The sequence below is a fragment of the Lithobates pipiens genome, unplaced genomic scaffold (assembly GCF_037356315.1).
Source record: "Lithobates pipiens isolate NorthernLeopardFrog02 unplaced genomic scaffold, aLitPip1_a1.2 Scaffold_13, whole genome shotgun sequence".
NCBI classification, from domain to species: domain Eukaryota; kingdom Metazoa; phylum Chordata; class Amphibia; order Anura; family Ranidae; genus Lithobates; species Lithobates pipiens.
Genome location: NW_027507718.1, coordinates 523080854 through 523225032, shown reverse-complemented (window position 1 = coordinate 523225032; position 144179 = coordinate 523080854). Strand labels below are relative to the sequence as shown.

Here is a 144179-nt window from a genome sequence, read left to right as displayed (position 1 = left end):
GGGTTGAGGTGCACTACTGCTGACCGCTGCCCTATACTGCAGCAGTCCTTCATTGGTATAGGGACTGAGAGCTTTGTCACGGTCATTTAAAAAATGACAGGCAGAGGAAGAGGCAGGCCCTTCCGCAGGGGTGGTAGGGGTAGGGCAGGAGCAACAGGCTTGAGCCAAAGTGGGAAGTTGCAGAAGGTGCGTTCAATTACTTTAAAGGATGCACCAGACTTGGTTGAATGGCTCGCTCAGCCTTACTCTTCTGCACCCTCCTCATCCTCTCGATCTGCACCCTCTTCTTCACTCTCTGCTATGTGCACCCCCAAAGACACTACCACCAACAACACCACCACCACATACCTTCCGCTTGAGTCACAGGAATTATTTTCCGATCCATATCAAGAGGACATTTCTAATGCGCAGCCACTCTTGGTATTGGATCAGGAAGAGGAGGTAGCAACAACCGCTACTCAGCAGTCTGACGACAGTACCCAGATCAGCCCAAGGAGGAGGTTGGTCCCCGGTGTTGCTGCCTACTCCGATATCTCTACTTATAGCGGTGGGGAAGGTGACGTCGATGATGACGTGTCTAGTGATGTCACGTGGTTGCCCACAAGAGAGGAAGAGGAGGGGAGTTCAGAGGGAGATATGGACCAGCAGATAGGGAGGAGAAGCAGGAATAACTTACATTGCACAGGAGGGACAAAGCAGACTGCAAATGTATCAGGAGCGAGTCATCGACCATGTACGGTCACATCTCGCGCTCCCAGGACACCGGCACATGGCTCCACAGTGTGGGCTTTTTTTAACGTGTCCGCTGCTGACAATAGCGTTGCTATCTGCAATCTTTGCAGTCAACGCATTAGTCGCGGTAAGCCCAACACTCACCTAGGGACGACCGCCTTAAGAAGGCACATGGGCAGCCATCACCGAGCCGAGTGGGAGCAACGGAACACACAAAGCCACACTGCAGGCTCTCACCGTCCAGCCTCGTCTTCTACTTCTCCTTCTCCTCTCTCCTCACAATTGTCCTCCACTCCACCTTCCATCACGCCAAGCTCACGTTTTTCTGCAAAAAGGCAGGGTTCCGTGGGCCAAATGTTCGAGCGTAAAAAAATGATGATGCCGGATAACCCTCTTGCCCAACGGTTGACGGCTGGCTTGTCAGAACTCATAGCCCGCCAACTACTGCCATATAAACTGGTGGACTCGGAGGCCTTTCGCAAATTTGTGGCCATTGGAACACCACAATGGAAGGTCCCAGGAAGGAAGTATTTCTCAGAGAAGGGCATCCCAGAGCTATATGGCCATGTTCAGCGGCAAGTGAATGTATCTCTGGCACACAGTGTCGGTGCCAAGATACATCTGACCACAGACACGTGGTCTAGCAAACACGGGCAGGGAAGGTATATCACTTTTACTGCCCACTGGGTGAACCTTCTGACGGCCGTCAAGCATGTAACCCGTGGCACCCGTGTAGATTTGGTTTTACCGCCACGGATTGCATGCAGGCCTGACTCTTCTTCTCCTCCTCCTACTCCATCCTCCTCCCTCTCCTCCTCAGCTGACTCCTCCTTTTCCGCTGCTAGCGTCTCTTCCGCTGCACCGCCCAAGCTCCCCAGAACCTATTCCACATGCCAGGTGAGACGTTGCCATGCCGTGCTGCGTCTGTTGTGCCTGGAAGCAAAGAGCCACACTGGCCCGGCACTCCTTTCAGCTTTGCGTTCACAGGCAGATCAGTGGCTAACACCGCTCAATTTGACAGTTGGTAAAGTGGTGTGTGACAACGGTGCCAATCTGCTTAGCGCATTGAAACAGGGCAAAATCACGCACATGCCATGCATGGCACACGTCTTAAACTTGGTCGTGCAGTGATTCGTTGTCAAATACCCTGGGGTCCAGGACATCTTGCGGCAGGCAAGGAAAATCTCGGCCCATTTCAGAAGATCTTACACGGCCATGGCTTGCCTTGCTGACATTCAGCGGCGACACAATCTGCCGGCCAGACGTCTTATTTGCGATTGCCCGTCGCGATGGAACTCAACCTTCTATATGCTTGATAGGCTGCTCCAGCAGAAACGTGCAGTTAACGTCTACCTGTATGAACTCTGCGGCTACTCTATCTGAGACAAGTGAACAACAGGAGTCTGAAGTGGAGTCAGAGGAGGATGGTGTTGGGGGGCGGATGGGGAGGAGCAAGAAGAGCATGCTTTAAACCTTTCTGGGATCCCTGTTGTGCGTGGATGGGGAGAGGAGAATGAAGAGGACGACATTATCCTGGATGATGAGCAGGAGCCAGGCCACCACACCGCTTCCACTTTAGTGCAAAATGGGGGCCTTCATGCTCCAGTGTTTTAATAGGGACCCCCGTATAAAAAGCATAAGGGTCAAGGACCAGTACTAGGTGGCAACGTACTTAGACCCCCGGTACAAACACAAAATGGCGGAAATGTTACCGCCGTCGCAGAGGGCTGTCAGAATGCAGCACTTCCAGGCCTTGCTTAGAGAAATGCTGCATTCTGCTTTTGCGTGCGCTGGCAGAGGAGTAATTCCCACTCCCAGAGAAGGAGTTGCGGGTACCAATCCAACAGCGCCTGCAAGAAGAGTCCGGTTTGAAGATTTGTTGGTGACTTCGGATATGAGGTCATTCTTTCAGCCCACCCATCGACAGGTGTCATCCGTATCCAGCATCAGGGAACGCCTAGACCGTCAGGTGTCCGACTACATCAGGTTAACGGCCCATGTGGACGCTCTGAGGAGTGATGAACCCCTGGACTACCTCTGGCCAGAGCTTGCCCAATTTGCAATCGAACTGTTGGCTTGCCCCTCATCCAGTGTCCTGTCCGAAAGGACGTTCAGCGCAGCAGGGGGGATCGTGACCGATAAGCGTACTCGCCTAGCTCACGACAGTGTTAACTACCTCACATTTCTAAAAATGAATGAGGCATGGATCTCGGAGGAATTCAACACATGTGACCAGTAGACCATGTATATGTCTATAAACAATTTTAATTTATCAAGCACACAGACCTTCTTTCTTCATTTGGCTCACTTCCTTGTCCAAAAAAAGCACACCGTACTATATGCCCGTACCCTCCTCTTTGAAGAGGTTGAGCGGTGTCATATTTCTACTGGGGCTGCTTATTATGAGGGGCTCCCACCATCCCTGTGCTGTGCTGACATCCTCCTGGGGCTGTACCTCTGCTGTGCATATTATGAGGGGCTCCCACCATCCCTGTGCTGTGCTGACTTCCTCCTGGGGCTGTACCTCTGCTGTGCATATTTTGAGGTGCTCCCACCATCCCTGTGCTATGCTCATTATGAGGGGCTCCCACCATCCCTGTGCTGTGCTGACTTCCTCCTGGGGCTGCTTACGGTGCAGGTGTCAGTGCTCTCTGTCACGGTGCTGCTGTCAGTGCTGTATATAACGGTGCTGGTGTGAGTGCTTTATGTCACGGTGCTGATGTCAGTGCTCTCTATCACGGTGCTGCTGTCAGTGCTGTATATCACGGTGCTGGTGTTAGTGCTTTATGTCACGCTGCTGATGTCAGTGCTCTCTATCACGGTGCTGTTGTCAGATGACTCTATCACGGTGCAGGTGTCATTGCTGTATGTCACGCTGCTGATGTCAGTGCTCTGTATCACGGTGCTGCTGTCAGATGACTCTATCACGGTGCAGGTGTCATTGTTGTATGTCACGCTGCTGGTGATCATCTCCTGCACCCTCTTCTTTGCCTACCCTGGTCCCTGACCTTCCCTCTCCTCCATTGCCTTCATGTGCTCCACAGTCCTGAATTGTCACAACAATTTCCCATATAAAAAAAGAATGCTTGTAGTTGTCGATCCCAGATTCACCTCATACATGTGTTATGTCATTGGCCATGTGGTGGGACTATGTTTGCACAGCTAATAATTATTTTGTGGCTGCAAATTTGACCTATAGGTTTGCGAAGTTCGCCTCCCATTGAAGTCAATGGGGCCCGCCGCGAACGTTCCGGTTCGCAAACTATCGTCCCGTCTGAAGTTCGTCCATCACTATTCATATGTGCGTTTAATAAAGGTTTTTACAACAAACCAAGATATTTTGGGTATCCAAAACCCAGTTTAATCACATTTATTTTTTACTTGTTTTTTTGTGTAAACAGGCATGTATCAAACCGTAAAATACAGAACACAGGAACTTACAAAGTTCAACTTGGAAAAGTGAAGACAATATCAGACATGAGTATGTACAAACTGGGCTGATATTGCCTTCATCACATGGGGTGTGACCCCTGAAAAATACAAATTTGGAAGATGCAAAGTGTGTCAACATGTGCTATCTCCCATCACGGGGGATCAATGTACATGCTTTGGGGCTGCAACCCCTTCATCTCAGACACTTTACACAAAACACATACATTGATCCCCCATGATGGGAGATAGCGCATGTTTACACACTCTGTGCATCTTCCAAATTTGGAATTATGCAAAATACAACTTTTAAAAAAAAAAAAGCAAAAATAAAACCCTCTCTAGTTTTTTTCATTTTCAAACTCTTCCCAAAACATCAATGATGTTCTTCATTTTATTTTTAACATCATTGATGTTTTGTTGTACAATTTCCAAATCCCTATTGCACCCCATTATCTCCCCAATCAAGATCTGGGCACTTTCACTGGTAAAACGGGAATCTTCCTCCACATGACCTAGAAAAAAACAAAACAAACAAACACACCATGTAATCCAAATATGGTGATATACATTGATGAGCTTACCGGAAGCTGTGTTCTCCGACACTCACCTGTTGTGGTGACAATTTGTCCAACCTCCACAATCTCTCCTCCTCCTCCTCCTGCTCCTGCTCCTCTGTTTCTTCTTTTGGAAGTTGCCCTTCTTTGGGAGGGGTGTGGTCCCTGGTGTCCTCATGGTCCCTGGTGTCCTCATACTTGCCGAGTCTTCTCTCCCCTATGAGAATGTAAACAAAGATTAATTAGCACACAGAGGGCAGAAATAGGAATCTGAAACATTGCTTGGAAGTGTTGTACAATTGTGTTTTTGGGCCGAGTTACAAGGTGAGAACATTATTGGGGCCACTTTGTTAAGCTGGAATACTTCCCTGCAGAACGATGTTTCATACGAACAAACGAAACCATGACCTTGAAAGTGGCCATTTTAAAATGCACAACATGAAATCAAAGCACATGGAGCATGCATGCAAACAAGAATAATCATATGAACACACGACAACTACTTACTTTTTTTAAGAACACGCTTGATCCTTACGTACTGCTCGTGCTCCCTCAGTTTTAGGTCTAACCAGCGTTTTCTCAGTTGATCCTTGGATCGGCGTACCCCAAAATTCTACAGAAGACTCTTCACAACTTTCTTCATGATCTTGGCCTTTCTGATATTTGGGTTTGGGTAAGGTCCATACTTCCCATCATAGTCGGTGCTGTTCAATATGTCGACCATCTCCAACATCTCTCCAAAAGACATATTTGAGGCCTTAAATCTTGTCTTCCTGGATCGGGACGTTTCTGGCTCCGGGCTTTCCTCACCCTCCTCCTCGTTAGTGGAACTATTATTAGTGCGCACCTGCGTTCTCTCCGCCATGTGTTCTCTCCACTGAGCCGGAAGCGAAGGGGCGGGGAATAGTCTGGAAAGAACGTCAGGGGGCGGGCGGAGTTTCACGCATGCGCACTGTATATAAAACGCCACATGTGTATCGTCCGTACGATCTGGGAGGAGAGTGTGAGTCACGGACGCGGCGAACGTCGAAACGAAGGTAACATTTTTAACTTTGTGCTTCACTAGACTAGACTGCTTGTATCTAGGCCGATGTTGGGACAAGATTAGGAGGGATTTTAATTGCATTATTAGTATTTGAGGGTTTGTCTTGTGTTGTGTCTTGCAGACAAAATGGACCCATTCAACAATCCCAACTTTATGGGGCTATTCCTCAAGCTCTACATGGAGATACCCTGCCTGTGGCAGTTCCACAACAAATTTTATTATGACAGATCAAAGAGGAACGCAGCACTGGAGAAACTGCTTGCTTTGGTGCAGATCATGGTCCCCACGGCAGACATGACATATCTGAATCGCAAAATTGTGGCCATGAAGCTTACATATTTCAGGGAGAGAAAGAAGCACCTGGAGTCCTTGAGAGCAGGAGATCCAGATGGTGTTTACTACCCCAGGATGGTGCACTTTGACAGGCTGCATTTTCTGGTAGACCAAGGGGTACCCAGGCCACCCCTCAGGCCACCACTCTCCAGGCTTCCTCCAAGGCATCCTTCACCCCCAGCTGAGGCTTCTGATGTCCAACCTGGGCCTTCCAGGCAGCACCATGTGGTGGGGCCCAGCTTGAAACAGGTATTGCATTGTTGAACATATTTCTTGTGTTACATTTAATGATATTAACTAGATGTTCTTATTGATCAGTAAGTTGAGATTTTTCCAAGTGGTTTACATCTCAATAGACAGTAGTGATCAAAAATGATTGGGACGGAAAAGAAAAATGCTGGTGTCAGAATGATAGTCTGTTCTATTTGGTAACAGTCAAATAGCAAAACCCAGGAGCACAAAATGTTGTGATTGATGATCAAAAAACTAAAACTATGTCCCCTTTTCATACACAGGAAGACCTCAGTCGGGGGGAGGCTGTGGCAAGTGGCAGCCAGGAGGTCCACCAACGCCCTCCTCCTCCTGCCCCAGCTAGAGGAGCCCAGCCACAGCCTGGAAGGATGTCTGGTGGGAAGTCACAAAGGAAGACCAGAGAGTGATGGCCTGGGACGAGTCTGGTGTGCCAGAAGATGCAGCCTCTTCAAGATCACCATCCTGGGGACAGAAATGTCATCTGAATTTCCTGCTCTCTAGGACTTCAGGAGCAGACTTCTCTCCCTGAAATATCTACTCCTCAGGCCACCAATTTTTTTATATCTCATTTAGTCATGTCTGCCCTGGGGGCCAAAGGCTGCACCAAAGTTAAGAAGTTTCTCCAGTGCTGCGTTCCTAGTTTTTTTTTCGAGCAAACAAAATAAATTTTATTTTTGTTTGATGAAATACTTGTGTAATGTGTTTTCCTTCAAAAAGTAGAGTTTATTTGTGAGCAGGCAGGTACATTTCCAAAATACAAAGTGAAATAAAGAACAAGGGGTACCAACACTAAACAACCTCCTGTAGATTAAAAAAGAAAAAGAAAATCTAAAAAATACAATAATGTTGTTGTAAGTTTACACCCAAAAAAAAAAAAGTAAAAAAAAAAGGAGAAATGAGCAGTGTCTTTAAAGGAGATTTTTAGGGAATCCCCCCCCCCCCCAAAAAAAAACATCCAAAAAATAAAAAAACAAATCAAACATTGTGTAGATGTGACGCAAACTAAAATTGTATTGCAGAAATGGTTAAAAAAGAGTAATGAAATCCGTTCGGGAGAAGTGTATGTGACTATGAGCATCAAAAGAAGTTGGTTCTTGCAGCATTGTAAAGAACAAGAGAATGCGCTTGATGAATGATTTTTTAACATTGCAGCGTGACGAATGTGCTATATCGCTTACGAGCAGTAGATTTACCTGAACGAGCGCTTCCGTGTCGGAATTTGAATGTGAGCATGCCTGGCACTTGGTCCGATGAAAATGCTCTACACATGATCGGATTAGGTCCGTCCGGCCCAGTTGGTCGGGAAATATTTCCAACATGTTGGAAAATTGGGTCGGACGGACATTCGGACGGAATCAGTCCAATGCATACCACACACAGTCGGATTATCCGACGACACTGTCCGATAAGACGCAATCCAACAGATTATCCGACCGTGTGTACAAGGGCTAAGATTATTCGAACAAAACTGGCCCTGACTAAAACAAGACTAAAGAAATGGTGATAGAGCAACACCCATGTTTATTGCTTCTTAGTTTTATATTTTATAATATTTAAGCTATGAGTTCATCACGTGTCTGGTTGCAATCAGGTGACATTGGTGGGGAGAGAGCTCCTTGCTGATTGTTAGCTGAGAGATAACATGAGAATTTTTTGTTCTCCGTTTAGATCTCTGTTGGTATTATTATGTTATCTGTTACTAGGGTGTGGACACAACATAGAAGGTAGAAATCTGCCTGGAAACAGCCCGTTTATCACCTGCACAAGGCAGGCTGGGAATGTGTTTTAGGTGTTTTGGCCTAGTTACTTGTGGCTGAATATGTGACTTTGATTGACAGAGATATGGAATGTCGGGGCTGAGAACCTGACCTGGGACAAGTGTGCAATGGATGTCCCATTGTAAAACAAAGAATGTGTTTCCCCGTGTCAGCCTTGTTTGTTGCTGCCACATTCCTAATGTATTAGAAAAGAAAAATCCCCTTCATGGGGACTTTGTAGGCAACAACCACATATAGATAGACTGGAAAAAATATGTATTGTGTATACATAAAATCATTTGATCATAAATTTATCATTGGTTAAAAAGACATATCAAAAGATAAACATATTAGGGCCGGTTCACACTGCGAGCCGCGGCGAGGCGTCTCCGACTTCCTCGCCGTGACTTGCAGGGGGGGTCAGCGGCGACTTGCAGAGGACTTCTGCATAGAAGTCAATGCAAGTCGCCCCCGAAGTCGCCCCGAAGTAGTACAGGAACCTTTTTTCTGAGTCGGAGCGACTCGAGTCGCTCCTCTCAGAACGGTTCCATTGTACTCAATGGGGACGACTTGCGGGAGCGAGGCGAGGCGAGCCGTGTCGCCTCGCCTCGCGCCGCAGTGTGAACCGGCCCTTACGAAATCAAAAAAGAGACACAGAAAAGACAAAAAACACAGAACAGGTTACATGATTTGCATGACCTAAAATGTAGACATGTGCGCCATCAATAAATTTGTTTTGTTTTGTTCCGTTCCGTTTCGTATTAGCCATTAATTTGTATTTGTAATTTGTGTCCGAAATTCAATTTGGATTCGTACGAAATACGAATTTGCATTAGGTTCGTTAACTTTTCTTAACAATTATGAATGTTTGTTATGATGAATTTATCATTATGTGGGGCTCCCATCATCCCTGTGCTGTGCCCATTATGAGGGGCTCCCACCATCCCTGTGCTGTACCCATTATGTGGGGCTCCCACCATCCCTGTGCTGTACCCATTATGTGGGGCTCCCACCATCCCTGTGCTGTGCCCATTATGAGGGGCTCCCACCATCCCTGTGCCGTACCCATTATGAGGGGCTCCCACCATCCCTGTGCTGTGCCCATTATGAGGGGCTCCCACCATCCCTGTGCTGTGCTGACTTCCTGAGGTTTTAAATTCATCATAATAATCGTAATTAACGAACATTCTTATTTTGTCCGATTCTGAATCTCCCATCGACAACCAGTACCAGTCTCCCACTCCCATATTAACCCTTTCATGACTAAGCCTATTTTTGACATTTGGTGTTTACAAGTTAAAATCCATATTTTTTGCTAGAAATTTACTTGGAACCCCCAAACATATATATATATATATATATATATATATATATATATATATATATATATATATATATATATATATATACATACATACATACATACATACATACATACATACATACATACATATATATATATTGTGGCAGCAGGCAGGTAAAGTCACCTGGTTGTATCCAGGATGGGAAATATGTATGCCCTAGATTCAGGCTTTATGCAGACTTGTACAACTAGAGGGGAAGAGTTAATGAGCCCAGCAGAAGTAAGTGGGCTCATTAAGACCTCTACAAAAAACCCCAGCATGCTTAGGGAGATGCTCCATCCTGGAACCAGTTTTGTGTTGTATAGACTGGGGAGTGTGATATCTGTTCTGTGCGGTGAGTTAACGCCTGTGTGGCAAACCTCTACAACAGAGACAGGGACTGGTTCAGCACAAGGCTGCACTCAGTTGTTAGATAGGGAATCTAAGTGTGTAATTAGAGGTCAAGCTGACCAGGATTTATTTTCATGTTTTATTTTTGTTTGGCTGTTATATGTTTCACTGCATGGAGCATAAATAAACCGCATCTTTTGTTTTTTTGCACCTACAACGCTGTCTGCTGTGCCTGATTTTGTGTTGTGAACCCATCCAGGGGGTCACACACACCCGCTGCCGAGCTAACCCCTCACAATATATATATATATATATATATATATATATATATATATATTTTAGCAGAAACTCTAGAGAATAAAACTGCGATTGTTGCAATATTTTATGTCACACGGTATTTGTGCAGCGGTGATTTAAACGCAACTTTTTGGGAAAAGGGACACTTTCATGAATTAAAAAAAAACAAAACAGTAAAATTAGCCCAATTTTTTTGCATAATGTGAAAGATGATGTTACACCGAGTAAATAGATACCAAACATGTCACGCTTTATAATTGCACGCACTTGTGCAATGACGACAAACTACGGTTCCTAAAAATCTCAATAGGCGATGCTTTAAAAAAAATGTTTGGTTACCAGGTTAGAATTACAGAGGAGGTCTAGTGCTAGAATTATTGCTCTGACTCTGATGATCGCAGCGATACCTCACATGTGTGATTTGAACACCGTTTACATATGCAGGCGCGACTTCCGTATGCATTTTCTTTGCTGCGCGAGCTTGCGGCAACGGAGGGCGCTTTAAAAAAATTCTTATTTATTTTATTTATTTTAAAATGAATAAATTGTTTTGTTTTTAATCACTTTTATTGCTGTCACAAGGAATGTAAACATCCCTTGTGACAGTAATAGGTGGTGACAGGTACTCTTTATGGAGGGATCGGGGGTCCTTTACACTTCAAAGTATTCAGATCGCCGTTTTCGGCGATTCTGAATACTGTATATATTTTTAAATCTGGTGCCATTGGCAGCCGAGTAAAAGGGAAGTGATGTCATGACGTCGTTTCCGTGTTTACAATTAGGAGACTGGAATAAAGCCGCTTACTGCGTCATTCCAGTTCCTCCCTAGCCACTGGAAGCGCCGGATTGTTCATCGGTGCTCCCGATTGAACGGGAGCCCTGGTAAGAGCGGCGGGAGGGGGGGGGAACGTCTGCACATATCTGCGTACGCTTGGCGGGAAGGGGTTAAAAAAGGTAATTTTCCCAACCCTCACACAGCAGCCGAAGAAAACCTCTGATTGGTCAACAAAACACAAGTCACATTTCCGTTGTAATGGAATTTGGGTCCGAAATTCGTCAACTAAATTTCGTACAATATTCGGAAGCATAGAAATTCGTATTTCAGATCCTCCCGAATGTCTGGATTTACGGAAATTTGTACGAATTTTCGATTCGTACGAAAATAATCGCACATGTCTAATAAAAAGTTACTCTCTGGTATAAAGTGGTCTCCAGTACCCAACACGTTTCTGGTTCAAGCACCTTCGTCAGGGGTATTTGGTAAGAGTATATATACAGTCATAGTTTTGTCTTACATGCAAAAAGTTCCATCGTGCAACTTAAACAGATAAATAAGGCACTGCCAGCGGGGATGCCGATAGGTGCCCACCAAGAACACCAGTATCACATGAAGGTATTAGAAAGAGAAGCTTGACTAATTAATTTTCCTGGTGATCACAGGAAATCAGATGTAGCAGATTGTCAACTGCAAGGTCTGTAGATATAGGGGTTGACGCTATCCGAAGCCTCAATATGGCTTCTTATCCAGGTAGATCACCCTCTAAGTCTCAGGTTTTAAACACAAGGCCCATGAGGCCAAACACAGCCCTCCAGGCCATTTCATGTGGCCCTCACACCTCTCCTGCAGCTGCAGGAGAGCTCCAGCCCTCCTCTAGTCCTCTTCCAGGCCCCTACTTTCTGCTTTCAAGCAATGTATCCAGCTTCTTCCCAGCAGCAGCATAAGGAAAGGGGGTGCACTGTGATGTTAGGGAGAGTAGGGGACTCATCTTCTGATGGTGGGGTGGCTCTTGATACCCTGTTTCCCCGATAGTAAGACACCCCCGATTGTAAGACGTATCGGGAGTTTCAGAGGGATCGGCTAATATAAGCCGTACCCCGAAAGTAAGACATATGTCTTACTTTCGGGGAAACACGGGGGTATTGCCGCCTCCCTCTCATCTAGCTGCGCGCCGCCTCCTGCCCACGTCCGCACCGTCCCCCTCTCCATACGTCGCCGCGTCTGCCATTTCCCTCTGATCTTAATGAGCGCCGCCTCCTGCCCACGCCTGAGCCGTCCCCCTCTCCATACGTCACCGCGCCGTCCCCTGCACTTGTCACTGCCGCCTCCTGCTTAAAATACGGTAATGCACACAGTATTAATCATACATCAGTAAAACATACACACTGGCATACTGAGGTATCATCTGCTATATGTAACCCAGTGGGTATCAGCAGGTGTCACACTGGATTAAATACAGCAGGTGGTACTGTATCACACATAAATCTGTTTTATCTTCCAGTATTCCACTGTTTGTTCTTACCATTTTTCATTGTTTTACATGTTATGCAATGTTGTAACAAGACATTCTTGGCACTTCCTTTTATAAAACTGTTTTGTGGTGAATACAATACTGTTCAGGTTGTTAATAAATGTTAATTTTATGGTTAAAACAAAAAATTCGACAATTTTTTTCCAATATAAGACATACCCCGAAAGTAAGACATAGTGGGGCTTTTGGGGATAAAAAGAAAGTAAGACACTGTCTTACTTTCGGGGAAACACGGTATCTAATGTAAGGGGAGGGGATGCGCTGGACATCTAATCTTACAGATACAACCGGCCCTTTTGAGGACAATCATAATGCTGATGCGGCCCACGATGAAATTGAGTTTGACACCCCCTGCTCTAAGTCATTTGAAATTAGACCTCCATATATAAAAAGAAAACCTCCGTCCAAACTTCACCCTGCTCTGCAGTGCTCACACGCTTGTACCAGTCTAATTATTGTCATATTAATAATAATATTACTATAACAAGCGCCTTCATAAAAACTAAAAAGAACAACAAAAAAAAACGTTTTGACATATAGTATACATGTAGTTTGCACTTGCATTATCACACTAAGGAGTGGCGGCTGGTGGTAATTTTGTTTTTTTTTGTGGGGGGAGGGGCGGCAAACTTATAAGTAAGGATTAAGCACTCATTGGCAGGCACAACATCAGCCTGTTGATAGATTTCTTTCACATAGAACAGTGATGGCGAACCTTGGCACCCCAGATGTTTTGGAACTACATTTCCCATGATGCTCCTGCACTCTGCAGTGTAGATGAGTATCCTGGGAATTGTAGTTCCAAAACATCTGGAGTGCCAAGGTTCTCCATCACTGACATAGAACCTGGCAGTGTGATGGAATCTTTCTCCTATTATCAGCTCTGCCCACAGTTAGATATTATTATCTCCTTTAGATATCACGCCCGGGATACATTCCTTTGTTAACTGAAGATTCCAACTATCTTGTTCTGCTTATTAAAGTGTTTGTAAAGGCAAAACAACAAAACAAATGCTAAATTTTGTCTAACATGATTATTTTCAATGATTGATAGTGCCATGCAGGGCTTTTTTTTTATATCAGAGAATAGGTGCAGGAACTCCCCCTTTCTGAGTCACCCCTTGTTTCCACCCCCTACCAACCTCCAAGCACTGTCCCTTGGTTTCACCCCCTACCAACCTCCAAGCACTGTCCCTTGGTTTCACCCCCTACCAACCTCCAAGCACTGTCCCTTGGTTTCACCCCCTACCAACCTCCAAGCACTGTCCCTTGGTTTCACCCCCAACCCCCCCGAGCACCGCACCACGGTTCAACCCCTACCCACCTCCGAGCACTGCCCCTTGGTTCCACCCCTACCCACCTCTGAGCACTGCCCCTTTGGTTCCACCCCTACCACCTCCAAGCACTGTCCTTCTGTCCCATCCCCAACTCTTCTTCAAGCACCGTCCCTTGGTTCCACCCCCTACCCACCTCCAAGCACCCTCTCTTGGTTCCACCCCCTACCCACCTCCAAGCACCGTCACTTGGTTTCACCCCCTACCCACCTCCAAGCACCTTCTCTTGGTTCCAACCCCTGCCCACCTCCAAGCACTGTCACTTGGTTCCACCCCCTACCCACCACCAAGCACTGTCCCTCTGTTCCATCCCCTACCCACCTCCAAGCACCGTCCCTTGGTTCCACCCCCTACCCACCTCCAAGCACCCTCCCTTGGTTCCACCCCCTACCCACCTCCAAGCACCCTCCCTTGGTTCCACCCCCTACCCACCTCCAAGCACCCTCCATTGGTTCCACCCCCTACCCACCTCCAAACACCCTTTCTTGGTTCCACCCCTACCCACCTCTAAACACACTCCCTTGGTTCCACCCCCTACCCCCCTCCAAGCATATCACTTGGTTCCCCCCTACCCTCCTCCTAGTACCGCCCCTTGTTTCCACCCCCTACCCACCTCCAAACACCCTTCCTTGGTTCCACCCCCTACCCCACTCCAAGCACATCACTTGGTCCCACCCCCTACCCACCTCCTAGTACCACCCCTTGTTTCCACCCCCTACCCACCTCCAAGCAAAGTCTCTTAGTTTCACCCCCTACCCACCTCCTAGTTCCACCCCTCAGTTCCACCCCCTACGCACCTCCAAGCACTGTCCCTTTTAGACAATACATAACAAAGTAACATTGGTTGTATTAAAGAGGAGGGCCAGTTAAAAAAAAAAAAAAAAAGTCAGCAGCTGCAAACACTGCAGCTGCTGACTTAATAAACACACTTACCTGTCCAGGGCGCCCGCGATGTCGGCCGCCCGAGGCCGACCCGTCCCTCGGCTCTCGGGTCCCGGCGCCGCCATTCCCTCTAAGGGAAACAGGCAGCGGAGCCTTACGGCTTCACTGCCCATTTCCTACTGCGCATGCGCGAGTCCCGCAGCTACTGCGCATGCGCGAGTCCCGCAGCGCTTTCTGAATGGGACGCGCTGTGTTCTGGAACACACAGTTCCCAGAACACAGCGCGACCCATTACCCAGAAGACGCAGCGACGAAGACAGAAGACAGAAGATCTCCGCGGAGGAGGAAGAGGAAGATTAGGATAAAGTGCCTAGCAACAGGCATTTCTGGTAAGTAAAAAAAAAAAAAAAATTTCATTTTATTTTTTTTAGATTTTTTTGTCATTTTTAACATTTTTTGGTTTTCAGGGTGGCCCTCCACTTTAAGTAATTTGTATGGAATTTGTTAATGATAAAAAGAAAAACATTAAAATATATCCTCCACAGCCAGCAAAAATAGATCCCCCCGGCAACATGTTGATGAGGACAAGACCCCCGAAGATGGAAGAAGACCCCCGGAGCTGTGCAATAAACTATTTTAACCCTTGTGTGTTGTGTTTTTTTTTACTTTTTTTCACAGGTGAATAGGTAGGGGTACATTGTACCCAATACTCATTCACATAGGGTGAATGAGTATGACCCCGCAGACCCCGACAACCAATGGCCAGGGTTGTCGGGAAGAGGCCCTTGTCCTCATCAACATGGGGACAAGGTGCTTGGGGGAGGGGGGGCGCGCGGCACCCCCCCATGTTGAGGGCATGTGGCCTGGTACGGCTCAGGGGGGGGGGGGGTACTCGCTCGTCCCCACCCCCTTTCCTGGTCGGCCGGGTAGCGCGCTCGGATAAGGGTCTGATATGGACCTGGGGGGGACCCCCACGCCGTTTTTTCAGTGTAGGGATTCCCCTTTAAGTCCATACCAGGTGACGGGGCCAGCGACGCTGCCTTCGCTTGCCCCGGCTACCTGGAGCCGCACTCAAAATGAGCGGACTTTTCTCCGGGCGGGAAAAGTCTGTTCATTTCAAAAGTACGGCGGACTGGCAAACACACGGCTGCACTGTCCGCTGAAATGCGAGTCCGGCGGACAGATTGATGTGCAAAACTCCAATCTTAGTCCGCCGGACTTTTGGGTAAAAAAAGTCCACCGGAGCCTACACACGGGCGGATTGTCCGTGTGTACGCGGCATAAGGACCACACACGGGATTAGTAATAGACCCTTAGGCCAGGAGGGCCCTGAAGTAATGACTGACCAAGAGCACATGGCTCTGTCCCAAAAAAAAACCCCTTCCCAGAATGCACAGCGACCAGGGACCTCCTCCTGGGTTGTTTCTGGAAAAAGAATATTCATTACAGCTCAACCTAGTTGTAATTCTCACACTGTCCTGTGGTACCAGGGACACCTACTGGCAACAGTGATAAATGCGCAACTCAGCCAAGTTTAGAACAGAACCAAATAAACTATATACAATCAAATGTGAGCTGGTTACAGCTCAGCCAAAAATGAAATTTACACTATAGCCCCATTTTTTCTGAATAGGGGGCTACACATACATGCAGTGCTGGAGGTGCTGGAGCTGCGTTCTTCCACGTTCCCGCTGGAAAAGATCCCTGGTGCCATCTAATGGTCATAATGCAGTAATCTTTCTAAAATACAACAATTGGGAAAATACTACATTATAGCCACCAGATGGCATTGATAATCATAGGAAATATAGAGACACAGATGGTATTAAAAACCTGACAGGGGTCCTAATCGCTCTTTACTGTATTTAAAGCTAGAAAAAAAAAGAAGAAAAAAAAAGATTTTAAGGTGGAGCTCTACTTTAACCTCCTTAGCGGTTTTCCTGAGTGTGGCTAGGGGTTACATTTCAGTACCATTAGCGGTAACCATGAGCCACACTCAGGATTTCATTGTAGGATCCTGGTGCTGGTTACTTACCTTGTCTCCAAGATCCTGCGATGTCCCCAGGCATGTACTGGCCATCGGGACTACCGGGAGTTTCCCGGTGGGCCGATGGCTCAGTGGGCCACTCTGATGTAAGGGGGCTGGTTATGGGACACTCTGATGTAAGGGGGCTGGTGATGGGACACTCTGATGTAAGGGGGTGCTGATGGGACACTCTGATGTAAGGGGGTGCTGATGGGACACTCTGACGTAAGGGGGTGCTGATGGGACACTCTGATGTAAGGGGGCTGCTGATGGGGCACTCTGATGTAAGGGGGTGCTGATGGGACACTCTGATGTAAGGGGGTGCTGATGGGACACTCTGATGTAAGGGGGCTGGTGATGGGATACTCAAAATGTAAGTGGGCCGGTCTGGATGACGTCCAGGGCCAAATTTCTGTCCCAGTCCAGCCCTGGATGTCCCCCGCTGTGTCTGTAGGCTGTGTCTTCCGCCCCGATGTCCCATGTTCCGGGCTTCATTCCTTGCGAGTGTCGCGAGACGCACTGGGGCGGAGCCCAGCGGCAAATTAAAAAAAATAGAAAATTAATTATACATACAGTACACTGTAATCTTACATCCATTTTGTCCCTAATGCTTTGTCCAGTGCCCTGCATATAGTTTTATATTATATATACTGTTCATATCTGCCTGGAAACTGGAGATTGTCCATAGCAACCAAAAAGTGTCCCTTTATGTCAAAAGTGGTTTTAGACCTGCTGGAAAACAGTGATAGTAAATTAGAATCACTTGCAGAATTGAGCGATAGTGATTCGTTGGGAAATTAATTTTATTATTATTATATTATAATTTTATTTATTATTATTATATTATAATTTTATTTATAATTATTTATAGTTATTTATTATAATATAATTTTATGATTTTGTGTTTCAAACGTTATCATACCCGGGATGTCTACTAGACTCTTGTTTGGCAGATTTAAGTGAGTTATTCCTAAGAATTACAGGCCCACAATATAAAACGCCAAATTTCAATGCAAAACAATGTACCGATTTGAGACGCAAAAATCTGACATAATCATACCGCCAGGGAGGTTACAGCGGTATTAAACCCAACACCCCAAAATGTAAAATATTGCAGCTTACCGATCATTAGATGTGGTGGCTGCATTCGCTTTTCTTTTTTTTTAGGCTTTTCCCCCCTCTGTATTCACCTGGTGATCTGGCCAGTAACACACCTCCTGTATTGGAGCCCCCCCTCCCCCACACTCTGGATGAAGGAGCACAGGGGGCACAGGAGACTGCAGCAGTGTCAGTCTGGTGGGAGGGAAATGCATGTTAGATGGGCGAGCAGATTTAAATACACTAACAAATTAAATCCAAACTCCCTCTCACACTTTAAAATCAGTTACGGTAAACAGTTTTTTTTTTTTCCATTTTGGAATAAAGGTTTTACATAAATAAATAAAAGCTGCTCATTGTAAGCACCCCTTTAAGCGGTAAATGGCTTGTCTCAACACTCTAACTGCTACATCTGCAGGAGAGCCTGGTCTGTTGAAAAACAGCAGACTTACTGGCTGGATCGCTAGGGAAAAATGAAGTGAAAGAAAGCCTAAAAAAAAAAGAAAACAAATGCAGCCATCAAAATCTAAGAATTGGTAAGAGCTGCAATTTAACCCTTTCACGACTAAGCCTATTTCTGTCATTTGGTTTTTACAAGTTAAAATCCCTATTATTTTGCTAGAAAATTACTTAGAACCCCCACACACACATTATATTATATTATATTATATTATATTATATATATATATATATATATATATATATATATATATATATATATATATATATTAGCAGAGAATCTACAGAATAAGATGGTGATTGGTGGTGGTTTTGCAATATTTCATGTCACACGGTATTTGCGCAGAGGTGTTTTAAACGCAACTTTTTGGGAAAAGGGGCACTTTCATGAATTTAAAAAAAGAAAAACACAGTATAGTTATCCCAATTGTTTTGTATAATGTGAAAGATGATGATTGATAATTGCACGCACTCGCGGAATGGCGACAAACTTTGGTACCTAAAAATCTCCATAGGCGACGCTTTCAATTAAATTAAATAAAATTTTATTTACGGCAACCAGGTTCGAGTTACAGAGGAGGTCTAGGACTAGAATTATTGTTCTCACTCTGACGATCGCGGCGATACCTCACATGTGTGATTTGAACACGGTTTACATATGCGGGCGTGACTTCTGTAGTGTCGGAGGCGCTTTGAAATTTTTTTTCTCTTACTTATTTTATTTATTTTTATATTATTAAATTGTTTTAAAAAAATAAATAAAAAATGTATCACTTCTATTACTGTCACAAGGAATGTAAATATCCCTTAGTAATAGGTGGTGACAGGTACTCCCTATGGAGGGATTGGGGGGTCTAAAGCCTTGTACACACGGTCGGAGAATCCGTCGGAATGCGTCTTATCGGACCGTGTCGCCGGATAATCCGACTGTGTATGGTCTGCATCGGACTGATTCCATCCGAATCTCTGTCCGACCCAATTCTCCAACATGTTGGAAATATTTTCCGACCAACTGGTCCGATCGGACATACTCTGATCATGTGTAGAGAATTTTGATTGGACAAAGTGCCACGCATGCTCAGATCAAATTCCTACATCAAAGTTATTGGCTACTAGCCTGAACGTAGTCCCATCGTAACGAAATGATGTCATCACGTTCTGAATGATCGGATTTTTCGACAACTTAGTCCGACCGTGTGTATGCAACAGTTTCGGACACAATCCGACAGGCAAAATCCGACGGACAAAATCCGACGGATTTGGTTTGCAGAATGTCCGACCGTGTGTACAGGGGCTAAAAGACCTCCAATCCTTCCTTTGCACTTTAAAGTATTCAGATCGCCGAAAACGGCATTTCTGAATACTGTATATTTTTTTTAAATCTGGCGCCATTGGCAGCCGAGTAAACAGGAAATAACATTGTGACGTCGCTTCCGTGTTTCCATTCAGGAGACTGGAACAAAGCCCTTTCCGGCTTGGTGCCAGTCTGTCTCTTGCCACCGGAAGTGGCGGATTGAGGATCAGGTCTCCCAGTGGGACGGGAAGCCCAGACAGACCGGCGGGAGGTAGTGGGGGAGGGGGACGTGCCCTCCCGCTCCTCCGGGATAACAATTGAGCAGCTTTTAGCCACATCAGTTGTTATCCCTGGAAAGCCGATCGCCCGCTCATACCTGTACATAGCCCTTTAAGACGAGGCTTGTGGATGTGCACGCGCGCCGCAAGCTCCGTGAGCGTGATCGCAGGTCCCGCCGACTCGATGTCCAAGGGGATTCCCGCGATCATCTCACGGAAAGGAAGAACGGGGAAATGCTGATGTAAACAAGCATCTCCCCGTTCTGCCTAGTGACAGGACACCGATCACAGCTCCCTGTAATCGGGAGCGGCGATTAGTGATGCCGGTGATCAGTGATGTGTCACACACAGCCCTCCCCCACAGTTAGAATCACTCCCCAGGACACGCTTAACCCCCTACAGCGCTCCTAGTGTTAACCCCTTCACAGCCAGTCACATTTACACAGTAATCAATGTATTTTTAATTGCACTGAACGCTGTATAATGTGAATGGTCCCAAAATAACACCAAAATTGTCCGATGTGTCCGACATAATATTGCAGTCACGATAAAAATCGCTGATCGTCGCCATTACTAGTAAAAAAAAAAAAAAAAAATATTAATAAAAATGCCATAAATCTATCCCCTATTCTGTAAACGCTATAACTTTTGCGCAAACCAATCAATAGATGCTTATTGCGATTTTTTTTTTAACCAAAAATATGTAGAAGAATATGTATCGGCCTAAACTGAGGAAAAAAGAAAAAAAAATTTTTTATATATATATTTTTGGGGGATATTTATTATAGCAAAAAGTAAAAAATAATGCATTTGTTTTCAAAATTGACGCTCTTTTTGGTTTTTCCTGACGGAATTCCGCTCAAGCTTGTGTTACCTACACACCAAATTCCGACCGCCAAGAACGCAGTGACCTACAACACTACGACGAGCCGCGAAAATGAACTTCAATGCTTCCGAGGGTGCGTCAAATTGCTTCCGAGCATGCGTCGCAATTTTGCGCGTTGGAATTGCCACAGACGATCGGAATTTCCGATAGAAAGTTTTTCCGTCGGAAAAATTGAGAACATGCTCTTAAATTTTTGCTGGCGGGACTTCGGCCAACTAAATTCCGATGGAGCGTACACACGGTCGCATTTTTCGACGAAAAGCTCACATCGGTCTTTGGCTGGCTGAAATTCCGATCGTGCGTACGCGGCATAAAAGTTTTCACAGAATGTGTCATAAAGCTGCCAACTGTCACCGTGATCCTCATAAACTGTTTTCTAGATTGACTTGTCCTCATTTACTTAGCCCGGAGTGGTAACAAGACGCTCAATGTCAGGATTCCCCCGCAGGGCTTTACTGACAACCAACAATTATCTGACAACTGAAGTAGAACTACACGGCATGTCAGCACCACAAACCAAAAATGCAATTTAATTCCTTTTTATTATTCAATGTTTAACCACTTGCTTACTGGGCACTTAAACCCCCCTCAGTCCCAGACCAATTTTCAGCTTTCAGCGCTGATGCACTTTGAATGACAATTGCGCGGGCATACAACACTGTACCCAAATGAAATTTTTATCATTTTTTTCCCACAAATAGAGCTTTCTTTTGGTGGTATTTAGTTACAGCTCGGAGTTTTATTTTTTGCTAAACAAACAAAAAAAGATGCAAAAAAATCAAAAAAAAAAAATCATGTTTTAATAGTTTGTTATAAAATTTTGCAAACGGGTCATTTTTCTCCTTCATTGAAGTGCGCTGATTAGGCGGCACTGATGGCTGCATTGGTGGGCACTGATGGGCTGCATTGGTGGGCACTGATGGGCTGCATTGGTGGGCACTGATGGGCTGCACTGGTGGGCACTGATAGGCATAGTTAAGGCGGCACTAATAGGCACAGATAAGGCGGCACCGATGGGCACAGATAAGGCGGCACTGATGGGCAAAGATGGGCACATAAGATGGCACGGATGGGTGGCACAGATGGGTGGCACGGATGGGCACTGATAGGTACCACAGATAGATGGGACTGATGGGCACTGATAGGTGGCACTGATAGGTGGCTCTGATAGGTGGCACTGCTGGGCACTGATGGGCGGCACTGCTGGGCACTGATGGGCGGCACTGCTGGGCACTGATGGGCGGCACTGGGGTGCAGCACCTTTGAGGCAGATTGGGTGGCACTGTGGGTGGCACTGTGGGTGGCACTGTGGGCACTATGGGCACTGACGGGGGGCACTTACTTTTGCGTTTTATTTAATTTCAGGATGGCACTGCGGGAGGCAGGTGGGCACTGGCTGGTGGCAGGTGGTCCCTTGTATTGATGGCCGTGATCGGGACTGATGTCCCGATCACGGCCGCCGGTGATCGGCTTTTTTTTTTCTCCTCGCGCTGTCAGCGCGAGGAGGAATAATAGCCGATTACCGGCTCCGTTCTATCACATGATCAGCTGTCATTGGCTGACAGCTGATCACGTGATAAGGGGTCGGGATCGACCCCTTGCACGGATCGGTGATCAGGCGAGTCTCACGGACTCGCCGATCACAGAGCGCGCCGCGCGCGCCCCTCAGGGGGCGCGCAGGCCGCTCGTATCCGGGACGACGTCAATAGACGTAGTCCCGGAAATGTAGGTCCGCGCTGTTGCCGTCATTTGGCAATAGCGCGGATCTGTAGTGGTTAATGAGGACCTTTCAAGGCCAAAGACAGCTGACATCCTTCAATATGTAGTGGGTTGTGAGGCATAGTGGGTGCAAAGATGATGAAAGGCTTTGGGCGCCAGACACTTCAGAGGTTTTATTTCTTTTAACGGTCCTTGTATATTTTGAGGGAAAGAGGGTAAGGGCCAGGACGCCATTTGAGTGGTTGCAATCTCAATTGGCAGACTCGGAGTCTTCGATAGGAAGACAGCTGTACAGGGAAAGACCCCAGCACTTCCGGACGTGCAGGATTGCTGTCTCCTATGGCAACAGTCTTTAACAGTTCCTAACACATATTTCAACAGTTCACTCAGCTTCACTACAGCGTCTGCTTGTAGTTCTTCAGTCCCTTGAGCTCCTGGTCTCTCACTGGACCCTCTGATTCACTGAATCTGAATCCCGTGAGCTCCTCAAGGCTTTTGCGGTGGCAGGGGCGGACTGACCATTCGGGCACTCGGGCAGTGCCCGAGGGCCTAATGCCACTAAGAGGTCCCATCGGGGTTGCCAGCCTCAATAAATGTGTGTATGTGTGTGTGTATACTGTGTGGCCCCATAATCTATTGCCTGGGGGCCCCATAATCTCCTATTGCCCAGGGGCCCCATAATCTTCTCCTATTGCCCAGGGCCCCATAATCTCCTATTGCCCGGGGGCCTCATGAGTTGTCAGTCTGCCCCTGTGCGTTGGTATCTCCCTCAAGCGTCACCCATGTTTCCCTGCTGTTTCCCTAGCTCGGCACTCCAGGTACTCCTCAAGCTTCACCCCTGCTGAGCAGCAAGGTCCCTGGCTTGACTCACAGGGCTGCTCTGCAAGTGTCTCCTCCGCAGGTTGTGTCCATGACCTGATCACCGTCTGAAGTTTCCTGATTCTCCACTGGCCCGTTCGGTGAGAATATGGCTCCGGTACTTGCTTCAGTTACTCACTGTGGTCCCTGGTGACATCCCCCCCTCCCGCCACCATCCGGTGCTTCTTTGGGCTCTCCTGTGTCATCGGGGGAAAAAAATGTCTGCCACCGGATGACGACCATAGAGATTTCCAGATGGTCACCAGTCATCTCTATGACCGTTGGAGGTGTGGCTTTATGACGTCACATCCGGGCCGCGATTGTAAGGAAAGCCGCCATCACAGCTGGTAAGCATGAGATCGTGGATTTTTTATTTTTATTTCATGCTTTCCAGCCTGGAGGAGAGATGTGAGGTCTTACTGACCCCGCGTCTCTCCATAAAGAGAACCTGTATTCCTTGTAATAGGAATAAAAGTGATCCAAAAATATCAATAAAAATATATTTTTTTAAAAGCAGAGGCTGCCATACATCAGAGTGAGCCCTTAGGCCACATATTGGTAGCCAGGGGCGGCCGCTGGAAAGTAAATCCTTGCAGGTGGACACAGCTGTCAATGGTGGACAGAGCTGTCAATGGTAGACACAGCTGTCAATTTTAGACACAGCTGTCAATGGTGGAACCAGCTGTCATTGGTGGACACAGCTGTCAATTGTTGACACAGCTGTCAATGGTAGACACAGCTGTCAATTGTAGACACAGCTGTGAATGGTGGACACAGCTGTCAATGGTGGACACAGCTGTCAATGGTAGACACAGCTGTCAATGGTGGACACAGCTGTAATTGTAGACACAGCTGTCAATAGTGGACACAGCTGTCAATAGTAGACAGCTGTCAATTGTAGACACAGCTGTTAATGGTGGACACAGCTGTCAATGGTAGACACAGTTGTCATGGTGGACACAGCTGTCAATGGCGGCTGTCAATTTTATGCTCTGTACAAATCAATGGTCTGTGCTGCCGCTGTTTGCATGTAACTGCTCATCTAAGCGCATACATGTGAATAGAGCCTGTGTCTGACCCCGGACGTGCCAGCATTCATCTATGTCAGGGGTAGGCAACCTGGGGGCCCTCCAGCTGTTGCAGAACTACAAGTCCCATCATGCCTCTGGGAGTAATTCTAACTGGCAGCCTTGCAATGCCTCATGGGAAATGTAGTTCCACAACAGCTGGAGGGGCCCAGGTTGCCTTCTATGATCTATGGTTTAATTAATAAATAATAAATCAATTACTAAAACACCCAACACTCTTTTTTGTTGTGATTATTGTAGTTTTATGCCAAGTTTATTTTTATTTTTTATTTATTACCTTTGATCATTAACATCTATACTATTTTGGCAGTTCTTATATTTTCCAAAAAAACAAAAAAAAATTTAATTGGCAAATAAAAAAAAAAAATACAGAACAGAAAATGTTAATGAAATCGGACTTTTCCTTTCAATGATCCAGCAATTACATGACATTAATAGAACTGGAATCACTCAGCAGCTCTTGTGCTGGTATGATGCCGCCCTCTGGTGTTCGTTTGTGAGAATGCCTGGGTAGTTTTTTTCAAAGCACATTTACAGATTTACAGACATTTGGCTAGGAGAGAATTTGCCTTAGTACCCAAGTGAGGATAAAGTGTTCTGATAAACGCAAATGTGAAAATGAAAGAAATCTCTTCCTGTGATTAGTAGTGCCAGACTGAAGTGGATTCAGGGTATATGCAGGGGCAAAGCTTTGAACCCCCTGCAACAATCAGTTTAATAAGAAAGTACTCATTCAAAATTTCAGATACGGTTTGTACTACGTTTTGGGTTGGACATTAGGTGGGTATCATCATAGCTCCCAAATGTCCCTGTCCCTGATTTTTAGGGACTGTCCCTGATTTGGAGCAATGTCCCTCTGTCCCTCTTTCCTCCTCAGTTGTCCCTCATTTTGGTCTGATCTATATAGTTGTATATAACATGCACTACTTACCTTTCAAAACGTATTTCCCAGCGCTAAACCTTTGAGCCAAATGCAACATTTCTGCATCTCTAAATTTGAAAAGTCAATATAAAGGAATAGTAGTGGTAAAAAAAAGCCCTTGTGGGCAGGGCAGGACTTAGGGTGGTGGGGGCCCCTGGGCTTGAGTCACTTTAGGTCCCTGCCTTCTATACATTATCAGATTTATCGGCGTATAACACGTACCCGAAGTTTAGGATGGGAGTTTAAGGAAAAAAACTTTTAGGAGGGAAGTTTAAGGAAAAAAACTTACATTTAAATGCCAATCAATGCACCCTTATCAGTGTCCATCGGCAGCCTTGCCCATCCATCTGCAGCCTTGTCAGTGTAGCCTTCTCATTTGCAGCCTTGCCCCAGTGTCATTTGTAGCCTTGTCATTGCAGTCTTGAAGTTTAAAAATGGCGCATCTTGGTGGCTCTCGGGTCCTGTCGCAGACCCCGAGTGGAGCAGAGAGTATCCGAGTGTACTCGGCTTGGCTCACGTTCACGCCCAGTCCCTGTGTTATGTCCATCATAGGGCAGGACTGGGCGTGACTGTGAGCGGAGCCGAGCCGAGTACACTCGGCTATGTATCTCTGCGGGGCCCCCTATTTGGTGGGGCCCAAGGGCTTGAGCCCAGTCAAGCCCAATGGTAAGTCCTGCCCTGCTTGTGGGTTTAACAAATCTTTTTTTGGGGGTTAAGTCTCATTTAAGGGGGTGTGTCCTATGCCTACATACTTTTGCTAGTAGGTGTCCCTCATTCCCATCTCAAAAAGTTGGGAAGTATGGTATCATTGCTCCACATATGAGATGGTGCCCTGCTATTGGACCCCTTCACTGTCATAGATATTCGAGTGTAATCAGACCAGGATGTAGAGTGGATGTCCAATCTAGTCACTAGAGTTTATCTAACAACATTAAGTCTACACTCACGGGCCACTTTATTAGGTACTGGGTTGGACCCCCTTTTGCCTTAATTTTTCGTGGCATAAATACAACAAGGTGTTGGAAGCGTTCCTCAGAGATGTTGCTCCATAGTCATATGATAGCATCACACAGCTGCTGCAGATTTGTTGGCTGCACATCCATGATGTGACTCTCCTGCTCCACCACATGCCAAAGGTGCTTTATTGGGTGAGATCTGGTGAGTGTGGAGGCCATTGGAGTACAGGGACTAGGGATGAGCCGAACACCCCCCGGTTCGGTTCGCACCAGAACTTGCGAACGGCCCCCGCGTTCGTTACGAACGTTAGAACCCCATTGAAGTCTATGGGACTCAAACGTTCGAAATGGAAAGTGCTAATTTTAACGGCTAATATGCAAGATACTGTCCTAAAAAGGGTTTGGGGACCTGGTTCCTGCCCCAGGGGACATGGGTCACTGCAAAAAAAAGTTTTAAAAACGGCCGTTTTGGCAGGAGCACTGATTTTAATGACGATTAAAGTGAAAAAAAAAAAAAGTGAAATATTACTTTAAATATGGTGCATGGGGGGTGTCTGTAGTATGCCTGTGAAGTGCCACGTGTTTCCCGTGTTTAGAACAGTCCCTGCACAAAATGACATTAAACGGAAATAACACCATTTAAAGCTGCTTGCGGTTTTAATGTTATATCTGGTTCCTGCAATATGGTTGAAAATCATTGAGAAAAATGGCATGGGTAGCCCTCCCTGCCCATTACCAGCCTATTTGGGTCTTGTACGTATATTAAGGGGAACCCCGTACCCATATTAAAAAAAGGAAATGCGTGTGGCCCCCAGGCCCTATATACTCAGAACAGCAGTATACAGGCGGTGCAAACAAGACAGGGACTGTGTAGGTTTGTTGTGTTAAGTTGAATCTGTTTGTCATTTTCAACTGGTACATTTTTAAAGTGTAGCTCCAGTCAAAAAAACTATTTTTAAGCTTTTTGGAAAACATAGGGAAGGGTTATCACCCCTGTATAATTTGTTTTGTCGTCCATCTTTTTTCATCTCACTTGCTGCTGTCTCCTTGCGTTTGCAAGTAGGAGATGTTTGTAAGTTGGATGTTTGAAAGTAGGGGCCTGCCCTATATTATAGCGGTATGTACTGGGTACAGAGCACGCAGACAGCACGCACTATCTCCTAACACTACTGACTGCAAGCTCTATTATTAACCACTTGACCACTGGGCACTTAAACACCCTTAATAACCAGACCAATTTTCAGCTTTTGGTACTCTCACATTTTGAATGACAATTACTCAGTCATGCAACACTGGACCTATATGAAATGTTTGTCCTTTTTTTCACACAAATAGAGCTTTCTTTTGGTGGTATTTAATCACCTCTCAGTTTTTTTATTTTTTGTGCTATAAAAGAAAAAAGACCGGAAATTCTGCGAAAAAATGAATTTTTCTTTGTTTCTTATATAAAATTTAGCAGATTAGTTATTTTTTCTTCATAAATTTTTTTTTACTGGTTACATGTTTTGAGTTGCAGAGGAGGTCTAGGACTAGAATTATTGCTCTCGCTCTAACATTCTCGGCAATACCTCACATGTGTGGTTTGAACACCGTTTTCATATGTGGGCGGGGCTTACGCATGCGTTCGCTTCTGCATGCGAGCACATGGGGACATGGGCGCTTTAATTTTAATTTTTTTTTTATTGTTCATTTTACTTTATTTATTTTAGTTTGACATTTTTTTCCCCAAAAATATATTTTTGATCACTTTTATTCCTATTACAAGGAATGTAAACATCCCTTGTAATAGGAATATGGGGTGACAGGTCCTCTTTACAGTGAAATCTGGGGGGTCAATATGACCCCACATCTCACCTCTAGGCTGGGAAGCCTGAAATAAAAAATTAAAAAAAGATTCTGGCTTTAATCGTACTGGCGAGTTGGTAGAAGCACCGGAGGGCGGTGAGGGGTGGGGGGCGTCTATGGCTGGGTATTTCAGGGTATCACCGAGTATGGCTGGGTATCTCTGAGTATGGCTGGGTATGGCAATTTATGGCAGGGTATTGCAGAGTATTGGCTGGGTATTGGCGGGGTACTACAGAGTAATAGCAGGGTACTGCAGAGTATTGGGGAGTACTACAGAGTAATGGCAGGGTACTGCAGAGTAAAGGCAGGGTACTGCAGAGTAATGGGGGGTACTGCAGAGTAATGGCAGGGTACTGCAGAGTATGCACTGGTATTGCAGAGTATTGGCGGGGTATTGGCGGGGTACTACAGAGTAATAGCAGGGTACTGCAGAGTATTGGGGAGTACTACAGAGTAATGGCAGGGTACTGCAGAGTAAAGGCAGGGTACTGCAGAGTAATGGCAGGGTACTGCAGAGTAATGGCAGGGTACTGCACTGCAGAGTAATGGCGGGGTACTGCAGAGTAATGGCGGGTACTGCAGAGTATTGGGGGGTACTGCAGAGTAATGGCAGGGTACTGCAGAGTAATGGGGGTTACTGCAGAGTAATGGGGGGTACTGCAGAGTAAAGGCAGGGTACTGCAGAGTAATGGGGGGTACTGCAGAGTAATGGCAGGGTACTGCACTGCAGAGTAATGGCGGAGTACTGCAGAGTAATGGCGGGTACTGCAGAGTATTGGGGGGTACTGCAGAGTAATGGGGGGTACTGCAGAGTATTGGGGGGTACTGCAGAGTAATGGCAGGGTACTGCAGAGTAATGGCAGGGTACTGCACTGCAGAGTAATGGCGGGGTACTGCAGAGTAATGGGGGGTACTGCAGAGTAATGGCAGGGTACTGCAGAGTATGCACTGGTATTGCAGAGTATTGGCAGGGAATTGAGGGGTTAAATTCGGTGAGCAGCGATGTGGGCACTGCAGATGCAGCCCACATCGCTGCTGACACCGATCTCTTTCCCCTCCGCTGTACCGATCGGTACAGAGAGGGGAGGGAGGAACCGGCGTCATAACATGACGCCGGTTTGTTTACAAGTGATCACTCCGTCATTTGACGGAGCGATCACGTGGTAAACGGCCGCGGCGAGCGGCCGTTTACCGCGATCCGTGAGGTCGCGGATGCTCTCGAGTGCGCGCCCCAGGGGGCGCGCAAGAGCAGAATTCTGGGAGGCCGTTAATTAACGGCCTCTCAGAGTTAAACAACCGCCCTGAAGCCGTTTTTCGGCAATGGGCGGTTGTTAAGTGGTTAAAGATAGATCACTAGCTAGCTATATAGGTGAGGTGAATATAGTGTAGTGGTGTATACTGCGGTCAGGGCACAGACAATAACCACTACACAAGAGCAAGATAGGAAATCAGCCAAAAACGATTGGTGTGTAACTGTGTTGAAGGTACACAGAACACCCACTGCTTCAGATTCCAACACACTACACGAGGCCGCCTCAAAGGCGGCCTTATATAGTGTGGGGCGTGCACTACACAGCCTGAGCTATGATTGGCCACAGGCAGGATGCCTGTGGCCAATCATGGCTCTCCTCGCTGCTGGCGCTGCGATTGGCCAAGCATGCGGGGTCACAGTGCATGCTTGGCCAATCATGAGCCAGCAATGCACTGCGCCATCGCAGTGCATTGTGGTCCGCGTGCGCCATACGAATTTTGACGCGAACGGACCAAGAGTTTGGATTTCGCCGAACGCCCGAACAGCCAATGTTCGAGTCGAACGTACGTTCGACTCGAACACGAAGCTCATCCCTAACAGGGACCTCATTGTCCAGTGGTGAGATGATTGGAGGTTTGTGACATGGTGCATTATCCTGCCGGGAGGAGCCATCAGAAGATGGGGACACTGTAGTCATAAAGGGATGGACATGGTCAGCAACAATACTCAGGTAGGCCGTGGGGGTTTATATGATGTTCATTTGGTACTAAGGGGCCCAATGTGTGCCAAGAAAATACCCCCCCCCCACACCATTACAGCACTACCACCAGGCTGAACCGGTGATACAAGGCAGGATGGATCCATGCTTTCATGTTCTTTACACCAAACTCTGATCCTACCATGTGAATGTCGCAGCTGAAATCGAGACTCAGGCAACATATTTCCAATCTTCTATTGTCAAATTTTGGTGATCATGTCTGAATTTCAGCCTCAATTTCCTGTTCTTAGCTGATAGGAGTGGCACCCGGTGTGTTTTCTGCTGCTGTAGCCCATCTGCCTCAAGGTTGGATGTGTTGTATGTTCAAAGTTGGTATTCTGCAAACCTTGGATGTAACGAGTGGTTATTTGAGTTACTGTTGCCTTTCTATCATCTGGAACCAGTCTGCCCATTCTCCTCTGACCTCTGACCCCATCAAGGCATTTTCCTCCACACAACTGCCACTTACTGGATATTTTATCTTTTTCCCACCATTCTCTGTAAACCTGAGAGATGGTTGTGTGTGAAAATCCCCAGTAGATCAGCAGTTTTTGAAATACTCAGACCAGCCCGTCTGGCACCAACAACCATGCCACGTTCAAAGTCACTTCTTCCTCATTCTGATGCTCAGTTTGAACTGCCAACTGTCACCTTGATCCTTGTATTCTTGAATATATTTGTTGGGAGTGAGAACAAATTGTGAAATCATTTTCTGTAGAATGTTGGCACCTCCAGACAGGTTGGAAGGGGACAGGAATGGCTGCAACATGACTCTATAGGGGATCCCTTGTTTCCCAATATAAATACCCAGAGACTTATGTAGCACTGACCCCCGAAGGAGCTGCTGGTTTAATTGGGCTTACCGTTACCTTCTACTGCCAGAAGGGACAGTGCCCCCTGTAGCCAGGCTAAACATCCCATAGTACAGTCTGACTGATGCTGAGGTCCAAATTTAAACAATTTTACCCAAACCAAACTGCAGTTCAGGTGTAACCTTAACTTGAGAAAAACATAGCGTGTGCTCTTCAGGAGCCAGGGCTACACTTATTAGGTATTACATTAAAGTTTCCACACATTGACACAAAGCCTTGACACACCTTGGGGACTTTTCATAAGTAAGGGAGCTGAGATATATTAGGAAGGTAGACATTAACCAGTATGTGTACTTAACGTTGTTGATTTTGCATATTAGGATAAGGAATCTGCCCGTCATCTATAGTAGAGAAAATGTGGCACCGCATTCAAAACACCCCTCTTCTTTGCATATGCATTAGACATGAATATGTGAGGAATGCCTATGGGAAAACTAAGGGAGGTTTTGGCAATGAAAGTAAGTCTCTTGTAGGCAGGGCTGGTACAAGCAGTGGGCAGGAAGGGGCTACCCTGGGCAATGTGGTATCATGTGAGGTGGTGGTACCACAAGGCGATTGGGGGGAGGGGATTTGTGTTGGAAAGGGGTATTTGGGGAGCAGCAGGGAGAAGGTATTGTTTTAGGAGGGGAATTTGGGGAAGTTTTTAGAGTGGTGATATAGGGGGGTTTGTGTTGGGAGGGGGGATTTGAAGGGGAAGAAGATTTGTGCATGGGGGGGGGTAGAATCTTCTCCACTGGGGAACACTAGGAATGTTTCTCACTAGGAATCATTGGGGGAAACTAGGCATCTTCTCCACTAGGAAATGTATCCACTAGGAAGCACTGGAGAACACTAGGAATCTTCTCCACTAGGAGGCATTGAGTGAAATAGGAAACTTTTCCACTAGGCCCTTGTACACACGGTCGGAGATTCCGACGGAATGTGTCTTATCGTCGGACCATTTTGTCAGATATTCCGACTGTGTGTGGTCTGCATTGGACTGTTTCCGTCGGAATATCCGACGGACCAAGTTTTCCAACTTGCCGGTAAAATTTTCTGACAACATTTTTCTGACAAAATGCTCCGATCGGACATACTCCGATCATGTGTAGCCTACTCCGACGGACAAAGTGCCACGCATGCTCAGATAAAATTCCTAGACCAAAGCTATTGGCTACTAGCCTGAACATAGTCCCGTCGTAACTAAATAACATCATCACGTTATATACAATCGGATTTTCCGACAACTTAATCTGGCCGTGTGTATGCAACACCACTTCTGGACCTCTTCCGGAATTAATCCGTCGGAATTACTCCGATGGATTTGGTTGTTGAAATCTCCGACCGTGTGTACAAGGGCTAGGAATCTTCTCCTCTAGGAAACACTGGGGAACACTAGGGATCTTCTCCATCAGTAAGCACTGTAGAACACTAAGGATCTTCTCCATTGGGGACTGGGAATCTTCTCTACTAGAAAGCACAAGGCATTGGGGGAAACTAGGAATCTTCTCCACTAAAAATTGTCTCCACTAGGAAACACTGGGGAACACTAAGGATCTTGTCCACTAGGAAGCAACGGGGGCACTAAGAATCTTCTCCACTGGGGAAGACTAGAAATCTCCTCCACTAATGCCGTGTACACACGTAGCAGACTATCCGGCGGACTGCCTGTCGGACTTTCCCAACGAGCTACTTGCCCACACACGGTACTTTTGCAGCGGACTAATACGGCGTACTAAGTCCGCCAGACTATCCGCCGTACTTTTGAAATGAACGGACTTGCTCACACACACGGAGGTAAGTCTGCTCATTTTGAGCGCGTCTCCAGGTAGCCGGGCCAGCAAAGGAGGCGTCGCTGGCCCCGTCACCTGGTATGGACTTAAAGGGGAATCCCTACGCCGAAAAATCGGCATGGGGTCCCCCCCCCCTAGGTCCATATCAGACCCTTATCCGAGCACGCTACCCGGCTGGCCAGGAAAGGGGGTGGGGACGAGCGAGCGCTCCCCCCCTCCTGAGCCATACCAGGCCGCGTGCCCTCAACATGGGGGGGTGCCTTGGGGTCCTCTGGGACTGTGACATAATGGGTGGGGACATTATTCAGTGATGTCCCTATATAAGTCGCCGCATGCCGTGTCCCTGTCATTGTGACCGGATACAGCGATGAGGCAACATCTCCAGAAGAGAAGAACAGAAGAGAAGAACAGAAGGCCAGAAGACAGCGGCGACAGAAGACCGGTTGTAAAAGAGCTAGAAGAAGGCGCGGTGGCCCGGCAAGAAGAACCGAAGAGGGGGACAAGACCCCCGAAGAGGGGGACAAGACCCCTGAAGTCGGAAGAAGAGGGCAGCGAAGAAGAAAGCCAGGCTCCTCCGCTAGTAAAAGAGCTAGCAGAAGATAGCGGAGGAGTCCGGCGAGAAGACCCCCGAAGACGGAAGACGTCCCCTGGAGCTGTGCAATAAACTATTTTAACCCTTGTGTGTTGTGTTTTTTTTTAACTTTTTTTTACAGGTGAATGGGTAGGGGTACATTGTACCCCATACTCATTCACATAGGGTGGGGGGGCCGGGATCCGGGGCCCCCTTATTAAAGGGGGCTTGCGGATTCCGATAAGCCCCCCGCGCGCAGACCCCGACAACCAACGGCCAGGGTTGCGGGAAGAGGCCCTTGTGCTCATCAACATGGGGACAATGTGCTTTGGGGTCGCGTGCCCCCCCTTCCCCAGGGCACCCCCCATGTTGAGGGCACGCGGCCTGGTACGGCTCAGGAGGGGGGGCACTCGCTCGTCCCCACCCCCTCTCCTGGACGGCTGGGTAGCATGCTCGGATAAGGGTCTGACATGGACCTGGGGGGGACCCCACGCCGATTTTTCAGCGTAGGGATTCCCCTTTAAGTCCATACCAGGTGACGGGGCCAGCGATGCCTCCTTCATTGGCCCCGGCTACCTGGAGACGCGCTCAAAATGAGCGGACTTTTCTCCGGGTGGGAAAAGTCTGCTCATTTCAAAAGTACGGCGGACTGGCACACACGCGACCGTACTGTCCGCCGAAATACGAGTCCGGCGGACATATTGGAGTGCAAAAATACTTTCTTAGTCCGCCGGACTTTTGGGTAAAAAAAAAACTTGAGTTCACTGGACTTTTCCACTGGATTGTTTGATCATGTGTACGAGGCATAAGAAGAACTTGGAAAAAACTAATAATCATCTTCACAATGAAACACATAGGAACACTAGGAATCTCCTTGACAAGGAAGCACTGTTTGACACTATAAATATTCTCCACTAGGGAATACTGGGAATCTTCTCCACTAGAAAGCACTGGGGAACACTAAGAATCTTATCTACTAGGAAGCATTGGGGGAAACAAGGAGACTTCTCCACTACAAAACGGTAGTCCTCTCCACTAGGAAGAACTAAGAATTTTCTTCTCTATGAAATACTAGGAATCTTCTCTACTGGAAAGCACTTGAAACACTAGGAATCTTCTGAACAGGGGAATACTAAGAATTATCCCTATTAGGAAACACTGAGGAACATTAGGAATCTTCTTCCACTGGAAAACATTGGGGAAATATAGGAATCTTCTTCTCTAGTAAACACTAGGAATATTATCACAAATTTGAGATCACTGGAAAACTCCGGGGAGCACAGTACCAGAAGCAGTAGCTGTTGCTCAGGCAATGACCTGTTGCCAAGCTTAAATAGAAAGGGAAATGGTTTCCAGGCCTCAGGTCGTATCGCTGGTAGATCCTGAGATTTGTTACTTGAACCTAACTAGATACCTTGTTCTCAGACATTATACGATTATCACTGCTTTGAAGTTCTGCTGTTTTTGTCCATACAGCTCTATTGTCTTACCTTGTGAAGACCATGTTATATGCCTTACGCCTTCAAAAACTTGTTACTCTTCATATGGTTTTTGATTGTCATTTTATATTGCTTACTTACTAAAAAACTTTAAAACATCAATAAACAAATTTGAGGAAAAAAAAAAGAAAAGGAAATGGCATGGCTGAGTTTGAAGTGGCAATTGAATGGATACCAGGTAGTCAACCACTTTTAAACATGTCTTTTGCAATAACAGATACCAGCAGAACTTTGCCAGCTAAACCCATGAAACTACATTACCAGCATGCCTGTTAGTATTTGGGAAAAGAGGTGACAGATCATCAGAAAAGTTTCAGATCTGTATCAAGATACAGATTGTTCTGTCCACCAGATGTCTATGCTGATTATCTGTACCTTGTTAAATTTACATGTAAAGTGTGTAATTTACATAAGACGATCATAAGTGGTTTGCAGGCTCCATCTAGCATTCCTTTTTGGTATTGCTGAAGTTATTTTGTTTATTTGACTCACTGTATCTGTAGTTAAGGAAGTTGTTAGTATGCAGGGAATTCTGGGTAGAATCTTCACAGGAAGTGAAGCAGCCACCATTCTTTGAGAAGATACTCAGCAAGCAACACATGTATTTCTTTATCCATCACCATCACCCCTTAGAGAACTTAACAAGTACGTTTTTACTATCACTTCTTGTATTGTATATTGTTGTTTGTGCAATGTATGCTGTATTGTATGCAATATTGTACTTATTGAGGACTATTTCTGTTATTTTGTAGTTTCACCTGGCTTGTTCTAATAAAACTGAGATCAAAGAAATATGGAATCTGAAGTTATTGGGACAAGGAGGTTTAGCTATATGTCCTTGAGACAGAACACAGATAAGGAATATCATTGTTTGTGCAATGTATGCTGTATTGTATGCAATAATGTACTTATTCAGGTTTATTTCTGTTATTTTGTAGTTTCACCTGGCTTGTTCTAATAAAACTGAGATCAAAGAAATATGGTATCTGAAGTTATTGGGACAAGGAGGTTTAGCTATATGTCCTTGAGACAGAACACAGATAAGGAATCCATTTTGAAATACTCTGAAAATGACCATGAGTCTCCAACAGATAAAACAGTGGCAAGAAAAAATGTGAGGAGCATTCTGCTTGTCTCAATTTTGGTCAGCCATGGAAGAAGGTGCCTAATGACTGACCAAGAGAACAGTTAGGGCATCATGAAAAAATGATTCCCACTTCTCACCTGATACAGAATTCAGCACTTTCCAATTCTGTGTGACATCACCCATTTAGTATATATGGGTTCCATACGGTCCAACTATGTCTCCCCCTTAAGTTGACTTTGTCTCAAAGTGCAAAAAACAAAATCCCCTGCACAGAAGACATTTAATACTTCACCCAGACTGCTGATTTCTGCTGTAGGCAAGAGAACTTGGAGGTACGGACAGAATAAGGGTAAGGCATGGGCAGATCTATGAATGCTCCCTACTAGCAGGGAGTGCCCAAAGCTATCAGTGTGGACATGATTGAATCATCACCATCTGTAGAAGGCCAAACTGGGGCGAACACATGACCTCAGCATAGGAAAGTATCTGCAGTGCATAGTCTCCATAACAAGAAATAACAGATGAATACTGGATCTAATTTACAGTACAGCATACTTTGCTGATAATTATTTTATACATATCAGTTCATCAACCATATTTTGTGTGTGTGCCTGGAGTTTAGTTGGAGATCAGGATTTAAGATTTAGTTAACTGCAGGTTGGCCCCAGGTCAGTGACTTAAAATAGCAGACAACCAGGCAACCGGCATTTCCAGAGGAGGTCAGCCCCTAATAATTGTCCTTTACTGGCGATTGGCGAGACGGGAACCACAGTACAGAACAGAAATGTATCAGGAGTACAAATAAAATGGACAAGAATAAGACAAATAATGATAAAGGTATTTTTTTTTAATTTTGGATTTTTTACAAAATAAAGACATAATTTACCAAAACATATTCAGATGCCTATATATATGTGTGCTTACAGTAAAGGTGCAGTTGAGTCCTGGTGTTTTGAAACAAAACTGTGTACAAAGTCTCATTTTGTTTAGAACATAACCACAGCCTGAGTAGAAAAGCCTGTCCCTTGCTAGGATACTGCAGAGTGAGGCCTTTGCTTTCTGTTGGGAAGCAGTGATTTCTCTGCAGAGGTCTGCAATGGTCCCTGCAGAGTCAGACGTGCAACTCTGCAATCAGCAGGGGCAATGTTCCTTGCACACTTTCCACACCTTTTGTTTTAATACACCAGTTGGACTTCAATTTAAACGTAACATCTCAAAGGAAGGCACACCTTACTTTTTTTGATGCATGAACATTAGATAAACCTTTGGGCCTGAAAGAAGAAATTACAATCCATGAGCCTCCTGCTTTTGTGAAACAAGCAGCCATTACACTTGATGCATATCTACTCTGCATGTCAATTTCAGGCAGTGATAACAATAAAACAAGTTTAACAAGGTAAGCCACCGTATTATGTACCCCATCCTGATATCTTGCAAAAAAGAAAGACAGACTGCACTGGTACTAGGGATAATACACTTATAAAATACACAAGGGCCATGGTCCCGAGCAATGTGGTTACATCTCTTCTATTCAACAATTCATACAATTAAATAATTTCCATATTAATATATGACTCCCCAGTTGGAAATTCTAGAAGGTCAACGCGTTTCACAAGAAAGCTTCCTCAGGATATTTTAATGGAATCGGCAGAGAGTAACCTTTCTAAGAAAATGTATATTATATGTTTCCAATATATCCATATATCCTATTTTTATTTATAGCTTTTGGTGAATATACACTATATTACTAAAAGTATTGGAACATCTGCCTTTACACGCACATGAACTTTAATGGCTTCCCGGTCTTAGCCTGTTGGGTTCAATATTGAGTTGGCCAACCCTTTGCAGCTATAACAGCTTCAACTCTTCAGGGAAGGCCGTCCACAAGGTTTAGGAGTGTGTCTAGTGGAAAATTTGACCATTCTTTCATGTTTGACTTCAATCCGATAAAAAACCTTTGGGATGAATTAGAGCGGAGACTGCAAGCCAGGCCTTCTTGTCCAATATTGTCCAATATCAGTGCCTGACCTCACAAATGTGCTTCTGGAAGAATGGTCAAAAATTCCTATAGACACACTCCTAAACCTTGTGGACGGCCTTACCAGAAGAGTTGAACTGTTATAGCTGCAAAGGGGGGCCAACACAATATTGAACCCTACGGACTAAGACCGGGATGCCATAAATGTTCATGTGCGTGTAAAGGCAGGTGTCCCAATACTTTTGGTAATATAGTGCATATCCTGCATTCTCTGATGATACCCTTCTGCCCATAAGCAAAAGTGGCTGTTTGTATTTACAGCCCTTTATTCATCCATTAGTGCTGTTTGGATATTATTTTTCTGCCCTGTATGTCTATGTAACAAGTTGCATTACTGCCTATTGCTACATAGTTCCACGATGATGAATATTGTGGTGCACTGATACATTCATTGATGTGAGGTGACTGCTGGCCGCCCAATGGTCACTACCTCTGTTATCTGCTTTGAAAGTGGTTGTAAACCCTCCCCCACAACTTTGTCCCATGTAAATCAGCATAAAAAACCCTAATGAACACTGCTTGTAGATATCTCTTTACTTGCTTAGTATTGTTGTAATCCTTGTTGTTCTGTAGAATGAAGTCACTGAGCATGCCCAGATCTCCCCTGATTTAAGGCACACTTTCTATGTGCTTATCTATCTGTTATCAGGACTTCCTACAGCACAACACTGAACTCTGCTAATCACTCAGAGCTTCCTCCTACACACCATGTGACCATGTGACCATGTGACCTCACATACAGTCTAAACTTGGCCATTACTGCAGTCTTATCAGCTGAAGCTAATAACTTTGACAAAGGCAAACATTAGACATCGGCACAAGTAAATACTATGAAATAAACAAGTAAGCTATGAACAGGGAAGCAGGGTTGCCATAGAAACGTTGGATTGAGAAGGAGGCTTGGTTAACAGTACAGGAAGTGCTCAATGTAAGGGCGGAAATACACTCTACTGTGGACTCAGAAAACAATACTTAAGATGGCGCTGCCTAACCCCTGGAAACAAGTTTTTTTAAAGTTTCTTTAAACAGTAAGTAATATGCGATTTGGGCTGGATTACAGTGGCTATAGCCTGATAATTACTTATTATAATGGACTAAATGAAAAGAAGCATCAGAGTGGGAGAGTTTACTTCCTCTTGAAGGTTTATACAAACCCTTATTAGACTTTAAGCGCTTATAAGCAGGGTCCTTCTAACCCTCTTGTATTTTATTGTGAAGTAACTGTACAGTCTCCCTTTTTATATTGTAAAGTGCTGCTGTAAAATAATAATAATCATATCATATACTTTTATGATACTATGTTAAATATGGCTATATTGGAAATATCTAACATATATTTTCTTAGATAGGTTACTCTCTCCCTATTCCACGAAAATGTCCTGAGGAAGCATTCTTTTGATACTCATTGAATTTTGGAATAACATTGAACAATAAAAAAATGGAAATAAATATATAGTATATATTTAAATATTAAAAAAATATATTAACATAAATAATGGAAAAGCTTGATAAAATAGTAAAAAACAAAACAAAACAAAAAACAACAACTTTAAGGGCCTTTGCCTTCCATAAAGATCAGTTTGTGATTTTGTGCTTTGTTTGTACAGTATACATTCATACAAGTCATTGTAAATCCATGGTCAACCCATTAGACAAAAGCCATAGAAAATGCCTAGCAAAACATACCTCGTGCCCCAAGTGCACTTGTATGCATTGTTGTATTACCTGCACTAAACAACAACGTACCATACAGAAATAACAGGATGGTTATGCTACGTATTGTTTAAAAAAAACATTAAAAAACGAAATATATAAAACAGTCTACCTACTTTCTTAACGTATAACTAACGGGAAACCTTTTTTTTTCCCGTTTTGGATAGAGTGGAGAGAGATTGGAAGGTTTTTCAGTTTTTATTGCTGTCTGTGTCCCCGTTAGAGAGATCCACCCTCTTTATTAGCTCTATTTACTACTGAAATAGAAAGTAAAAGAAAATCTCCCCAGAAACGTAATAGAGGGGAAATCTTTAAATGGGGACACTAGTTCTGGTGACCTGGGGGTCCCCAATGGATTTTCTTTAATTTGCAGGGATTTCCTCTGCCTTCCTGTTTGGCTATGGGACAGGAATGAGGGAAAATCTCCACAATGGGACATAGATGGCAAAAAAAAAAGAAAAAAAAGAAAAATCTGACAAGGGATCCAAAATGAACAAAAAAGATTTTGCCTATAGTTCTGCTTTAATCCTTCATGACGTACCTGAAGATATAAAAACAAAACTCATTGGAATGCCATTGGACATTTTTTCTATCTTTATCAAAGTGAATGGTTTTCAAAATTTCCAGAAAATTCGTAAATTAATGCTTTACCACAACAGGAAGTTGAAATACTGGATCTATTTTACAGGAGCCTATGACATTTTTTGTCAATGCACTTTTCTATCATTAGGGAGGTTGTTTTCTCTGGTTCTGACATATTGGAGCATCTTTAAAGTATTTTACTTGAAATATGTGAATAAAAGCAACATTGCGTGAAAGCATTTTAGTTGCATTCCTTGGTGACTTCAAAAGTCTATTGACAAAAAAAAAAACTTTTCTTAGCCCTTGTACACACGGTCGGGCATTCCGACAACCAAATCCGTCAGATTTTGTCCGAAACTGTTGCATAGACACGGTCGGACAAAGTTGTCGGAAAATCCGATCGTTCAGAACGTGATGACGTTATTTCCTTACGATGGGACTATGTTCAGGCTAGTAGCCAATAGCTTTGGTCTAGGAATTTGATCTGAGCATGCGTGGCACTTTGTCCAATCGGAATTCTCTACACATGATCGGACAAGGTCTGATCGGATCATGTTGTCGGAAAGTTTTATAGCCAAGCTGGAAAACTTGGTCCGTCGGATATTCCGACAGAAACAGTCCGATGGAGCCCACACACAGTTGGATTATCCGACAACCAGGTCTGATCGGACATTTTCAGTCAGAATGTCCGACCGTGTGTACAAGGGCTAAGAGTTCTAGGGATCTGATACCTTGTTATACCCTTACATCCCCACCCTCAATGTGGTACCCCTGTTATACCTATAGACTACCCCAATGAATACCATTTTCCAGGAGAACCTCAAACAATTATTATAATTTTTTTTAAAAAGTGTTAGATAAAGTGGGAATCATTTTGGTTGTCCAAATGTTTTTACTACTTCTTATGGCTGAGGGACATTTTTGGTTCTGTATGAATTTTTTTATGGTGCCAAAGCTCAATTTTGTTTTGACGTAGTGTTTTGATCACATTATAAATTTGCTACAAACTATTTTTTAGATAATATGAGCACTAGCCAACACAATAGTACAATTTTTGACATGATTTTGGCTAGGTGCAAGTTAATGCTTAGGGATAGGGTTATTTTGGTTAAGGCAGAAGTAAATCTTATAAGCAAAAAATATGGCAGTAGGTAAGGTCTTTTGGTAGAAAAGAATTTGAAAGTCTCTTCTGCCAAAAAACATTGTTTATTACCTGCTAGAATTTTTTTTTTAAATCTGTACAATGACGGCAGAGCATGTGCAGTACAGTATACAGTGGCGTATCTTAGAGATTCCACCAATAGAGCTGGATATCGAGATTATCTAACTCCAATGTGTTACATGATCAGTGCCTCCCCAAAAGGTGAATGGCACCGGTGAGGATGGAGTAGATGACGGGAGCCCGCCGGACCTCACATCTATGAGCAAGAGCTAGGTGTGTGTGTCATATTGTGCAAGGAATTTTGGCACCACAGCTTACTATCAGCTTTAAAATTAAGAGTTTAAGGTAAATTTCTAATTAAAGATTAGGCTTAGGGGCTAAATTTACATTTAGGAGTAAGTTTGAAGCTTAGAAGATCTAATCAACCTAGTATTAGATTTTTGGGAAGGACAAAGTTGGCTTTATGGGCAATGCTTGTCACCCCAACTACGGTTTACATTAACTTTAAAATTAAGAGTTTAAAGGTAGGTTCAAATTAAAGGTTAAGGTTGGGGAGTAATTTACATTTAGGAGTAGCTTTAAAGCAGAGAAGGTCTAGCTAACCTAGCGTTAGATTTTTGTGAAGGACAAATTATTTTTTCGAGTGTAAGAAATTATGTGGCACAAAATCTGCTCTTATACCCAGAGTTCCTGGTTTTCCCTCCCTGGGCTGCATTCCCCACATCCACTAGGGGCCAGTGACACAAAATGCTAATGCCACTATAATCCTGCTACTGTCACTGCTGACCTGGTGAAATATATGGAAATTGTATCCCAGAGAGAAAAAACCTAGACACTCAGTGCATGCATTGCTGTAATTGCCAAACTGGTATCTTGAAGACTTTCCAACCTCATAGCAGTGAGGAGCTTGTTGGAAATCATCCATTGTCTCACTTCATCCAAAAACTAAAAAAACACAATCATTTGGAGTTCCACCCTTAAAATTTCAAATAAAGACTAAATTCATTTGGCAGAAGGCTGTATGTAAGGAACATACTGTCTAGACTCATACAATTACAAATGCCCTTTTATACAGGTTCAACCTTTTTTCGGTCATCTGCTTATTGCATGTTATTAACCGTCAAACACATATATTGGTGGCAGCTTGTTACAATTTTAGCTGGCATGTCTTCCATTGGTTGGTATATTCCATTAATTATGAGCCTGTAGTAAAAAGATGATGACTGCAATTAATCTAAGCTGTAGAGAGTTCTTTGAGTCCCTTCCGCATCACTCATCCCAACGCCAATACAACAATGCCTTGTGTTAACTACAGTCCTGACAGTGATTTTAAGTTTCCAACAAGTTCTAAATATCGGACAGCGGCTTGAAGACTATTTTCCTTTTTTTTTAAGGGCGCATCTTTTCCATCTCTGCGACATCTGCTTCTTCAGTTGTTTTTGGACGGCAGCCTAAAAATAGAGAGAGGAGACATCGGTAACATGGCTGTACCCAGTAGGAATGTAGATTACAATACGCCCTTGTACACACGGTCGGACATTTCGACAACCAAATCCGTCGGATTTTGTCCGAAACTGTTGCATACACACGGTCGGACAAAGTTGACGAAAAATCTGATCTTTCAGAATGTGATGACGTAATTTCGTTACGATGGGACTACGTTCAGGCTAGTAGCCAATAGCTTTGATGTAGGAATTTGATCCGAGCATGCGTGGCACTTAGTCCGATCAAAATTCTCTACACATGATCGGAGTATGTCCGATCGGACCAGTTGGTCCGAAAATATTTCCAACATGTTGTAAAATTTGGTCCGATGGAAATTCCGACGGAAACAGTCAGATGCATACCACACACAGTCGGATTATCCGACAACACGGTCCAATAGGACTCACTCCGACGGATTCTCCGGCCGTGTGTACAAGGGCTACTGGTGATGAATACAAATGACTGGAGAGACTGGCCCCGGAAAAAGATTGAATTGCCTTTGATGAGATTAGGAAAAAAAAAAGATAAATTATTTGCTGCTTCAATTTTTTTTTTCTAGATCTACAACATTTGAAATGAATTAGAATAAAAATGAAGATGGAGAATTTTGGCCTTGCATATGCAAGAAAGATTCTGTGATTAGTTGGATGTTGGCACCAAAGCACAAGTCCCTGCATCTCTCCTGTCCTTTTGCTAGAACACTATCCGACCTGCTGAGTCCAAACCCTTCTCTATATTGTGCGCATTCCATGGCATTCCCAGCTATTGACCTTTATATGCCAAGGAAGGAATGTCCACTAGACAAGTGCAATTAGTTTCGGTCCGAATACAAATTCTCTGCATGAAATAGTAACAAATAGTAACGAATTTCATTGAAATGTGGTAAAATTAGTTTTGTTTATTCATTTTCTAATGAATTCCAACTTTTCAGAACAATTAGAATTCGGATCGGTCGAAAAACGATTGACCGATTCGAATTCTGTGTGAAGAGATAGCTGGTTGTTTAGCAGCTGGGCCAGGAAGCTGGCTACCCACGTCCTTAACAAACACGAGTCATCAATATAAAGAATGCCAGCAATTGCCCAGCAATACATTTTTTTTAAAAAAAATGGAGTAGCCCCCCCCCCCCAGTCCATACCAGTTTCTTCGGTCCCCCCTCCAGTCCATACCAGGCCGCATGGCAAAAAAAGAGACTGCTTGACCTGGAGCCTTGGTAACCCCTGCAGCTAACGAGATAGCAGCAGCGCCCCACACCGCCGGCTATCTGGACCAGGACCACACAGCGAGGCCCCCTTCGTGACTAGCCTGTTTTAACCCTCACCATGTGATTTCATTTTAATTAAAAAAAATGTTAACTTTAATAAATTTATGTTTGTTTTAATATACTGTGCTCAGATGAGTGCCACCGTCTTACGGAACTCTGTACACCTCTACCAGAGCTTCTGCCCAGAGCAGGGCCTTGGCTGTGCTGACTACATCTGCAGAGATGTGGGGTGCCTGGTTCCCATGTCCAAACCCCCTAAGGCTCCTTTACACTTGGCTTATATATTGTATGGGCCCAGGCTCACCCATGACAGCACTAGAGGAGAGAATTCTCTAAATGGGGAGTTATCACTTGCTTGTAAATTTTCCTTTTACCATACTGTTTTAGGACAGAGCCACCTAGTGGCACCATGGTTTGCTGGAGTTCCAAGGCCTTAGAAATGGCTTTGTAACCCTTTCCAGACTGATACATGTCAATTAATTTGTTTTTCATCCGTTCTTGAATTTGTTTAGATCTTGGCATAATGTGTTGTTTTCTGAGATCTTTTAGCATGCTTCACTTTGTCAGAAAGCTTCTATTTAAGTGTCTTAATTCAACAGGTCTGGCAGTAATCAGGCCTGGGTGTGGCAAGTGAAATGTAACTTTCCAAAAAATGTTAAAATACTTTTTCACATATGAAAATCCCTCATTTAGTAAAAAAAAACACAAATTCAGCACAAAGGGACATCATTAATTACCATTACTCTTCCAACCCCCCTGTACCCCTGCCACCATAATCTTCTGGTGAGGTGGGGCTAACAGAGTCCAAGGACCTGTCATATGAACTCATCAACAATGCTGACTATGCCCGCCATTTCCGCCCATGCCTTCCAAACACAGAAGCTGTACATATATATACACACACACACACACACTCATGCCGCGTATGCACGACCGGACTTTCCAACGGAGTTCTGAAGGACTCTCCGAACGAACGGACTTGGCCACACATGAACAGACTAAGTCCGGTCGAAAGTCCATTCGAACGTGGTGACGTAAACGGGACAAAAAAAATAGCCAGTAGCCCATAGCTGCCCTTGCGTCGTATTTGGTCCGTCGGACCAGCACACAGACGAACGGTTTTCCCGATTTGAGTCCCTCAGGATTGAGTCCATCGGATAGATTTGAAACATGTTCTATTTCTAGGTCCGTTGGAATTTTCCATTGGAATTTTTTACAGAAAAACAAACGGATTAGCCCACACACGATCTGAGTTTTTTGTCCCGTTTACGTCACCATGTTCGAACGAACGGACTTTCGAATGGACTTAGTCCGTTCATGTGTGGCCAAGTCAGTTCGTTCGGAAAGTCCGTCGGAACTCCGTTGAAAGTCGTCGGGAAGACTGTCGGACCTAGTTTGCAAGAAAGTCCGGTCGTGTGTACGCGACATTAGTAAATGGAAGATGTGTGGATCAATAAAAGGTCTGCCTCCTCCAATCAGAAATAATTTTTCAATCGGAGAAACTACAGCATGTATGAATGAAGGAGGTGGGTGGGAAGGACGGTCATATTCAGCATTGTTGATGAGTTCATATGACAAGCCCCTCAGCTCTACTAATGCCCCCCCTTCAGTACTTACACATATAATGCCCCATACACACGGTCGGAATTTCCGACAGAAAAAGACAGATGGGAGCTTTTGGTCTGATATTCCGACTGCGCGTATGCTCCATTGGACAGTTTCTTCTGTCAGAATTTCCATTGGACCTAGATAGAGAGTGGGTTTTCTATTTTTCCATCGCAAATTCCGATGAAGGCTTTCCCGTTGCAAAGTCAGACCGTGTGTACACGGCATAACAGAGGTAGGGGTAATTGGAGGAGGAAGATTTTCACTAAACCAGGAAGCCAGCAGCACAAGGGATAAATCACATCAAATGTAAGTAATGCCCCTTGTGCTGATTTTTTTTTTCCCACTACACTTAGGCTTTAAACAAAAAAAAAAAAAAAATCAACTGTCGATTCAACTGTAGAAAAAAAACTTAAATGTTATTTTTGGGCAAAGTTACCCTGTAATGACTTTTAAAGAACTAGGATACCCAGCAGTATCATACTTACAGAAATGGTAGACTGTGTGGACTAGGTAGGGCGGGGTAATTATCACCATGTAAATCACAGAAAAAGTAGTAGAGAGCCATATTGTCTGTCCACTTTTTTCACCATCTGGAAAACAGAATTATGATAACTGTAAATGGGTGAAAATTACAGTACATTACATTAACACATGAAGAGTTTGTATTTTGAGTAGACCTGGACACAAAAAGTGAAGATTTGCCTTCTTATAGGTAACACCTATAAAAAAGTATTACTTTTTGTCTTGAATTACTCCTAAAAAATATCAGTGTGCTTCCTGTGCCTACAGTCTCATGGCTGTTTGTCTGCAGTGTGAGATCGAAGGCACTGCAGCCTCTGGCTGCTAATCTCACCAGATATGAAGTGAGATTTGGTGATGTCACTACTGAGCTGCTCACCGTTCTCCTTGCTGGAGAGGAAACTGTACCTGAGAAACTACAATGCAAAGATCTCCCTGTTTTTACTTCCACCATTCTAGGATCTGTGTTTTTTTCTTTACTTCTTCATTATTCCCCTACCATTCCCCAGAGGGGTTCCCCTTACATAGTGAAGGAAAGCACTGCCTCTACCAAGATTTCTGCTTCAATATGGGGACACAGTGCAGAACAAAGCATGGGAACTCAATAACTAGGAAAAGATCAGCTGCAGGGAGATCACAAACAATAATGGTAACTAGTCCTTTGTCCCGTATTTGCGTTTTTAGGGCAGCTTCTACAGTTCAGACTTTTTAAAAAACAAATCTTTAAACTCAATCACTAAAATCAGACAAAAAAAAGAAGAAGCAAGGTCTAAAATGAAGCCTAAAAGTATAATGCTTGAACACTGTACTACTTTAAAGTGGATGTAAACCCGATTCATGAAATTTGAGCTGGGCAGTGGGCACATACAGTATTTCACAAAAGTAAGTACATCCCTCACATTTTTGTGATAAGGACCCCAAACACACCTCCAAGATGACCACTGCCTTGCTAAACAAGCTGAGGGTAAAGGTGATGGACTGGCCAAGCATGTCTCCAGACCTAAACCCTACTGAGCATCTGTGAGGCATCCTCAAACAGAAGGTGGAGGAGCGCAAGGTCTCTAACATCCACCAGCTCCGTGATGTCATCATGGAGGAGGGGAAGAGGACTCCAGTGGCAACCTGTGAAGCTCTGGTGAACTCCATGCCCAAGAAGGTTAAGACAGTGCTGGAAAATAATGGTGGCCACACAAAATATTGACACTTTTGGGCCCAATTTGGACATTTTCACTTAGGGATGTACTCACTTTTGTTGCCAGCGGTTTAGACATTAATGGCTGTGTGTTGTTTTGAGGGGACAGCAAATTTACACTGTTATACAAGCTGTACACTCACTACTTTACATTGTAGCAAAGTGTCATTTCTTCAGTGTTGTCACATGAAAAGATATAATAAAATATTTACAAACATGTGAGAGGTGTACTTACTTTTGTGAGATACTGTAAATCTGTAGTGTTTACTTATCTCTCTCAAAAGCACTAAGTCCCGTGGCTTTCTCCTGCTCTGTTATCAGCCTGAAAACTTCTAGCAAGTTCTCTGACACAGGAGATAAAAGCAGTGACTTTTTTTTATTGCATTTTAGTGTAAATATGAGATTTGAGGTCTTTTTGACCCCCAGATCTCATATTTAAGAGGTCCTGTCATGCTTTTTTTTATTACAAGGGATGTTTAAATTTCTTGTAATAGGAATAAAAGTGACCCAATTTTTTTTGAAAAGACAGTGTCAAAATAAAAAGTAAAATAAATAAGAATTTTTATTTAATTTTTTAAAGCTCCCCGTTCAGCCAAGCTTGCGAGCAGAAGCGAATGCATAGGTGAGTAGCGCCCGCATATGAAAACGGTGTTCAAGCCACACATGTGAGGTATCGCCGCGATCGATAGAGCGAGAGCAATAATTCTCGCCCCAGACCTCCTCTGTAACTCAAAACTGGTACCCTGTAGAAAATTTTAAATATCACCTACGTAGATTTTTAAAGGGTAAAACTTTGTCGCCATTCCCAGAGCAGGAGCAATTTTGAAGCGTGACATGTTGGGTGTCAATTTACTCGGCGTAACTTTATCTTTTGCAATGTAAAAAAAAAAATTGGGCTAACTTTACTGGTGACTTATTTTTTAATTTAAAAAAGTGTATTGTTTTCCAAAAAAAGTGCGCTTGTAATACGGTGTGGCAGAAAGTATTGCAACAACCGCCATTTTATTCTCTAGGGTGTTAAAAAAAAAAAAATTATATATATATATATATATATATATATGTATATATATATATATATATATATATATATATATATATATATATATATATGTATATGTATATGTATATATATATATATATGTATATGTATATATATATATATATGTATATGTATATGTATATATATATATATATATATATATATATGTATATATATATATATATGTATATATATATATGTATATATATATATATATATATATATATATATATATATGTATATGTATATATATATATATATATATATGTATATATATATATGTATATATATATATATATATATATATATAAAATGTTTGGGGGTTCTAAGTAATTTTCCGGCAAAAAAAAATAATTTAGGGTCGGGGCTGAAGTGGTTAATGATTGTGTATCAACATACATATGAAATTGATGATCATTAACACCTGCTTGGTATAATATTGATTGAATATTGACTCTAATCCTACAAAATTCCTGACTTGTGTGCAAGTGAAAGAATTTATGCTGATTTGAAGCCAAAGGGTGGTCACGCCAAATATTGATTTGATTTTAAAAAAAGGTTTTGTTTGCTCACTTTGCATTTTGTAAATTGATAAAAATCAACAAATAAAACAAATATTTAAAAAAAAAAAGTATTTAAAGTATTCTAAAAAAAACTTTGCACGGTACTGTATATAGTGCTATCAATTTACACAGTGCATTACATACTGTATATATTGAACATATACATCAGTCCTTGCCCTCAAGGAGCTTACAATCTAAGGTCCCTAACTCACATTCATAGATACACATACTAAGGGCCAATTTAGACAGAAGCCAATTGACCTTCCACCATGTCTTTGGATTGTGGGAGGAAACTGAAGGAACCCGGAGAAAACCCACACAGGTACAGGGAGAACATGTAAACTCCAGGCAAGTAGTGCCATGGTTGGGATTTAAACTAAGGATCCTATTGCTGTCAAGCCCCATACACACTATCAGATTTTCTGCTGACTTTTTCCTTCAGATTTACCAAAACCATATAATATGCGGTCAAACCTCAGGAGTTTCAATTTTTATGCAATCAGGCAGGCCCTTGTACTACATGGTTTTGGTAAATCTGAAGGAAAAAGTCAGTAGAAAATCTGATAGTGTGTATGAGGCTTTAGGCGGAAGTGCTAACCACTGTACTTATGTGACGATGAATAAACAGTCCAGGTGGATTGTATTATTTATTGCATGTAAAAATAAGAGTCTGGCAAATTAATCATGCATGAGAAGGTGGCTTCAATATGACGGATTCACTCACATATCAAAGCGAGTTTCCCCATAGAGGTCAATGGAAACAAAGATAATTGTTTCCGTATTGACTTCTATCACAAGCAATACCGCATGTAGCCAGAGGCGGGGGGGGGGGGGCGCCGGAGAGCCTCGGAAATACTCGGAGACAGCTCGGCTGAACTCAGAAAGCCTTGGAAACACTCGGGAACTGAGTATTTCTGAGTGTTTCTGAGTATTTACGAGTCATTCCGAGTATTTCCGAACGGCTGCGAACTGTTCCGAGTCTCCCCGGCGCCCCCGCATCTCTGGCCAAATGCAGTACCGTACCGTCCATTAGCTTGAATTCTGCCCGTTTTGCGAGAAAACACTCGCAAACCGTGTCAGAATAATAATTAAAAAAAAACAGTTGCTCGTCTTTCAAAACACTCGTTAACCGCGTTACTCGTAAACCAAGGTTCCACTGTACCTGGGTTTATGCTGGCTGTATGTAAAATCTATTTCATTTTTTTTTTGATACACAATTAAAAATAGTGAAGTTGAGCTTTAAATGTATTCATTTGTACCAATGACTTACAGATCGGGTAAAACGCAGCTACTACAAATCCTGGAAAGCTCAACTGCAGTACGAAGAAGAAGATCCGTTGGATAAGCTTCAGTTTTTTGCAGAAACGGTCCGTTGTAGTACCTGAAAGTCAAGGATGAGCCGTATGATTAGATGCTTCTATTTGTTGTAATTATCATTTGGTTGAAGGTTTTTTTTAACCCCTTGCTTGCTGGGCCAATTTACTTGAAAATGACTTAGAACCCCTAAACATTTTTTTATGTCACACTGTATTTGAGCAACGATTTTTCAAACACAATTTTTTTTTGGAGAAAATACACTTAAATTAATAAATAAATAAAAAAACAACAAAACACAATATATGACCCAATTTTTTTGTAAAATTTGAAAGAGGAAGTTACATCAAGTAAATAGATACCCAACATGTCATACTTCATAGTTTGTTAGGTTGAATAAAGACACCAGTCCATCCAGTTCAACCTGAGTGAGTGTCCACAATGGTCCCTATCCCTGTACATTGCTACACCCACATCAGTCCCTATCCTCAAGGAGTCCACAATCCAAGGTCCCCATTCATATACTAGGGCCAATTTTGGACAGAAGCCAATTAACCTACCTGCATGTCTTTGGATTGTGGGAGGAAACCGGAGTACCCGGAGGAAACCCACACATACTTAACCACTTGGCGACCAGCCGCCGCAGTTTTACTGTGGCAGAATGGCACGGCTGGGCAAAACGACGTTATGTTACGTCGCTTCACCCTGTGGCCACTAGGGGCATGCGCCCACTGCTCCCCGCGATTGCTCGTGACACAACGAGAACCGGAAACTGTGTGTGTAAACACACAGATCCTAGTTCTATGAGGGGAGAAGAGACCGATCGTGTGTCCATACAAAATATGAACAGCGATCAGTTATCTCCTCTAGACAGTCCCCTCCCCCTTCAGTTAGAACACAGAGAGAGGAAACACAGTTAAGTCCTTGATCGCCCCCTAGTGTAAACTCCTTCACCGCCAGTGACATTTTTACAGTAATCAATGCATTTTTTTAGCATTGAAATGTGTCAAAAGTGTCCGATGTGTCCAACATTATGTCGCAGTCACAATAAAAATCGCAGATCGCTGCCATTACTAATAAAAAAAAAAAAATTTTTTTTTAAATGCTATAAATCTATCCCCTATTTTGCGCAAACCAATCAATATACGCTTATTGAGATTTTTATTACCAAAAATATGTAGAAGAATACGTATCAGCCTAAACTGAGGAAGAAATTTGCTTTTTTTTTTTAAATTGTGGATATTTATTATAGCAAAAAGTACAAAAGAATTGTGTTTTTTTCAAAATTGTTGCTTTTTTTTCCTGTTTATAACACACAAAATAAAAACCGCAGAGGTGTTTAAATACCACCAAAAGAAAGCTCTATTTGTGGGGAAAAAAAGGACGTCAATTTTGTTTGGGTGCAATGTCACACGACCGCGCAATTGTCGAATCGCAAAAAATGGCCTGGTTATCCAGCAGCCAAATCTTCCAGGGCTGAAGCAGTTAAAAATTGTGCGTGCTCGTGGAATGGCGCCAAACTACGATACTTAGAAATCTCCATAGGCAACGATTTAAACGTTTTTACAGGTTACCAGTTTAGAGTTACAGAGGAGGTCTAGTGCTAACATTATTGCTCACGCTCTGAAGTTCGAGGTGATACCTCACATTTGTGTGTTGAACACTGTTTACATATGTGGGCGTGGCCTATGTATGCGTTCACCACTGCGCATCAGCATGGCGGGGGGATGTCCTTTTTTATATATTATTTTTTTTATTTTTACACTGTTCCTTTAAAAAAAAAAAAAAAAAAGATCACTTTTATTCCTATCACAAGGAATGTAAACACCTCTTATAATAGGAATAAGCAGTGACAGTAAATGAAAAGCATTAGATAAAAAAAAAAATAATAATAATAAAAAAACATTGAAAAAATGGCCTTGTTTACATTTGGCTGGAAGCAGAAGTTACATCATGATGATGCTCCGGTCCTCCTAGGCCATAGAGATGAACGGAGGCCATCTTTCCTCCGCACATCTCTGTGACTGAACCGCCACAATCGCCACTGGTTCCCAGGGATACCAATTAAGCATGGGAGCCACATGAAAGTGGTGGGGGGGGGGGGAGACCCCTCCTGCTGTTTCTAAAAGTAATCCAGCAGTGAATCCACCGCTCTGATCACTTTTAGCAATTAGAGAATCGCCGGCTGAAAAAAACCAAATATCGGGGTTATGGCATATGGCTGCAGCTATAGCCCCCGGTATTCCACCTCCTACCAACGTAAGGAGGTGGTTAAAGAGACCCTGACAACTTTTTGGAAATTACAAACTTAGCATTCAAGAATAAAAACTTACATTTAAACTGGGAAACAATCTTGTCGGCAATAAGGAATACTGTGCAGAAAATGGCCAGAACAAGCCAAGCCGAAATTCCTGGAAAGATAAATAGCTGTAATGAGATTTTTTTGGTAAAATGTTCAGGTTTACTCCATTTATCGGCCGTCCTTCTATGGCACCTAAAATCGCTTTACTGACCAGACCCATAGGCATGTCCCTGGGCACACCCAACTGACTATGGACGGCACCGACTCCCCCTACTGCCCAGGCTTCCCCCACCTTGTTGGCACCCCCCTTGCACCCTTGCAGTGTTGCTGGCTTCCCTCCTCTCCCCCGGATGCCGTGTGGGGGGGGAATGTTTCAGGATGGAGAGCGGGGGAAGGGGCCAGTAAATATGTAATTTACCAGCCCCTTCCTTTTCTAAATGAACACACTAGCTCACTGTGTCCATTCATAACTGAAGCATAGTAAACTATGTTAATTACTATGCTTTCGTTTGTGAATGAACAGGAAGCTGCTTAGCACAGAGCACTTCATTCACTGTCCAGTGTGTCTCCCAGAAGGTGGGGGGGTAGGGGCAGGAAATGTTGTAGATCATCGCAATCGATGTGCAGCGATCTTACCCAGGAGTGGGAGCGGGTACCTGGTTTTGACAGGTATCCGCTCCCCCCTGCCCCCCCAAAAAGTGCCAAATGTGGCAGTGAAGGGGGGGAGGGTGCGAACAAGTGGAGCTTCCCCTTTTGGGTTGAACTCCACTTTAAATCTGACGTCCAGGCTTACACAGATGTACCGGCTCCTCTCCTGGACTGGAATAGCTTACCTTGATTTCACTGCACACTGTGAGCTTCTCTCAACGTACATTAGACGCTGCCGAAAAATGTAATTGCTTTCGTTTTAGTTTCAGTTGTTTTTTTGTTTTGTTTTTCGTAAATTCTAAAATTCGGAATTCTTAAATTCGAAAATTCAAAGATTTGGAAATTCGAAAATTTGGAAATTCGGAAATTCAGAAATTAGAAAGTTCTAAAACTCTAATTAATAACGAATTAAATATTAAACTATAGGTATTACAATTTCCTTTCAAATTTGGATGTTAGTGAACGTAACGAATACAAATTTATCCGAAGTTACGAATTATCCAAAAAAAAAGAATGCTGTATCTAAACAAATTGAACTGAACGAAATAATAATAATAAATAATAATAATATGTTTTTATTATTATTGTTATTTATTATTATTAATTCATTCCATTCCATTCCCTTTAATAGGGCATTCATTATTACGGATAATTTGTAACTTCGGATAAATTCGTATTTGTTTCCGTTCACTAACATCCAAATTTGAAGGGAAATTCCAATACTTATAATTTGATAGTTAGTAATAGTTAAGTTATTATTAATTATTATTTCAGATTTTTGCATTTTCAGATTTTCATTCTTATTTTTGGATTTCCGGATTACCAAATTTTTACATTTTTCTGATTTTCGAATTTCTGAAATTCTGAATTTTAGAATTTAGAATTTCCGAATTTTTGAAATTTAGAATTTCCGAAATGTCGAATTTTTGAATTTCCAAATATTTGGAAAAATTCGGAAATTTGAAAATTCGTATATTTCCGAATGAACGAATTTGTCTAACTTTCAGAACTAAAACGAATTGCACATGTCTAGTTAGAAGCAAGTCAGATAAAACCTGCTTCATTTCCTGGCTGGAGGACGCCCCATCTAACCCTTTCCTCCCCAGCCTGACTTTCCCTGGCATTCTATGGATTTAAGTTCTTACAATCACGGAGGTTTAGCCACACATTATCTAGGTTATTTTTGCATGCAGACCACCCTATCATAAGCCTTGTACACACGGTCGGAGAATCCGTCAGAATGTGTCCTATCGGACCGTGTCGTCGGATAATCTGACTGTGTGTGGTCTGCATCGGACTGATTCCGTCCGAATCTCCGTCGGACCCAATTTTCCAACATGTTGGAAATATTTCCCGACCAACTGGTCCGATCGGACATACTCTGATCATGTGTAGAGAATTTTGATCGGACCAAGTGCCACGCATGCTCAGATCAAATTCCTACATCAAAGCTATTGGCTACTAGTCTGAACGTAGTCCCATCGTAACGAAATGACGTCATCACGTTCTGAAAGATCGGATTTTTCGCCAACTTTGTCCGACCGTGTGTATGCAACAGTTTCGGACAAGATCCGACGGACAAAATCCGACGGGCAAAATCCGACGGATTTGGTTGTGGAAATCTCCGACCGTGTGTACAGGGGCTAAGAATGCCCACTTTTTCAGAATGACAGCCGCCCATCAAGGCAATTTGATATTTGCATAACTCCTCCCAAGAGCCCACCCACTGCCTGTATCAGGGCTGAGAACTCCTGGGAGGAGTACTGACACAGGGGGGCAGTGATGTATTCAGGGCGCCTTGTACAGCACCCTTCTGGCCCATCCCACCAGCAGATTCAAATCAATTTAAAATGACTTATGTCTGTAGCTTCTTACCACAAGACAGCCCCAAGCCAATGCTGACCACCTGACAGACCAGCGACGATAATTCACTTATGAGAAGCAATCTCTTTTGAATTTTCTGGGATGCAGCACCTACAAACACAAAGATGGGTTATAGAGTTTAATTCAGCTGCTAATACTGGATTGAAAAAAGACTTCATTCAAAATGTAAAAAACACAATTTTACGTTACAATAGAGAAGCTCTTATAATCTCGGAGTATAATGCAATAACACTTTAACTTCTTTCCCAGCTGTAAAGGAAACTAAGACCACATGCAGGAGCAGAGCAGGATTTTGTTGCATCTCTACCTGAGGATTTCTTCCTGGTTTTGATTTTAAAATCCCAACTCTGACCGTCCACCCGGTCGGTGACGTCGCAACGCGGTAGGGTCACCCCGTTGACGTTGCAAAATCGTTCATGATCATTGTATAATCGTTTTTTAATTTCATTTGCAATAATGCTAGGATCAATTTAAAAAAAGAAATGTTTTTTCGCCGGAGTTCCGCTTAACTTATTGTTGATTGAACTTATTTGAATTTTATAGATTCTATTTTTCCTGTTAAACCCTGATGAAGGAGACAACGTTCATCTTCGAAACGCGTTGGTTATAGGATTTCTGTATCACGATATCTTGATTTTCCAATGTTCATTACTTTGTTCAATATTCAATGTATTTTTCTACAAAATTATTAAAATTATTATTCTTAATTTTTATTGTCTGTTGGTAGTGCCTAAAAAAATCCCACCCCCAGGGGGTTTTCTTTCTTTCTATTGGGAGATTTCCCTTCACCTCTTGTCCCGTAACCAAAACAGGAAGTGAGAGGAAATCCCTGGATGTCACCAGGACCAGTGCCCCCCCACCGGAAGATTTGGGTGACTCAACATTTAGGATCTCTTTCACTTTCAGTAATAATGTTAAACAAGACAAATAGAGAGGATGAATCTCCCTATCAGGGACACAGACAGCAATAATGCTCCTGACAGGTATTCAAACCTATCTCCGCTCTATCCAAAACTAAAACAAAAATTGCCTTTAGTTATATTTTAATCTGGACATACACACACTCAATTGAAGGAGAGAACTCTATTGATTTTTGTGGGCGGCACAGTGGTATAGCGGGCGGCACAGTGGTGTAGCGGGTGGCACAGTGGTGTAGCGGGTGGCACAGTGGTGTAGCGGGTGGCACAGTGGTGTAGCGGGCGGCACAGTGGTGTAGCGTCTGGCACAGTGGTGTAGCGGGCGGCACAGTGGTGTAACAGGTGGCACAGTGGTATAGTGGGCGGCACAGTGGTGTACCTGGGTGGCAAAGTGGTGTAGTGGGTAGCACTCTTGTCTAGTAGTAAAAAGGATCGCTGGTTCGAATCCCAACCACAACACTACCTGCCTGGAGTTTGTATGTTCTCCCCGAGCCTGTGTGGGTTTCCTCCGGTTTCCTCCCACACCCCAAAGACATGCAGGTAGGTTAATTGGCTTCTGTCCAAAATTGACCCTAGTATATGAATGGGGACCTTGGATTGTGGGCTCCTTGAGGGTAGGGACCGATGTGAGTGTGTGATCTACAGGGATTGGGACAATTGTAGACACTCAGGATGGACTGGATGGACTGGTGTGTTTATTCAACCTTACTAACTATGTAACTATGATTTCCCCATCCAAACAGAATCAATGGAGGAATCTCAATTTGGTTTGTTGTGGGCTGGTTGGTAAAGCGAGCTGGGAATTATTTTTTTTTTTTATACTTGTGTCACCCTTCCATTTGCTCATTGCTGCAAAGGGCAGTTATAGGTTGGGGTGGTTGCCATTTCTTTGTATTGCTGGTGCATTGGCGAGGGGATGCACGGGACACCTTCGCTGCCATTTTGCTATTGCTGGGTGTCTAGGGCAACCTTTCTCAACCTTTTCACCACAGAGGAACCCTTGAAATAGTTCTCCGGTCTCAGGGAACCCCGTCTAAAAATTAGAAATCTAAAACTCATGATACATTAGTGTGATGGTCAGTGAGAAGAATGGTCCTTATACTTGTGGTCATTGGGAAGAATTACCTCCTACAGATAGCTAAAAAGATCAATGGTGTCGGTGGGAACTTATTTGAGAGGCAGAAATGTCCCAACGCTGAAGGAACCCCTAGCAACCTCTGGAGGAACCCCTAGCAACCTCTGGAGGAACCCCGGTTGAGATCAGTGGTCTAGTGCATTCCTACACCTTTAAGAAGGGGTGGGCTGTCTCCTAGCATACCTGCCCTTAACCATAGCTCCCAACTGTCCCTGATATCGATGGACTGTCCCTGATTTAGAGCAATGTCCCTCTGCCTCTCTTTCCTCCTCATTTGTCCCTTATTTTGGTCTGATCTATATAGTTGTATATAAAAATTCACTTTTTATCTATCAAAAAGTGTTTCCCAGGGCTAAACCTTTCATCTGATTTCGAAATTGCTGCATTTGTAAATTCCAAAAGCCGATATAAAGGAACAGTTGTGGTAAAAAAAAAAGCCCTTGTGGGTCTAACCAATCTTGTTTTTGTACAATTCTCCTGTAAAGGGGGCGTGGCAAGGGGGTGTGTCCTATGCCTGCATACTTTTGCTGATAGGTATCCCTCCTTCCCATCTCAAAAAGTTGAGAGGTATGCCTTAACTACTTCCAGACCAGGCCAATTCTGACATTTCTCTCCTTCATGTAAAAATCATAATCGTTTGCTAGAAAATTACTCAGAACCCCCAAACATTATATCTATATATATATATTTATATTTTAAGCAGAGGCCTTAGACCAGTGGTTCTCAACCCCTGTCCTCAGGGCCCACTAACAGGCCAGGTTTGCAAGATAACTGAAATACATCACAGATGATCTCATTTGCTGCTCAGTGATTGCTGTATTCTAGTCTGCATCTCCCCAAGGTAATACATAAAACCTGGCCTGTTAATGAGTCCCGAGGACAGGAGTTGAGAAGTTGAGAACCACTGCACTAGACAATAAAATTATGGGTTTTTGCAATTTTTTTTTTAATTTGAAGGTATTTGTGCAATTTATCAAAAAATACACTTTATTGAATCTTAATGCAAAAAAAAAAAAAAAAAACCACAATATATAACACAAATTTTTGGTAAAATATAAAAGATGTTAAGCCGAATAAATAGATACCCAACACATCATCCTTTAAATTGGCGCCAAACTACGGTACTTAAAAATTTCCATAAGCGATTAAAATATTTTACAGGTTACCAGAGTTACAGAGTAGGTCTAGTGCTAGAATTATTGTTCTCACGATAGCGTTCGTGGTGATACCTCACGTGTGTGGTGCGAACACTGTTGGCAGCGGTGGGCAAATGAGCATACCTGTACGTCCCCTTTAATTTGTTAAGCTAGTGAGCATGCGCGCCTGCCGCGTACAGCGTCACCATGCCCGCGGGTCCCGCGGACTTAATGTCCGCCGGTGTTCCGCGATCGGGTCACGGAGTGGCAGAAAGGGGAGAGGCCTATGTAAACAAGGCATTTCCCTATTCTGCCTAGCGACATGACAGAGATCTACTGCTCCCTGTCATCGGGAGCGGTGATTGCTGTCATGTCAGTGGTAGCCCATCCATCCCATAGTTAGAATCACTCCCTAGGACACACTTAACCCCTTGGTCGCCCCCTAGTGTTTAACCCCTTCCCTGCCAGTGTAATTTACACAGTAATCAGTGCATTTTTATAGCACTGATCGATGTATAAATGACAATGGTCCCAAAATAGTGTCAGAAGTATCCGATGTGTCCGCCATAATGTCGCAGTCACGATAAAAAAATAAAAAATAAAAATCGCAGATCGCCATTACTAATAAAAAAAAATGTATAATAAAAATGCTGTAAATCTATCCCCTATTTTGTAAGCGCTATAACTTTTGCACAAACCAATCAATATACACTTATTGCGATTTTTTTTTTTACCAAAAATATATAGAAGAATATGTATCGGCCTAAACTGAGGAAAAAAAACATTTCTTTAATATATTTTTTGGGGGGATATTTATTATAGCAAAAAGTAAAAAATATTTTTTTTTGTTTATAGCGCAAAAAAACAAAAACCACAGAGGAGACCAAATACCACCAAAAGAAAGCTCTATTTGTGGGGAAAAAAAGGACGCCAATTTTGTTTGGGTACAACGTCGCACGACCGCGCAATTGTCAGTTAAAGCGCCACAGTGCTGAAGAATGCTCTGGTCAGGAAGGGGGTAAAACCTTTCCGGGGCTGGAGCGGTTAAATATGCAGGTTTAGAGATGTTGGGTGAGAGGGTGCCCACAGGGCCACCCATGGCTCTTATTTTGCCATGTTCTGTATATGCAAGGCTTAAAGCGGAGTTCAACCCAAAAATTGAACTTCCGCTTTTTGGAATCCCCCCCCCCTCTCCAGTGTCACATTTGGCACCTTTCAGGGGGGAGCAAATATCTGCCTAATACAGCCATTTTGCTCCCACTTCCAGGCATAGATACCCAGGTATCCACACCGCTTCCCCCCTGGCGCTGTCTTCTGGTGGGAACGCGCAGAGCGACTCGCGCAATACGCGGTAGGGAACCAGGAAGTGAACCTGCAAGGCTTCACTTCCTGATTTCCTTACTGAAGATGGCGGTGGCAGCACTAGGGTGACCACATTTCCAAACGGCCATTCAGGTACACCCCCCCCCCCCGCTCCAGCGCGCACGCCCTCGTGCCAGCAGAAAAAAGCTGATTTTTGATACTTTCTTTGACAATTTTTGGAAAAACAAAAGCAAACAGTGGTCACCAGTTTAGACAGATGGTACACATTCTCTACATATATATTTTGTATTGCCCCCACTTGTCAGCCTCATTTTATTGCCCTTATTTGTCAGCTTAATTTTTTATAGCCCCCACTTGTCAGCCTCATTTTATTGTCCCCACTTGTCAGCCTCATTTTGTTGACCCCACCTCTCAGCTTAATTTTTTACTGCCTCCACTTGTCAGCCTCATTTTTTATTGCCCCCCAGGCAGGGTTCCACTTTGTCAGCCTCATTTATCATACTGTCCCCAGCCCCAGTGCCCCGACTTATCATCTGACTTGCTCCAATCAGGTTCCATTTGCTCACTTTTTAAGGGCGGCACTGGATAAAGGCCTTGCTCCCCTTGGCCTTGCTCTGAGACTCTGCGAATGTGACGTCACTGGTTGCTAGACAGCAGGCGGGGTGGCCCTAGCAACCAGTTTAGCAATTTTCTATTAGGGTGACTATGTGTCCTCATTTCATTCCTGGACAATACAAGGTGCCCGGGACACGGGACACAAATGCGAATTGCGGGACAATCCCGGGCAATCCGGGACACGTGGGCACCCTAGGCGGTACCCGAGAGTCGATCGACAGATTGTCCTTGGGTGCTGACATTGCGGCCGTCCTGGACAGGTGAGTGTCCATATTTTAAAAGTCAGCAGCTGCAGTATTTGTAGCTGCCACCGGCGGAACTCCGCTTTAAATCAGCATGGAACATACAGACTAAAAGACATTGGCCATTAGAAATGAACTCAGGACACTCACTTGGTCGGCACGGGAGCAGAAAAAGCAAATTTATGAGGATGTTCACCAAGGGAGCCAAAGAAAAGAGGACAGCAGGAAATCCCATCTCACAGGCTAGGAAAAAAACAACAACATAATTATCACTGATGGACGATGAATACATGGATCAATACATGAAAATGTAATATTGTTACAATTGTATTACTGCCAGTCCAGAATACCTGAAAGAAATCCAATTTGGGACTGATATGTATGCTGCCGTTGCTGAACTCAAAATGCTATACGGTGGTGGTAGCTGTGGCGCTCTACCTAAAACAAAAAAATTGTAAGTGGTATAAAGTGATGTGTGAGTGATATAACAAAGTATAACAAAGTATTTAAAAAAAAACAAAAAAAAAACTATAGTTCAAAATTCACCATAATTAAAACTAGTTAAAATTAATTAATTAATTTAATTTTAATTTTAATTATGGTGAATTTTGAACTATAGTAGATAGATATATTTAGTTCCTTTTTTTTTATACTTTGTTATATCACTCACACATCACTTTATACCACTTACAATTATTTGTTTTAGGTAGAGCTCCACAGCTACCACCACCGTTTCATCATTTTTTCCAACCTACTAGGCTGGTAACATTTGGTAGCGGCAGCCCCTTTGTCAATTATTACTCAATTTTCTCCATAGCGCAACCCTATCCCTTTTATCAAAATGCTATACGCCTGGCTGGTGATGTTCCAGAGGACCTAGAACTAATACGGTAACCAGAAGTTTGGATCCCTCTCTGACATTCGATATTCTCAGCATTGTGTGGCTGAGCGTGGGATGTGCGGCTGCTATATTCCTCAATACACTGGCAATTTAAGCGGGTGCTACCGGTAGGTGTCCTCAGCAATTCCTGACCTCCATTTGATCCAGTATACTTTCTGCTCCCAATGATCCCTATCTTTGGCTTCAGTGTGCTCATATGGCCGGCTTTTGATCTTATGGCATGGGAATTGTTGGTCTGACCTTCCTAGTGACTCATTTTTCATAAGTACAATATCGTTGATGCTATCTGCCTTGGGACATATATATATATATCTTATCTATCTATATATATATCTTATCTATCTATCTATCTATCTATCTATCTATCTATCTATCTATCTATCTATCTATCTATCTATCTATCTATATATATATATATATATATATATCTCTTTTTTCATACCCCTGAAGAAGGAATTCTCCGAAACACGTTGGGTGCTGGGAGGGTTTATTAAGCTCATGTTTACTTTGGTGATATTCACTGTCTGTGTACAGTAAAATCAATGTTCCATTTTTTTATTGTGTTTAAACTTTAATAAATATAAACAAAAAATCTTTTTTACTATACTACGTTGATATTATTTTACTCATGTGTTGCCTATAAAGTCCAACCAGGGGAACTTTTCTTCTTTTCTATTGTATATTTTGGATGTGGCACACAACTAGCGTTACATTTGCCATTCGCCCCCCTTTTTTTTTCCCAGAGGACTTAGATCTAATACGGTAACCAGAAGTTTGGATCCCTCTCTGACATTTGATATTCCAAAAACTGCAGTAGAATGTACAAGGCGCATGTGTTTTTAATTGGCAACAATTTATTCACCACCCGTGAATATTTGAGGAAAGTCACATTCACTGCTTTAATAATATACTTAAAGCAGAAGTAAACCTATCCATAAAACTGTTTCAATTCCGGCACGTGCCAGAAATGTAACACTGCGATTGGCTGTGCTCTCAACCAAACTGTCAAACGATCCAATGGCTGGTGTCTAAACTGATCACATGTGCAGCATCATGGCAGTTGTAGAATAAACAGAGGCAAAGATGGCAGCTTCCTTGGCTGAAAACGATGGGGGGGGGGTTAACTTACACTTTAACCGCTTGCTGACCGACTCATGCAGATATACTGTGGCAGACGGGCACATACAGGTAAGTTAATCTGCCCTTTAAGAGGCGGCTTGCGTGCACGTGCGCGCGCACCGAGAGCTTCGTGAGAGCGTGATCGTGGGTTCCACGGACTCGACGTCTCACAAGCTAATGTAAACAAGCATCTCCCCGTTCTGCCTAGTACTGTAATCGGGAGCGGTTATCAGTGATGTGTCGCACGCAGCCCCTCCCCCTACAGTTTGAATCACTCCCTAGGACACACTTAACCCCTACAGCACCACCTAGTGGTTAACCTTCGCTGCCAGTCACATTTACACAGTAATCAATGCATTTTTAATTGCACTGATCGCTGTATAAATTTGAATGGTCCCAAAATCACGCCAAAAGTGTCCGATCTGTCCGTCATAATGTCTCAGTCACAATAAAAATCGCTGATCGCCACCATTACTTGTAAAAAAAAAAAATTATTAATGAAAATCCCATTAAACTATCCCCTATTTTGTAAACGTTATAACTTTTGCGCAAACCAATCAATAAACTCTTATTGCGATTTTTGTTTACCAAAAATATGTAGAAGAATACGTATTGGCTAAAACTAAGGAAAAAAAAATATTTTTTTTATAAATTTTTTTGGGGGATATTTATTATAGCAAGAAATAAAAAAGTTTTTTTTTTTTAAATCGTTGTTCTTTTTTTGTTTATAGCGCAAAAAATAAATAAAAAACACAGAGGTGATCAAATACCACCAAAAGAAAGCTCTATTTGTGGGGAAAAAAGGACGTCAGTTTTGTTTGGGAGCCACATCGCACGACCGTGCAATTGTCAGTTATAGCGACACAGTGACGAATCGCAAAAAGTGCTCTGGTCTTTGGCCAGCAAAATGGTCCGGGGCTGAAGTGGTTAAAAGTAACTTTAAAATACCAAATGAATAAATGACTAAATAGACAAATAAATAACTAAATCTAAAACCCTCAGACATCAAAAACATCAAAAAAGGAGGGTAGACTTATTGGACCATTCTATGTTTCTACTCTTAGCCCCTGTACACACGGTCGGAGATTCCGACGGAAAATGTCCGATCGGACCGCGTTGTTGGATAATCCGACCGTGTGTGGGCTCCATCTGACTTTTTCCGTCGGAATGTCCGACCAACAAAGTTTGAGAGCTGGATATAACATTTTCCAACAACATGGTCTGATGGGACTTTGTCCGATCGTTTGTAGAGAATTCCAATCAGACAAAGTGCCACGCATGCTCAGATCAGGAGACCAAAGTTATTGGCTACTAGCCTGAACGTAGTCCCGTCGCAACGAACGAACGTCGTCACGTTCCGAACGAAAGGATTTTTCAACAACTTTGACTGACCGTGTGTATGCAACACCAGTTTCGGACAAAATCCGCCGGAAAAAATCCGACTGATTTTGTTGTCGGAATATCCGACCGTGTGTACAAGGGCTTAAAGGGGTTAAAATATAAAGCGAACATCAAACATCCACTTATGTATGGAGAACTTCCTTTTATTATTGCCCTAAACAGGGTTGCTGTTAGAAATCATGGGGCCCCCATACAGCCTATCAAATTCTATTTGTATATATATTGGCCAAAATGCAATGGCCGCCATGCTATGCTTCACAGCCATTGAAGAAATGATACCTCCATCGAATAAGACCCATTGAGGTGAATATCACTGCTCTGTAAGCTCCCTGCAACTGTGTGCAAAGCATGCAATTGCGATGTGCGCTAGTGCAGAGTTAAAGCAGGCGGCGAGGAGGCCTCCTCACCACCTGTCAGTTTCTTTCTGAAGAGTGATCCACATGCTCACTCTCTTCAGAGAGGAACAAGTCCTTCCATTTTTTTTCAAATTATTCTGTTTAATTTCAACATTTTTATACATTTTATTTAATTATTTATTTATTTTACATGTTTTTTTTTTAACTGCCCTATTGGGGGGGGGGGGGGCTTTGCTGAGATTAACACAGCTCTTAAAAGACCCTTTATGTCTCACATTTGAGACAGAGATAGGGACTGAGGACAGAGATTCCCCAGTCCCTTTCTCTGCAGCCTCAGCTGCACTGGACAGTGAATGAATGGGAAGCGCTCTGTGCTAAGCGGTGTACTATGCTTCAGTGATGAATGGACAAGGGAGCAAATGGTACTGGCCAGTGTCGGGACAAGGTCATCTAGAGCCCAGGGCCACCGTGCCAAATTGCAACCCCCCCCCCTCCCCCATATGTATGAGCATTATGTGTAAGCGAAAAAAAAAAAAATACTAATAAGCATGTTCAATTCCTAAGCAAGAATTCCCCCTTCTCTCAGTACAAATCTGCCCCCCCTCCTGAAATTGCCCCTCTGGGCACAAATCTTTGCCCCCTATTACCTCAGCTCAAATTCTCTCTACCCATATGGCTCTAGCACAAATCCCCCCACAAAAATGTACCCCCCTCCTAGCACATATCCCCTAACCCTCAAATTACCCATCTAAGCACAAATCCTCTCCCCTACTCCCCTTCCAGCACAAAGTCCCCTCCCCCAATCTGGCACAAATTCCCCCCAGCACATATACCCCCTACCACCCCTATTAGCAGAAATCTTCCTCACCTATCCCCCCTCCCAACACAAATCCCCCCAAATCACCATTCCTAGCACACCTCCCCATATTTGCCCTCCTAGGACATTTCTTTCCGCTTCCTCCGCTCCCCCAGACTCCACTTCTCAACACAAATTCCCTCCCCCATCTCCTTGTGGTGCCCACCCACTTCACATGATACCACAGTGCCCAGAGCAACCGACCCTCCTGCCCACCCCTTGTCCCGGCCCTGGTACTGGCACTGTGTTTTCATTCAAGAAAGGATGGGGTCGGTAAATCCTGACCCTGATTGTCCTGTGCCCCTAACGCAGCATCCGGTGGGAGAGAAGAAGTGGGAAGTCCGAAGTGCTCCAGGGGAGGGGGGGGTATGGACACGCAGGAGGGCCCAGACAGAAGTGGGGTGGGGGCACAGATACTGATTCCCCTGTAGCGCAGCCAGAGGAAGAACAAGGAGAAGCCGGCAATGCTGCAGGGGGAGCCACAAGAGTCAGCAGTAAGACAGTACAGCTGGTCCACCTGCTTGGCAGGTTCCCCTGGGCCCCCCTTTTGAACTGATGGAGCCTGGCCCCCGGTACAGGAGTGCTGACTGTACTGCCTTATTAGCGCTCCTGGCCCTAAATATAATCAGATGTTCAAATTGGTCACAAGATCAGTTTGCCTAATCGCATACTTTAACAAGTCTGACTAGACTAAAGTATACCCATCATGATAGAAGTATGTAATGCTCATGATGTTTTCTTTACAAACCAATTCATGGATACAAGGGTTGGGTAGGGTTATGGAGAGATGCAAACACCTCCAACAGTGGCTTATTGGGAGGAACATGATCAGAAAAAAAGCTACTCCCCCTGTCCCAACTTGTATGATCAGCTTTTCCCTGGTGCTTCATAGACATCAGATCATTTAGGTGAATTGGCCAAAAAAAGATCATCCGATGGTCATCTTAACCCTTTGACGTTCTGCTCCACCGTTTTGGTAGAGCACATTTTGAGTCACGCTAACTCATTGAAAAATGTGGACTTCAAAAGGGTTAAGACCCATATTATTCTTATAGAAGAAAGATAAAAGGTATCCATCATGTTTTGGGAGCCAAACAATCAGATGTTTATGATTGATGCCCGTCTTTGCACAAAAGGGTTTTGAGTTAGAGGCCTACAGAGAACTTTGTGATTGCTCATTTAAGCCCTGATGTTTGGTCCCAAATTGTACCGGATACCTTTAATTTTTCTCAGTTTTGTCAGTCTTAAGATGGCCATCTAGCATGCTTTTTTGTTGGTTTCACCCTAATTTGTGGTAGAGCTGCCGAGGTCTAGACATCAATCCCAAAACTTTTGCTCCTTGAGGGAGAGAATGACGTTTTGAGTCCGGTGCCTTATATCTACTTCCTTTTGGCCAAATCATTTTAGACCAACTCCTTTAGGAGCCCTGAGACTAATTGTGGAAATCTTTGCGAGTCCATGTCATGGTGAATAGAGTTCTCTGGATGGATGTCTAGTTGAACTTTGACAGCTCCATTCACAGTTTTTTTTTAAGGCTCCATTCCTGCTGGGTATTTAACTTGCAGGGAATTTAAGAAGATGAAAATGCTGGGTGTACTCTTATATTTACCCATATTTTATATGGTTATTTACCTATATTTATTGTTTATAACACATGAATAACAGTTAACAAAAAGGCTCATACCTGTTAGATTGAAAGTTGTGTTCCGTGGAAACAATGTAGAAGTCAGAGGATCTGAAAAAGAAAAAAGGCCACTTTGGAAGATTAGATATTTTATAATATATCTATATTCCAAAATATGTAAAATTCTGTGCAACGTGAACTGTGAATTATCTGAAACAGGAACTGCAGCACCTCTGTTCTCCTGATGATGCTTGTTATGGAGAAAGTTGTTGGGCGGGGCCACACATGTGATGTCATTCTGCACGCCAGGAGGAAGCTTCGGTGGTGTGAAAAGTGAAAATGTCCAAATTGGGCCCAATTAGCCATTTTCCCTCCCCGGTGTCATGTGACTGCCAGTGCTCAGACCATCTGCATGTCTGTTGTCCAAGAAGAAAGCCTCTTCTAAAGATGATGGACAAGAAAGCCTGCAAACAATTTTCTGAAGACAAGCAGACTAAGGACATAGATTACTGGATAAATGTATTTGGTTCAGATGGTGACAAGCGTTGGTGGCGGCAACCAGGAGTTCAAAGACAAGTGTGTCTTGCCTACAGTCAAGCATGGTGGTGGGAGTGTCATGGTCTGGGGCTGCATGAGTGCTGCCGGCACTGGGGGGCTACAGATCATTGAGGGAACCATGAATGCCAACATGTACTGTGACATACTGAAGCAGAGCATGATCCCATCCCTTCAGAGACTGGGCCGCAGGGCAGTAATCCATGATACATGATAACGACCCCAATCACACCTCCAAGACGACCACTGCCTTGCTGAAGAAGCTGAGGGTAAAGGTGATGGACTGGCCAAGAATGTCCATGATGTCGTCATGGATGAGTGGAAGAGGACTCCAGTGGCAACCTGTGAAGCTCTGGTGAACTCCATGCCCAAGAGGGTTAAGGCAGTGCTGGAAAATACTGGTGGCCACACAAAATATTGACACTTTGGGCCCAATTTGGACATTTTTACTTAGGGGTGTACTCACTTTTGTTGCCAGAGGTTTAGACATTAATGGCTTTGTGCTGAGTTATTTTACAAGCCATACACTCACTACTTTACATTGTAGCAAAGTGTAATTTCTTCAGTGTTGTCACATGAAAAGATATAATAATATATTTACAAAAATGTGAGGGGTGTACTCAATATATATATATATATATATATATATATATATATATATATATATATATATATATATACAGTACATACAGCGGGTAAAATAAGTTTTGAACGTGTCACCATTTCTCTAGGTAAATCTATTTCTAAAAGGTGCTATTGGCATGAAATTGTCACCACATGTCGGTAACAACCCATGCAATCCATACATACAAAGAGAAGAAAACAAATAGGTTCAAAAATTAAGTTTTGTGTAAAAAAAAAAAAAAAAAATGGAATGACAAAAGGAAAAAGTATTGAACACATGAAGAAAGGGAGGTGCAAAAAGGCATGGAAAGCCAAGACACCAGCTAAAATCTATCAGTAACTAGAAAGCAATCCTGCCCCTTGTCAGTGCAAATTAATATCAGCTGGTTCAGTCTCAACTGATGGCCTATAAAAAGGTGTCTTTACCAAGGTGTTACCCAAGAAACATCTCATGAAGGCTAAACGCAAAGACCTCTTTAAGACCTTTGAAACGTTATTGTTGCAAAACATACTGATAGCATTGGTTACAGAAGGATTTTGTAACTTCTAAATGTGCCAGTGAGCACTGTGGGTCCATAATCCGGAAGTGGAAAGAACATAATTCCACCATAAACCGGGCCACGACCAGGGGCTCCTCACCAGATTTCTGACAGAGGAGTGAAAAGAATTATCAGAAAAGTTATCCAAGAGCCAAGGACCACTTGTGGAGAGCTTCAGACAGACCTGGAATTAGCAGATACAGGTACTAAGAAAACAATAAGTAATGGCCTGTATGTACGCTCACCACACAAGACTCCATTGCTAAAGAAAAAGCATGTTGAAGCTCGTTTAAAGTTTGCTGCACGACATTTAGACAAGCCTTTGAAATACGGGGAGGATATAGTGCGGTCAGATGAGACCAAAATTGAACTCTTTGGATGCCATAATACACACCATGCTTGAAGGTCAGATGGCACATCACCCCAAAAACACCCCCCATACCAACAGTGGAGGTTGGAATTGGGAACATCATGGTTCGGGGGCTGTTTTTCGGCATACAGTACTGGCAAACTTCATATCATAGGACGGATGAATGGAAAATGTACCAAGACATTCTTGATAAAAATCTTCTGCCATCTACCAGGATGATGAGGATGAAACGAGGGAGGACATTTCAGCAAGACAATCATCCCAAACAAAAAGCCAAGGAAACTCTCAAATCAGAAAATAAAGCTGCTAGAATGGCCCAGTCAGTTCATAGAAGAGACCCACAGAACCTTCAAGATGTGAAGACTGTGTGGAAGAATGGGCCAAAATCACACCTGAGCAACGCATGTGACTAGTTTCTCCATACAGGAGTATCAGGAGTACAGGATTTCAGCAGGGCCGTCTTTAATATAGATTGGACCCTGGGCAAAACTTTTCTTGGGGCCCCCCATGCAGTTTCGCTCTCAACCTGCTCTGAGACATACAATAAATAGCAGCTAGACCTAAAATCAGTTTACTGAATCAGATCAGGCAGCTATTGCGATTGGTTGCCAGAGGTTACATTGTATCATTACCGCTCACTGACTGGTTGCTAGAGGTTACAGCACACATTACAGCTCACTGATTAGTTGCTAGAGGTTACAGAACATGATTTCTGCTTGCTGATTGGTTGCTAGAGATTACTGAGGATATGACCTCAGGAGGGCATAATATACATATCATGCCCCCCTGAGGGGGGGCACGATACCCACTATTTACATATGAATGCCGGTAATTTACATGTAAACATAGGGTCTGCAGGTAAGTCGTCTGTACACAACAATAGGGCAGAGCTGGGCAGCATTAGTAGCAGCTCTTCACACTGAGATATTGGCACACAGCACACGACTAAAACTTCAAGGAATGAGGCAATTTAAACCAGGACAGTTGGCAAGTATGAGGCAGCTGCTTTGGGCCCCACAACAATGACAGGGCCCAGGGCAGCTGCCCCTTTTGCCCTGCCTTAAAAACAACCCTGCATTTCAGTTAGCGAGTTCAATACTGTTTCCCGGTGTCTTTCCATTTTATTACACAGAACTTCATTTCTGAACTTATTTGTTTTGGTGTCTTTGTATGTATGGATTGCATGGGTTCTTACCTACAATTTCATGTCAATAGCACCTTTATCAATATATTTACCTGGAAAACTGGTGACGTGTTCAATACTTATTTTACTCGCTGTATCTAGGTTCTTAGAATAAGAAAACACATGGATAGCAGTGTTAAGAATAAGACACAAACCTGTAAGCATGGAAGCTTCATGCGGTGGAAAGGGTGTAGAAGTCACAGGATCTAGAAAAGAACAAAAACTGTTTTAGAAGAGATACCCGTAGTCATCCCAAAGGCAATAAATGAAGGGTCGGCATGACAGGGGTTAATGGGCTTGAGACTGGGAGTAATGTTAAGATAGTGGGGTGTCAAGGTTGTTAGGGCTTTGCTGAATGGGTGAGGAGACATGGGTGTAGCTCTGGGGGGGGGAAGTGAGGAATAGGGGGGTGGTTTCATTTGCAGGTTAAGAGCCGGGGAAACAGCTTCCCACCCTCCCGCTCTAATTTTGGGGGAGTTTGTCCTGTGTTTGGGGACTTGAGTGTCCTTGGGAGTATAAGCCCTTGTACACACAGTTGGACATTCCGACAACCAAATCCGTCGGATTTTGTCCGTCGGATTTTGTCCGACGGATTTTGTCCGAAACTGTTGCATACACACGGTCGGACAAAGTTGTCGGAAAATCCGATCGTTCAGAACGTGATGACGTTATTTCGTTACGACGGTACTACGTTCAGGCTAGTAGCCAATAGCTTTGGTCTCGTGATTTGATCTGAGTATGCGTGGCACTTTGTCCGACCGAAATTCTCTACACATGATCGGACAAGGTCCGATCGGATCATGTTGTTGGAAAATTTTACCGACAAGTTGGAAAACTTGGTCCGTCGGATACTCCGACGGAAACAGTCCGATGGAGACCACACACAGTCAGATTATCCGACAAAACGGTCCGATAGGACACATTCCGATGGAATCTCCGACCGTGTGTACAAGGGCTTAGAGCTGCACTTGGCAGGGTACAAGGTCCTTTTAGGTTAAAGGGGACTTAAAAGGTATGGTGTAGGGACCCGTCTGAGGTATGGCTCCCAGTTGGTCTGGGTACCTGCTAGTTGTCTCAGAGTCAGTGCTTTTCGCGACTGGAGGCCAGAGTAGTACTAGCAGGTACGGTACTGTTTTTTATGCCTATTGGGACCTTGGGCTCCATTATCTTTAATAAAGCGGTATGTTATATTTTGAAAGGTTATTGACATGTTAATCACTTCCACCCCGGAAGATTTTACCCCCCTTCCTGTCCAGAGCACTTTTTGCGATTCGGCACTGCGCCGCTTTAACTGACAATTGCGCGGTCGTGTGATGTTGCACCTGTTAGAAAAGTTTTAAATGTTTATTGTGTGACTATTAGAAAAACAATAGTCCTGAGACTGATTTGTTAAAAAGCTTACTTCTGAGCACATTATTGTATTAACTCATTGTATTGTTTTGTCTTAATTAATCCATAGTAAGTTGTAGAATCATTAGATTTAACTAAATATGATAGCCTAAGAATGTACGGAACATGTATAGCTAATAAAGGTACTAGTTCGTACCATGACAACGTTATTTATGTTCCCTCAGCCAATAGAAGCACAGAGATGTTATTCTTGTGGGATATGTGAGGGCGGAACACTTTCTTTTGTTGAGGCTTTTTTCCTGCAGCTTGTCCTGTAAGCATGTCTCCCTGTTGTGGGCCACATCAGAAATAAATTGTTTGCTTCTCAAGAACACCCGGAGTTTTACTGATCACAAGGGAAATTCCTAACAGCACCTATACAAAATTGACGTCCTTTTTTTTTTACCCACAAATAGAGTTTTCTTTTGGTGGTATTTGATCACCTCTGGGATTTTTATTTTTTGCGCTATAAACAAAAAAGAGCGACAATTTTGAAAAAAAAAAAACACAATATTTTGTACATTTTGCTATAATAAATATCCCCATTTTTTTTTAACTAATTTTTTCTCAGTTCAGGCCGATACGTATTCTTCTACATATTTTTTGTAAAAAAAAAAATCGCAATAAGCGTATATTGATTGATTTGCGCAAAAGTTATAGCATCTACAAAATAGGGGATAGATTTATGGCATTTTTATTATTATTATTTTTTTATTACTAGTAATGGCGGTGATTTGTGATTTTTATCGTGACTGCAACATTATGGCGGACAATTTTGATACATTTTTGGGACCATTGGCATTTATACAGCGAACAGTGCAATAAAAATGCATTGATTACTGTAAAAATGCCACTGGCAGTGAAGAGGTTAACACTAGGGGGTGATCAAGGGGTTAACTGTGTTCCCTAGTGTGTGTTCTAACTGAAGGATAGATGGGACTATCTAGGGGAAGAGGTAGATCGGTGTTCATACTTTGTATGAACACACGGTCAGTCTCTTCTCCCCTCAGAGAACCGGGAGCTCTCGTGTCACGAGCGATCGTGGGAGCCCGGCGGTCTCGATGACTCGCATCGGCTCCAGGGGCGAACAGCGGGCGAGCGCCCCCTAGTGGCCGCCTTTGGAGCTGGTCGGCAAGCGGTTAATTATTGGTATTTATATTTGGTTATTAAAATGGGTGCGATGGCCAATTTTCTCCAGTTATGTGTGGTGTGGTCATTAAATGGGGTGGGGTTATTGGTATAGCAGGTAACAAGCCATGGTTAATACCATAGTCATTGAAATGATATACATCTATTGGAGTATTCATTTAAAAACAAATTATTTAAAAAAAAATATTGGCTAACTTACCAAAAACTGTGACATTGATAGTCATCTTTGGAGTTTTTGGCTCCTCATTTTCTGTATAACGCACAGTGATAGTGTACATCCCGGTGTCCACCAATGAGGGCTTCAGTAGAATAAAAACACAGCGTTGGTTGTCAAACTCAAGCCGTTCCATGAACTGACCACGGGGTGTAAGCAAGTCCTTTTCATACCATCCTATTGGCTCCTGTTCTTTACGGAGTTCATATAGCATATTTTTAGTGTAATTGCAGACGTTTGTATCAGGGAAAGAACATCGGGAACCAGCTGAACACGATAAACTCATTTGGGTTTTCACACCTGTAGCAAGACAAATAGAGGAAACAAGAACATCAGAAGAGTGATGGGTAAATAGGTTGACCCCTTTTGCAGGTACAGTATAGCTGTTTAAGATCTAGTAATACACTGGGGTTGATTTCAGGGGCGGACTGACAACTTATGGGGCCCCCGGGCAATAGGAGATTATGGGGCCCCCAGGCAATCAGAGACTATGGGGCCACACAGTATACACAGACACAGTATACAATCACACAGTATACACAGACACAGTATACAATCACACAGTATACACAGACACAGTATACAATCACACAGTATACACAGACACAGTATACAATCACACAGTATACACAGACACAGTATACAATCACACAGTATACACAGACACAGTATACAATCACACAGTATACACAGACATGTTTCTATTGGCTGAGAAGGTACTGGAGAGGTGGGGCAGCTATAATCTCTGGATTTTTAGACCAAAAGGATGTCGGTAAGGGACATTTCAGAGACAGATGTAAAAAAAACCCACAGATTTTTACATACGGTCCCTGGTTTTACTGAGGTTGGCAACCCTGATGGGACCCCCTAGTGACCCAGAGCCCTCGGGGCAGTGCCCAAGTGGCCAAATTGTCAGTCCACCCCTGATTGATTTACTAAAACTGGAGCACTCAGAATCTGGTATAGCTCTGCATGGTAGCCAATCAGCTACTCAATGAAACCTTGACAATAAAACCTGGAAGCTGATGCGTTTCTATGCAAAACTGCACCAGATTTTGCACTCTCCAGTTTTAGTAAATCAACCCCAACTGCACTGCTCTGCACATGCTCAGTTGCTCTCTATTTTCCAACACTGTGTTGAAAATCAGACCCATACCTCCTAACTTTTTGAGATGGGAATGAGGGACACCTATCAGCAAAAGTATGCAGGCATAGGACACACCCCTTGCCGCGCCCCCTTAAAGGAGAATTGTACATTAAAAAAAAAAAAAAAAAACAAGATTGGTTGAACCCACAAGTGCGTTTTTACCACTACTATTCCTTTATATTGGCTTTTGGAATTTACAAATGCAGCAATTTAGAAAGGTTTAGCACTGGAAAACACTTTTTGATAGATAAAAAGTGCATTTTATATACAACTATATAGATCAGCCCAAAATGAGGGACAAATGAGGAGGAAAGAGGGTCAGAGGAACATTGCTCCGAATCAGGGACAGTCCTTCGAAATCAGGGACAGTTGGGAGCTATATCAGACCCACTAGAGCAGTGGTTCTCAACCTCGGGGTCGATTGACGATTTGCCAGGGGTCACCGAATCTTGAGCTGTTCCTGAAGCCCATGCTGCCCTTCCAGCCTTTATGCGGCTGTTCCTGGAGCCCGTAGCCATCCACTCAGCCTCTTTGCAGCTGCCCAATCAGTTCACAGCATGGCTGGGGGGCAGAGACTAGAGGTCAGCTGACTGGTGAGGAATGTGAAGTGGGAGGGGCTGGAGGAGCCCCTATCTCCTGATTTTGGCATAGGTGTCACTGCTACGAGACACCACAAAGTCAGAGACACAGTGAATCCAGAGAGACAGTGAGTAACACTACCTGTGATTAGAATTGCCATTAAAAGTCCCCACTACAGTTCTCAGATCAGCAGATGACCTTCATCAAGAGCACCTAATGCCGCATACACACGATCGGACTTTGACAGCAAAGGTCCGACGGAACGAATCCATTGGACAATTTGATCGTGTGTGGGCTCCATCGGACATTTGCTGTCCAAAAATCTGACAGATTTTAGAAATAGAACATGTTTCAAATTTTTCGGCCGGAACTCCACCGGACCCAGTGTCTATCCAGAAATCCGCTTGTGTGTATGCTAGTCCGACGGACAAAAACCGACGCCAGGGCAGCTATTGGCTACTGGCTATGAACTTCCTTATTCTAGTCCGGTCGTACGTCATCACGTTCAAATCCATCGGACTTTGGTGTGATTTTGTGTGGCCAAGTCCGTTCATTTGGAAAGTCCGTTGGAACTCCGCCGAAAGTCCGTCGGGAAGACCATCTGAGCTAGTCTGTTGAAAAGTCCGGTCGTGTGTACGCGGCATAAGTTGGCTGATCAGAACTCCCCCCAGCACTGCCACTGATCCCATTCCACCCACCAGCACTGCTACTCATCCCAACTCCCCACCCTCCCACCAAGGAGTAATAGAAGGAATAAAAAGTAGAGAATACATGAAGGGAGAGGAAAAGATGGGGAGGGACAAAGAAAAAGGGAGAGGAAGAATAAGAGAAAGAACAAGAAAAATGGCTAGAGAGATGGATGACGGAAAAAAACAAGAAATTAGCATAGAGAGAGATAAAAGGGAAAGAAAGGAGAACAAAGAGAGTGGTACGTCCTAAAATGTACCGCAAAGGGTTTTAATACTGTACGTGTGGAAGGGACTCAGGGAGCGCTAAATGTCCGTGCGTTAGGGGCACAAATTTTCTTCCGTTGGGTGCTAACAACCAATGCTATGAATATAATTTTACTATTAGGGGTCCCCACAACTTGGGATATTTTATCAAGGCGTAACAGCACTAGAAAGGTTGAGAACCACTGCACTAGAGGCTGATCTGCTGACAGACTATAGATTTACTGCTGCTCAATAATCTGGGCTTCAGCAAAATGGGGCCTCCCTCAAGAAGAAACAGACACAATGCTGGAGGCAATTTACAGCACACACTAATGTTGGTAGCATAATTATTAAAGTGGTTGTAAAATATGAAATATGAACAAAGCATAGATACACTATATTACCAAAAGTATTGTGACGCTTGCCTATACAGATAAACACGCTTTAATGGCATCCCAGTCTTAGTCCGTATTGAGTTGGCCCGCCCTTTGCAGCTATAACAGCTTCAACTCTTCTGGGAAGGCTGTCCACAAGGTTTAGGAGTGTGTCTATGGGAATGTTTGACCATTCTTACAGAAGCGCATTTGTGAGGTCAGGCACTGATGTTGGATGCGAAGGCCTGGCTCACAGTCTCCACTCTAATTCATCCCAAATGGGTTGAGGTTAGACTAGTCAAGATCCTCCACCCCAAACTCACTCAAGCATGTCTTTATTGGCCTGTGCACTGGTCCAAATCATTAGGTGGAGGGGGGATTATGGTTTGGGGTTGTTTTTCAGGGGTTGGGTTTGGCCCCTTAGTTCCAGTGAAGGGAACTCTTAAGGTGTCAGCATACCAAGACATTTTGGACAATTTCATGCTCTCAACTTTGTGGGAACAGTTTGGGGATGGCCCCTTCCTATTCCAACATGACTGCGCACCAGTGCACAAAGCAAGGTCCATAAAGACATGGATAAGCAAGTCTGGGGTGGAGGAACTTGACTCTTCTGGAAGAATGGTCAAATATTCCCATAGACACACTCCTAAACCTTGTGGACGGCCTTCCCAGAAGAGTTGAAGCTGTTATAGCTGCAAAGGGCGGGCCAACTCAATATTGAACCCTACAGACTAAGCCCTTGTACACACGGTCAGAGAATCCATCGGAATGTGTCCTATCGGACCGTGTTGTCGGATAATCCGACTGTGTGTGGTCTGCATCAGACTGATTCCATCGGAATATCCGTCGGATCCAATTTTCCAACTTGTTGGAAATATTTTCCGACCAACTGGTTCGATCGGACATACTGGAGAGCGGGGGAAGGAAAGAGCAGGAGAACGAGTGTCGGGAAGCTTACTGTCTTTCCCAGATCGTATGATGAGCTTCTCAGTGTGGAGGATCATGTCTGAATTCAGCTGTCTGCATAGAGCATTCTGGGAGAGGAGGTGAGCGCTGCAGGGGGACCGGGGGGGGGGGGGCGGGCAGAGGAGAAGGGGGGAACAGTGGAGCATGTGGGGGCAAAAGGAGAAGGAGGGAGAGAACAGAGGAGCAGGGGGACCAGAGGAGCATGTGGGGGAGCAGAGGCATACAGGGGGGACCAGAGGAGAAGGAGGGGGACAGAGGAGTAGGAGGGACCAGAGGAGTATGTGGGGGAGCAGAGGTGTATAGGGGGGATTAGGAGGAGGAGGGGGAGGAGAGGAGCATGTGTGGGACAAGAGGAGCATGGGGGGCCAAAGGAGAAAGGGGAGAACAGATTAGCATGTGGGGGAGCAGAGGAGCATGTGGGGATTGGGAAGCAGAGGAGCACAGGGGGGACTAGAAGAACATATGGGGGACCAGAGGAGCAGGGGGGATAGAGGAGCATGTGGGAGACTAGAGGAGCATGTGGGGGACCAGAGGTGCATGGGGGTGAAACAGAGGAGCACGGGGGGACCAGAGGATCATGTGGGGGACCAGAGGAGCATGTGGGGGACCAGAGGAGCATGTGGGGGACCAGAGGAGCACATGGGTACAGAAGAGCAGGGGGGACCAGTGGAGCATGGGGTTACAGAAGAGCATGGGGGGACAGAGGAACAGGGGGAAACAGAGGAGCATGTGGGGGAGGAGAGGAGCAAGGGGGGACCAGAGGAGTATGAGTGGTACTAAAGGAGCAGGGGGGTACCAGAGGAGCAGGGGGGTACAGAGAAGCAGGGGGGACCAGATGAGCATGGAGGGAATAGAGAAACAGGAGAGAACAGAGCAGCATGTGGGGGAGGAGAGGAGCACGGGGGAACCAGAGGAGCATGGGGGGTACCAGAGGAGCATAGGGGGACAATAGAGGAACAGGGGAGAACAGAGGATCATGTGGGGGAGAAGAGGAGCACGGGGGGACCAGAGGAGCATAGGGGATACCAGAGGAGCAGGGGGGAACCAAGGAGCAAGGGGGACCAGAGGAACAGGGGGAATAGAGGAACAGGGGAGAACAGAGAAGCATATGGGGGGGAGGAGCACGGGGGAACCAGAGGAGCATGGGGGGGGGGGTACCAGAGAAGCATAGGGGGTACCAGAGGAACGGGGGAACATAGGAGCAGGGGGGGGACCAGAGGAGCGGGGGGGGGGAGAGGACAGACAGCTGACTCAGCAGCTATAGCCTGGGAGTTTCTCACTTTGCTGCCTAATCTTGTCACATTGTGGAAGGGCGCCAAACTGAATCTTTGCCCCGGGTGCAAGAATGTCCAGCTTTGCCACTGCATAAAACCAGTAGAATTGCTCTTCCTTGCTTTATTTCTATCCCAGCTTTGTACTCACAACAATTTGTATTATTTAGTAAGCAGCAAAACACAAATAAAATGTATGAAAAACCAATGAAAGCTTGGTTTGGGCTTTAAAATATTTGTAAAACATTTTTATTTGTAACCACTAGATGTCCTCGTACTCTCCTATTTTTCATTGAAGTAGAAGCTGTTAACCGCTTTGCATTTTTCACACTTTAACCAGTTCCCCTCTGGAGCATTTTTTTAGTTTGATAAAGTGTTTAACCACTTCAGCCCCGGAAGGATTTACCCCCTTCCTGACCAGAGCACTTTTTGCGATTCGGCACTGCGTCGCTTTAACTGACGTGGCTCCCAAACAAAATTGATGTCCTTTTTTCCCCACAAATAGAGCTTTCTTTTGGTGGTATTTGATCACCTCTGCGGTTTTATTTTTTGCACTGTAAACAAAAAAAAGCGACAATTTTGAAAAAACGCATTATTTTTTACTTTTTTCTATAATAAATATCCCCCAAAAATATATAAAAAAAAGCATTTTTTTCCTCAGTTTAGGCCGATACGTATTCTTCTACATATTTTTGGTAAAAAAAAAAAAAACGCAATAAGCGTTTATTGATTGGTTTGCGCAAAAGATATAGCGTCTACAAAATAGGGGATAGTTTTATGGCATTTTTATTAATAATTTCTTTTTTACTAGTAATGGCGGCGATCATCGATTTTTATTGTGACTGCGACATTATGGCGGACACATCGGACAATTTTGACACATTTTTGGGACCACTGGCATTAATACAGCGATCAGTGCTATAAAATTGCACCGATTACTGTAAAAATTTCACTGGCAGTGAAGGGGCTAACCACTAGGGGGCAGGGAGGTGTTAAGTGTATCCTAGGGGCGTGTTTCTAACTTTCCGGGGGCGTGCCTACTGATCGCTGCTCCTGATGACAGGGTTTAGGTTTTAGAAATCCCCTTGTATCCCTCTCAGCCTCCTCCTAATCTCCAAATACTTTTTTTTCCTGCCGTGATCTGACTTCCTGTTAGAGGGTGGCTATGTTCCTTCTCTATGGTTCCTCTGTATGTAGGAACATAGCCAGAGATGGACAATGGGATTTGTAGTATGCATAGAGCAGTGTACATGAATGCAACTAACATGCACCTCAAAGTGAGGTTAGGGAGCTTAAGGAGACGGTACACAGAAAAACACAGTGAGAAATTATTTTATGAAAAATAGACTACAGACAGGGCTGCCACTAGGTGAACTAGGCAGCTGCCTAGGGTGCATTGCCACTGGTTTCCCTACTCTTCACCCATGGCTGGCACTAGCATAATCCTGGTTTTCTGCAGACCACCGCAAGTCCCAGCGCTGGGTGCAACAACACAGGTTCCAGCACCTGATGTCGATAACAGAACTCTCCACTCCCCTATCATCACAGATCTCTAATCACTTTTATTAAATTATGACAACATGATCATCCACCGCCGTATGTCACTTGCTAAGACACGCCTCTTCAATCATCACTGGTCACCTACTTCATGAACTTGCTGTCACCATTCACTGGGTCAGCCTCCCGCAGCCCTTTGTCCACTTCACACCCCGGCACACAGTAAGTAATCTCCAGCCATTTACCCCACGTGCATTTTTTATTCTCAGGATCCCGCCCCCCCGCATCTTCTGGTAGCAGTCTAATTAACTCCTAGCCACCTCCCTTTATAACCCCCTGTACAGGGGGGATGGGGGGCAGTGTGTACAGAAAGGGGGGCGTAGGTTTAAAGGGCACAACGTGTGCAGGAAGGTGGCAGTGTGTACAGGAGGGGGGGGGGGGGGTGAAGGGATAAATGGCACAATGTGTGCAGGAAGTTGGCAGTGTGTACAGGAAGGGGGTGCTGGGTTAAAGGGGGGGCAGTATGTGCAGAAAGGAGGATATAGGGTTAAAGGGGGCAGTGTGTGTAGGAAGGAAGGTGTAGGGTTAAAGGGGGGCAGTATGTTCAGGTAAAGTAGGGGGGTAGTGTATACAGGAAGGAGTGTGTAGGGTTAAAGGGGGGGCATTATGTGCAGGGAGGGGGGATGTGTGTACAGCAAGGGGGGCAGTGCATTCAGGAACGGGGGTATAGGGTTAAAAGGGGGGCATTATGTGCTGGGAGGGGGCAGTGAGTACAGGAAGGGGGGTGTAGGGTTAAAGGGGGCAGTGTGTGTAGGAAGTCGGCTGTATGGTTAAAGGGGTGCAGTAAATGCAGGGACATAGGGGGCAGTGTATACAGGTAGAGGGTATAGGGTTAAAGTGGGGGTATTATGTACAGGAAGGGGGCAGTGTGTACAGGAAGGGGGATGTAGGGTTAAAAAGGGCACAGTATGTGCAGGCAAGGGGCAGTGTGTGCAGCAAGGGGGTGTAGGGTTAAAGGAGGCTGTGTGTGCAGGAAGGTGGCAGTGTGTACAAGAGGAGGAGTGCAGGGTTAAAGGGTGCAATATGTGCAGGAAAGGGGGCAGTATGTGCAGAAAGGGGGTGTAGGGTTAAAGGGGGCAGTGTATGCAGGATGGGAGGTGGAGGGTACAGTGTGTGCAGGAAAGGGGACAGTGTGTGCAGCAAGGGGGCATAGGGTTAAATGGGGCAGTGTATTCAGGGAAGATAGGGAGGCAGTGTATACAGGAAGGGGTGTGTAGGTTTAAAGGGGGGCTTTATGTGCAGGAAGGGGGGGCAGTGTGTACAGAAAGGGGGGCAGTGTATACAGGAAGGGGATGTATGGTTAAAGGGGAGGCATTATGTGCAGGAAGGGGGGCAGTGTATACAGGAAGGGGGTGTAGGGTTAAAGGGAGGGGAATTAAGTGCAGGAAGGGAGTGTAGTGTTAAAGGGGGCAGTGTGTACAAGGACGCAGTGTGTACAGGAATGGGGTGTAGGGTTAAAGGGGGTAGTGTGTGCAGCAAAGGGGTGTAGCATTAAAGGGAGGCAGTGTGTGTAGGAAGTGGGGTGTAGGGTTAAAGAGGTGCAGTAAATGCAGGGAAATAGGGGGGGCAGTGTATACAGGAAGGAGGTGTAGGGTTAAAGCGGGGGGCATTTTGTGCAGGAAGGGGGGCAGTGTGTGAAAGAAGAAGGGTGTAAGGTTAATTGGCACAACATGTACAGGAAGGGGGCAGTGTGTACAGGAAGGGGGGTGTAGGGTTAAAGGGCACAGTGTGTGTCGGAAAGGGGACAATGTGTTAGCAAGGGGACATAGGGTTAAAGGGGCAGTGTGTTCAGGAAAGGGGACAGTAAGTGCAGGAAGGGGGGCAGTGTGTACAGGAAGGGGAGTGGAGGGTTAAAGGGTGCAATGTATGCAGGAAAGGGGGAAATATGTGCAGGAAGGGGGGGGGGGTGTAGGTTTAAAGGGGGCAGTATGTTCAGGGAAGATAGGGGGCAGTGTATATAGGAAGGGGTGTGTAGGGTTAAAGGGGGGCATTATGTGCAGCAAGGGGGGCAGTGTGTACAGGAAGGGGGCAGTGTATACAGCAAGGGGGTGTAGGGTTAAAGGGGGGGCATTAAGTGCAGGAAGGGGACAGTGTGTACAGGAAGGGGAGTGTGGGGTTAACGGGCGAAATGTGTGTAGGAAGTGGGGCAGTATGTGCAGGAAGGGAGTGTATTGTTAAAGGGGGCAATGTGTGCAGCAAGGGGGTATAGCATTAAAGGGGGGGGGGCAGTGTGTGTAGGAAGTGGGGTGTAGGGTTAAAGGGGTGCAGTACATGTAGGGAAATAGGGGGTGCATGCAGCTGGTCGTACCTAGGGCGCAAAATAGTCTAGCACCTGACTACAGAGCCATTAAGTAGTAGCGGTATGTACAGTATATGGATTATTTTTGAAGCATAAAGATATTGTATAGTGTAACTTTAATTCACTTAGCTACAAATTTATATTATATTCATATTCATTTATGTGATTTTTTTTTTTTTTTGCTGAATATGATGGTTGTGGTATATTGCATTGTTAAAGCTAGATGAAATGAGACGATTGTGTGCTCAGGGTGTGTTTGGCCACGTCAGTTAAACCGTCAGGAAAGGGAAATAGGAACAATAATCTGCACTCACTAACACGCACAAGCTTTGCAAGTTCTCATTTCCTTCTGGTTAGCAGTCGGATACTCTGTCACTGTGACAAGGACTATAACTGTATTTTTTTATTTTCTGTCCTGGAGTTATTTTTGATCTCACACCATTGGATTTCTCCCATATGGAATGAGTGCTCCCCTCTGCTCCACTGTAACATGGGTAAATGTATTTATTTTATTATTATAACTTTTAATATTTATTATTATGCATCTCTAATACAGAGTTTTGATATCTTTGGGGTGTTGTAGCTATAGGGTTGATTTGCTAAAGTAGGCTGGACACTGTGTATGGGGATTTTCCCCAGAGCTTAGTGAATGTGGAGAATTTCACTTTGTAAAGAATACCAAATCACATGCAAAAAAAAATAAAAAATGAACAGCATTCTTGTTTGCACAAGATTGGATGATGGTCAGCAGAGCTTCAACTTATTCACTAAGCTCTGGGAAATTTCCCTTGCAAAGTGAGCAGTCTATTTTTCTTTAGTAACTCAACCCCATAGTGATCTGGTTTTAGTTATGCCCCATACACAATAGGATGTTCCGATGGAAAATGTGTGATAGGAAATTGTTGTCGGAAATTCCAACCGTGTGTAGGCTCCATCACACATTTTCCATAGGAATTTCTGTCACGCAAAATTTGAGATCTGGTTCTTAAATTTTCAGACAGCAAAATCCGTTGTTGGAAATTCCGATCGTGTGTACACAATTCCGATGCACAACGTGCCACGCATGCTCGGAATCAAGCAGAAGAGCCGCACTGGCCATTGAACTTTTTCTCGGCTCTTCGTACGTGTTGTACGTCACAGCATTCTTGACGTTCGAAATTTCCGACCAACTTTGTGTGACCGTGTGTATGCAAGACAAGTTTGAGCCAACATCCATCTGAAAAAATCCCATGGATTTTGTTGTCGGAAAATCCTATTGTGTGTATGGGGCATTAGTCTTTTCTAGTAGTCATTCTCAAGCAGGGTTCCATTGAGCCCCAGGGTTCCTCTAGAGGAGCGGTTCTCAACCCTCCTAGTGCCGTGACCCCTTGATAAAATTGCCCAAGTTGTGGGGACCCCTACCAATAAAATTATTTTCATTGCTGTAATTTTGCGACTGTTATGAATCGAAAAATAAATATCTGATATGCAGGAGCTATCATTGCGCAATATTCCAAAAAAGAGAATTTATTTAGCTTAAAGGGGTTGTAAAGGTTTGTTTTTTATTTTCTAAATAGGTTCCTTTAAGCTAGTGCATTGTTGGTTCACTTATCTTTTCCTTCGATTTCCCTTCTAAATGTTTTTTTTTCTTTGTTTTCTTTGTCTGAATTTCTCACTTCCTGTTCCTCCTCAGTAAGCTGTTCAGTAAGCTGTTCTGGCTGACTAAACACCGCTCGGATGATGGTGTGAAGTTTACTGAGGAGAAACAGGAAGTGAGATATTCAGACAAAGAAAAAAAACATTTAGAAGGGAAATCGAAGGTAAAGGTAAGTGAACCAACAATGCACTAGCTTAAAGGAACCTATGTAGAAAATAAAAAATTAACCTTTACAACCCCTTTACAACATGAACAGATGTACACTCCCATGATAGGGAGTTGTTAGATCGGCACTAAGTCTATCCAGCAATCCGACATACAGTTTGTATATGCCGCTCTGTGCTTTGAAGCCGGCGTGCGTTCCAGTTCCTAATTTTCGGTGCGTGTCAGGGGCCGGATGTGACATAAGCGTTGCGCCACTAGCCTCAACACTTCCTGATGATGCATATTTGAGACGAAACACGTTGAGGCTAGTGCAGCAGCGCCGACCTCACATCTGGCCCCTAACCGGCACCAAAAATGAGGCTTGGAACACATGTCGGCTTCCAAGCATGGATCGGCGTATACAAACTGTATGTCGGATTGGTGGATAGACTTAGTGGCGGTCCAACAACACCCTATCATGTGAGTGTATATCTGTTCATGTTTTAAGCTAAATAAATTAAATTTTTTGGAATATAGCGCTGACATCCTTGTTTACTGATGTGATTATGCATACTTTAATGTGAGGTATATGGGCATTACTGTGGTTTCGCACTAGAGCCATCTAGTGACCAAATATGGGTAATGCACCTGTTTATCATTTACCTCAGAACAACCTAAAGATTTATGCAGGAAGTTACTGTTTGTTTGGCTTCTGAAGGTTGACCTCTTTACCCAGGGGTCCTTGTGTGACCTACCCATGAACACTCTTTTACGCAGTGCATGCTGGGTAAGGGATATAAGGGACATCAGCGGTCATTTTTGGTCTCTTGGGACACGCTACCTGCCTGTGCGGATCTGTGGAGGGGTGTCCCGCAGCGGCAGTGGTCCACAACCATCGCAGAGCGCCAGCCTGTTTGTTCTGGGGAAGTGACCTAACGGAGCCTGAGAGACGGTAGCCGGATTGAGAAGGTCCAAGGACATTCAGTGGAGAATCGGAGAACCGGATCGATTCGGCGGAGCGATTCAGAGCATCTGGCCCAGCTGACGGAAAGACAAGCGACAGTTACCAGACCAAAGTGATCACACAGAACTCTGATCCAGTTGGTGAGCGGGTTACGACCCACCGTTTGTTAATCTTTGCACGCAGTTAGACTCGCATACAGGCCTCGCTGGAATATGCAGTTCCACAGAGGCGTAGCAGAGCCACTGACACTGAGCAGGCTTAAGGCCTATTTACTTTGGCGCCTTAGCGCGTGTAAATAAGTTACTGGAATTACACCAGGAACATTTCAGCTTAATCTTCCACCTTACATTGGATTACAAATACAAAGGAGTAATTTGAGCTAGCGAAGAAAGGAAAACCCCGGATTGAAGTACTTTAAGTGAGGCCTCACATATAGCCTTTAAAGCAAGGGGAGCTCCCAGGTTCATATAAGTAGATTTACATACATGTGTTATATTCTGTCATATTGAATTATATTGTGCTGTCATCCTACATTGGGATGACAGCATAATTACTGTAACCACCTGTTGAAATATTTTACAGTAAATAATATTTCTGGTTAAGTATCCAGTTGTGTGGTGTATTGTTTTTCCCCACCAGGTGGAGCCAGTGGATCCTGAGGGTACAATACAGGTACTCTGCATTGTTGTATATTGTACTGTATTACATTGCACCACAGCTGTGCCAAGGGGATATTGAGTCAAGTCAGTGGGGTTTCTAGGTAGAGTGCAGCCCCAATCAATACCAGCAGCTCCTTCGGGGGTCAGTGCTACAGAAATATTGCGCAATGATGGCTCTTTATCTTGCATGAGTATATGGGTGGAGAATACATACCCCTGGACCTGCTGAGGCATCTTTGGAGTAACCAGTACAAATGATTGAAAGACCTATGTTCTGATCAGGCCCTTATTATACAATATTCTGGTGAGTGCACAATTCAAAAGGTGGTGGCGCATCAAGGGTGTTTGGGCGCTATACACTTTGTATATCTAGCACTGGCACGGAATAACCACTTTTGAGGAACCAACTGGGACGTTTATAGGGTGTGATAGGGTGTGTTCCGACCCGATGGACCTCCTGGCTTAATTTTACAGATACCAGGGTGCCTTGACGAGGCTCTGTGGCTTACGCATGCATTTGCAAATGTGTGCGGACTAAACCCTTGTTTTTAACGTACTATTAGACAGGTTAATTTGGTTGTCTGCGAGCTGGTGGTAAGTAGGCTTGGGTTTTTCCTGGGCATTCCCCAGGCCTTGTTGTTATCTGATCCAGCCTTTCAATGCCGCTTACTGCTATAGCCAGCTATAGATGAGGGCGGCAGCGAGTTTTTTCAGACCTCCTGGCCTAAGGTGTGCTGCCGCCATTTAATTGTCTCGGAAGCCGGCTGGCCCAGAAGTCCTGGGGCCTACCAATCCAAGGGTGGTCCTTTGCTGTCTTCCCTGTGGGGAGAAGCAGAGCAATTGGAGAAACCAGGGGAGGACTCTTCAGAGAGAGAACCAAGCCGTACGGCTGGTGCCTCTAGAAGAGCCTGGAGATTCAGTTGGAGGACATCCCTTGTCATCTACCTCACAGTATCGCCACCTCGGCTGAAAGAAACTGGTACTGTGTGGCTGTACTTTAATATTACAAAAGTTGTGGTTACATAATCCTGTGGCAGAGGATTGTGCAACGTTTCTACTAATTCTTCAAGTCTGTGGCAGAGACTATGACCGAGCATCGCATCGGCTGCTAGGTCAGTGAGAGAGGCCTATCCGGTGGTTGCTGGATCCAGTTGTGGAGCGGTTTTGTCCTCTGGATCAAGAAGTACCCTTGCCCCGCAATTATAAGGTACCTGAATTACACTTAACCCTTTATCCCTCCATTAGAACTTTTTTTTTGTCAATAAAGCATTGGAAAGACTAAGTGTCGGAGCTGAAATCTGCGAGCAGCTCTTTAACGGGACCTCTATGACAGACATGGTGATTATGATAATAATAACAGACATTTTCTAGGATTCTTTGGTAAAGGGAAAAAATATATATAATAATAATAAAAATAAATAAATATATATATATATATATATATATATATATATATATATATATATATATATATATATTATTTATTTTTATTTTTTTATTTTTTTTCCTGAACAGGATTTTGAACACAGACACAGAGTAGAAGAAAAAAAAAAGACTCCTTTAGCAGATCCTTCTGTCACTTTAATCAGCACCATTATGTTAATTTGCCTCTGGGTGGCAGTAAAGAGTCATATGTCAAATACAGTACAGACAGTAGCGCCTTACTGGAAATCCCCAGCTCTAGTCTAAGTGGAAACCCCCCGCTCATTTTGCTGTGGGAATTTTTTACAGTTGTGAAATTACAGTTTCCTGCTACACCATATATCGTATACTGATTGTACACCTTTGGACCTATTCTTTTAAAAATAACAAACATGCCATTCTGATTTTGCTCTGATCCTCTTCTTATCGGGTCCCCCGCTGGCGCTCTTGTCTCTTTTTCGGTAAGTGCCCCCATTGCAAACAGCTTCCTATAGGGGCACTCGGGCAAGCCTGATCCCAAGCTGCACTGCCTGCGTTTATAGACACAGACAGTGTGGCGTGGCCTTGCCCCCATTGTCACATCATTTGATTGACAGCAGCGAAAGCCATTGACTCCCTGTGAGGAGGAAGAGAGCTGAGAGAGCTGCTGCTCTTGGGCACAATACTGGATTGAGATTGGGCTTAGGTAAGTATAAGGGGTTGGGAGATCCTGGACACAGATGTTTTTTTTTTACCTTAATGCAGAAAAAAATAAAAAAAATAAAAAAATAAAACCTAAATGCCCCGAAACAACTTTAAATTAACTCTATAACCTACATTTTTAATCTTAAATGTTAATAAAATCTTTTGCATAAATTGAGAACCTTGATTATGTACGTCTTTCCAGTTTGTACACACATACACTATATTGTCAAAAGTATTGAGACACCTGCCTTTACACGCACATGAAGTTTAATGGCATCCCAGTCTTAGTCCGTAGGGTCCAATATTGAGTTGGCCCACCCTTTACAGCTACAACAGCTTCAACTCTTCTGGGAAGGCCGTCCACAAGGTTTAGGAGTGTGTCTATGGGAAGGTTGGACCATTCTTCCAGAAGAGCATTTTTGAGTTCAGGCACTGATGTTGAATGAGAAGGCTTGGCTTGCAGTCTCCGCTTTAATTCATCCAAAAGGTGTTCTATCGGGTTGAGGTCAGGACTCTGTGCAGGCTAGTCAAGTTCCACCACCCCAAACTCGCTCATCCGTGTCTTTACAGACCTTGCTTTGTGCACTGGTGCACAGTCATCTTGGCACAGGAAGGGGCCGTCCCCAAACTGTTCCCACAAAGTTGGGAGCATGAAATTGTCCAAAATGTCTTGGTATGCGGGGGGCCAAGCCCAACCGCTGAAAAACAGCCCCATCCCATAATCCCCCCTCCACCAAATGATTTGGACCAGTGCACAAAGCAAGGTCTGTGTCTTATTGAAGAGATAATTTGCCTGTGGATGGTACCAAGTCAGCAAGTGATCATACTGCCACCCCCATCAAATCATTCTTTGCAGCTATTACCTTTTGTACCACCACCCCCTCCCTTTAGAATGTAAGCTCTACGAGCCGGGCCCTCCTGTACCTTTTGTACTGTAATTGTGTTGTCCCCCCCTATACATTGTAGAGCAATGCGTAAACTGTTGGCGTTATATAAATCATGAATAATAATAATACTGTCTGAACAATGGGTCTAAGGAAGTATGTCAATGTAGAAAATTGTATTTGAAACAAAACATTAATACTTAACCCTAAAACAATTGAACCATTAACCTAACCTAAGCCTGAGCCCCCCTCCCCCCCCCCCCCAATGTTAGAACCAAAATGTAATATATTAACCACTTTCAGACCGGACCATTTTGCTGGTAAATGACCAGAGGTCTTTTTACACTTTGGCACTGCGCTGCTTTAACTGGTAATTGCGCGGTCATGCAATGTTGTACCCAAACAAAATTTGCGTCCTTTTCTTCCCACAAATAGAGCTTTCTTTTGATGGTATTTGATTGCCTCTGCGATTTTTATTTTTTGCGATATAAACGTAAAAAGACCGCAAATTTTGAAAAAAAATGATATTTTCTACTTTTTGTTATTAGAAAAATCCAATAAACTCAATTTTAGTCATACATTTAGGCCAAAATGTATTCAGCCACATGTCTTTGGTAAAAAAAAAGTCAATAATTGTATATTTATTGGTTTGCGCAAAAGTTGTCACATCTACAAACTAAGGTACGTTTTCTGGAATTTACGCAGCTTTTAGTTTACGACTGCCTATCTCATTTCTTGAGGTGCTAAATTGGCAGGGCAGTACAAAACCCCCCCAAATGACCCCATTTTGGAAAGTAGACCCCCTAAGGAAATTGATAAGAGGCATGTTGAGCCCATTGAATATTTTATTTTTTTGCCTCAAGCGATTGAATAATGACAAAAAAAAAATATTTTTTTTTTTTTACACAAAGTTGTCACTAAATGATATATTGCTCACACATGCTATGGGCATATGTGAAATGATACCCCAAAATAAATTCTGCTGCTTCTCCTGAGTACGGGGATACCACATATGTGGGACTTTTTGGGAGCCTAGCCGCGTACGGGGCCCCGAAAACCAAGCACCGCCTTCAGGCTTTCTAAGGGCGTAAATTTTTGAGTTCACTTCTCACTACCTATTACAGTTTTGAAGGCCATAAAATGCCAAGATGGCACAAAACCCCCACAAATGACCCCATTTTAGAAAGTAGACACCCCAAGCTATTTGCTGAGAGGCATGTTGAGTTCATGGAATATTTTATATTTTGCCACAAGTTGCGAGAAAATTACAAACTTTTTTTTTTTTTTTTTTTTTCACAAAGTTGTCACTAAATGATATATTGCTCATGCATGCCATGGGTATATGTGAAATGACACCCCAAAATAAATTCTGCTGCTTCTCCTGAGTACGGGGATACCACATATGTGGGACTTTTTGGGAGCCTAGCCGCGTACGGGGCCCCGAAAACAAGCACCGCCTTCAGGCTTTCTAAGGGCGTAAATTTTTGAGTTCACTTCTCACTACCTATTACAGTTTTGAAGGCCATAAAATGCCAAGATGGCACAAAACCCCCACAAATGACCCCATTTTAGAAAGTAGACACCCCAAGCTATTTGCTGAGAGGCATGTTGAGTCCATGGAATATTTTATATTTTGCCACAAGTTGCGGGAAAATTACAAACTTTTTTTTTTTTTTTTTTTTTCACAAAGTTGTCACTAAATGATATATTGCTCACGCATGCCATGGGCATATGTGAAATGACACCCCAAAATAAATTCTGCTGCTTCTCCTGAGTACGGGGATACCACATATGTGGGAATTTTTGGGAGCCTAGCCGCGTACGGGGCCCCGAAAACCAAGCACCGCCTTCAGGCTTTCTAAGGGCGTTACAGTTTTGAAGGCCATAAAATGCCAAGATGGCACAAACCCCCCCCAAATGACCCCATTTTGGAAAGTAGACACCCCTAAATTTAGGGGTACACTAGTGAGACTAGGTAATAAATGGCGGGTGCCCTGAAACTATAAAAAAATAACTAACCAACCAGCGTCACCTGTAACAGTTATATGGTGATCACTGGTGAAAGGGTTAACTAGGGGGCAATCAGGGGGCTTTATGCGGTAGTATATGGGGGTCCCTGGCGCTATAAAAAGCTGCGGCGAACCTAAATACCTACCTGCCTAACTAGCGTCACCTGTGACACTAATACAGCGATCAGAAAAACGATCGCTTATTAGGCTGGGTTCACACTGGAGCGATGCGGGAACGCCACGAATCTGGGCGGGTTCCGCATCACATGCCTCCCGGCGGCAGTTCACACTGCCCTATGCGAACTGCTGGGAGTGTCAGTGAAATGTTAATGACACCCCCAGATCAGTTCGCATATCGCAGTGCGATCTGCAAACTTGGATCGCATGGTGTGAACACCCATGCGATCCAATTCTGCTGCGGACCAAAAAAAGGGTCCCGTGCGAGTTTGCGGCGGGTGCGGCGGGTGCGACACGAATTCAGCCATACTATCTGTATAGCTGAACTCGAATCGCACAGAGATCGGATGTGATTTGCACTGCAGTGCGGTGCGAATCACATCCGTTCTCATAAACCGCTGCAATGTGAACCCAGCCTTAGTGACACTGGCGACGGGGGGTGATCACGGGGTTAAACCTTTATTGGGGGGGTTAGGGGGTACCTTAGAACTAAAGGGGGCTAACCCTAACTGCCCTAACAGTTATTAGTCACAAATGACACCCGCCGGGTGATCAGGGGGTTAAACCTTTATTAGGTAATAAATGGCGGGTGCCCTGAAACTATAAAAAAATAACTAACCAACCAGCGTCACCTGTAACAGTTATATGGTGATCACTGGTGAAAGGGTTAACTAGGGGGCAATCAGGGGGCTTTATGCGGTAGTATATGGGGGTCCCTGGCGCTATAAAAAGCTGCGGCGAACCTAAATACCTACCTGCCTAACTAGCGTCACCTGTGACACTAATACGGCGATCAGAAAAATGATCGCTTATTAGGCTGGGTTCACACTGGAGCGATGCGGAAACGCCACGAATCCGCGGCGGGTTCCCGCATCGCATGCCTCCCGGCGGCAGTTCACACTGCCCTATGCAAACTGCTGGGAGTGTCAGTGAAATGTTAATGACACCCCCAGATCAGTTCGCATATCGCAGTGCGATCTGCAAACTCGGATCGCATGGTGTGAACACCCATGCGATCCAATTCTGCTGCGGGCCAAAAAAAGGGTCCCGTGCGAATTTGCAGCGGGTGTGGCGGGTGCGGCGAATGGCTGAACTCGAATCGTACAGAGATCGGATGTGATTTGCACTGCAGTGCGGTGCGAATCACATTCGTTCTCATAAACCGCTGCAATGTGAACCCAGCCTTAGTGACACTGGCGACGGGGGGTGATCACGGGGTTAAACCTTTATTGGGGGGGTTAGGGGGGTACATTAGAACTAAAGGGGGCTAACCCTAACTGCCCTAACAGTTATTACAGTCACAAATGACACCAATGCAAAAAAAAAAAAAAAAATGACATTGGTGTCACTGTGACTGGGGAGCAGGGGTAATTGGGGGGGTGATCGGGGGGGGGGTGTGAGTGTGCCTGGCATGTTCTACTGTGTGTGTAGAGTGTTGGTGCAACTCACCGATCCGCTCTCCTCCGTGTCGGAACGAAAAATACCGACACGGAGGAGAGAATACATCACTTCCTCTCCTGTGTTTACATTACAGGAGAGGAAGTGATGTCACGGGGGATTTCTATTCGTCGGGAGCGATCGCGAGGGGGTGGCCATGAATGAATGGCCGCCCCCTCGTCCCGGATCGCTCCCGGACGAAAACCGACCGCCGCAGGCACCGGGCGGGGGCCCGATCGGGCCCCCGACCCGCGGGAAGGCAGGGACGTACAGGTACGCCCATATGCCTGCCCGTGCCATGCTGTCGACGTACATCGTCGTGCGGCGGTCGGCAACTGGTTAAAGTGGAACAAAACCCTCCTGTCCTTTACAGCCAAGGAAGCTGCCATCTTGGACTCGTTTTGATTTACAGTAGCCATGGTGCTGCATATGTGATCAGTTGTGACACCAGCCATTTTTTGTTTGACGGTTTAGTTGAGAGCACAAGCAACAGACAGTAGAAATACTGATTTGGTAAACAGTTAAAGTGGTTGTAAAGGTTTTTTTTATTATGCATTCTCCCTCTGAGTGCTGAAGCCCCCTAATAATTACCTGAGCCCCATCTCGATCTAATGATGTAGCGCGAGAGACTTGGCTGCCCGGGACTCTCCCTCCTGATTGGCTGAAACACAGCAGTGAGCGCCATTGGCTCCGGCTGCTGTCACTCAAAGTCAGTGGCCAGTGAGGAGAGAAAGGGGACAGGGCCGAACCGTGGCTCAGTGTCTGAATGGACACACAGAGCAGCGGCTCGGCTCGGGTACTCCCATAGCAAGCTTCTTGCTGTTGGGGCATTCGGCAGGAGGGAGGGGCCAAGATCACCAAAGAGGGACCTGAGAAGAAGAGGATCAGGGCTGCTCTGTGCAAAACCATTACACAAAGCAGGTAAGTATAATGTAGCACCCTCTAGGTAGGTAGGTGCTAGAGTGAGGATTTTTCTAGCAGATTAGGACAATTTACATAGTTGCATAGTTAGTAAGGTTGAATAAAGACACCAGTCCATCCAGTTCAACCTGCGTGAGTGTGGGTGCGTGTCCACAATTGTCCTTATCCCTGTACATTGTGTCTCTTTAAAGAGGAAGTAAACCCTGATGAGTTTACTTCCTCTTTCATTCCCTGCAAAGGCAAAGCATAATGGACTACTATGCATCGCATAGTAGCCCATTATGTGTCACTTACCTGACACAGGAGCCAGCGATGTCACCGCTGTCCCCTGTAGTCCGGCACATCCATCTTCTCGGTGGGGTCTCGCAGCTCCGGCGCTGTCATTCGGCGAAAACACGATGACGTCACTCCCGCCGCACATGCGCACGGGAGCCGAGACGAGTGGCATTGCGCAGCATCTTCGTCATCAACGATGCCACGCTCAGTGCGCCTGCGCACCGCTGTCTACGGAGCATGCGCTGTAGACAGCGGTGCCTGTCTTCAGGCAAATATCTCCTAAACCGTATAGGTTTGGGAGATATTTCTTACTTGTAGGCAAAGTGGTTTGTAAGGGTTTACAACCACTTTACGATATTCCTCTATTATATATTATTTATTTAAGGTACCCATACATCAATTTACACAGCACTCCACACATACATCGCACACTCACATTGGTCCCTACCCTCAAGGAGCCTGCAATCCAAGGTCCCCAACTCACATTCATATACTAGGGCCAATTTTGGACAGAATCCAATTAACCTACCAGCATGTTTTTGGAGTGTGGGAGGAAACCGGGGTACCCGGAGGAAACCCACACAGGCACAGGGAGAACATGCAAACTCCAGGCAGGTATTGTCATGGTTGGGCTTTGAACCAGTGACCCTTTTTACGGCTAGGCGAGAGTTCTACCCACTAAACCATACATTCTAGGCTGCGAATGGCTTAGGGCAGGGCTGGGTAACTCACAGGTGGCATCACTGTCACCTCCCTCTTCTTTCTAGAAGATGTTGGAAAGAGAGGAGGAGAGAAGAGGTGGAGCTGCCTGGGGCATTCTGAGGAGCCTTGACCAAACCACAACTTGGATTGGCAGGGGGCAGGCCTCCTCAAACACCCAGGGTCAGCCCAGCTGGGGAGGAGTTGTAAAGTGGGAGAGCTGTAGTGAGAGAGTATGGAGTCTGTCAGGGCCCACGGGGAGCTCCCCAGTCTGGGGGGTGACCCTGGGCCGGGGGCTCAGGTGCATCCAGGAGGAGTGATGAGATCCTGGAGGAGAGGCACAGCGGGAGAGAACACCGCTAAGAGACTCCAGGGAGGACAACTGGTCGCAGTTGGGAGGGCTGGTGAGTGAGCACAGTCGGGAGGACATGGGTAGCACGCCTGAGAGAACTGGGAGATTGCAGTTTGAGAGATGGGTGCAGAACCAGAAGAGAGGGCTGTAGAAAGGGCAGTGGAGAGAGGTCATTGCAGCCAGGCTGGCTGGCAAGGCTGGAAGAGAGCTATCTGGGATTGGTAGCTGAGTAGAGGACAGTTAGCACCTGAACTATTTCTACACCACAGCGGCCCGAGGTCCCTGCCCGCAAAAGGCAGTTCATTGAGGCCTATTGCTAAGCTGAAACATGGTCACAAAGACGGGACATCACCTGTCCCTTTTGGCTCCATCACCAATGGGGTATTTTGGAGGCAAAAAACTATTTGTTAAAAAAGTTGCGCTACTAATGACACAAGAAAAATTTATAAAAATCAGCAGTCAGCATCAACAATGTGACAATTTTGTATAGAATGGATAATAAAAAAATGCAGCGCTAAGGGGATACAAACACCCCCAAGGGTCACCTTTGGGGTGAGTACTCAACTGGTGTATAGTAAGTGATAAGTGATAATACAAATGTACAAAAATACACTAAAAGTGTCAAGTGCATGAACGATGATAGGTGAACTCATGTGTACATGGCACAAACAAGTACTGATGCCCCGTACACACGATCAGAAATTCCGTCAGAAAAAACTTGGATGTTTTTTCCGGTGGAATTGCGCTCAAGCTTGGCTTGCATAAACACGGGTCACACAAAAGTTCTCGGAACTTTCGACCGCCAAGAACGCGGTGACGTACAACACTACAACGAGCCAAGAAAATGAAGTTCAATACTTCCTAGCATACATCGAATTGTTTTCGAGCATGGGTGATTTTCTGCACGTCCGAATTGCATACATCGCATTTTCAGATAGGAACTTTTTCCGACCGAAAAATAGAGAACCTGCTCTCAATCTTTTGCTGGCTGGAATTCCGATGGAGCGTACACACGGTCGGAATTTCTGACAAAAAGCTCACATCTGACTTTTGCTGGCAGAATTTCTGATCGTGTTTATGGGTCATGATAATGCCACGTACACAGTCAAAATTCCGGCCAGCAAAAGACAGATGAGAGCTTTTAGTTGGAAAATGCGACCGTGTGTATGCTCCATTGGAATTTTGCTGGCCAAATTTCCGCCAGCAAAAGATTGAGAGCAGGTTCTCAATTTTTCAGACGGAAAAAGTTTCTATTGGAGATTCCAATCGCGTGTATGCAATTCCGATGCGCAAACACTCAGATTCAACTACGAGACGGAAGCTATTGGCTCCTGGCTATTGAACTTCCCTTTTCTAGTCCCTTCATACTTGTTGTATGTCACCGCGTTCTTGATAGTCGGAATTTGGTGTGACTGTGTTTAGGCAAGACAGCTTGAGCGAAATCCCAGCGGAAATTCCAATGGGAAAACCATCAGAGCTTTTTCCGACCAAAATTCTGATCATATGTACGGGGCATCAGTACTTGTTTGTGCTATGTACACATGAGTTCACTCATCATCGTTCATGCACTTGGCACTTTTAGTGTATTTTTGTACATTTGTATTATCACTTATCACTTATTGTACACCAGTTGAATACTCACCCCAAAGGTGACCCTTGGGGGTGTTTGTATTCCCTTAGTGCTGTATTTTGTAGGTGCCTGTGAACAAGAAAAAGGAGTGGTAGGAGATCACTGGAGAGTTGAGTGTTCGGGGTTCAAAGGTTGGGGGGCATATTTACATAGACACTATCACTGTTCCCTGAATGGGCAAAGGGGCCAAGTCTCTTTAGGATGCAGTCAGAGCTTACATTCCAGTTGTTACTGTAAGCACAACTACACAACTCTTGTCTCAAAGAAGCCTTTCTCAACTATGGTTCCGCTGATTCCTGTGGGTTATACCTGAGGTCGCTAAGGGTTCCTTGAGCAATAAGCAATTTCTTCCTCTCAGGATAAGTTCCCACTGACACCATTGGTCTGTTAGCCCTTGTACACACAGTCGGAGATTCAGACGGAATGTGTCCGATCAGACCGTTTTGTTGGATATTCCGACTGTGTGTGGTCTCCATCGGACTGTTTTTGTTGGAGTATCCGACGGACCAAGTTTTCCAACTTGTTGGTAAAATTTTCAGACAAAATGCTCCGATCGGACATACTCCGATCATGTGTAGAGAATTCCGATCAGACAAAGTGCCACGCATGCTCAGATCAAATTCCTAAATCAAAGCTATTGGCTACTAGCCTGAACATAGTCCCATCGTAACGAAATAACGTCATCACGTTCTGAACAATTGGATTTTCCGACAACGTTGTCCAACCGTGTGTATGCAACAGTTTCGGACAAAATCCAACGGACAAAATCCGACAGATTTGGTTGTCGGAATGTCCGACCGTGTGTACAAGGGCTAAGAGGGGAATTCTTCCCAATGACCATAAATGTAAGGAGCATTATTCCCAGTGAACATCATGGCAACGTACTGTGAGATGTAAATAGAGAAAGTATTAGTAGGACTTCCCTGAATCCAGAAGGTTTTTTTCAAGGGCTTCTCTGTTTAAAAAAAGTTAAGTCTAAAGTAAAGTAATGGGTCACATGATCCCACAAGCCAACATTGGGAGCTTACACATGGATGAGTACTGTCCTTGTGTGTCTGAGCACCAAATGAGCTGTCAAAGGAAGGAAGGGAGGAAGTCAACTGGTCCCAGTACTGAGAAGTACTTGGTATTTCCAGTTAAAAGACATGTGAAGGAACAAAGAAAAGTACAAACATGAGCGCTTACAAAGTTTCACATTCAGCTAATTGACTATGAGACACAGAAAAAGTTTTACGCTCTACAACATGATATATTATAGAAAAATACAATAAAATTGTATTACAAGACGATAAAATTAGCAAAGCGAGTACTCACCCGATACTATATACATAAAGGATAGAAGGAGAAACGTCTTTCTGCCCCAGAGTTCTGCCATTACTGCCTCTCTTTGTGTTATCATGTCACATGAATAATGCTTTGTAGAAAGGATGAAGTCATCTTATGAGGTTGCTTACTGCTCACTTCCTGTCTCTTAGGTTACAAAACAACTTGGTTGACTTTGCGTATTAAGACTCAACTGACTTTCAGTTTAACTAAGCTAAATATATTTAAGGTTTATTAAAACAAAAGGTGTTCAAAAGCTTACGGATGTTTTTTTTTTTTTTTATAGAAATCAGCCACACCCAGAAGTAGAAAGGCCTGTCCCTTGCCAGCCTTCTGCGGAGAAGCAACCTTGCTCTCTGCCGGAGTAGTGATCTCTTTTGTGGAGGTCCAACATGCCCCTTGTTGAGTCAGGGCCAAAACTGCAGACCGGTCTGTGTCAGGCCACTGCTTCTCCACAGAGAGCAAGGGTCCCATTCTGAAGCTGCAGGCAGGAGACAGACTTTTCTACACAGGCTGTGGCTGCTTTAAAATGAAAGCCTGACGAAGGCATTGAACACCTTTTTTGGTTGTATGCACCTGCAATGCATTCAGCTGATTTAAATTGAAGGATCAATAAAAGTGTGTTTGCCAGGGCTACATTTACCATCAGGTATATCAAATGTTCGGCGCTAAAGAATAAAATAAATTAGATGACTTTAAAACTTATACACATGTGTAACAGAAATACAATAAATGACCAGAAAATATATCCTGTGATGCAAATGTAATTAATAAATGCCCAAAAAAATATATAAATAAAGTAGGGCTGTGGAAATTAAAGATTAATTCCTCGATCAATCGTTCATTTTTTTGATCGATCAAAATTCTTTTGATTGGTACTCACCTCTCCGCCAGCTTTCAGGTCTTCAGGGAGTTCCATCGGAGATCCGCTGACGTCACACGGACATCGACGTCACCGGTGACGTTGAAGTTCTGCTTGAACCTTACGTGTACAGGGGAGGAGCTACGCATGACGTCACCCGCTGCTGCCCTACGGGACTAACACGATTGTCGGCTTTACATGCTGTGTTTTTATCATCTTAATGTGAGTAGTTTGTGTTTGAACACTAATCTAATATAAGCCCTTGTACACACGGTCGGAGATTCCGACAACCAAATCCGTCTGATTTTTTCCGTCGGATTTTGTCCGAAACTGTTGCATACACACGATCGGACAAAGTTGTCGGAAAATCCGATCTTTCAGAATGTGATGACGTAATTTCTTTATGATGGGACAACGTTCAGGCTAGTAGCCAATAGCTTTGATGTAGGAATTTGATCTGAGCATGCGTGGCACTTTGTCGGAATTCTCTACACATGATCGGAGTATGTCCGATCGGAGCATTTTGTCGGAAAATATTTCCGGCAAGTTGGAAAATTTGGTCCGACGGATACTCCGACGGAAAAAATCCGATGCATACCACACACAGTCGGAATATCCGACAAAACGCTCCGATCGGACACATTCCTTCGGAATCTCCGATTGTGTGTACAAGGGCTTATACTTAAGCGATGAGCCCTTAGATCTTTTCTTTCTACCCATGACCTGGCGTCCTTGCTGAGATCTAAGGAGATGTGAGAGAAGTTTATGGTCCGTGTTAACCCTTTTGATACCCGCTTGTATGACCACCTATTTGCACAGGGGTCCATGCCATAAGGTGAGAGGGATTAGTTAGACCAGAGGTGGAGGGATTGTCAAGCTACTGTGGAAGAAAAAATAAATTACTTGCGTCAGTGCTAGAGTTTGAATTTAAAACGTATGTGTGTGCACTGTGAAGTTAAGTCATGGATTGTGGAAACGAACTAGTGTCTGGTGATTGTATATAGTGTATACCACATTTACTTTCACATGCATTTGCAAATGTGTGCTAACTAAACCCCTGCTTTTAACAGACGGTTAGACAGGTTAATTTGGTTGGTCAGCAGACTGGTTGGTGAGTTGAGCTATGGAATTGTATTTGTTTTATATACCACATTTACTACTGACTAATGCAGAGTTGCAATGCAAGGAGATCAGCTAAAAGTAGTTGGATCTGTATGTGCGTTATCATTAATCAAAATTAGTCAATTAATCAATTTTAAAAAAATCGATTAATCGAACACGAAAATTTTAATCAGTAACAGCCCTAAAATAAAGTGCACGTGCTCCGTGTATTGCACAAAAATCCTTAATAATATAATATTTCAAAAGTCTATTATGAAAACATAAAACATAAAGCGTAAAGATGGTGATGATATCTTCACACCCTCCACCAGATGTGCCCTCACCTTAAGGGCTTTATATAAAAGCCTGTGATAAATATTATTATCAGCTTGAAAAGATCCTCCTATGATTCCCTTTTCTTGTGGTGGCAAATTTTGGCTTAAATGCTGATACAAGGATCACTCCTTCCTCCTGATTAAAGTGCAGATCAAAAGCCACTGTTATCTCCTCATATATAACACTTGTGGAAAACAATAGAAGCTTGCAATAGTGTGATAACGTTTAAAACAGGTTTATTGCAACTTAAATTCCACATAGATTTACACTCACATTTGATATGCTTATAGACAGAGGGGCGATAACATCTCCTGGAGACCAAATCTGCAGCCCCGGTTCCCAGCATTCACCCCGTCCTTAGCCTGTGCTGCAAGTGACTCCTTGTTTACTTCCTCGTCAGCCAATCAAGCTCCTCCCTCATCCGCCCTCAGGTTGTGATCTTAACCCGATAGAACACTTTTGGGATGAATAAGAGCGGAGGCTGCAAGCCAGGCCATCCAACATCATTGCCTGACCTCATAAATGCTCTTCTGGACTAATGGTCAAACATTTCCGTAGACACACTCCTAAACCTTGTGGACAGCCTTCCCAGAAGAGTTGAAGCTCTTATAGCTGCAAAGGGTGGAGCCAACTCAATATTGAACCATACAGACTAAGGCCGCGTACACACGGGCGGATTGTCTGCCCAACTAAGTTCGTCAGACAATCCGACAGACAGTCCGTCCAACTTTTGAATGAACGGACTTGACCACACACGATGAACAGACAGTCCGCTGAAAGCTTGCGCGATGACGTGTACAGCACGTACGACGGGACTAGAAATACGACGTCCAATACACTGCAATGCAACCTTCGGCGTGTAAATCCTTTATGAGCATGCGCCATACTTAGTCCGTCCAACTTGCCTACACACGAGCGGACTGTCCGCTGAAACCAAGTTTGGACGGACAAAATTACGGAAATTCCGAAAGACTTAGTCCGCCAGACTGTCCGCTGAAAAAGTCCGCTGAAGCCCACACACGAGCGGATTGTCCGCTGAAACACGTTTCAGCTGACTAAGTTGGACAGACAATCCTCTCGTGTGTACGCGGCCTAAGACTGGGATGGCATTAAAGTTCATGTGCGTGTAAAGGCAGGTGTCCCAATACTTTTGACAATATAGTGTACATATATTGTTACCTGCTGCTTTGCCTTCTCCCCAACACATATCGACACTTCTTTTTAAAAATCAGAAACAACTGTATGACTATAGGATTTTCCAGTTCTCTATGATTTAACCTTTTTTAAAATAAAAATAAATCACAAACATTCTTTAACCACTTGCCGCCCGCCCTATAGGCAATTGACGGTGGCAAAGTGGTTGCATAATCCTGATGGGACGTCATATGACGTGATCAGGATTATGAGCCGCTGCACGCCCCCGGGGGCACGCATTGTGGCGATCGTTGTTGCGGGGTCTCAGTCTGACACCCGGCAACTACGATCTCGGTAAAGAGTCTCCGACGGAGACTCTTTACCACGTGATCAGCCGTGTCCAATCACGGCTGATCACAGTGTAAATAGGAAGAGCCGGTGATCGGCTTTTTCTCACTCGCGCCTGTCAGACGCGAGTAGAGGAGAGCCGATCGGCTGCTCCTCTGACAGAGGGGGTCTGTGCTGATCGATTATCAGCACAGCCCCCCCGAGGATGCCCACACTGGACCACCAGGGATGCCACCAGACCACCAGGGATGCCCAGCAAAAGGTAATCCTCCCTAGACCACCAGGGATGCCAGTCAGTGCCACAATGGATGCCAATCAGTGCCCATAATGGATGCCAATCAGTGCCCACAATGGGCATCAATGATTGGCATGCATTATTGTTTGGCACTGATTGGCATCCATTAGTACAGGATAACATAATACAATGCCGCCTATGAGTGCCCACCTGTGCTGCCTATCAGTGCCCATCCGTGCCACCTATCAGTGCCCACCCATGCCCATCTGTGCCGCCTATCCATGCCCATCGGTGCCGCCTATCCATGCCCATCTGTGCCGCCCATCCATGCCAATCCGTGCCAGCTATCAGTGCCAATTTGTGCCACCTATCAGTGCCCATCCGTGTCACCCATCAGTGCCACCCATCAGTGCCGCCTATCAGTGCCCATCAGTGCCACCTATCAGTGCCACATATCAGTGTCCATCAATGCCACCTCATCAGTGCCACTTCATTGGTGCCACATCATTGGTGCCCATCAGTGCCACCTTATCAGTGCCCATCAGTGAAGGAGAAAACTTACTTATTTACAAAGTTTTGAAACTGAAACAAAAAAACGTTTTTTTTTTTAATTTTCGGTATTTTTTTATTTGTAATTTTTTATTTGTATTTGGACAAAAAAAAAAAAACGTAGAGGTGATCAAATACCACCAAAAGAAAGCTCCATTTGTGGGGAAAAAGGATAAAAATGTCATTGGGATACAGTGTAGCATGACCGCGCAATTGTCATTCAAAATGCGACAGCGCTGAAAGCTTAAAATTGGTCTGGGCAGGAAGGTGTTTAAGTGCCCGGTATTGAAGTGGTTAAAAAATAGATTCACAGCACCCACAAAACCCCTGCTCTACCTCCAAGCCCTTACAGCTGGTAGGAATATTGGTCTTACAGCGGGGCTCTTGTTAGTTCTCCATGCTTAGCTCAGAAGAACACCAATGCTGGAGTTCGAATGTGATCCACAAATTACAAAGCCTTCAAGTCCAACTCTGGGAAACTTGAAAATGATCGCTTGCATTGGGGCTGCATTTGCACTGCAATTGTTAGTTGCTTGTTTAGGCCTACAGGACTTGATAAAGGTGATTTATTTACTATATTCCTTCCAAGCTGCTAGACCGGTCTCCAAAGTGTCTTCTCTCCTACGCTCCAGCAGTCTAAAGTTCTGACATCATCAAGCCTTGGATTGAATGTCCTTGCCTCGCATTGGACATGGGGACATCAAGAAAGAGTCCACTGCCAAAGCATGGGTGAGTGCCACCTGCTAGGGAGTGGAGGATCAAGTAAGTACAGGGCTTTTTTCCAGGTGGAACTGGGCGGAACTCAGTTCCACCACCTCTGGCTCAGGTCCTCTGCTCTCTGCTCACCATTTTCACTTGTAAACACAGTAGTCCGGCTTCTGTGTTTACAAGTGACAGCTTGTCTCCCAACAGCTCCCACAAAATCTGATCTCCTGAGTGGCTCCCACTGAGTGCAGGATGGGGATAAGGGAGATGCAGGTGTGTGGAGTGCAGTGCGGATGCCTACACCCCAACTGGATAATCTTCCTGCAAGAGTGAGAGGCGGAGCCACCTACAGTGTACACAGAGGCACTATAGGTGGCTGGGTGCTTCAGCTATAAAGCAGTAAAAGTAAGACGTGGAAGATGATGGAGCTTTTAAGGAGGGGGGGAAGAAGATGGGGGCAGTGGAGGAGGGATGAGATGTGGATGGGGGATGCATGGACAAGCAGTGGTGGGAAGGCAGAGGTAAGGCTTTACTGTTGCACACCCCTGAATTATGAACTCTGAATACAGTGCACCCCAGAACTCTGCACTATGTACATATTGCACCCCTAAATATTGCACTCTGTGTCTAACCCTCCCCCCCAACTCTACGCTCATTACATAATGCCCTCCTGGTATTTAATGCCCCTTTAAGACCCTCCATCCACCTTTTCAGCTCCCGGTCAGAGTGCTTTCCGCTGCTGGCCATGTAGGTCGTTTCTATGGACCAATTGACCATAATGTAAGTATGGGGTGTCTCTTAGAGGCCACATGCTTTTCTTCTAACCATAATTATCATTGAATGTTATATTGTATTGATACCTACTATCTTCTAGATGTCTTGGATATACACCAACTCCTGAGGAAGTGAGAAGAGCTTGTGAAACGCGTTGAATACAAAGTTGTATATATATATATATATATATAATTTATTCTACTACTGTAATTAACATGTCGATGGTCAAATCTTGCCTGATGATGTTTGTATGCTCATTTACAATCATGTTTTTGGAATTTCAATAAATCCTTATATTTACTAGACATATGCATTCGTTTTCGTCCGAATGCATTTTCGTTCGAATTTCAGGTATTTTCGTTTTCGTTTTGACAAACAATAACGAAAGCACAGAATCCGAAAAACGAAAGATCCGACATAAATACATGCTTTATTTTCGTTTTCGTTTTTACAACAGTTCGCTATAGAATAGGAGATTCGACGTGACTCTGACAATAACAATCTGTGTCTATAGAACCTGTGGTCGAATGTGCCTAACCTTACCTCTATTAGTCCAAGATTATATAGAGAAAATATTCGACAGAGAGAAAAGATTTGAGAGAGAGAAAAGATTCTAAAGTGCTAATTTTAAAGGCTAATATGCAAGTTACTGTCCTAAAAAGTGTTTGGGGACCTGGCTCCTGCCCCAGGGGACATGGATCAATGCAAAAAAAAGTTTTAAAAACTGCAGTTTTTTTGGGAGCAGTGATTTTAATAATGATTAAAGTGAAACAATAAAAGTGTAATATTCCTTTAAATTTCGTACCTGGGGGGTGTCTATAGTATGCCTGTGAAGGGGCGCATGTTTCCTGTGCTTAGAACTGTCCCTGCACAAAGTGTCATTTCTGCAGGAAAAAAAGTCCTTTAAAATCACTCGTGGCTATAATGACTTGGCAGCTCCCATAATACAGAGAGCACTCATTGAAAGTCATTGATAAAATAAATAAAAAAGCATGGGGGTCCCCCAAATTCAATTACCAGGCCCTTCAGGTCTGGTATGGATATTAAGGGAAACCCTGCGTCAAATTTTTTATTTTTTTTTGACGTGGGGTTCCCCCTAAATATCCATACCAGACCCTTCAGGTCTGGTATGGATATAAAGGGGAACCCCGCGTCAAATAAAAAAAAAAAATTGACGTGAGGGTCCCCCTAAAAATCCATACCAGACCCTTTATCCGAGCACGCAACCTGGCAGGTCGCAGGAAAAGGGGGGGACGAGAGAGCGCCCCCCCACCTGAACCGTACCAGGCCACATGCCCTCAACATTGGGATCTGATCCAGCGCAGCAAATCCATCCATCTTCTGTCTCCATGGAGGAGACACTGCGGGGATCCCGGCGGCCTGACGTTTGTTATATGCCGAGGGTGGGGCCACCCATCACCTGACCTCGCCCCCTCTGATGCAAGGGGAAACCTGGGCTTCCCCAGTGACGTATGGGTGACCCCTGCCCCCCTCTGATGTAACGCAGGTTTCTGTTACATCAGAGGGGGGCGGGGTCACCCATACATTACTGGGGGAGCCCGGGTTTCCCCTTGCGCCAGAGGGGGGCGGGGTCAGGTGACGGGTGGCCCCGCCCTCGGCATATAACAACGCCAGGCCGCCGGGATCCCAGCAGTGTCTCCTCCGTGGAGACAGAAGATTGATGGATTCGCTGCGCTGGATCAGATCAGCCATCGCTGGACCCCGGAGAGATGATCGTCTGCGCTGGATAGCAAGAGTGGATTACCACCTCTGGAATCTTTTTTTTATTTTTTTTATTTTTAATAAAGGAATTTTTCAAAAGTGTGTTTGTCTTATTTAACTATTTTTTACACTTTCTTTGTGAAATGGTAGGGATACTTTTGTACCCCCTTACCATTTCAAACAGGGGGGGGCGGGATCTGGGGGTCCCCTCGTTAAAGGGGGCTTCCAGATTCTGATAAGCCCCCCGCCCGCAGACCCCCACAACCACCGGCCAGGGTTGTGGGGATGAGGCCCTTGTCCCCATCAACATGGGGACATGGGGCTTTGAGGGGTCACAGACCCCCAAAGCATCCTCCCAATGTTGAGGGCATGTGGCCTGGTACGGTTCAGGAGGGGGGGGCGCTCTCTCGTCCCCCCCTCTTTTCCTGCTGCCTGCCAGGTTGCGTGCTTGGATTGAGGGTCTGGTATGGATATTTAGGGGGAACCCCACGTCAATTTTTTTTTTAATTTGACGCAGGGTTCCCCTTAATATCCATACCAGACCTGAAGGGCCTGGTAATTGAATTTGGGGGACCCCCACGCTTATTTATTTATTTATTTATTTTTATCAATGACTTTCAATGAATGTTCTCTGTATTACGGGAGCCGACAATTCATAATAGCTGAGAGTGATTTTAAAGGACTTTTTTCCTGCATAAATGACACTTTGTGCAGGGACAGTTCTAAGCACAGGAAACATGTGCCCCTTCACAGGCATACTATAGACACCCCCCAGGTACATAATTTAAAGGAATATTACACTTTTATTGTTTCACTTTAATCATTATTAAAATCACTGCTCCTGAAAAAACTGCAGTTTTTAAAACTTTTTTTTTTGCATTGATCCATGTCCCCTGGGGCAGGACCCGGGCCCCCAAACACTTTTTAGGACAGTAACTTGCATATTAGCCTTTAAAATTAGCACTTTAGATTTTGAACGTTCGAGTCCCATAGACTTTAATAGGGTTCTAAAGTTCACACGAAGTATGCTATATACTAGCTCCGTCGAATCTTCTTTATACATTCAGACACCATAAGCCCTCCAAGACAGATTCGACCGTAATTCATGTGGATTTTTGGACGAATGCAATTTTTGAACGAAAAAGTAAATACCGTATATACTCGAGTATAGGCCGACCCGAGTATAAGCCGAGGCCCCCAATTTACCCCCAAAAAACTGGAAAACTTATTGACTCGTGTATAAGCCGAGGGTGAGACATGGCTGTCCATCCCTGTGTGTCCGTCCATCCCTGTGTGTGTGTCCGTCCATCCATCCCTGTGTGTGTGTCCATCCATCCATCCATCCCTGTGTGTGTATCCATCCATCCATCCATCCCTGTGTGTGTGTGTGTGTGTGTGTGTGTGTGTGTGTGTATCCATCCATCCATCCATCCATCCATCCCTGTGTGTGTGTGTGTGTGTGTGTGTGTATCCATCCATCCATCCATCCATCCCTGTGTGTGTGTGTGTGTGTGTGTGTGTGTGTGTATCCATCCATCCATCCATCCATCCCTGTGTGTGTGTGTGTGTGTGTGTGTGTGTGTGTGTGTGTGTGTGTGTGTGTGTGTGTGTGTCCGTGCAGCCTTGTGTGTGTGTCCAGCCTACCTGTGTCCCAAGCCTCCGTCCCGAGCCGCCGTCGTCCCGAGCCTCCTCCGTCCCGTGCCGTGCCTCCCCCGTGCCGTGCCTCCTCCGTCCCGTGTCTCCTCCGTCCCGTGCCGTGCCTCCTCCGTCCCGTGCCGATGGATCGCCGCTCTTCTCGGCGGCCATTCTACAATTCAAAATTCCGCCTCCGCCTGTGATAGGCGGAACACTCAATTTCCCAGCAGCCTGTGTTCCGCCTATCACAGACATCCTCTCATACTCGTCCGTAGTATGAGAATGAGCGGATGTCCGTGATAGGCGGAACACTGACTGCTGGGAAATTCAGTGTTCCGCCTATCACAGGCGGAGGCGGAGAAGGAGGCGCGGCTTTTGAAAATTAATGTTTGCCGTCTGTCTGCTCGATACGCTGATCGAGCAGTCAGACAGCGGCGACTCGAGTATAAGCCGAGGGGGCACTTTCAGCCTCAAAAAAGAGGCTGAAAATCTCGGCTTATACTCGAGTATATACGGTAAATAAAAACGAATTTCGGGAGTAACTAAATAAATAAATTTTTCGGACGAAAACAAAATTCCGAAATGAAATATTTTACTCTGCACATGTCTAATACTTGGTACTTACTTGGTATGACCTCTATGACCAACTCATTTAAAGTCCCATGTGCTAACTCGTCAACTATTAGTGAAATTTGACAACATTCACTATTATATGCGGTTTGGAGTGTGTGTGTGTGTGTGTGTGTGTGTGTGTGTGTGTGTGTGTGTGTGTGTGTGTGTGTGTGTGTGTGTGTGTGTGTGTGTGTGTGTGTGTGTGTGTGTGTGTGTGTGTGTGTGTGTGTGTGTGTGTGTGTGTGTGTGTGTGTGTGTGTGTGTGTGTGTGTGTGTGTGTGTGTGTGGGGGGGGGGGGGGGGGGGGGGCTTGTGGTTGAGTTCCTGCACCTATTTTCTGAGAAATAAAGCCCTGGGAAAGTATAAACACTTTTGCTCTCCCCTAGAATCCGGTTTCCCAAAGTCGGGCTTTAATCATCGCTAAATTGTTATTTTGCACTTCCTCTTAAATACTATTGAGGAAATGGGCGCCAGGAGCGAAATCACTCAACAGCTATAATTCATCGAAATATCTAAACTCTATGACTCACCGGCATCTCTACCAAGACTCGAAAACAAACTCCAAGCATACCAAAGACAAGACCAAAATAGTTAACTGTTTAGCTTCTGGACTGAATACACGGTATATCTAGTGTTGGTCACACCATATACAATGTTTTCTATGTCCACCCAGTCTGGGATGTATCTCATTACCTATGCTAATGTGTTTGATTTATAATTCTATGCATTTAATGTAAAGATCAGAACAATTTCTTCTCCTTGCTGTTCTCACGCAAGGAGTCCTTTGTTCCTGTAGAAGGGTGTTGTCCTTACTGTAGCAGAAGATAGGACTCTACCTGAATTTCCTTCTTATCTACAAAAATGTGAAGTGTAAACATGATGTAACCTTTACCTTACCTTCTGCACAGCAGTCTGATCACTGGATCTGCCCACTACAGTGCTCTACGCATTCTATCCCAAAAGGAATAAAGTGTAAAGCTGAGCTTATACAATCATATGTGTAGGGAATTATGGACCAGTTGAAGACCAGGCCTTTTCTGGCACATTTTGTTTTTAACCTCCCTGGCGGTATTCCCGAGTCTGGCTCGAGGTGGAATTTCAGAACCAAAAGCGGTATCCCCGAGCCACACTCGGGATCGCATCGCAGGATCTAGGAAGAGCTTACTTACCTTGTCCCTTGGATCCTGTGATGTCCTCCCCGCAGTGTGAGCGGCTCGTCCTCCGCTCGATTAATCATGGAGCCGGGCTCCGTTCCCTGCGAGCGTTGCGACGCACGGGGACGGAGAACGGCGCCAAATTCAAAAAAGTGAAACACACACAATACATACAGTACATTGTAATCTTACAGATTACATTGCTGTATGTAATTATTTCACATCCCCTTTGTCCCTAGTGGTCTGTGCAGTGCCCTGCATGTAGTTTTATATTATAAATACTGTTCTTTCTGCCTGGAAACTGGAGATTGTCCATAGCAACCAAAACTGTCCCTTTACATCAAAAGTGGTTTTAGACCAGCTAGAAAACAGCGATAGTAAATTAGAATCACTCGCAGAATTGAGCGATAGTGATTTGTGGGGAAATTCATCATAAAACACTGAAAGTAACAACAGCGACAATTCTGCGACTGAGCAAATTTCAGTGTTTTTGATTTGATTACATTATTGAATAATTTTTATTATTTTATTATTTGGTATAATTATTTATAGTTATATATTATATTATAATTTATGATTTAATTTTTCAAACTTTATCATACCCGGGATGTCTACTAAACTCTGGTTTGGACAGATTTAAGTGAGTTATTCCTGAGAATTACAGGACTACAATATAAAACACCAAATTTCTACGCAAAATAATTGTACCGCTTTCAGCACCAAAAATCTGTACCGCCAGGGAGGTTAATCAGTATTTTTTGCTACAAAATCACTTACCCCCAAACATTATATATATTTTTTTAGCAGAGACCCTAGGGAATATAATGGTGATCATTGTAATATTTTTATGTCACACAGTATTTGCGTTTTTTGAAACGCATTTTCTTTGGAAAAAATACACTTTAATGAATAAAAACAAACAAAAAAAAAAACACAATGTATACCTCATTTTTTATTTTATTTTTTAATATGAATATAGCCATGCCCCGTATGGATTGCTGAAAGCTGTGGTTCACCCGACACCCCGCCCAGCTCACCGTCCATCTTACAGTGACTCAGTAACACAGACCAGTCCATAGCTTGTTTTGTTTTGTTTTATTGAGGGGATTAAACTTGGATGGATATTAGAGAATTATGGGATGCCCAGGATTTCAATACAAACAATTGTGAATTGTGGATCATCAATTGCAGGTTGTAGAACAATCAATTGTGAAATGTAGATCATCAACTGGAACTACTATGTACACTCCTTGTACACACACCTCAATCTTCTCTCCAGCACTTCACTTGTTGCAGACTGTTCCTTCACCAGCACTTCCCTTGCTGCAGACTATCACTCCTCTGAACTAGCTAGCACCATGTGGGTAGACCTTACACTACTCCAGCCAGGCCTCAATGAACTGCCTTTTGCAGGCAGGGGCCGTGGGCCCCTGTGGTGTAGAATAGTTCAGGTGCTAGCTGTCCTCTGCTCAGCAACCACTCCCAGATAGCTGCCATCAGGCCCTGCCAGCCAGCATGGCTGCAGAGACCTCTTTCCACTGCCCTTCTCCACAGTCCTCTCTCCACTGGTTTGGCACCCATCTCTCAAACTGCAATCTCCCAGTTCTCTTAGGCATGCCTTCCCAGTCCTCCCAACTGCACTCATTTACCAGCCCTCTTGGCTGCAGCCTGTAGTCCTTCTGGAGACTCTTAGCCCTTGTACACACGGTCGGACATTCTGACAACCAAATCCGTTGGATTTTGTCCGACGGATTTTGTCCGAAACTGTTGCATTCACACGGTCGGACAAAGTTATCTGAAAATCCGATCGTTCAGAACGTGATGACGTAATTTCGTTACTATGGGACTATGTTCACGCTAGTAGCCAATAGCTTTGGTCTAGGAATTTGATCTGAGCATGCATGGCACTTTGTCCGATCGGAATTCTCTACACACAATTGGCCAAAGTCCGATCGGATCATGTTGTCGGAAAATTTTATAGCCCAAGTCCAATGGAGCCCACACACGGTCGGATTATCCGACAACACGGTCCTATCGGACATTATCCATTGGAATATCCGACCGTGTGTACAAGGGCTTAGAGTGTTCTCTCTTGCTCTCTCATGTGCCTCTGGTTCGGGGATCTCTTCACTCCTCCCGGGTGCACCCGAGCCCAAGCCCAGGGTCACCCCCTCCCCCCATACTGGGGAGCTCCCCGTGGGCCGCACAGCCTCCACACCATCTCTCTCCAGCTCTTCCACCTGACAACTCCTCCCAAGCTAGGCTGACTGCAGGCATTTAAGGAGGTCTGCCTCCTGCCAATCCAAATTGGGGATTGGTCAAGGCTCCCCAAATACCTCAGGCAGCTCCACCTCTCCTCCCCTCCTCTCCTTCCAGGACCTTCTAGAAGGAAGGGGGAGGTGATGGTGGTGCCACCTGTCAGTCACCCAACTCTCCCTGAGCCTTTCCCAGCCCATAATGAAAAAAACAGGCACAGCCACTAGCTAGGCCTGCCTAAATTTTCCTACCCTGTCAAAAATCCTTACTTCTAGCACTCACTAACTAGAGGGTGCTACATGAAATATGATGCTACACTGAGTAAATAGATACCTAACATCTCAGTCTTTAAAATTGCACGTGCTCGTGGAATGGCGACAAAATCCAATACTTAAAAAATCTCACTTTAAACACTTTAAAAAATGTCTACAGGTTATCTGTTTTGAGTTACAGAGGAGAGCTAGTGCTTAAATTATTGCTTTCACTAAAAAGATTGTGGTTAAGCCTCACATGTGGTGCGAACACCGTTTACATACGTGTGCGTGACTTATGTATGCATGTGTGTAAAGCGCTGAGCAAACTGTTGGCGCTATATAAAACCTGTATAATAATAATAATAATAATAATAATGTGTGTGAGCACGGACAGATGAGGTCGCTTTACATTTTTTTTTTCTTATACGTGTTTTTTTTAATTTTTTTTTACAATATTCTATTTCATTTTTATTTTTATTTTTTATCACTTTTTTTTTTATTTTTTTATTTTTTTATCACTTTTATAAACATCCACCATCCATTTGTAAAAAAAGTAACTCCACGCTTGTTGAAAAAGAAGCAATCCTGAATGGGAGGATCTGGATCATTACATCATACAATATAACAGTGATTCTCAACCAGGGTTCCTCCAGAGGTTGCTAGGGGTTCCTTCAGCATTGGGCAATTTCTGCCTCTCGGACACCATTGATCTTTTTAGCTATCTGTAAGGAGGTAATTCTTCCCAATGACCACAAGTGTAAGGACCATTCTTCCCACTGGCCATCACACTATTGTATCATGAGTTGTAGATTTCTCATTATTAGCAGGGGTTCCCTGAGACCAGAGAACTATTTCAAGGGTTCCTCTGTGTTGAAAAGGTTGAGAAAGGCTGCAATATAATCTACTGGTTCCATATAAGACAGCTTCTCCCTGTCACAGTTTCCTGAGGAATGCTAGCATCAACGGTCTCCCTCGGAACCACTGACATTATAGATCAGTGATTCTCAACCAGGGTTCTGTGGTAGGGTTCCTCCAAAGGTTGCTAGGGGTTCCTTCAGCATTGGGCAGTTTCTGCCTCTCAGATAAGTTCCCACCGACACCATTGATATTTTTAGCTATCTGTAAGGAGGTAATTCTTCCCAATGACCATCACATTAGTGTATCACGAGTTGTAGATTTCTCATTTTTAGCAGGGGTTCCCCCGAGACCGGAGAACTATTTCAAGGGTTCAGCTTGGGGGGCTGCCATTTGGCTTCATGTGCCATCAGGATTGACCGTGTGCTCCGGGTCTTTGGGGTTCTCCTTTACTATCAAGTGGATAGCTGGAAGGCATCATGATGGATGATACATTTACAATGAGGGACATTATTGGGGGATTTTGTTTTTTTTTTTTTTTTTACAAAGTATTTGTCAGATGGGTGTAATAACTTTATAATGTCATAATAAAGTTGCAACTTTTTTGTGAATGAATAGGGGGATCATGTACCCTCTACTCCTCATATGGGTTAGAGGCAGTATCTGGCGGCCTTATTATAAAAGGGAACTTCTAAATTCTGATAAGCCCACATCCACCAATCAAGGGTTGTAGGAAAGAGGTCCTTGTCCTCATCAACAAGACAGCCCCTCAAGTTGAGGGCATGTGCCCTGGTATGGTTTGGGGGGGGGGGGGGGCATGATCATTCACCTCCCCTTCCTGGCCAGCCAGGCTGCATGCTTGGATTAAGGGTCTGGTATTGATTTTTAGAAGGACTTAATGCATTTTTTGTTACGTTTGTGTGAGGTACCCCCTTAAAATCTATATTGACTCAAAGGGTTTGGTTTGAAGGAAGGGGGGCGTTTATAGGAAAAATTACTTTTTACAAAGAAAAAAAATGCAACTGAAAATTGCAGGCAAATGACACAGAAACCCCCCAAATGAAAGCCCCCAAAATGAATAGCAAAGCCCTGGAGCCCTGTGTGCTGTTTCATTAATTCATTTGTTTTATTATTTTTCAAAGGCTGGTAAAAAAATGCCATTTGCTGAAAATTTAAACTTTTTTTCCTTTGTAAACGTCAGCACTTTCTGTACGTCTGATAGATGAGCTCCTTCACAGGCAGGATTAGTGAACCACCCAGGCATGTTATTTAAAGAAACTGGAAATTTAATATGATTGATTAGCGCAACCTATATTGTTTTTATGCTATTTTTATTTATTTTATGCTATTTTATATTTGCTTTATTTTTTCCTTGAAAGCAGAGTTGCTCTTTAAGCTTTGGGATGCCAGGGGCTCCTCAGGATGCAGCTGAGCCTACATGACCCTAGGAGGAGTGTGCAGGTAGTATGAAGCAAATTTTCTCTAATTCCAGGTAAAATTCAGCATTAAACTGAGATGATCCCAGAAAGAAGACAGAATGGAGATGATCCTATATGGTAGCTGGAAGAGGGCAGCATGGTGCTGAGTCTATATAACCCCTGGAGGGGACAGTATGAAGATAAGCCTAGTCATTTCCAGGTGGACGATTTGGAATAAAAAGCTAAATAAATATACACATAAAATGCTAATAAATAATTAAAATATAAATAAAAAATAAGCTACTGTTTGTACATGGAATTGATTTAATGCACATAAATTAAAATATTCTCATGCTATTTATATTTTTGGTGTTTTTTTTATTAAATATTATATTATTGTGCACAAGGTTTTTTAATGTGGCTTTACAAGAAATAATCATACAGAGACTATAATATTTGAGCATGAACAAATCTTTGATGAGGCATGTGCCATGATTCTGAATTTGAATTCAATAAATATGGAGGACGTACAGTATCTCACAAAAGTGAGTACACCCCTCACATTTTTGTAAATATTTTATTTTATCTTTTCATGTGACAACACTGAAGAAATGACACTTTGCTACAATGTAAAGTAGTGAGTGCACAGCTTGTATAACAGTGTAAATTTGTACCCTCAAAATAACTCAACACACAGCCATTAATGTCTAAACCGCTGGCAACAAAAGTGAGTACACCCCTAAGTGAAAATGTCCAAATTGGGCCCAATTAGCTATTTTCCCTCCCTGGTGTCATGTGACTCGTTAGTGTTACAAGGTCTCAGGTGTGAATGGGCAGCAGGTGTGTTAAATTTGGGGTTATCGCTCTCACTCTCTCATACTAGTCACTGGAAGTTCAACATGGCACCTCATGGCAAAGAACTCTCTGAGGATCTGAAAAAAAGAATTGTCGCTCTGTATAAAGATGGCCTAGGCTATAAGAAGATTGCCAAGTCCCTGAAACTGAGCTGCAGCACGGTGGCCAAGATCATACAGAGATTTAACAGGACAGGTTCCACTCAGAACAGGCCTTACCGTGGTCAACCAAAGAAGTTGATTGCAAGTGCTCAGCATCATATCCAAAGGCTGTCTTTGGGAAATAGACTTATGAGTGCTGCCAGCATTGCTGGCAAGGTGGAAGGGGTGGGGGGGTCAGCCTGTCAGTGCTCAGACCATATGCTGCACATTGCATCAAATTGGTCTGCATGGCTGTCATCCCAGAAGGAAGCCTCTTCTAAACATGATGCACAAGAAGCCCACAAACAGTTTGCTGAAGACAAGCAGACTAAAGACATGGATTACTGGAACCATGTCCTGTGGTCTGATGAGACCAAGAGAAACGTATTTGGTTCAGATGGTGCCAAGTTTGTGTGACAGCAACCAGATGAGGAGTACAAAGACAAGTGTGTCTTGCCTACAGTCAAGCATGGTGGTGGGAGTGTCATGGTCTGGGGCTGCATGAGTGCTGCCGGCACTGGAGACCTACAGTTCATTGAGGGAACCATGAATGCCAACATGTACTGTGACATACTGAAGCAGAGCATGATCCCCTCCCTTCATAGACTGGGCCGCAGGGCAGTATTCCAACATAACGACCCCAAACACACCTCCAAGATGACCACGGCCTTGCTTAATAAGCTGAGGGTATAGGTCAGTGATGGCGAACCTTGGCACCCCAGATGTTTTGGAACTACATTTCCCATGATGCTCATCTATACCACAGAGCACAGGAGCATCATGGGAAACGTAGTTCCAAAACATCTGGGGTGCCAAGGTTTGCCATCACTGGTATAGGTGATGGACTGGCCAAGCATGTCTCCAGACTTAAACCCTATTGAGCATCTGTGGGGCATCCCTTAAAACGGAAGGTGGATGAGCGCAAGGTCTCCAACATCCACCAGCTCTGTGATGTCATCATGGAGGAGGGGAAGAGGACTCCAGTGGTGACCTGTGAAGCTCTGGTGACCTCCATGCCCAAGAGGGTTAAGGCAGTGCTGGAAAATAAGGGTGGCCACACAAAATATTGACACTTTGGGTGCAATTTGGGCATTTTCACTTAGGGGTCTACTCACTTTTGTTGCCAGCGGTTTAGACATTAATGGCTTATTTTGAGGGGACAGCAAATTTACACTGTTATACAAGCTGTACACTCACTACTTTACATTGTAGCAAAGTGTCATTTCTTCAGTGTTGTCACATGAAAAGATATGATAAAATATTTACAAAAATTTGAGGGGTGTACTGACTTTTGTGAGATACTGTATGTGCATGCCCAAATAATGATGTAACCTAACCAGCAACATATAGAGGCTAATTTACTATTGGCAATTAGGCTGTTTACATTGCAAGGAAATGTTTGCCCTGTGCTTAGTAAATCTGTTGAAGTTTTACTTTGCAAAGTATACCCAATCACGTGCAAGGAAAATGATGAAAGCTGTCATTTTTGCTTGCACATGATTGGGTGACGGAAGTCACCTCATTCACTAAGCTCTGGGGAATTTTTCTATGGAAGTTCCCTTTGCAAAGTGAAGCCTATTTTCCTTCAGTAAATGAACCCCATAGGCTCCGGTAATTGTGTGGCCTTTAGCAAATAGGTCATCTGTAATTTAGACCCCTTTCACACTGAGCACGCTTTTCAGGCGATTTAGCGCTAAAAACAGCGCCTGTAAAGCGCCTGAAAAATGCCTCATCTGCAGTCCCAGTGTGAGAGCCCGAGTGCTTTCACACCCGGGCGGTGCACTTGCAGGATGTTAGAAAAAGTCCTGAAAGCAGCATTTTTGGGGTAGTGGAGAAGTGGTGTATACCCCGCCCCTGCCCATTGGAATGCATGGGCAGCGCTGCCGAAGCGCCTCCAAATCGATTGGCAGCGGTGCTACATGGGCACTTTTAGCCCCTTTTTAACCCCTTCTAGGGGGTTAAAAGCACCCCGCTCCTGCCCGAATAGCGGTGCCAAAGCACCACTATAACAGAGCTAAAACTAGCGGGGCTTTACCACTACAGCCCCCACTGCCCCAGTTTTAAAGGGCTCTTAAAGTGACTGTAAAGATAAGAACTTTTTTCTAGGTTTTGGATGGGGTGGAGACGGATTACAATACTTATTGGGCTTTTATTTATTTCTGTGTCCTGTTATGGGGTCTCACCCTTTCCATTTGTCCTGTTTACCATCATTACCAAGAGTGTAAGAGAATCTCAAACTTTGGGTTGTCAATAGAACAGGAATAGAGGGAACATCTTCCAATGGGGACACTAGTTCTGGGGACAACAAGGTATTTCCCCAGTTTGGGATTTCTTCTCACTTCCTGTTTTGGCTATGGGGCAGGAAGTTGACCAGGGACTTCAACTTTATTTATTTTACATGTGCATCAGATCTCCCTGTCTCCTGCCACCCCTTTCAGATGTTCTCTCATCGACAGGACTTTTTTTCAGTGGGAACGCGGTAGAATGCAGTTCCAGCACCTCCAGAACTGAATGTATGTGATGGCAAGGGGTGGTGGGGTGTGCTAGAAGGTCTATTGATAATGGCTACTGGGGAATCTATTGTTGCTGGAGGGGGTCCATTGTTGCTGGGGAGGTCTTCTGCTGCTGGGGTGGGTCTTATGTTACTGAGGGATCACCCATTGCTGGGAGAGATCTACTGTTGAGGAAGGGGTGTTAGTTGCTGGCTTCTGGAGTCTCTATTGATGCTCCCTACTTAAGAATCCATTGTTGCTGGAGGGGATCGATATTTTGCTGGGGGGGCTATTGTTGCTGGTGGCGATCTATTGTTGCTGGGAAGGATCGATCTACTGTAGAGGGAGAGATCTAATGTTTCTGGCTTCTGGAGGGTTGAGTCCATCATTGCTGGGGTGGATCTATTGTCGCTGGGGTGTCCATTGCTGCTAGATCTATTTTACTACCTTTTGTGTTATTAACAAATTCCATGCAAAATACTTAGCACCGCAAAATCATACTTGGTTCTGTATTCTCTAAAAGGGGTAGTACAGGGAGGTGGGTAAGGGGTGGAACGAAGGCACAGTGCTTGGGGGTGGATTCAAGGGGTGATTCGGAAAGGAGGAGTTCCTGCACCTATTCTCTGAGGAACAAAGTCCTGGTCCTTGATATGATGATCTTTGAGGCTACATTTGAGAAACACACAACTGCTCTTTGTAAATGTTTATTGATCTCATCATTGATTGGTATTAAACCTCTACAATGATGTCACTCAACATAATTCCGAAGTGACCTGCAGGGGTGGAGTAAAAGCTGGGTAAGTATCAAGGAAACTCAACTTAAGGTCCACCTCCAATGGGAAACTCCAAGGAAACTCAACTTAAGGTCCACCTCCAATGGGATACTCCAAGGAAACTCAACTTAAGGTCCACCTCCAATGGGATACTCCAAGGAAACTCAACTTAAGGTCCACCTCCACTGGGAAACTCCAAGGAAACTCAACTTAAGGTCCACCTCCAATGGCCGTAATTGAATATTACAGCTATGCTGGTCATTGCAGTTTTCAAAATTAAAGTTTTTTTCCCTTTCTTGAAGCCTAAGTTTAGTTTATTATCAGTGTGATTTGTCCCTTGTGTTGCTGGCTCCTGCTTTAGGTAAAATCTTCCTCCTATGATTCCCCCCCGCCCCTGCTTTTGGTGCGAATGGGGTTTATAGAACTGAGGAAGCTGTGACACTTTTCAAGAGTGCCAACTATGCCCACCTTTTTCGCCTCCCTCTTCCATTCACAGAAGCTGTACTTTAGTTTCTATAAGTGGAAAATGATCTATGAATGAAGGATAGGCATATAAATGAAAGGCCCAGCTCATCCATTCATAGATTGTTTTCTATTCACAGAAGCTATAGTGTGGCTTCTATGAATGGAAGCGGTGTGGGGAAATGGTGGGCTTGATGAGTGCATTTGAGAGATCCCTTGGCTTTTTTCACCCACTGCCTCAATGGAAAATTACAATGACAGGGGTAGGGCATTGGTATCACTAGGGTTGGTATCACACCCCCCCACCCCCAGGCTCACTACTTCCTGCCCCCTTGCCCCCTCCTCCTCTGTGTGCAGCTATCACTAGAGCTCTGCTTACTTCCCCCCAGCACCCTCACTCACCTTAGCAGTGTCTAAGGTTGCCACCTGTCTGGGATTCACCCAGACAGGGTTTGGAATCATGCGTTCGAGTTTCAGACCACCTGCAACCCAAACACATTATTCAGACCAGACTATGTCTTCGCAGCAGGGTTGCTGGCTGCAGTTGTGTAAGCCGAGAGTGTCTGTTACACTCTCATTCACACTGCCCAAAGCCAAAACTAACAATTACCCCTCCCCCAAAACAGACAGGAGAGGAGAGAGGGCTTGATCTGCTCCCCCCACCCCTCTGTGTCTGCCAACACTTCAATCCCCACGGCTGTGCATCAGAAAGGAAAATGGGGGGCAGAAATTTGAAGTCCAGCAGCCTCAGATACATCTGAATGAGAGGTGCTGACTGCCAAGGGGTGAGTGAGCTCACCGTCCATTCCTGTCTGTGACTGAAGTTCTTCTCTCTCCTGCCTCGGAGTACGTATGCTAATGTAAATCAGGGTTCTCAGATCACCCCTTATATCAGTGCTCCCCTTTACACCAGAGGCCACAGTGTTACCCCTTACATCAGAGTCCTCTCCGTACATCAGAGTTCTCAGTGTTCCCCCTTAGATCAGGGTTCCCAGAGCATCCTTTATGTTAGAGTCTCCAGAGTTGTCCCTTACAGTGTAAGGGAACTCCACAAGTGCAGATGTAAAATAGGAGCTCTGTGGACTCTGATGTAAAGGGTGACTCTTGTGTTTAACTTCATTTGATTAGAAATGTTAATTAATTGCAAAATATATGTATAGTTTATACTATAAAAAAAGATTGCTGTGCACTGCTAAAGAGTTTGGGTTTGACTTGAAGAAAAGGTGGCAACCCTAGCAGTGTCCCCTCAGTTGCAATCAGGTCCCCTCAGACTCCTGGCCATTCAGCTCAGCAGCAGTGTCCGGGTCCAGATGACAAGTCTTCTTCAGTGTCCGGGTCCAGATGACAAGACTCCCGGGCCTTCCTTTGTCAGTGGGAAGTACAACACTAGAGGTGGAGGAGGAGCAGCTCTAGCGGAGGAAGTTACAACTTCCTCCTCTGAATCCCAGGGGCCTCCATGCACCTGATTGGTTGCTAGGATGCTAGGCAGGCGACTTGGGGGGAAAACTTGCAATATACAAGGGGAAGCCAGTTAATCCAGACCTGCTGGTAGTTCTGCCACTGGTGCAGGCTTTTGCTCCAAGTGAAAGACGGCTATGGGTGTCACCCGGGTGCGGCCCACACTCCCTGCACCCCCCCCCCCCTAGAGATGCCACTGGGGAAGAAGAGAATTGGAGAGAAGATTTCAACAAAAGCAAAACCCATAAGGGACACAACATATTGATAGTAAGTGATGTCCCTAATTTCTGATTTTATTTGTTTTTTATTTTGGACTAAGCTTTTTTTTTTATTTTTTAGATTTGGATAGAGCAGAGAGGTTTTTATTGCTGTAAATGTCCCTGTTCAATTTCTTCCCTTTAATGAAAGAGGGAGCTGCACCTAAAAAAAAAAAAAATATATATTAAAAGCCAGCAGCTACAAATACTGCAGCTGCTGACTTTTAATAAATGGACACTGACCTTTCCTGGAGTCCAATTCAATTGTTCAGTTCAATTGTTCGGCTCTCGGCTGCTGCCGCCGTCATTCTCAGTGAGGGAATCAGAAAGTGAAGTGTTACGGCTTCACTTCCTGGTTCCCTACTGCCCATGCGCGAGTTGCGCTGCATGTCCTGAATGGTCCCCGCTATCTCCTGGGACCTGTGTGTTTCCCTGGAGACAGCGGGGGGTGCGGGAAGGGGCGTGACTCCCGCAGGACTCTATTCCTGGAAGTGGGAGCAGATACCTGTATTATACAGGTATCTGCACCCCCTTCCCCCCGAAAGGTGCCAACTGTAGCACCGGGGGGGGAATCAGATGAGCGGAAGTTCCACTTTTGGGTGGAACTCCGCTTTAAGATAATCAGCATGGTGATTTCCATTATCACTGGGAACAAAAATGAGGTAAAATCCAAAAGTTTGAAATGTCTCTAACACAAGCATAGGAGCATAGGTGTGCGCAGCCTATTGCATTAGGATGTGCACCCCAAATTTATTACAACGTGGATGGTGTCAGTAGGGCAGTGGATGGTGTTTATTTTTATTATTATTATTATTTATTTTATTTTTTTTACTATTTTTTTTAGGAGCCCTGTTGAAATGTTACTATTATCTGGAGTTCCATTTTACCAGATATGAAATGAGGGAAACTGTCCAAGGAGAACCCTGTGGAATCATTGCAGTCAACACTCAATGTGTTGATTTACTAAAGGCAAATAGGCTGTGCACTTTGCAAAGTGCAGTTGCACACTGCAAGAGCAGTTGCTCTAGAGCTTAGTAAATGAGCAGGAGCTCTGCTGACGCAGGTATGTGCAGCCTATTACATTACAGTTTGCAGCCCAGAGCACATACACACATGCGTGTATATCAGCAGAGCCATGGACACACCATAGAGCAGTGGATGGTGTCAGTTTTTTTTTTTTATTAAATTTTTTTTAACCACTTGCTTACTGGGCACTTAAACCCCCCTCAGTCCCAGACCAATTTTCAGCTTTCAGCGCTGATGCATTTTGAGTGACAATTACGCGGTCATACAACACTGTACCCAAATGAAATTTTTATCATTTTTTTCCACAAATAGAGCTTTCTTTTGGTGGTATTTAGTTACAGCTCGGAGTTTTATTTTTTGCTAAACAAACAAAAAAAGATGCAAAAAAAAAAAAAAAAAAAAATCATGTTTTAATAGTTTGTTATAAAATTTTGCAAACGGGTCATTTTTCTCCTTCATTGAAGTGCGCTGATTAGGCGACACTGATAGGCTGCATTGGTGGGCACTGATGGGCTGCATTGGTGGGCACTGATGGGCTGCATTGGTGGGCACTGATAGGCTGCACTGGTGGGCACTGATAGGCATAGTTAAGGCGGCACTAATAGGCACAGATAAGGCGGCACCGATGGGCACAGATAAGGCGGCACTGATGGGCAAAGATGGGCACAGATAAGATGGCACGGATGGGTGGCACGGATGGGCACTGATAGGTACCACAGATAGATGGGACTGATGGGCACTGATAGGTGGCACTGATAGGTGGCTCTGATAGGTGGCACTGCTGGGCACTGATGGGCGGCACTGCTGGGCACTGATGGGCGGCACTGCTGGGCACTGATGGGCGGCACTGGGGTGCAGCACCTTTGAGGCAGATTTTGGGTGGCACTGTGGGTGGCACTGCTGGGTGGCACTGTGGGTGGCACTGTGGGCACTGCTGGGTGGCACTGTGGGCACTGCTGGGTGGCACTGTGGGCACTATGGGCACTGCTGGGTGGCACTGACAGGGGGGCACTTACTTTATTTCAGGATGGCACTGCGGGTGGCAGGTGGGCACTGGCAGGGGGCAGGTGTCCGCTTGAATTGCTGGCCGTGATCGGGACTGATGTCCCGAACACGGCCGCCGGCGATCGGCTTTTTTTTTTTCTCCTCGCGCTGTCAGCGCGAGGAGGAATACTAGCCGATTACCGGCTCCGTTTTATCACATGATCAGCTGTCATTGGCTGACAGCTGATCACGTGATAAGGGGTCGGGATCGACCCCTTACACGGATCGGTGATCAGGCGAGTCTCACGGACTCGCCGATCACAGAGCGCGCCGCGCGCGCCCCTCAGGGGGCGCGCAGGCCGCTCGTAACCGGGACGACGTCAATAGACGTAGTCCCGGAAATGTAGGTCCGCGCTAATGCCGTCATTTGTCAATAGCGCGGATCTGAAGTGGTTAAATAATTTTTTACATTTCCTTAGGAGCCTCATTAACCTCCCTGGCGGTATGATTATTTCAGATTTTAGGTGCTGGAAGCGGTACAATTATTTTGCATGGAAATTTGGTGTATATATTATTATTATTATTATTATAATATATTGTAGGCCTGCAATTCTTAGGAATAACTCTCTTAAATCTGTCCAAACCAGAGTCTAGTAGACATCCCGGGTATGATAAAATTTATAATATAATAAATAACTATAAATAATGATAACAAATAATAATAAAAATTATTCAATAATGTAATCAAATCCCAAAACATTGAAATTTGCTCATTTGCAGAATTGTCGCTGTCATTAGATTTAGTATTTGATGACGGATCTCCCCGCAAATCGCTATCGCTCAATTCTGCAAGTGATTCTAATTTATTATCGCTGTTTTCTAGCTGGTCTAAAATCACTTTTGATGTAAAGGGACAGTTTTGGTTGCTATGGACAATCTCCAGTTTCTAGGCAGAAAGAACAGTATTTATAATATAAAACTACATGCAGGACACTGGACAGACCACTAGGGACAAAGGGGGTGTGTATTTTTTTTTTATACAGTACTGTATGTGTATTGTGTATTTTTACTTTTTTGAATTTGGCTCTGATCTCTGCTCCCATGCGTCGTAACGTCGCAGGGAATGGAGCTCGGCGGCACTCGGGCGCTGTGTGAATCAAGTAGAGGATGGCTCGCACACACAGCGGGGGGACATCGCTGGATCCAGGGGACAAGGTAAGTAACTCTCCCTGTATCCAGCGATGTGATCCCGAGTCTGGCTCGGGGTTACCGCTCGTGGTACTGAATTCCCAGCCCAAGCCAGACTCGGGATTACCGCCAGGGAGGTTAAGGGGCTTTGGTCAAGAATCAATGGTCCATCCAGAGAGAAAGGGACTGAGAACAGCACTTCCCCATTCCCTTTCTCTGCAGCCTCCACTGCACTTGGCAGTGAATGCCCCAGGACTACGTCAGTTTTGACGAAACACACAGGAAGGAAGTGATGTTCTGACAGTCAGATGGGCCATCTTTGGTGTGTACAGCTGACACACCCGATTATAGGCATTATCAAATTTTTATGTTGTGAGATTATGAATTTTATACAATAAACCTTCAAAAGAATTGTGTGCTATACGGAGCCTCTTGGTCTCTTTTTTTGGTACCCCACTCCATACTTACCTTACGGGTACGGAGCAGTGCTGAGATGTGGATAAAGGTCCCGGCTGGGTGTTGAGCCACAAGCGTACATTGACCCCCTGTAATAAGGGGTCAATAAGAGCTGGTAAGCAGTTTACAAAGTTGGTGGAGGATTCACATTGGTTTGGTGATGGAGGATGGATCATGACACCGATTATATCGTCTCATTTCATCACATCATCGCTGTGGAGACTTTTGCATTTGCACTTTCAGATAATTAGATTTTTCCTGTTTCTGTTCACTTATCAATCAAGGATTTTTACACGTTTATGGACTCTGTTATTTGCACATATTTATCCAATCATATATTACATTTTTTACTAATTTAGCACAATTTTTTATACTTATTTTTACTAATGAATGGGAAGTCCTGAGCGGCTTCCTGTTCACTCACAAACATAGTTTACTATGCTTACGTTAACCCCTTGCCTACTGGGCACTTAAACCCCCCTCCTGACCAGACCAATTTTCAGCTTTCGGTGCTCTCACATTTTCATACAAATAGAGATTTCTTTTGGTGGTATTTGATCACCTCTGGGTTTTTTTTTTTTTGCGCTATAAATGAAAAAAAGACTGAAAATTTTGAAACAAAAAGCATTTTTCTTAGTTTCTGTGATAAAATTTTGCATATTAATTTCTCTTCATAAATTGTGACCACAATTTATACTGCTACATATCTTTGGTAAAAATAACCCAACGTCCCCCCCCCCCCCCCCCAAATTAGTGAATATTATTTGGTCATTGTGAAAGTAGATAGTCTACAAGTTGTGGTGCGAATCATAAAAAATTGATCACATCTGATGTACTGGTGGCCTATCTAATTTCTTGCGACCCGAACAAGTCAGGAAAGTACAAATACCCCCCAAATGACCCATTTTTTGAAAGTAGAGATTACAAGGTATTTAGTAAGAGGCATGGTGAGGTTTTTGATGTTGTCATTTTTTTCCCCACAATTCTTTGCAAAATTAAGATTTTTTTACCCACAAAATTGTCATTGTAATAGGATATTTCTCTCACTTGGTATGTGTATATCACAAATGACACCCCAAAATACATTCTACTACTCCTCCTGATTACGATACCACATGTGTGGGACTTTTTCCACAGCCACATAGAGAGAGGCCCAACATGCAGGGAGCGCCATCAGGTGTTCTAGGAGCATAAATTACACATCTAACTTGTTGACTATTAACCCTTGTACACACGGTCGGACATTCCGACAACAAAATCCGTCTGATTTTTTCCAACGGATTTTGTCCGAAACTGGTGTTGCATACACACGGTAGGATAAAGTTGTCGGAAAATCCGAACGTTCAGAACGTGATGACGTTCATTCGTTATGACGAGACTACGTGCAGGCTAGTAGCCAATAGCTTTGGTCTCATAATTTGATCTGAGCATGCGTGGCACTTTGTCTGATCAGAATTCTCTACAAACGATCGGACAAGGTCCAATCGGATCATGTTGCCGGAAAATTTTATAGCCAAGCTCTCCAACTTTGTCCGTCGGATATTCAGACGGAAACAGTCCGATGGAGCCCACATACTGTCGGATTATCCGACAACACAGTCCGATCTGACATTTTCCATCAGATTTTCCAACCGTGTGTACAAGGGCTTACACTTTTGAAGGCTCTGGAGCACCAGGACAATGACACATGACACTGATGTGGCACTGATGACAGATGGCACGTGACACTGATGTGGCACTGATGACAGATGGCACTAATACGTGGTACTGATGACATGTGACACTAATGACAGATGGCACTAATATGTGGCACTGATGACACTGATGTGGCACTGATGACAGATGCACTGATACGTGACACTGATAACAGATGGCACATGACACTGACAGGTGGCACATGGCATTGATAGGTGGCACTAAGGACAGTTGGCACTGGGGACAGATGGCACTGACAGAAAATACGGTGCCCACAGTACCTATTTTTTGTGTGTACACTCACAAACTGCAGCATGGAAGCTCTCCCTCCTCACACGCTGTCTCTGTGTGAGGAGGGAGAGCCGGCAATGAGAGATGATCTCATATGTTTACATATGAGATCATCCCTCATTGGACTCTCCTATCGAGTGCTAAATGGCCGCTGTGATTGGCCATTCGGTCACTCAGTGGCTGCCCGAGGGCCCCGTGATGGGAGGACCCGGACTGGCTCAGTCCGCCCCTAGAAGTGCCCGAAGCTTATCATGCAGTCAGAATATAAAAAAACTATACCCCCGAGGAAGCAGTGCCACTGTCTGCCAGTGAACCATTAAATATCGCCTGGCTGATGCGGCTAGAGAGGCACAGAGGAGCGAGATGGCTGGGAATGGGATGGATCATCAGAGCCATCAGCCTTGCGGGGATGATTTAAGTGACAGGCACTCTCCAGCCACCTCTCCCCCTGTGGAATTTAGCTGAGGGGTGGGGCCATACATCGCTGCCGCAGGGGACAGACCGTGAAGGAGCTGGAGGGGAGCAGACTGCAGAGTCATTGTACGATTTCCAATGGAACCCACACTGACCTGCCTTGTGTGCAGCAGCAGGTCAGTGTGATAATGACAGAGACAACATAGCAGTGCCAGTTAGTGTGTGTTGATATAAAAAGAACTTCAACTAGCCATGTGAATGTTCCTTCCTTCTTGCCCTGTGATGTGCCCATTTACCAGGTGGCAAGTGCTATTCACTAGTGCACAATGATATCTGGTACATTGAATGCCGTTCAGTGTATAGATATCAGTGTTATATAGGGAATAGCACTTAGCCCTGGTTCACATTGGAGCAATTTGGCATGCAATTTGACATGTCAAATTGCATGGCAAATGATCAGTAATTGCCAGCAATGGCATCCCCCAAATCGGTGCGATGCCACATTTGTGGTGCCGCACCGATTCCCAAAAGTAGTTTCTGTACAACTTTTGCCGACTTCTAGGTGTGATTTCTATAGACACCTGTGCAGCAACCCGCACAGGTGTCTCTGAAATCGCTGCCAAACTCACACTGACATGTGGGTATGAAATTGTGCGAGTTTAGCTGTGTGTGTGTGTCTCCCCGGGTGTCTGTGTCTCCCAGTGTGTGTGTCTCCCCCTGTGTGTGTGTGTGTCTCCCCCTGTGTGTGTGTGTCCCACTGTGTGTGTGAGTGTGTGTGAGTGTGTGTGTGTGTGTCTGCCCCTGTGTGAGTGTCTGCCCCTGTGTGTGTGAGTGTCTCCCCCTGTGTGTGTGTATGTGTGAGCGTCCCCCTGTGTGTGTGTGTCCCCCTGTATGTGTGTGTGTGTGTGTGTGTGAGAGTGTCCCCCTGTGTCTGTGTGTGTGTCCCCGTGTGTGCGTCTCCCCCTGTGTGTGTGAGTGTCCCCCCATGTGTGTGTGTGTGTGAGTGTCCCCCCGTGTGTGTGTGCCCCCCTGTGTGTTTGTGTGTGTGTCCCTCTGTGTGTGTGTGAGTGTCCCTCTATGTGTGTGTCCCCGTGTGTGTGTGTGTGTCCATGTGTGTGTGTGTGTGTATGAGAGTGTCCCCCTGTGTGTGTGTGTCCCCTGTCTGTGTGCGTGTGTGTGAGTGTCCCTCTGTGTGTGTGTGTGAGTGTCCCCCTGTGTGTGTTTCCCCGTGTGTGTGTGTCCCCGTGTGTGTGTGTGTATGAGAGTGTCCCCCTGTCTGTGTGTGTGTGTTTCCCTGTATGTGTGTCCCCCTGTGTGTGTGTGTATCCGTGTGTGTGTGTGTGTGTGTGTGTGTGTGTGTGTGCGCGCGCGCGTTCTCCCTCCAGTTTCCCCCTGTGTGCTTTCCCCCCCCCCCCCGTGTCTCCCAGTGCAGGTGTGGCTTAAGTGTGGCTCCCAAGGGGGCCCCATGAGCTTCTATTGCCCGGGGGCCCCATGAGTTGTCAGTCCCCCCCTGATCGGCACAAACCTTTGCACCTGTTAATCAGTTCCAGAGGAACTTGCACGGCAAATGTTACGGCACACTCATTTTTACAACCGCTGATGAGCATGTCATTGAATCTCCTCCACCAAACATTTTAACACTTCTGATAAAAGGGGGTAATTTTGGAACCCTGAAATGTTCTGGCTACCTCTACAGACCCTTGTGTATACATTTTAATGACTTCACATTTTTACATTTATGTTATGTTTTGCAACACAAAGACAAACAACATAAAATAAAATGCACTACTACTACTTTAGGTTTAAAAAAAATATATATTGTTACTGTGAAAACAATACATTTTATTCTGATAGTGATCTATTTAAAATGATTCTAGTACAAAGCAAGGCACATTTATTTACAAATAATATATAATATAATAATTTTTTTTTTTTTTTTTTTACTTTTCACTTGTTTTTAATGCAACAATAAAATAAAATAATGGGAAAAAGGGGGCATTAATGGTTAGAAAAAAGAAGAAGAAAACAATAGTTAAAGGGTGCAGAGGAAAAGTAGGTTATTTAGGGCTGAGAAGAGATAATTAAAGGTAAACAAGGGTTTAATACAATCACATTTTATGAACATTTTTTTTTTATTTGTCAGGTTGCTTTAATTGACATTATATGCAAATTGAAGCTCATCCTGAGAAAGGTGGTGATTTACACAGGAAACTTTTTAAAATGGAATTCTTTTGGATACACAGATTGGGTACACAAACCCCTTCTGGTCTTAACAACTGCTAGGATCTAGATTTGTTTCTTAAATTAATTTACTATTAACCACTTAAGGACCAGGCCTAGTTTTCAAACCTTTTGTTTACAAGTTAAAAGAAATTTTTTTTCCTAGAAAATTACTTAGAACCCAAAACCATTATATATTTTTTCAGACACCCTAGAGAATAAAATGGCAGTCATTGCAATACTTTATGTCACACCGTATTTGCCCAGCGGTCTTACAAAACGCAATTTTTTTTGGAATAAAAAACATCTTTTTAAAATAAAAAAAAATAAGAAAACAGTAAAGTTAGAACGATGTTTTTATATTGTAAAAGATAATGTTATGCTGAGTAAATTTATACTCAACATGTCATTATTTAAAGTTACGCCCGCTTGTGGGAATGGTGACAAGTTTTGACCCTTAAAAACCTCCATAAGCAAAGTATAACATTTCTACAGTCACCAATTTTGAGTTACAGAGGAGCTCTTTAACTAGAATTATTGCTTTCATTTTAATGATCATGGGGATAACTCACAACACCGGTTGCATATGCAGGCCCGATTTACGCATGCGTTCGCTTCTGCGCGCATGCACAAAGACTTTTTTTGGTATTATTTATTTTACTTTTTATTTTTACACTGTCCCTTTAAAAAAAAAATTGGATCACTTTTATTCCTATTACAAGGAATGTAAACATCTCTTGTAATAGAAAAGAAGCATGACAGGTCCTCTTTAATGTGAGATATGGGGTTAAAAAGGCCTCACATCTCACATTTAGACTTAAATGCAATACAAAAAAAAAATTCCTTTTAAGGCCACAGGGCAGATGTAACGTTTGACGTTGCTTCCGTCATCCGACATCATTAAGTCGAGTGGGGGGGCCATCATTCCCTCACTCGACTTAGTGCCTCTGAGAGGAAAGAATTGGATCATCTCTACTGCTACCGATGGCTCCGGTAAGCGGCAGAGAGGAACAAGACACAGCGGGAGGAGGGGTGGGCATCTCTCCCACCTCCAATAAAAGTGATCTTTCGGCGAATCCGCCGCGGAGACCACTTTTATCCTAAAGAGGACCACCCATCATTTCAGAAAATACCGGGGTTATGACAGCTATCTGCTACCACAACAACAGTATTCAACATCAAAGTACTGATGTATAAAGACGGCGGGTGGTCCAGAAGTGGTTAAAGGAGAAGTATGTATTTTTTATAAATCAAACTTGCCTAGATGGATGCATCATCGGTCCGATGCTGCATCTGACCCCAGCTGGCTCTAAGACTGAGACCTGAGTGATCAAAGACCACTGATGGATCAGTTCTCAGAGTTCCCTGAGCAGAGAACTGGTGTCTGTCAGTCATCGCTGTCTGCTCTGCCCCCCCCCCCCCTCCACTAACTGGAGCGCTGGGTGGTGGAGGAGACAGGAATGGCTGGCCCAATCTCCCAGTGGCTCTCTGCGAGGCTGAGCCAGGTGACGGTCCAAGCTCCTGGGTGGATCCTGACAATAAGGTAGCAATCTTTCCCCAGGCTAGAGTGGCATTATGACGTCAGCCAACAGTGGACTTCATCCAGTTGTCTGCTGAAAACGGGTCACAGGAGTGCAGAATGCATTGCACCCCTGTGATCCACAGGAGAAGTACAACCAGATGAGTTTTAACTGTACTTCTCCTTTAAGTTATATTGATACTGATAACTGAAGCATTTGTTTATAGCAAGCAGTATTTTATACATTCTATAGGGGGGGGGGGGGGTTTACTAAAACTAGAAAGTGCAAAATCTGGTGGAGCTGTGCATTTTAGCCAATCAGCTTCCAGGTTTTATTGTTAAAGATTAATTTTAACAAGCTGAAGTTGGAAGCTCATTGGCTACCATGCAGAGCTCCACCAGATTCTGAGTGCTCCAGTTTTAGTAAATCTACCCTTGTCTCTACCTTTAGATCTATTCCTTCTAGTTTCTTGACATTGATGAATTTTGCAGTAATATAGGTTTCTAGTGCACTTTTGTATTTTTCTATTAATGAATTTGAAATTAACTTTTAAAATAGAAGTATGGCCAAAGCTTTTCTGACCATACTTCTTCATTGTATCACAGGAGTGCACTTACCTTTGCACTCCGATGACCCATAATCAACCAAAGTGGGTTGACGTTACAGTCTCACCAAGCTCTGGAAGAATCAAAACAATATTGTTGGAATCCACCCAGTTGCTTGATTGACATCTGGCTCCACCTCTAAGCAAGCATTTGAGAGTCAAAGCCTGCTGCATCCATCTCCTCTCCAGCCTAGGGCTCTAGTGAACATTGGAAGGGCAGGTAAGAAAGTGGTGACTGACAATCAATGCTTTCTGCTCCAAGAAGGCTGAGAACTGAGTGATCTGTGGTCATGTGATTGCTCAGTTCTCAGTCTTATAAATGCAGCATCGAGGTGAGCAGGGGCAGACAATCCATTAAAGGGGTTGTATGTTTTTTTTTTTTTAAATAACAAAATCATACTTATCTTCACTATGCAGTTCGTTTTGTACAGAGTGGCCCCGATCCTCGTCTTCTGGGGTCCCTCGGTGGCTGTTCCAGCTCCTCCCCGCAAGAGCTAACCCCCCTCTGGGAAGTGCTCTCTCAAGGGGGTTAGCTTGCAGGCGTGCTCCCGTGTGATACTCTCGGCAGCCATAGCAGCCAAGTGTATCACTCGGCCCTACCCCCTGGCGTGCCTCGTCATTGATTTGACAGTAGCTGGAGCCGATGGCTGCACTGCTATCAATCATTCAATGAAGAACCCACAGGAGATGGGGGAAAGCAACGTGGGATCACGCCCATGGAGATTTGGGGCTCAGGTAAGTAAAACAGGGGCTGGGGGGGGGTCTGGAGAGTGCAAGTTGTTTTTTCACCTTTTGCATCCTATGCATTAAGGTGAAAAAACACAAAGCTTTACAACCCCTTTAAAGGCGCACAGGCCCCCCCATCCATCACAGCCTCCCCTATCCATGCATCTGGCCATTTTCAGGACACCAGCGCATTGATTCCAATGCGGAGGGGCTGCTTTTTTGAAGCACCGATTAGAGCCAGTGGTTGTTTACCACCCTCCCCCCCCAAAAAAAAACACCAGCCACCACTGGAGGTGAGTATGTATGTTTCCTTTTTTTACCTACCACAAACGTATCCTTAATGTACATACATGGCCAAAAATATTGGTTCCCCTGCATTTCTGTCGGTTAATGCACCACTTCGCTCAAAAAATTGTTACAATTACAAATGTTTAGGCATTCTCATGTTTATTTCTTTTGTTTGCATTGGTATGACACAAAAACATGAAGAAACAAAAAGTGAAATCTGACATGTTCCACGCAAAACTCCAAAAATGGACTGGTCAAAATTGTTGGTACCACCAATTTAATATTTGGTAGCACACCCCTTGGAAAAAATAACTGAAATTGCTTCCTGTAACCATCAATGAGTTTCTTACACCTCTCTACTGGAAAATCGGACCACTCTTCTGTTGTCAACCAATCCAGGTCTCTCAGATTGGAAGAGTTCCTTTTCCAAATGGTTGTTTTGAGATCTCTCCACAGGTGCTCTATGGGATTTGGATCTGGACTCGTTGCTGGCCAGGTCAGTACTCTCCAGTGCATTGTCTTAAAACATTTTTGGATGCTTTTTGATGTGTTTTTTGGATCACTGTCCTGCTGTAAGACCAGTGGCGGCCACACGGGCCCCCTAATCCATGCGCCTGGCCCCTAATCTACATGCATGCGCCGGACGCATTGATTACAATTTTTTTTTCTTTTTAGAATCACGTAATCAGAGCCCGAGGCTCTAACTGTTTCTTAAAAAAAGGGTGGGGTCAGGGGAACAGAGCACTGCACCCTGAGCCCACCCAGTTGTGATCATAGCGAATTAATATTCATTGTCTTCTTGATTCTCCTACCAGCCATTTAAGAAGTGGGTCCTGAGACCCGTGACCTGATTGGCCAAGAGCAGAAGCGATTCTATTGGCCGCCTAGGAGGAGGAGGGAGGAGACGCATGGCTGAAGCCACCAGTGATGCCGGGGAGGAGGAGACACATGGGAAGGGCCGCCTACTGCCTGGACCTAGATGGGGTAAGTGTGGGGCTGGTGACTGAGAAACTGACTGCCTGGGGCGGGGGGTGTCTGTGGGTGCATTGTTTGCTGCCCCTCAAAAAATATACCACCAGCCGCCACTGTGTAAGACCCATGACCTCTGGTGGAGACCAAACTTTTTGACACTGGGCCCTACATTGCACCCCAATGGCGGCTGGTGGTATATTTTTTTTGGGAGGGGCGGCAAACAATGCACCCACAGACACCCCCCCAAAAAGACGGTCAAGACATATATACCAACAGCTGCCACTGTGTAAGACCCTTGACCTCTGGCGGAGACCCAACTTTTTGACAATGGGTCCTACATTGCACCCCAGAATTCTTTGGTAGTCTTCAGATTTCATCATACCATGCACACGGTCAAGACATCCAATGCCTGAAGCAGAAAAGCAACCCCAAAACATTTGTGAACCTCCATCATATTGGACTGTAGGGGCTGTATTCTTTTTTTTTTGCCGTGGAGTTTGTCAGATTTGGCTTTTTGTTTCTCCACTTTTTTGGTGTCATACCAATGCAAACAAGAGAAATAAACATGAGAAAGCCTAAACATTTGTAATTGCAACAATTTTCTGGGTGAAGTGGTGCATTATCTGAAATGAAGGGGTCCCAAGATTTTTGACCATGACTGTAGGTGCTGCTTATTTGACACCCCTCTCCTCTGTAGCAGGAAATTATTTTTTTTACATGTTAATTGAATGTTAGAGTTAGCTATACATTTTAGCTAATTGCCAGAAGATTAATAAATTGTTGTAACTTGAGACGTGTTCAGGGATTTTTACTGTAAAATGTCATCACTACAAACTGGCTAGTGATCACTTGATCGAGAATAGGTCACATATGCGTGGCAGCCTGGAATAGGACCCCCCTCTGTGCTACCACATACAAGATCAGTAGGAAGGTGTGTTACAGAGTTTTAGAAATAAATGACTGCTTATAGACAAACCTGGATTAGATTAAACATAAATAATAATGGAAAAAAAAAACACTGTAAAAAAAAATCCAACAATTTATAAATGGGGTTAATTCATTGTAATAAGCTTAAAAGGATTGTCAATATAAGATATATGGTACGTACTGTATGAGAAAGGAGCCAGAAAACAATATGAGGCACATTTTGGAATTGGAAGATTGTTTTCCTTACAGAGATAGAGATTTAGAGATCGGCCTTCTGAACGTCCCATGTGTTCCACCGCCCATTTTATTTGTGCTCCATTGATCCCAAACTCATGACCACTTATCTTGGAACCACCGATGTGAAGAATCACTGGCAGCATTTGGGGGAGTTTATCTCTACCAATCCGACGATTCATTTTCTAAGAATCTGCCACAACACTCTTCAAATACCAGCATTTGCTGATAAAATTAATTTAAGTCCCATGCAAACAGAAAAAAAAAAACAGATCCAACATGCCAAAGTCCTCTTTATTTCTGGCGATATCGTCTTTTGTCTTAGTTAGAATATAACTTCCTCCGTAGAATAGAAATACTCCCTTTCCTTGAATAGCTGCAGGGGAAACCTGTTGGTCTTGTCAAACAGTTACCGAGACAACAGTAGATAGTTATTTAGTTAGTACATACAAGAAAAAAAAAAAGAGAAAATTGAGTACTGTCCGTGATATTTTTTTTTCTGCATGAACATACGATTTTTCAGGACAAGCTTTCGGGGTATGTCCCCTTCTTCAAGGTCCAAGCAGTAGCAGTTTTATACTGCTTGGACATTGAAGAAGTTGACGTCCCCCGAAAGCTTGTCCTGAAAAATTGTATGTTAGTGCAAATTAAAAAAAAAAAGTATCATGGACAATACTTAATTTTCTCTGTCACAATTTCACTAATACAATCACATCAAGAAAAAGAAACATATTTAGCAAGATGTCGGGAAATTGTGATTCTCAGCAACAGAAGACCCATAGGTTTGGGCACATTTATTTTATTTATTATTATTATTTTTAATAAAATGAAATCCTTACCTAAAGCTGTCAAGGACATCAGCGTGACTAACGTGGCGATCCAATGCATGATACAATTTACTTTAATGCTTGCTTCGAGAACAAAGTTGATTTGCCTCCTGATAGTTCTGAGTTCCAACTGCAAAATGGCTGAAACTGGAAAGGAGCACCTTTATACATCATGTGTGGGCAGGAAATGAGGTGCTTGGAAATCCCCCACCCGTTCTAGAAGTTTCTGAGAACAAAAAACTTCTGAAGTACTAAAGCTCCCTCTTGTGGGCAAAGAAAGTCGTTGTATTGTCTATCGTTGGCTGTAGGTTTGCAATTACCGTATTTTTCCCTCCATAAGACGCACCTTGGTTTTAGAGGAGAAAAACAAGGTAAAAAATGTTCTGAACCAAATGGTGTACTTAAATATTTACCAGTGCCCATGAAATTCAGCCTGACCAGTGCCAATTAACCTCCCTAGTGGTAATTCCTAGTGTGGCTCGGAGTAATTTTCAGTAGCAAAAGCAATAACCCCAAGTCACACTCGGGATTACATCACAGTATCCTGGTACAGCTTACTTACCTTGTCCCCAGGATCCTATGATGTCCTCCCTCCCCCCCGATGTGTCCTCTGCCAGATTCCCCGCCCGATGTATTACCGTTACCGGGCTCCGTTCCCTGCGAGCGTCGGAAAGCATGGTGGCGGAGCCCGGTATCAAAATCATAAATGTACACAATACATAACACACATAATACATCGTAATCTGTAAAATTAGATTACAGTATCAAATTATTTCACCTCCCTTCTGTCCCTAGTGCTTTGTCCAGTGCCCTGCAAGCACTTTTATATTATATACTATTATAATATTATATTATATTTATTATATTATATTATATACTATTCTTTCTGCCTGGAAACTTCATGTCCATAGAAACTAAAAAGTGTCCCTTTTACGTCAAAAGTGGTTTTAAACCAACTAGAAAACAGTGATAATAAATTAGAAACACTTGCAGAATTGAGCGATAGTGATTCGCGGGGAAATACTTCATCAGACATCGAAAGTAGCGACAGCGACAATTCTGCGACTGAGCAAATTTGAGTGTTTTTGATTTGATTACATTATTGAATAAAATGTATTATTATTATATTATTATTTTTTATAATTATTTATAGTTATTTATTATATTAGAATTTATGATTTGGTGTTTCAATCTTTATCCTCCTCGGAATGTCTACTAGACTCTTGTTTAGACAGATTTAAGTGAGTTTTTCCTAAGAATTACAGGCCTACAATATAAAACGCCAAATTTCTATGCAAAACAATGTACTGCTTTGACATTCAAAAATCTGACATAATCATACCACCAGGGAGGGTAAATGCAGCCTTACCAGTGCCCATGAAACGCAGCCGTACCAGTGCCAATTAAATGCAGCCTTACCAGTGCCCATGAAATTTGGCCTGACCAGTGCCAATTAAATGCAGCCTGACCAGTGCTCATGAAATGCAGTCTTACCAGTCCCGATAAATGCAGCCTGACCTGTGCCAATGAAATGAGTTCCCAGCGGACAGAATCATACCATTCCAGCAGGACCTGCTCTGACACTGGTCCCTTGTGCTGTATCCGCATCTCTCGCAACCTCCTTCTCAATTTCTTTTCCATGGTGGATGGTATCTGTACCTCTCCTCTCCTTCTATTTAGACTTTGGACTGCTTGCCACCAATATCACAGAATCGCTTCCCACACTCCGCTTGAGTGCTTCTGTCATGTAACGCTTCCTTCAGTCTGAATATAGATATTCAATATTATTGTTGCATATTACAACCAAGAACTAGGCAGGACTCATTTGGCTGCAAAGCTGGAACATGAACTGTTTATTTGAACAAAGGTACACAGAGATATACACTCAGGGGACAATCCCCCCTTCTTTGCATAATGAAACAGGGCAGGGTAGACTTTACCTACACCAATAGCATGACACAGGTGTATTCAAACTTCTCATCAGTAGAGTATATGAGACATTATAAAAAAAACAAAAAAACAACAAAAAATAAATAAATATGTGGGAAGGCTGGCCGCAGGCCAGCCTGTATTTGTGGAAGGAGTCTGAGGGACTATTTAACCCTCCTCCTCTGTCAGGGCCTGGGTTGGGGATTTCTAGGTGCCCACCCACCCGTTTCCCCCAGCTTTGTCACTCATACTCATAGTATTTTTTCTTGTTCTTACATTCAGGGTATGCCCTCTTTTCAGGCATACTGACCAGCCAGGCCATGGCACACCTCAGGCCTTGTTTCTTAAGTAATATCGCATTTGCCACTTGAAGACTCCGATTACAAATATACACACACACACACACTCAGTGTGAGTACACCCTCACATTTTTGTAAATATTTTATTATATCTTTTCATTTGACAACACTGAAGAAATTAAACTTTGTTACAATGTAAAGTAGTGAGTGTACAGCTTGTATAACAGTGTAAATTTGCTGTCCCCTCAAAATAACTAAACACAGACATTAATGTTTAAACCGCTGGCAACACAAGTGAGTACACCCCTAAGTGAAAATGTCCAAATTGGGCCCAAAGTGTCAATATTTTGTGTGGCCACCATTATTTTCCAGCACTGCATTAACCCTCTCGGGCATGTAGTTCACCAGAGCTTCACAGGTTGTCACTGGAGTCCTCTTCCCCTCCTCCATGATGACATCACAGAGCTGGTGGATGTTGGAGACCTTGTGTGCCTCCACCTTCCATTTGAGGTTGCCTCACAGATGCTCAATAGGGTTTAGATCTGGAGACATGCTTGGCCAGTCCATCACCTTTAACCTCAGTTTCTTTAGCAAGGCAGTGGTCATATTGAAGGTGTGTTTGGGGTCATGTTGGAATACTGCCCTGTGGCCCAGTCTCCAAAGGGAGAGGATAATGCTCTGTTTCAGTATGTCACAGTACATGTTGTCATTCATGGTTCTCTCAATGAACTGTAGCTCCCCAGTGGCGGCAGCACTTATGCAGCCCCAGACTATGACACTTCCACCACCATGCTTGACTGTAGGCAAAACATACTTGTCTTTGTACTCCTCAGCTGGTTGCCGCCACACACTCTTGACACTATCTGAACCAAATAAGTTTATCTTGGTCTCATCAGACCACAGGACATGGCTCCAGTATTCCTTGTCCTTAGTCTGCTTGTCTTCAGCAAACTGTTTACTGTGGATGTGGGGAGACTCACTGCCTGAAGGCAAAGGGATATCATAAAGAGTACTTCGGTGCCACAGTGCCATTGAATGGGCAGTCCTGCCAGGTGTAAATGATTGCAGGGGGAAGCAAAGGACCCATCAGAGGCTCTCATCTAAGGGGGGTTCCATGCAGACATCAAACTCATCTGTTAAAATGTATGGAGAAGTAATTCCCTTGGTGAGGCTCAGTCCTGCAAAGGAGTATGTAGGTAGTCAACTGTTTGAATGTTTCCTGCTTTAAAAGCCAGTCAAGACCTGGTGTAAATCAGTTGTGAGTTAGTCATCCAAAGAACCAATGGTTAGTGTAGGTTAGGCAGGCTAGTCACGAAATGGTTGGCGCCATCTACATTGGTTTCTGCAGGAGGAGGGTGTAGCCCACAGATGACTAGGTCCCGGTGTAGAGAGGCAGCGAGGGGGCATCAGACTCCAGGAGGCCTAGTTTCATCAGAAGCTCCTTCCCCTTTGGGGACATTATAGGCCATGTACATTGTGCCATTGTGAGGAACCAGGGGTTGAAATGGGAAGCCCCATCGGTATCGGATGTGAGCTGATTGGAGCACTGACATGACCTCCTTCATCTTGCATCTACGGTCCAACGTTGCCTGTGAAATATCTGGGAAGATTTGAATTTTCACTCCATCGAATTCAATGGCAGCATCGTTCCTGGCAGCGCGTAGAATAACTTCCTTGACCAGGTAATCTTTTAGGCAGATTATAACATCCCATGGGGGCTTGTCAGCAGGTGGCTTAGGGGGAAGGCTCTATGAATCTGGTCACACACAAATCCATGGAGGGTGCAGAAGGAAGGAGTGTGTGGAATAGCTTTTTGGCTGCTGCCATGAGGTCTGTGACAGCCTCTGGTAATGCCTCGCAGCCTCAGATTGTTCCTGCAGTTACGGTTGTAAAGGTCTTTGAACGGGGACTGTACAAACTGGAAGTTTTCTGACAAAGACACGTAGCCCTTATGAAGATCAGCATGAGCTCATGCCAGTTCACTCCATTTAGTCTATAGGAGATCCGTACGGCTGCCTAATGCAGCTATTTCCAATTACAGCGTGCTGGAGGTTTTGTGCGGTTCTGACTGGAATTTCTCTGCAAGTTTTTCATACATGGAGGAAAGTCTATCTTCTAGGTCAGCTTTCATAAGCTGAGTGGAGCACTCACTGTCTTCTTGTAGCTGGGCGGAAGTCACAGGAGATGCTACTGGAGATAGAGGGCCTTGCCGGGCCTGGGCCCTGGGCGCCATCTTTAGCCATGCCTATCCATTCTGTGGCGCGCAGGAGGTAAGTGGTAAGGGACCTTTGCAGCTGGTGGTTCTTTGTTTTTTTGCAGCACAGTATGTACCCATTGGTCCCACAGGGGTGTGGGGCTATGTGTGGCCGAAAACCATGCTGAATAGCTCTGCGGGAGGATGTTTAATCACCGTGTCCACCAGAGCTCCTTCTAGCTGCGTCCTTCTCTCATCGAGCCGCACATGTACCCCCCGGAAGTGGTTAAAGTTAAAGATTGGACACACCAAATATTGATTACATTTTATTTTTATTTTTATAGATTATACACTGTGTGGTTATTAATTTATACATACAGTTGTGCTCATAAGTTTACATACCCTGGTAGAATTTCTGATTTCTTGGCGATTTTTCAGAGAATATGAATGATAACTAATGGTTAGTGTTTGGCTGAAGCAAATTATTATCAATCAACTGTGTTTACTCTTTTTAAATCATAATGATAACAGAAACTACCCAAATTAGCTTGATCAAAAGTTTACATACCCAAGTTCTTCATACCATGTATTGCCCCCTTTAACATCAATAACAGCTTTTGTGGTATTTGTAGACGAGGCTCTTTATGTTCTCAGATGGTAAAGCTGCCCATTCTTCTTGGCAAAAAGCCTCCAGTTCCTGTAAATTCTTGGGCTGTCTTGCATGAACTGCACATTTGAGATCTCCCCAGAGTGGCTCAATAGTATTGAGGTCAGGAGACTGAGATGTCTTGCCATCAATTTTGACCAAATTTCCTGTGCCTTTGTAGCTCACGCATCCCCAAAACATCAGCAATCTACCTCCGTGTTTCACAGTAGGAATGGTGAACCTTTCATCATAGGCCTTGTTGACGCCTCTCCCAATGTAGTGTTTATGGTGGTGGCCAAAATGCTAAATTTTGGTCTTATCACTTCAAATGACTTTGTGCCAGAAGGTTTGAAGTTTTTCTCTGTGCTGTTTGGTGTATTGTAAGTGGGATACTTTGTGGCGTAGGTACGTAGTGTGTTGTGGCGGCTCATAGAGAGACAGATAGGCAGAGACCATGTCTTCATTTATTTTGAACCTAGTGCAATTACAGTTGGTGTATTGTGCTCCCTGCACAGTGTACACCTGAAGCTACCCCAATTGATGGTGTTGTTCTAGTCCTATACCACAGGCAGCTGTAGCAGTTACAGTCAGTGTATTGTGCCCCCTGCACAGTGTACACCTGAAACTACTCCAATTGCTCGTGTCCTGATGATCCTATACCACAGGCAGCTGCAGTGATTACAGTCGCCATACTATGTCATCTGCTCAGTGTGCACCTAAAGCTACCCCAATTGCTGGTGTTCTCATCTCCCTGCATGCCATTAGTATGTCTGGAAGGCTAACAAGGAGAGGCAGACAATCATGAGCCAAAAAAAGAGGGCTCCGTGTCTAGAGACAACAGTTCTGGTCGTGGACCATCCTCATCAGCACATGGCCATGGGACATGCTTGTCCTTATTTTCGGCAGCTGGACATGTTGAGCCGCAACATGCCGAAGACTTGGTAGAGTGGATGACCAAGCCCTCCTCATCCTCCTCATCCTCTCTCACCCAGGCTCAGGGTACTGGCAAAGTAGGTGCCAACACGGCCTCTTCCCTCGTCTCAATGGCATCAGTTACTCCTTCCCTAGACCCACCGTGTCCTCCTGAGGAGTCCCCCGAACTGTTTGAGCACAGTGTTGGGTACATGCTCCAGGAGGATGCCCAGTGTTTTGAAGGTTCTGATGGTGATACCCAGCTAGAGGAAGGCAGTAGCGGGACCCCAGAGAGAGTGGATGCCCAAGAAGGACAGCAATCTGGCCATCATGTTCCACCAGCTGCAGCATACTGCCAGGTTTGCTCCAGTGATGAGGAGGGAGGGGATGATGAGGTCACTGACTCCACGTGGGTGCCTGATAGGAAACAGGAGGAGGAGGATGCATATCTCCAATGAGGCAGGATGCCATCCAGGGGCCAGCTTAAGGGCAGCACACCGACTAGATCACACCGCAGAGCTCCGCCTGTGCAGGGCGCTGCCTCTGCGCGTTATTCCAAAAGTTCTTTGGTGTGGGCCTTTTTTGAGTGCATCAGATCACACCGCTGCTATTTGCAACATATGTCTCAAGCATCTCGCGTGGCCAAAATATCAGCAGCTTGGGCACCACATGCTTGACCGGACATATGTTGACCTGCCATGCAGCTCATTGGCAAGCGTACCTTAAAGACCCACACCAAAGAACAAAGCAGACCTATCCTTGCTCCTCATCAGCTGGGATCTCCAACCCCACTATACCTTCAGTCCTCACTGAAACCTGTACTGAGAGGAATGAAGGTGTAGAATTAGTTGTGTCACAGCCAAGTACTTGCGGGAACTCTGCTAGCAGTACACCAACGTCCGATTTTATCAGGCAAATTTCCCTGCCCCAGCTGCTGGACCGTCAAAAGAAGTTCACTCCCAGCCATCCACATGCCCAGCGGTTGAATGCTAGCTTGGCTCAATTGTTAGAACTTCAACTGCTGCTTTTTCAGTTGGTAGACTCGGACCCCTTTCATGAGTTTGTGCAATGTGCGGTTCCTCAGTGGCAGGTTCCCAAATGCCACTTTTTCTCATGGAAGGTGATACGGGCTCTCTACCAGCATGTGGAAGGCAATGTCTTGGCCTCTCTGGACAGGGCGGTCAGCGGTAAGGTTCATATTAGACATGTGCAGAGTAAAATATTTCGTTTCGGAATTTCGTTTCCGTCCGAAAACTTAATTTATTTAGTTACTCCCGAAATTCATTTTTTATTTATTTCGTTTTTCGTTCAAAAATTGCATTCGTCCGAAAATCCACATGAATTACGGTCGAATCTGTCTTTGAAGGTTTATAGTGTCTGTCGAATGTATAAAGAAGATTCGACGGAGCTAGTATATATAGCATACTTTAGAACCCTATTAAAGTCTATGGGACTCCAACGTTCAAAATCTAAAGTGCTAATTTTAAAGGCTAATATGCAAGTTACTGTCCTAAAAAGTGTTTGGGGACCCGGGTCCTGCCCCAGGGGACATGTATCAATGCAAAAAAAAGTTTTAAAAACGGCCGTTTTTTCGGGAGCAGTGATTTTAATAATGATTAAAGTGAAACAATAAAAGTGTAATATTCCTTTAAATTTCGTAGGGGGGGGGGGTTGTCTATAGTATGCCTGTGAAGGGGCGCATGTTTCCCGTGCTTAGAACAGTCCCTGCACAAAGTGTCATTTATGCAGGAAAAAAAGTCCTTTAAAATCACTCGCAGCTATTATGAATTGTCGGCTCCCGTAATACAGAGAACACTCATTGAAAGTCATTGATAAAAAAATAAATAAATAAATAAAAAAAAAAAGCGTGGGGGTCCCCCAAATTCAATTACCAGGCCCTTCAGGTCTGGTATGGATATTAAGGGGAACCCTGCCTCAAATTTAAGAAAAAATTTGACGTGGGGTTCCCCCTAAATATCCATAACCAGACCCTTCAGGTCTGGTATGGATATTAAGGGGAACCCCGCGTCAAATTTAAAAAAAAATTGACGTGGGGTTCCCCCTAAAAATCCATACCAGACCCTTTATCCGAGCACGCAACCTGGCAGGCCGCAGGAAAAGAGGGGGGGACGAGAGAGCGCCCCCCCCTCCCTCCTGAACCGTACCAGGCCACATGCCCTCAACATTGGGAGGATGCTTTGGGGGTCTGTGACCCCTCAAAGCACCTTGTCCCCATGTTGATGAGGACAAGGGCCTCATCTCCACAACCCTGGCCGGTGGTTGTGGAGGTCTGCGGGCGGGGGGCTTATCAGAATCTGGAAGCCCCCTTTAACAAGGGGACCCCCAGATCCCGGCCCCCCCCCTGTTTGAAATGGTAAGGGGGTACAAAAGTACCCCTACCATTTCACAAAGAAAGTGTAAAAAATGGTTAAATAAAACAAACACACTTTTGAAAAATTCCTTTATTAAAAATAAAAAAATAAAAAAAAGATTCCAGCGGCGGTAATCCACTCTTGCTATCCAGCGACGGACGGTCATCTCTCCAGCGATGTCTCATGTCATCCAGCGCAGCGAATCCTCCGTCCTTCTTCTGTCTCCGTGGAGGAGACACTACAGACATTCCGGCGGCTTGACGTTTCTTATATACGGTGGGCGGGGCCACCCGTCACCTGACCCCGCCCCCCTCTGACGCAAGGGGAAAGCCGGGGTTCCCCGTGACGTATGGGTGACCCCGCCCCCCTCTGATGTAACACAGGCAGGTTTCCGTTACATCAGAGGGGGGCGGGGTCACCCATACGTCACAGGGAACCCCGGGTTTCCCCTTGCGTCAGAGGGGGGCGGGGTCAGGTGACGGGTGGCCCCGCCCACCGTATATAAGAAACGTCAAGCCGCCGGAATGTCTGTAGTGTCTCCTCCACGGAGACAGAAGAAGGACGGAGGATTCGCTGCGCTGGATGACATGAGACATCGCTGGAGAGATGACCGTCCGTCGCTGGATAGCAAGAGTGGATTACCGCCGCTGGAATCTTTTTTTTATTTTTTTATTTTTAATAAAGGAATTTTTCAAAAGTGTGTTTGTTTTTAAAACTTTTTTTTGCATTGATACATGTCCCCTGGGGCAGGACCCGGGTCCCCAAACACTTTTTAGGACAGTAACTTGCAGAATCTTTTCTCTCTGTCAAATCTTTTTTCTCTGTCGAATATTTTCTCTATATAATCTTGGACTAATAGAGGTAAGGTTAGGCTCATTCGACCACAGGTTCTATAGACACAGATTGTTGTCAGAGTCATGTCGAATCTCCTATTCTATATCGAACTGTTGTAACAATGAAAACAAAAATAAAGCATTTATTTATGTCGGATCTTTCGTTTTTCGGATTTTGTGCTTTCGTTATCGTTTGTCAAAACGAAAACGAAAATAGCTGAAATTCGGACGAAAATGCATTCGGACGAAAACGAATGCACATGTCTAGTTCATATTACCATTGACTCATGATCCAGCAGGCATGGACAGGGACGTTACCTATCGTTCACGGCTCATTGGGTCACTCTTCTGGCAGCTGGGAAGGCTGCAGGACAAGGTGCAGTAGTGTTGGAGGTTGTTCCACCACCACGCCTCCAAAATGCTACTACTGGTTGTGACACATCTCTCTCTTCCACCCCCTCCTCTTCTTCTTCTTCCATGGCCTCTTTCTGTGCTTTTTCCTCGGAACCAGCGGTGCTCTGTAGGCGTTTATAGGGGCTACGCAAGTATGCAGGTAAAAAAAAGATGCCATTCCGTGCTTGAGCTGGTGTGTTTGGGGGACAGGAGCCACACTGGGCAAGATATTTTGTCAGCTATGCAGGGGCAGGCTGAGAGACGGTTGATGACATGCCAGCTTAAGCCAGGAATGGTGGTTTGCGACAATACCATCAACCTCTTCTCCGCCCTCCGACAGGGACAACTTACCCATGTGCCCTGTGTGGCTCACGTCCTTAACCTGGTGGTGCAGCAGTTCTTGGGCAGGTACCCGGGCTTACAGGATGTCCTAAGGCAGGCCAGGAAAGTCTGTGTGCATTTCTGCCGATCACATAATGCCAGTGCTCGGCTGGCTGAGCTCCAAAAGTAGTTGAACCTGCCCAAGAACCGCCTTATATGTGACATGCCCAACCAGGTGGAACTCAACGTTGGCCATGCTGCAGCGGCTGCACATGTAGCAGAGGGCCATCAATGAGTACTTGTGCAACTACGGCACCAGGACAGGGTCAGGGGAGCTCGGTTTTTTTCACCATGCCAGT

The 144179-nt window shown here is 44.4% G+C and overlaps 1 protein-coding gene across 1 annotated transcript; it reads right to left on the bottom strand.

Moving 5' to 3' along the window:
* Nucleotides 1-37698: 37698 nt before the first annotated feature.
* On the bottom strand, nucleotides 37699-134439 carry LOC143975614 (uncharacterized). Its single transcript, XM_077478092.1, has 10 exons — nucleotides 133934-134439; nucleotides 72807-73121; nucleotides 70225-70275; nucleotides 66859-66909; nucleotides 60692-60784; nucleotides 55165-55263; nucleotides 52673-52750; nucleotides 50296-50406; nucleotides 46198-46302; nucleotides 37699-42806 (listed from the first exon to the last, which is right to left on the bottom strand). Exons 1-10 carry the CDS (start codon nucleotides 133980-133982, stop codon nucleotides 42745-42747), a joined length of 1014 nt encoding a protein of 337 aa, XP_077334218.1. The 5' UTR covers nucleotides 133983-134439; the 3' UTR covers nucleotides 37699-42744.
* Nucleotides 134440-144179: the final 9740 nt, after the last annotated feature.

What these genes read in the sequence shown, in the direction of transcription:
- LOC143975614 (XM_077478092.1), bottom strand. Translation starts at nt 133,982, where the DNA reads ATGCATTGGATCGCCACGTTAGTCACGCTGATGTCCTTGACAGCTTTA. An exon ending in CACAACTTTCAATCTAACAG is followed by an intron (nt 60,785 to 66,858) that starts GTATGAGCCTTT and finishes TTTTTTTCCTAG; the next exon opens with CCTGTGAGATGGGATTTCCT. An exon ending in TCTGCTCCCGTGCCGACCAA is followed by an intron (nt 55,264 to 60,691) that starts GTGAGTGTCCTG and finishes TTGTGTTTGTAG; the next exon opens with GTGCTGCATCCCAGAAAATT.